Raw genomic sequence first — 118,370 nt, 5'->3', positions numbered from 1 at the left:
ATTAGCTCCAGCTGAATTTGTTAATAATAATAATAATAATGCATTTTATTTAAAGGCGCCTTTCTTGGCACTCAAGGACACCGTACATACATTCATAAGAAGAAACAGCAGAAGAATAATATATATATATATATATATATATATATATATATAAAACAACAAAAAAAAAGGCAGAGCAATTGTCATCAGGTGGAATAGGCAGTTTTAAACAGATATGTTTTGAGTTGTGATTTGAATATAACAACCTTATGGATGGATTTCTTCACATCCACAAACAGTAATGAAGTCTTTAAATGTGCCTTGACCTCATGTATAGTACGTCTATCCTCTAAGAATTCAATAATCAGTCATTCAGTGAGCCACATAATCATTATTTGAATTATAATAATCACAATAATGGATGTTGTGAAGTAGGTTGGATCTGTCTGGTGTAAAGTAGACATTTGAAGCACAGGCTGCAGGGTTTCACCATCCTCTTTATAAGAATGAGAATGAAGTGTCATCTTCTCCAGCAGTGTAAATAGACTTGGGAAGAAATCCATCCTCTGCATTAACCCTGCTAAATGCTGTACTTTGGATTTTGGGTGGGACCACACGGTTGCAGCAGAGTTTTAATGTCTTCCATTAACATAAAACTCAACCCTCACCCTAACATTCCTTTTCCTCATGATGTCGTTGTTCTTGTGACAACTTTTTAAGTTAACATGCTGACTTTGTTCATTCAGGAAGACACTTTACCCTCTCACTCTGTTATGGCAATGCGAACTTAACACAGAGGCTCTGTCTAAGGGACCTCTGACCCCACATCTTGCATCCTGTTGGTCAGTTTTGCAATCCACTAAGTCATTTGAGGTGGTGTTTGGCAACTCAAGTTATACATTACGCTTAAAAATTAAAGCTATGCTGTACACGCTGAACAAGATTTTGATATTTTAGGATGCTTTCTGCTCAGAGTTGTAAATGCAGACAGATACCTTACAGTTATTGACCGATTAAAACAAATAATGCATTTGAATATGCAATTTAGAAGTGGCCCTCCGTGTATATTGATATTCAGCAACCAATTATTCCCATTTAGGTGCCTGAATCAGGAGTGCATACTGTTAAGTGTGGCCTTGTGTCTGACTGAATGGTCACCGTTTTATGTTTGGAGGGGGAATGAAGGACTGTAAACAAACTGACTGAAAGAATAGCTTGTGAAAATTGCTTCAATTAATACGAAATCCTGACACATGTGGTGGAACAAAAAAACATTAGTTATAAAGATGGGTACAACTATATTTCAGAGACATACTGTAAATGCCATACTATTTTGAAATGTTAATTTATTGATTTCTTTTTCTTCCCAGGTGCCAGGTGCCACGAATATAAATCTTCACTGACTTTGGAGTGGGAAACAACAGAATCGATCAGGCTTATCCACGACATTCCTTTATTTGTTTGATTAATGATCAAAGCATCTGAATGTAGACTGCATGTCTGCAGATTCTCTTGGCACTGGCTGCATTTTGTCTTAGATCAAAACCCTGTGTCACCAAGATCAAGCAGTTCTTTTGTGGGTTTTTGAATATAGACATAGGGTACAGAATAGATACAAAATGGGCATGAAGATGGGTGTTGGGAGCTTTTCAGATGACAAAGGAATGAATCATTTATATTTAAGAGTTCACTGATTAACTTTCAGATCAATGTAAACATTCACAGAGGCTGTCGCCATGATTTCATGTTCATTACGACTCTCATTGCTGTAAAACCAATTCAGCAATGCAAAGTATGTGACTTTGTGTATTTATGATTTTAATGTTGTTGCAGTATCTTTTGGTAAACACTGAAACCATGCTTCCTTATTATGGGATAAGTTTATGAAATAAAATGCACTGAAAAGACAGCAGAAGTCTCTGTTATTTGGATTTGCATTAGGGTCTGTAACATGTGAGGACACTGTGAGTTCTTTATCTGGCAAGGGAAGCTGTGCGGTTAGCCAAAGCACAAGGCGTTACTGTTATCCATTGATTTGTATTGCATTCACAGCCTTTTAGAGACATGGGAGACGATAGAGGAGGGGGTAGATTCGACTGCAAAGCCTTTTCATTTTGTATTTCACTCAAAATAATCTCAGCAAAAAACGTTTGTAAAGCGATTATAAATTGCCAACGAGTATGGTTTAATTATAGTGTTTTGGTTGTTTTCTCGTCCTATGCATGTATGCACTCTTACAGCACAAACCTGTCACCTCATCTTCAGCATGGAGGAGAGCTATAAGAGAACATGTAAATCTAAAAGCAACACGCCTGCACGTGAGGACGTTGTGTTCTGTGGGGGGGGGGGGGGGGGGCAGCGTTTTGTTTACATCTCCAAACATGCAGCAGAGAAGACTCGCTCTGCTTGGGTTAGCTGCAGGGCAACCAGGCTATTATGTAATACACCAGAAGCTCCCGCGTCACTGGATCCCGCGACGGTACATTTGAGATGTCGGCACTGTACAGCGCACCTACACACAGCACACAACACGGCGAACACTGTGTCCTTAACATGCCACACATTTGGCAGCGGTCACGTTTTTCAGCTGCTGGTGGCTCTGACCAATCAGAAGCCAAGGAAACGATCAGGTGGGGGAACGTGGCCACGTCAAGAGTGCGACGTCAGTGATACTCCAGCCATGGCCACACCCTTCACTACCAAATATGTCTCAGCGGCAGTAACGAATATCCCGTCTCTTGTATTTGTGGAGTCTAGGAACAATGGTCGTCAGATTAGTTGAGAGGGAGCCCACGGACAGCCAATAACCCACTTACCGTTTACAGCCTCACGGAGGACAATTAAACTGCTGACGGCTGTTGCCACCGCGCTCCGCATGTGACCGAGCGGACTGGGGAGGGGCAGTCAGTCTCGTGTACAGTACCGTGGTACACCAAGTCCTGTGTGGGCAGCAGGAGCAACGACCACGCCGAAGAAAAGAAGTAGCCCCAACCTTGACCCGGATGCAAGCTGATATCCCACAGGTTTGAAGACTGCATCGTTGCAGCGACGCCAGAGACAAAGTAGGCACATTCTCCTGTATTTCTCAGCCATTTTGTGGTGTTTTTTTTTTGTACGCATTATATTCAAGTTAACGCTCAAACGTTAGCTAGTATGTAACTGTTGTCAGATGTGCGTTAGCTAGCACTAAAATAGCTTTTGAAAAACAGCTAACGAGAATGCTTAATTAAGTCTCAATTGTAACAATGCGTTCGAATGTTTTCATTCTTGAACTGTTCACTTGTTTTAACATAGTTATAGGCCGTCATAGCAGAATGCTACAACGCTTAAGTAGCCCAAATTAACTAACATTTCGGATGTAATAGTTGTGGTAGTGAAGCCCATGTTTAAGTCTTATTTTGTTGATATCAACATTTCCTACTTAACCTTACATAGTTGGTCTACTAAATACTTTCAAGTCTGCATTTGGTGCAAAAGAGTTTTGTGCCTGCCACACTGCACGCCCAGACCTGGCTGTTATCTGGTAATAAAGGGTAATCATCTAGTTTTATATTGACTTGGGATCGTTTAATATGGGCGCTGTCAAGACCAGGAAGAAGCTGTCGTTTATATTATGTATTCAGTTGTTTTATATTAAAATATGGTCTACTGTGTTGTTTGATTCCCAGCTTTAGACTTTGATATGTTAATGTAGTTTTGTGAGAAATTGAAGAGCCAAGGACACTGTCCGTACAACAGGAAACAAGATGAGCACCAAGAGAAAGCCAGAGAATCACTCCAGGGCAGTGAACCGACCACGCATCATGAAGTCTGGAGCCTCCCGAACCGATTCAGAGAGAGACTCCGGATTCTCAGGTTGAGCTATGGTGTTGCTACAGCATTTTTGTGCCTAGATTATATTGTGTCACTTAACTGAACCCTCTAAACTAAACTCTTTTGTCTGCCCCGTAGATGCAAGCTCAGAACACATGAGCACAATGGAGACCACAGACTCCGAGGATTCACCCCGCCCTGTTGTGCGGCAGGGGCCGAAGACCTCTGGCTCGGGTCCCCAGCCTTCTCCACTGGCTGTTGTGGGAGGCTCCTACTCCAGCCTCTCTCCCATGATCATCATGAACAACGTCCTGCTCAAGCAGGTAATACAGGAAAAACACAGCTCTGAAACATAAAACCTCAGCTTATAGAACTGTGCACCTACAGGAATTATTTCTGCATTTCTGTTTAAAGATCCTGCCTTTTTTTTATAAATTGAGGCAGTGGTCAGCCGGATTACAAGAGGAAAAACACATTTAACTTGAATGTGTCAGCCCACTCACAGCTGCTTGGAATTTGTCACCCAAAAAAGATCATTTACATAGCCTGAAAACCATGAGTCATGTTTACTTAATTGTAGCTGTTTATATGACAAAGATTTTGACCACAAATAGCTAGTTGTAATTATTTATTCTCAGTTGTGTAGGTTATTTCAGGACCGCCATCAAAAGACCCAAAGTGCACATCCAGTGTGCATTTGCAAGAAAAAGCTAAATGCATGGGAGAAGCGGGAATAAGGGCAGTAAGGGAGTAATGCTGCGTTCCAGAAAACTGGGAAAAGTGCTCTGGAATGCCACTTGAAGTCGGATGTCCTACTAGTGAAGTCGGAAAAAATGAATGTACCGACTTCACGAGATGTAGCAGCCTGACGTCACTGAACAATGGCGGCGCCCACGGACATGCACACCTTGAATGTTAAAACATAATTTACCAGACTACAAAATGCATTTATCTGTTTTTTTGGTCATACTAGATATCGTCCTATTACCCAACATGATTTTTGCGTGAAGATATGTCACTATAATCTCTCTGCATAAAGTTGAAGATGAAGTGTAGCCTAACGTAACGTAACAAAACAACAACGAACGAGTCTGACAAAAAAGAGGAGGTTTGTTGAGTGTCTACCGAGAAAGTATATTACCTATTGCTGGTGAAAATTTTTTTTGGGAGACCTCAATTTCGATCATTGTCAGTTACTTCGGAAACAAAACAAATTATCTTGTCGCAGTCGGCCATGTTTGTTTTTTATGTTCAACTTCGTTCTCCTGGAACGCTTTGAGGTCGCATCTGGTACACTCCAAGTGGGATAAATCCGACATCCCAGCTTTCTGGAATGCAGCATAAGAGAAACTTTATTTGGTAACTGTGTAATGCAATCCAGTGTAATTCTGTTGGTTAACAGTGAAATGTCTGACTTGTGACAGCTGTCCCATGAGTGGGTCCAGTGTGGCTTTGATGTATGGTCAGTAGACCAGTGACTTATCCCAGTTTGTCAAGAAGACTGCTTGTCATCAACCTTACAAGCCATGCCTAATCTGTATGTTGCCTACCTGATTTTAAAAGCTTTTCATTTTGCCTTTGTAGCCTGGTGATAATGCTCCAGCTCTGAAGCCCTGGGGGTTTAGTCCTACAGTGGAGGTGGTTCAGCCGGTGGTTCAGCAGCCACAGGTGGTCTTTCTCCAGCCTGTTGTCTCTCGTCAAGCTTCCCCTGCCTCCAAAGATGCCACCTCTAGGCACAAACGCCCCAAGAAGTATCTTCCAATCCTGAAATCCTACCCCAAGATTGCCCCACATCCTGGAGACGGATCAAGTTCCTCAGGGAGAGGAACGGCTTCTTTGTGTTCCTCCTCTTCTTCGTCCTCCTCTTCTTTTTCTGGATCAGAGAGATGTAGCACTTCGACCTCCAGCCATCGGGAACACTGTCAGAAGGAGAAGCCGCAGAGAGGTCTGTGTGGTAGCACTAGTAACTCTGGCTCAGCAACTCCCAGTCTTCCTTCTACCCCCAGCAGCATGTCTCCACTGCTCCAGAGCCACCTTTCTCTCCCCACAACAGAAGCCAGCAGTAGTCCTTCTAGGGAGAGGCCTTCGTCGGTTGTCAGCCAGCCAGAGTTTATGTCCTCCCTGTCTTTCACTCACACCACTGGCTCTAAAAACAACACACTCCCTGTTGCCCTGACAGAAACCCAGGAGGACATCTCACTAGAAGAATGTAACCTCAGCGATGGTGAGTCAGATACAAAGAGGAAGCGCTTCTGCAACACTTACAACATCCTGAGCAAATCTGGCCTGCTAGATATCACACTCCGCACCAAAGAGCTCCTCAGGCAGAACCGACGCACCCAGTGCGACCTGGACCGACTGAAAGAACACACGGACCTGTTCCTCCAAGCTCTGCAGAGTGGCGACACCAGCATCCTTGTTAAGTTGCAGGCCAGTCTTCAGGAGGAAGAGAAGGAGAGAGCGTTTCAGACCACCTTAAAAGCAGATTAGACCTAGACTAGTGTTAAACTAATCCTTTAGAGCGACATATAAAGGCCAGGGTATGGTGGATGGCGAGTGTAGGGACAGATGGACCGAAAGTAATGTGCTCCACTATACACATCCACCCCCAGACTCTCAGACAGACAGTGTGCTGTGACCTACATTTTGGCTGCTGGCTGCCTTAGGGCCCCGACACACCAAGCCATCCTCAGAAAAATTAGTCCAGACGTTTTGTTGCTTTGTGACAAAAGTTTCCCTTGAACTCATAGTAATACTAAAGTTGGTGGTCAGTTGTTCTGCAACTGTGTGAGAAAAAATGTTTTAGTCGGCAGTTTGTATTTGTAATTAAGAAAAAAATATGGAAAGAAAAATAAGGACAGCTACATTGCTGTTTTTATGCCAGACATCTGTGAGAATAGTCTCATTGTATGCTCAGATTAGGAAGTGTCAGTACGACCTCCTTAAAGTTTCAGGAGACTGTACACTTTGCTTTGCTGTACCATGATATTGTCCATCTATGGAACTTGCTTCTGGAAAATTGAAAAACAATGTTATGTCCAACATTTGATGTCCAAGAGTTGATGAGTGCCATGAATGAAGGACACACTGCAAAAAATGATTGACAGCCACACGCTTAAAAGTGCTGCCCAGTGAACTAATGTTGGCTTGGTGTGTTTGGGACAAAGTAAGAGCAGAACCATAGCTCACCGTTCTGTCACACTGATCTTCGACTGAAATCGACTCTGTGCTGCACAAAAATATTTTGCTCATTGGCAATCAAGACCCAAAAGCTCTGAGAGATTTGGATTCAAGGCAGCTTTTAAAAAAAATAATAATTAAATGCACAATAGAGGCGAAGTGTCTCATACTAATTTAAACCCCTGAGACTTTAAACCTCAGCAGCACATTTGAATCTAAAATGAGAAGTTGGTATTTATATGAACAGGATGCCTTGTTACATAGACTGAAACAGGTTGACATTTCTGTTTTTTTTATTTTTTAACAGTTATATCATTATTGGTAATTGTTTTTTTTCCAGTGCTTCAGACAGCTAGTTGACAATGAAAAGACAAAAAAAAAAAAACTGTTGACCACATTCAGCCGTTACATTTAAGTCAGATCGGACAGACTGAAGGAGTTGATATTCTCACGTCACACCGAATGTTTCCGGGGCCTCTTGCCAGTCAGCATCCACAAATAGACAAACATGTGCCTAAAGTGTCTTTTCCGTTCCTGCTGCATTTAAAACCTGATTTGAAAGGCATGGCCCTTCGACGGGTTCAGGTTCAGCGTTCCCATCATGTTGATGGCAGATGGTCCTGTGCAGACTGGCTGGGAGAAAAGCTCTTTAGATGCTTCCCTGATAACATCCCATTGTAAAGGATGAGTCATGTAGTTAAACCATTACTATCAGTGACTTGTGTATGAATTATGTCATTTGTTTGTTTGTGTTTTAATATAAATGTGGGTGTAATTTAATGTGCAGACTTTTTCCTGTTTCACATCAAATATGCATTGTGTAAACTGTTAAACATCAAGTCAGACTTCTTGATGAAGTCTTTGTGCATCAGCTTTGGGTCTCTTATGTCTGTCCAGACTTTTTTTGTATATTACAAGGCCTAGAGTAAGTTCTTTATGGTTTCAGATGCTTTATTGTTAACTTTTCATATGCATATATATATTATGGCCTTAAAATCCAAACTCAGTGTATGTCACAACTTTGCATTTGCGGTAAAATAACGTAAACATAGCTCTGAAGCAATCTGTGGACAGAATTTACTGGCAGCTGTGGTACTGAGCATTATGAGTCATCATAAGCACATTAACAGTGCCCCAAACCATTTATAATTACATGATTTTTTTTATTACTATTAATAGTTTTCTTAATATTAAACATGTTTTTGCATTGTCTTTCTATTAAATGTCATGGTTATGTACTTGCTGTGCTTAAGTTGACTTAAAATGGCTAAAATGGCTGTCTAAGCCCATACATTGTACATTGAAACATAAATACAGTTGTTTAAAAAGTCAAACTTGTAATGACACCATTTGTCTTTGTCACTTACATTTGAGTTGGGAATGAATTGTGGGTTTTCTGACATCACATCTATCGTTGCATATCCAAAGTAAGAACTTAATCCTTTCTTTTTTGCTAACAGACTGACATGTCAACAGTTATGTCCTCACTCAGAGTGGTTATTTGACTGTAAATGAATTGGTTAGTTTCAGCTTTTAGACTCAAATGTAATGTGAGTCTAGGGTTTCAGTTCCTCTGGCTGATAGTTTGAGGTCATCCTGCCTGCAGCATTCATTTTCTCTGCTGCAGTGCACCAGATTCACTGTCAGCCAGTGAAACAGCCTTATATAGCTTTAGTTATTATTGTCGTTTAACTGTCCACAAACCCCCATCTGTCTTCTTCTACGCCTTTGTAATTTTCAGCTACTAGCTTTAAAATTTTAAGTTAGTTTGTGATGCAGAAGTTTTTCCTGCACATTAACTTTTCAGTGTGTTGTAAATCAATCTGCTTGTTCCCACTTCCTTATACTCTCAGTGACATCCCTACCTTTCTGGTGGTTCAGGGATCGATCTGATCTTAGCTTAGTTTGAAAGTTGCTGTGGCTCCAAATGAATCTTGACTCATGTAGTTTTTTTCTACTACTCTCTACTCTCCTTTAATCTTAAAAGAGCTCCTTGTGTCTTGGTCTTTCGACGAACTTGGACGTGGCTGGAACTGGATCTGTCTGATAAGATGTTGAGGCAATGTCACTGTGACACTGTTCTGAACTAAACTAGTTGATGTAATGTATTATAATTCAGAAGACCCACAATTCATTTATGAATAGCTTCTGGTATTTGTGTGTTAATGACACCTGCCGTGACCTGAATATTTCTTCTGACAACTGTTACAAATTTCTGTTTTGAAAGCCACTGTTGGCCCATTGCTAAATCACTTTTGATGCATGAAAAAGAAACATTAGACTTGCGTGTTGTTGTAATAGATGAGTCATTTCTTTAAATACCACATGTCCTTAATGATGGCCTTATTAAGACTCGAGCCAGGACAGCAGCAGCAGCAAGACTGCTAGTATTATTTTGGACTAAAACAAATGCTCTTTTTGCAGCTGTCACATTCTTCAGAGTCTGGATCTTACCAATTATAAATTGACCAAGAACACACCTCATATACCTGAGCTTAAAAGGATTCATTCAAACTCTTGTGCTGGCCAGTTTCTCCTTGGTCTGCTGCACAGCTGCAGATTATTCTTGGGACTGATGGTGATGTTGTGCTTTCTTAACGGTTCTCTGTACAATCTGGAAATCTTAAAAATGCTTTGAGGGCCTTTCTGCTGAAATTAGATCATGCTGTTCTGATGCTGGTTCACTGCCAGTGCAATAAATGCTTAGACTGGAATATAAAAAAGGTCAGTGAAGTTTTGGCAGATTAGCACAACAGTGCTGCTTACAGTAGCACATTTATTTATTGCAGAGTGACTGCCAGCCACCGTCAGAAACCTGAATGTTGCTTTTGTTTACATGGATCCTCACAGCTTGGGTTACTTTTTCCTGGTGATGGATCGTTTATTGACTGAACTAAATCAAAACCACAAGTCTCCGATGGCGCTGTTGTATAGGCAACGTGCTGTGTCATGGGTCGTCGTTGCTGTCGTCGTGGCGTGATCATGTTGTGTGACTACAGTTTTCTGTTTTAAAACAAGATGTTAATGGGACAAGAGTAAAGACTGCTGCAGCAGGAGGACAGCTTTTGTAACACTGGATTTCTCAGTGCATCTCAGTCCGCCTTTGTTCATTTTAAAGTTGCTGAAGACATCTCGGTAGTTAACCAGCAGCAGCAATGGAACAAATGATGAGTACAGTTTTCAGTTTTATGTAAATCAAGGGAATTGTTTTGGGGAACCACTCGTTTAGTGGAATTTAGACTGAATGTAGCTTTGCAGTCTGTCTTTTCTCAAAATAATAAATGCAGCAAATTGTTGAAATACTCACAGAGGATTTACCCAAACATTTTTTATGTGTTTTTTTATGTGTTTTAGTTTAAAACCTCTCAAGATCTGACTCTCGTTCTTCAGCTATAACAATCAAAAGATCAATAAACTTTAAGATCATTAGATAATGGTTCAATGTGACATGCTTCAGGGCTCTGTTTGTCTGTTTCATTTTAAGTTGGACTCATTGCTTGTGTAATAAATGTCATTCCAAAAAAAAGATGTTGGATGTCGATGTTTTCACATCTCATTTTATAGTGAAATGTATGCAAACGAGTGACACTGTCTCTTGGCTCTCCAAAGCCATTTTAAACAACAGGTTACAAGAGGAGACAAAGATTAAAGCTTGAATCATGGCTAGAATAGAGATTAGAAACAGTAAGTGGAAAATGTTTAATTTTAGATAACGCCTCATAGCTTTCATCACACTTAGCAAAATGAGAAAAAAGCACGAAGTTAAATATAATTATTTTCCTTTGTAGCAGAAAAAGTCAAAACACTGAGCAATGTGTGAATGTTGCAAATAAGAATTTCAGTATATTTTAATTTAGTTTTAGAATGAATGAGTTTTAGTTAATTCATAAAGTCTTATATGCAACAAAAGTTAAAAGACTTGTCACTTCTTTTTACTTTTATAAATAGTTGTTTTTAAGGTAGGCTTAGTGTACTTGATAAACTGAAAATCACTGACTGAAATGTAATGAAAATAAATGTAACTTTTGCCTTGTAGTTATAATTAACAGGTCAGGAACAAAAAAAGCAAATCAAATCAAAACAGGCTTAATTATGACTTTTATTTTTTTGTTGTTCGTTTTATGGTTTCCTACCCTGACCCTTTCGGGTCACAGATTTATTATTTTTTTTTTTTCATTTAATTATTGAAAGGCTAAAAGAGGCTTGAAATTTAACAGCCCTGTTAGCACTTCTGAGTTATCTACCCGCTCAGCTTGTGGACTGTTTAGTTCAGTTTACAGTGTTGACCACTGGGGGGCGCCGGTGACACAGGCTCATTCTGAGGAAAACGCGGAAGTATCCTAACATTGTTCCATTAGAGACTCCGTAGAGCGAACCTGCTACTCTGTTTTGAGACAATTGTCCAGCTAAGTTACTTTCTCCTTCTATCTCAGTTACACGGCTATTGCAAGGTAATGTTATTACTTTCATGTTACTGGAAATGTAAAGGAATTAAATACTTACACAGCCTGTCAATAGCGGGGAGATTTAGACAGTGGCCAGCTGTATTTTAGGAAACTAGCCCCGGTGGCTAGCTTTATGCTGCTAGCTAAGTTAACACTAGTCTATTTTCTGCCTGGTTTATCCAACACAGTTTAGATTGACGGACTGCTATCGAGCCTCAGCTGCATTGTTTGGGTATCTATCTTTAATATGTAACTGTCAGACGTTAAGCGTCTCTGCCAGTTTGCAAAACCGAGGCGTTTCCTTGATAGTTTGACGTGTTGTCCTGCTGTTGACCGCAGAGCTCTTCTGATGGCGTTGACTCCAAGATGACCTGCAGCCTGAGCCCATGAGCGACAGAGAATCTCACATTTAGCAGGTCAAATTTGAGGTATGCATCGTTCTAATCAAACTTGAGCCAGTTTTGGTGAATGTGGGCATGTTTGATTGTTGTGTTTTTTTCTCTACAGGTTCCACACAGGGTGACCCATGCTTTCTGATGAGCTTGACTCCAAACCAGAGGTACCGTTGTCATCATTTCCTCCATCTTGAATGCAGGCAAAAGAATCTGCATGTGGTTTTATTTTCATGCTTTGAATCTTTCCCTCCTCTGCCCCCAGCTGCTGGTGCAGTTTGTACAGAACGCGTCCATCCCGTTGGTGCAGGGTCTGGAGGACTCAGAGTCCAAACACCCCTGCCTGCCTCTGCTGGCGCCGGCTGAGAGGTCCCTGTGCAGCCCACTAGAGCTCACAGGTCAGCTATTGCTATTGCTGTTGTCTTGTCCACCACGGACCAAAGCAATGGTGTCCAGAGTTTACTTACCCATTACTACATGTCACATAATACCTTTTTTTTTTATTATTGATTATTTACACTGCTACCTCCCTTGTTGAGCTCCACGTAGCTGTAATAGAACAAGATTCCCACAAAAGATAGGTCTACTGCCAATACCGTGGAACACAAAAAGGTCTGGATTAACAGAGTGACTCAAAGTGTGGTGTTCATGAGACTCATGCAACAGTATTAATTGTTTTTACAGTTTATACTCTTACAATATGATTTATTAAAAACTCAGAGAGTAGAACAGGTCCGTATCTAAAATCACTGTAGTGATGGAAGGCTACATCTCTGCTTCTGAATCTCTAAAACAAACAGCATCTTGAATCATTACAAGAGAGGCAATTCAGTCGGTTCAGAAATTCACCTGCAGTCAGTCCCGATTTAAAGTGACAGACACGTATTTAAAAAAAAATATGCCACATCTTTAAAGCCAAGTGCGGTATTGTGTTAAAAATCATTGTGTATATATTCACAATGCCAGTTTGCAGTGTTAAGAAGTTTGACACCTGCTCTTGTTTATGCATGCAGTGTTAATCTTCTTGTTTCACAGCATCTTGATGCCCCTCAGGTCAAAAACCTGTTTAGATTTACACCTGTGCTGTGTTGCTCTTCACCTCACATTATTCAAAGCTGACGAGCCTCGGCTGACGCTGCAGTGGAATTTAAGGCTAATTAGCTGCAGTTCTCAGAAAGAAAACAAACACCTTCCTTGCCAAAGATGCTTCAGCTCCTGTAGGTTTTCTGTTCTGAAGCACAATTCCTCTTTATGACACAGTGTGCCCATGATTTAAGATTCTGCTGAAGCTGTAATAATCGAGTTCAGATTTGAAAGTGCACAGTGTATGTATTTATTTATTAAAGGTGCCATGTAGAATTTTCTTGTAAGCAAACATATATTTATAATAAGTATTGCTTACCAAATATCTTTATGTTCATCCTTAAAGCTTTGCAAATGCATTAAATACATTGTTAAAGATTTATTTTGACATCTCTGTATCCATCCATGTCTCCCACTCTGCATGCTTCTTCAATCAATGCAGTACACTTTTTTTTGTTTTACCTGCCCATCTTTTCTGTTTCCTTATTAACTGCTACATATATACTGGTGCGTATTTATTTAATTCACAAAAACTAACAAACACCGGCTTCCCCCTCAGATGGAGGCCTGATCCACGAGCCTGAGAGTTCCCCCTCCCTTTCAGAGTTTGGAGGAGTGTCAGAGCAAAGCGCGCTGGTGGTCCAGACACACTCTCACGCGCGGGCCTCACCCAGCCCCCCGCCCATCCTCCATGACCTACAGCAGTCGGACAGCACTTCCTACGTGCTGCTGAACCTTGCAAAGGGTAAATAAAAACTGAAGTGTACATCAGCTGAGTAAGCGGTCCTTCACTGTAATCCGCACCATGCTCGTACTACTTAAACAATGTGGTCCTCAAAGCGTCCTGGGTGCATTTACACCTGCACTACAGCTGCCCACTTGTAATCAGATCATCCAGGACAAATGTTAATGTCAAGTGTGAACGGGGCTGACAGCCTCTGCCTCTGAAGGCCAGTGAACTCACAATAAAGCTGTCTGTCTGTGCCTGTCAGGTTCTCGATTGGCTGCCAGTCACACGTCTAGTGTTCAGAAGAGGAGAAAAGGTTTTCCTCCTGTCTGTTACATAACACAGTGCTAGCACTGCTGAAACAATGAATGAATGAATGGAATGTTAAATAAATGAATAAATAATGATAGATGAATCAATAATGAAAGTAAATTTAACTGTGCCCCAAATGGAAATAAAGTTGTCTGGATTCCGCAAAGTACTAAGAAGAAATGGGGTGACACATTTTCATGAGAAAACTGAATGATTTTGGCTTGAAGAAATAATCCTTGGCAGGCACGTTTTCTTGGTTCATCAGCTCTTGGCAGGAGAGTCCAAAAATTAATTTGGGTCTCTTGACATATACCTCTTTTTTTTGCAGTGTGCTGTTTTCTGTCAGTGAGTGAAGTGAAGGACAGAAAAGACTTTTGGTGGACAGAAACGCTTGTATAAATGGAACCATAAAGAACAGTTTTTTAAGTGTGTGTTGGCAAGCTTCCTCTCAACCTTTCAGAATAAGGCCATAACATTAAACCCAAAATTGCTGAGCATGATGGGAGGACATTGATAAGAAATGTGGCTTGAAGGGGTTCAGGTCTTGCATTAGTCTTGCAGGAGTCTGCAGTGTTCTTTAATGTCTTGTTTCACTTGGCTTTTTCTGTCCTCTCAGGCATCACAGCGTCCTCAGAGTCCCTGATCTTCGCCGCAGATGGCGCCGGTGATGATGACGACGAGGGGGTCTCATCGGGGGACTACGGAATAGATGGCAGCGCTCCCTGGTATCTGCGGGTACAGGAGCTGGCACACGACAGCCTGATTGCGGCCACGCGGGCGCAGCTCGCAAGAGATGCCAAGGCCAGCCAGGACGCCAGAGCTGCAAGCGTCAGTAATGGTAAAGTCACGTTGTCTTATTAAGACAAGTAGAAGTGTTTGTCTTGCTGGAAAGTCATGTCCAACAGGCTCTTCCTAATGTAATGTTGATGGAACTTCAAATTTGAGGATAAAATGAGAACAGAAAACTTGTGCTTGTGTGCAGTAAGCAGCGCATAGTTCTGGTCAGCTTGTCTACTTACAGCAAGAAATGAGGTCAGTGATGGGATGGAAACGTAGTCAGTCTCTAAATCAAAATAAATGTGTACCTCCATCTACATACATTCACAAGTCTGACAGCAAATGTCCAGTGGAGCTGTAAATGTCACGTGACCGTGAGTCATTGATCATACATTATTCTTATTGTGCTAGCTCTGTAATGGTTTAATGTGCATTTAGTAATATGGCCCGTGCAGGCTGCAGGTCCAAAGAGACAAACAGAGGGAGAGAGAAGCAGCAGCAGAGCACTAACCATAAAGTCAGGTCAAGAGATGCACATGTGATCAGGTAATCAAGGAACATTTTATATCGTCTACAGCAGAATGGCTGAGGACTGAAATATTTTTAATTTGCGTTATTGCCAAAAGTAATCGATACCACTCTGTGTATGTCCAGTGAATATAAGATACCTCCAGCAGCCAGTCAGCTGGAAAGGGCAGAAACAGCTATCTTTCTAAACACAACAAAACCCAGCTGCCGGCGCCTCTGTACATCACCTATGATAACGTATTTGTTATATCTGTACTAAAGCTGAAGTGTGAGGAGACGGTAATAGTTGTCAGATGTAATGTCATCAGATTTCAGCTGTGGGGCTGGATCTGATCTTGAAGATGAGTTGTTGGAAAGAAGAATACTGAAATTGGATCTGGATCAAACCTTTAGTATGTGTTGCTCACAACCTTTTTGCAGGGTTGTGAAATTCGTGATCCAAAAACTTCCCAAGTAGAAGGCAGGATTTCAAGTAAAAAAAAACAAAACAACAACAACACAGTACTGGATTTGTCTTATTGTCACAGTGTTAAAAAAGATAAAGTAGACACAAGGCTAACTTAATACAGTAAATTTTAAAGAAACAGTAGCATCACTTACTGTCGAGTCGGTGAAAACAGGTGCATCATTAACGTCATCACACACTCACAGGCAGGGAGACTGCGCCCAGTAGAAATGTAATAAAGTATATTTATTTGTATTTAATATGACGAGGAGTCTGTTTAAAAAAAATGGGAGTTAGATTGGGATATTTGGATTGTGTTATTGTGCTTTTTATTGTCTCTTTAAAACATGTAGCATGAGCCCTTTCTGGCTTCTCTACCTGCTGCTGTTTACATAGCTAGTAGACCACTGATGAGAAACCAGCACTAAAGTCAGATGGAATACATGATCCTGGATAGCCAGATCCAGACCCCACAGTCTGCACTGGATCTAAAAGGTCACAGGATACAGTATAACACTAGCTGCTGACTTTAGCAATAAATACTATAAGTGGTCTAGATGAGCCTCCTATAGTCTAGTACTTTGGCGAGACAATGTAAACAACCTACGACAATCAAACTCCTGTCTTAATCTGTCCCTTACTTAGTGCGATGTGTCCTTACATTCATCTCATCCTCCCGTTAATCTCCTCCTCTGATCTGAAGCAGATATTTATTTCTAGCAGCACATGGTGCTGTAGCAAGCTGTTGACCCCCCACTAGGAGTCAGGACTATATCAAAAGCCATTTTTAATTCCCTCCACAGGCTGCCGTCAGATAAAGATTGTACCCATGACATTCAAGGCACTCCTGGCAACATCTGTGATCTTTGAACCGCGTCTGAGTCGAATTGCGGCTGGAGGTCCTGGTTAAAATTAAATAAAGAAAGAAAGAAATTGATCTGAGAGTGTAAGAAGTTCCTATGTTTGCCTGATCCAGGTTTTATCCTCCCGTCCCAGCCTGGATCTGTTTTACATGGTTTGTGATCAGCTGCTCACAAACACACAGAGAGTACAATAAACAAGTATTCATAGTGAGTGCTGTTTGTTTTTTTTGTTTTTTTGCACTCCTTCTGATTGTGCAGCTGCGTTGAGAATAGCTACTTAGATGACGAGAGTAAAGGGATCTGTATCTTAAAATCTGCATATTGTTTGAATTAAAAAAAAAGCCACTTCATTACTTCATTACTTCATTTACTGATTATCATATTCCCACAAGTCTTTACAAATGAAATATTCAAACAGACATGTTGTCTTGTAGCCCAGTTAAACTAAAGATGGACTCTCTTAGCACGTGTTCTTTTCTTACCACATTTATCTTTGGCCTCATAATATTTTGTTAAGATCAAGTAAGAACAGATATTTTTAAGTCTAGCACCACATTAAGAAATATGACAACTTATTCTGAGCACTTCTACTTGTTAAAAAGGTCTCCGGATACTACCGTGTTGCAATCTCGAATTCATTGTGCTGGGTTCAGTGTGCGACTAGAGCTGCTCCATCCGAGCCACGGTAATGGCCGACCCCCACTAACTTGCATTAGATTAGACATGTTTCCTTCAGCAGTGGGGTATCAGTTATAGGTGCATTACTGCTGGAACGCCGCGTGAAAAACTGGACCTGTTAAAAGTGTTGGAAGCGGGGAGTCTGGTCAGGTTAAAAGGCACTGATTGCATTCAGCGTCGGGTTGTTTTCCTTGGGCTGCAGTTGTTCGGCGGGTCTCAGTCAGTAACCGATGATTAGCCTTTATAGAGTCAGGCTCCAGAGGCTGGCCACCTGGCACTCCTGGATTGTTTTTCTGCACAGCCCTGCTCACTTTTCTCTCCGTTGCCTAGGTGACCACACACACGGTTTGATAGTAGACGGGGACAAGCGAGAGCTGCCACCCCGGCCCAGCCGCCCCCTCTCCAAGCAGATCCTGCGCTGCTCGTTTGAGGGTTGCTGCAGGACGTTCACCTGGCCGGCTCATCTCAAATACCACCTCAAAACACACAGGTAACGCACACGCAGCAGTAGAAGATGAAGGGATCTGGCTACGTTCCCAGCAAGGAGCCGTTGTCAGAGTATGCAATTTCAAGCTAATGTGGATAAATTCCTTAAATTAACAAATAATAATAATAATAATGCAAGCTCATAGGCTGTTGTGCACGACACAAATCAGTTAATATTTAAATTATAGGCACAATCAGATATTATGTCAGATATCACCTCTAAAACCCAAATGCAGATATTTGAAGTCCTGACAAAGGCATCACTTTGAAGTGATACACTTTCATAAAAGATGCAAAGGGCTACGCCTGACTCAAAGGGGAATCACTAACACCATCAGTTCAAAGTGTAGAAGCCAGATCCAGAGAGCAAAGAAAGTCTGTAATATCATTAACTGACAAAAGCATTTGATTTGAGGAATCAAAGTAAACACTAACGAAAGAGTCCTGTCTTGATTTCCGGGCTTTTGACACATCGGCATTCAAAAGCCATGCAAGTCTTTCTATGCACCAGAATATCTTTAAGGGTTTGTTTGTTTCATGGAAGAATCTGATAGAAAACCTCAAATGTTCATGTTTAAATAAAAACTAACCTGCAGCATGTTTCTGTACCAGCTTCAACCTGCAACCCTATACAACACTGTGGTATAAAATAAAGAAAAGCTATAATATAATATAATATCTTGGCCCCTCTGAATGCCCCATGTCCCTTTGACCTCCAGGGCTGTGAATCCTTAAATAAAAGTCTATATAGGGATCAGTAATGGATGTTTTTGATAGTGGTCCAGATGAAGAGGGTTTATGTTTATCAGTGGTAAAGTCTGAGACAGGCGTGTTGAGTCAGAGCTGAGCAGGTGTTTCACAGCTTCGATGAAGCAGTAGTCACAGCTCAGGTAGTGTTTATTTGCGCTGGAGGCAGACGGCTCAGGAAGAGAAGAGAAACACAGCTGAGACTTTGAAAGAAGAGTGTATTTATACTGCAGGAGCTCCGTTAACATCAGCGCTGGAGATCTATTTGTGGTTACCCTGTCTGGCCTTGTGGTGGGCAGCTGCACATGTGCACAGGAGACACAGAGGTTTGTTTGTTTCGGCTCCCAGGAACGACCGAATGTTCAGGTGCGGCGCAGAGGGCTGCGGGAAGAGCTTCTACGTGCTGCAGAGGCTGCAGGTTCACATGAGGACTCACAACGGCGAGAAGCCCTTCATCTGCAAAGAGAAGAACTGTGGCAAGAAGTTCACCACCGCTGGAAACTTGAAGAACCACAGACGCATACACACAGGTGGGGAGCAGGAGATAGCCGCGCGTAAAAGCCCGAACACACAACAACCGACTCAGGCCATTTGACTCTGCTCATTTAATGCTTCCTCGGTGCAGTCAGGGTTGGAGATTTGAAGAGTCAGCAGCACTGGCGCCTCCACTTCACTGCTGCAATCAGTAACACTACTCTGTCATATTTTATTTAGGGTGACATTAAGATTTTGATGGCCCGCTCCACAGTCTGCTGCTTCTGTCTAGGGATCAGTTAGCAGAACAACTACATCATGCAGTGCTTATATTGTGCCCATATGTCAGGAAGAACAACTCTCTGTGAGCTGCTGCTGACCCGTGTGGGATAGTTTTGTTGTTGGCGTCTTCTGCTTTAAACAACATTCAACACATGGCTTTGAACACATTCACGTGTAATAGTTTCCGTGCATTTCTGCAAAGTTTAATTTGTACCATGGACGTAAACAATATGTATGTGTGTGGTGGGTGGCTGCTTACAGGAGAGAAGCCTTTTCTGTGTGAAGCAGATGGTTGTGGCCGATCCTTTGCAGAGTATTCCAGTCTACGAAAACACATGCTCGTACATTCTGGTGAGTGGGGCAGAGTTTACAGCTGAACGGCAGATGACTTTTTATTTTTATTTTTTATAATTAGTGTGCTACTGATATATCCTCATGTGCACTGAAGCAGTGGCATCCTGTCTCAGCTGAGAGGGGATCACAACAACTCTTTTGTGTTTCTTAGGCGAGAAGCCGCATCTGTGTGGGATCTGTGGGAAGACTTTCTCTCAGTCCGGCAGCAGAAACGTTCACATGAGGAAGAGACACGGAGAGGAGGGGCTCAGCAGTGAAAGCAGAGAAACAGGTCTCACTCTCTCTCTCTCACACATACACACACCCACCCAGTGGTAGGTGGATATGCTAATTCTTGGAGTGTGTAGCTTCAAGCGGCCCATACATTTTATAATGTGAATAGAGATGGTGTTGGTTAAAGTTGAGGAATATATCTTGAATTATTAATCACACTTAAAAATTTATCATTCAAATTTTTATTCTTAAGGGCTGGCAGCGGAATTGTTTTAGACTGCACATATCTTTGAAAAAGCAGAGACAGCACAAGTGCGCTGCAGAAACAGGCCCGTTAGGCATCTTGTGATGGGGTCAGATCCTTCTGAGAAGTCGGTAATCTTCAACTTAAAATGCCATAGTAACGCAAATTCCTTTTCTTGTTTTATTCAAATGCCCTTTTGCCTTCTACTCCCAAATTAAAAAAAAAAATGTGAGCGGATTCTTGAATGAATCTTCCACTGCAGCTCAGTTCACTTCAGTGTCTGTAATTTTCAGTACCAACTCAGATTAAAAGGCTCCTTCAGTGAGCACCTCGCATTTCAGTATCTGGACTCATCGTACAAAATAAGATTAACAGCAGACAGCGTAGTTGCCTCCTTGTCACATTGCTGTAGCAGCCAGGGAAGCTCCACAGCTGAATCACCACAGAGGAAACGCTGCCAGAGCTCTAATTATAAAGAACAGATTTATTCGGGTCAGCCTCCCCAAAGAGGCCAGGCTTTTATAAAAAAAAAGCAGAGAAAAGGAAGATGCAGTTGCACAACAGACTGGTAGTTTCTGTTCTATTTATACATAACAGAGTCAGTGGATTAATTATTTAATTGACTGTGTTGGAATAATTATAATCCTAAAAACAAAACAAAAAATCACTTTCATGTAATGGCCGAGAGGTAATTAAACTAAAATCTGCTCATTACTGACTAACTGATGGCTGAATCCTATAACGCTGTTATTGTGTTGTCTCCCTCCATTTCTACTGTGTTGGAGTGTGGAGAAGCAAAAGTTTGTTGTCTGTGTGCGACTAACAGGGGAGGCTCTGACACAAAGCAGCCTGCTGGAGGCAGACGGTGAGAGCGCAGACAGTATGGTCACCATGACAACAACCGTGGAACCCATGAATCTTCATCACGCCATGCTGAGATCTCCAGGTAGGCATTTAAACGCCTATGATAGAAGACGCAGTATGCGAAGGGACAGAATAACAACACATCTGACAATGCAGTAGCCCTGCAGTAAACAGTCATTTGGTGAAGCTCATAATGTTCTGCAAATGTCAGCGATGCTGAGTCAACTTGTGGTGTTACTAATGTCCTGTTAAGTGTTTTTTCAGTCAATGTTTGTGAGTCTTTTGGCAACCGCTGCTAGTTGTTGGCAGTCTGGATTTTTTTTTTGTGTTTGTTGAAACTTTTTATTTTGTACTTTTGAGCAGTTCAGCCAACGCATTTGTACTGTACCTGTGTAATTTACCTTATTTTGCCGTCAAAACACGATTTGACAATAGAGGTTGTTAGAGTTAAAAGACAGCTTACATTTTACTTGATGACAGCCTTTGTAAATGTGATTTTTTTTCCTGCCACACAAAACATTGCTTAAAACTTGCCAAACAGGAGAATCTTTGCCGTTTAATGATTATAAGCAGACCATTTTATTACCACTTACTGTAATCCATGACTGACACAGTGTCATTTTGATAATGCCTGTTCTACTTGTTGTTGTCTGACAGCTAAAATCTGGAGCAAAGGTTTTACAGGTTCTCCTCAAACTTGCGTAACTAGAAACACCAGATGTTACATCAGTGGATAAGGTGACAGGGTCATTAATGAAATGATATTAATTAGACCAATTCTCTGTGTTGTCTTTAGAGGTGATGTTTGACTTGTTTAGACTGTGCATTCAGTTTGCTCTGATGCAGGTTAGATCCTCCTGCTCTACTTCATGCTCTAGTTCACCGTCACTTTAAATTAGGTGTCACTGCAAGATTAACCACCCACTTTAGCAGCATATGTTTAGGCCACATAAAGGCCAACTTTAGCATTGCGTGAAATGAGCCCCATAGCTTTGGGGGTTATTTTCACTAATAGTGTATGGTTCTATGCTTTAAACATACACAACCAAAGAGATAGCAGTGTCTGCATACTCAGCAGCAAATCCAGCATTATCCCTGTGCATGCTGGACATGATTAAAGTAGCGCTCTGTCCCTGATTCTGTCCTTGGTCTTCATGGTCAAGATCTCAAGGGGGAACTGAGAACTGGATTGTGTCCAGTTTTGTGACCTCAGGGCTGCTTCCCTGCTTTCTGCAGATAAAGTGGTGCTGCTGGCTTCACCGGGCTGTGACCTTTAGTGTGCACTGAAGTGGTTTGGAGCTGGCATGAGGATCAGCTCTGAATCTGAGTCCATGGTGCTCCACTGAAAAATGTTGAATTGGCCCCCTAACTGGTGGGGAGAACGTTTCTGCTCCAAGTGATGGAATCTGAGTGTCTCAAGGTCCTGTTCATTAGTGGAGATAGACAGGAGCAATTAGGAATTGATCTATGACACTTTCCTCACCTATGAACATGAGCTCTGGGTAGATGCCACTGAAAGAACGTGTGAGCCCAACTCCACCTGTGGTCTCACATTCACGTCAAGGTGAGGGAGCTCAGATTAGAGCTGCTGCTTCTTCGAATTGAGGAGCAAGCTGAGTTCGTCCGAGTGTCCAAGATGTACGAAGGATTGTAAATCCCTTCAGACCTGCAACACTTTAGGGCACCCTGTAAAAACTGAAAGAAGTGGCTGGGGATTGGGATATTTAGGACTGATTTATTACAACAGAGGTTTAAACTACTGAAAGTGGCTAGTTTCATTGTATAATGAATAAAGCCATGAAATTAATAGTGTCCTAATTTAAAACTGCAAAAAAGTTTCGAAAGGTTCAAACGAAGTTTTGAATTCTTGCATAATGTCTGAAAAACGTTTTCTTTCTTCACAACTGCAAAATGCTGCCATGAATCACGTGACTCATAATCTTGCGCTGTTGTGCAGGCTATCAGAACTTGGTTTCAGTCTTGGAAAACTTTTTTCCTTACATCTGAAGCTTCAAACTGAGTTTAACCTTTCATTTTTTTTTTTAGAATTTTGCATAATGGTATGACATTAATCCCCTATGTAGCTAGACTTTAATGTGTTTAAGGTTAGCAGCATTTGTGTTAGTAAGTAGTATTTCCTCATTGGACTATCCTTTGTGTTTGCATCCTTCTCTACAGGGTCTGCAGACTCAGTAGTAGTTCTCTCACAGCCACATGAACTGGTGACCATGACAACAGAAGGCCATGCATATGGAGAAGATGTGGTTGCTCTGCTGTAGTCTGCCATCATGACAAACATCACGCCTATTTCCAGGAGCACTGGACTGACAGTCACAGTAAACATAGACATCTATTTGTAAAAAGATCAATCTGTAGATATTTGTAATTACCAACCAACGATGGTTTTATTTTGTGAAATGTGTGAAATGGAAAAGTTTATACTAACATTTTTTTTCCTCACGTTTTTGAAAACAAATACTCCCAAAGATAAACTAAGACGGGTTTTAAAAGTTTGAAAGTTAAAACTGCGAGGCAAATGCAACTGACCATGCATTTTAATGTGCATCATCATTAAACAGTACACCGTGAACAGAAGTCTGGGGTTAAAATGCAGTGATAAACCCTAATGAAAAAGGAGTACCCAAAACCTCAATGGCTGATCTGTCAAATTTAAATGTACCAGACACATTATCCTTATTAATGATAACAAAACACTTGACTTTAAAAACTGCTAAAGCACAGTATATTACATTACAGCTTGTAAACCGTGTTCTTACACAACCAGGCAGGCTGTTCTGTTTATCAGCCTGCGCAAAACAGAAAAACATCTATTTCAAACAAATTGTGTATCCAGTAATGCCCTGAGCTGCATTAACTGAGGTGTTATTGCTAACATCTGTCATTCAGCCTCCAGTGGTTCACTTGTTCTCTGGGTACGGCAATACATTGCTCATTTGCAGTTCAATATATTAACACTTGAGAATAATTGCTTTTTAAAAGAAATTAAGACTTACTCATGAGATTAGTTCTGCCCTTATGAAACAAACAGCAGATGTCTGGGGCAGTTAAATAAGGTAGTGCACATTACTTGTGTGTGTTAGTGAGTTCCACCTAAATCAGCATCTCGTTATCAGTGTCTGTTCCTCACGTCTCCTCAGAGGAGCTTCAGGTTGTGGAAGTGGTCCAGCGTAGCGCCCAGAGCCCAACTAGCCTCCACGTTGTTCACTTTCTTGGTCAGCTAGGAAGTGAAGATCACCAAATTACTCAAATGACTTTTGTATTTACTGCAATAAAAAAAAGTAACAGTTTAAAAGTAACAGAGTTCTTTGGTGTATCATTGCCTTTGTTCATGCGTGTTTTATGATACATAGAGAAGGTATTGTGCTCTTTGTTATGAAGTCTGGTGTCACTTTTAGCTGTGTAGTGATTTTTTTTTATTATTTCTTGACAGGAAAATACCAGATATGGCCATCTTTGCCTTTACTTGTGTCATGGGTTGTTTAAACTCAACCATGCTTGCATATGTTTGATTAGCTTTAGAGTCGTACGTAAGCCTGAGCTACTCAACTTGAAACACAAATTGCTGGTTTTACAGTGACCCCCAGGCTTTTGAAAAGCATTTCTTTTTGTCTCTTCCTTCTTTATGTTGTATAATTCAGCCTCACCTGTAGCACGGTGCTCTCCTTGAAGCCAAACCCATCCTTAAGTAGACAAGTGATGTAGGTCATGTCCATACAGAGGAAAGGACTAATGGGAGGGTGCTTTGTCATCTTATTGCAAACTGAGCAGAGAAAAGGAAAATCATGTCCGTTAGATCTGATAATCAGTATCTGTATTCTGCTGAGAGGACCAACGCAGGATTTCAGACAGAAACGACATCCATTGAGATGCACACTGGGTCTCAAGTACAGGGAGCTGCGGGTCTGTCATAGTAATGATGCATTCCTTTGCCCATCTTACCCTCCTTGGCTCTCTTCTTGAAGTCTCTCACCTCCAGCATCCCTCCTCTGACATCATCTGCAACAGAGGAGGGGGGGGTGATGGGGTCACATTACTCACATTTAAAATGCTATACCATTCATGACAAGTGCAGATCCACATGTACATTTCCATAATACTAATAATAGAGCTTGTGGCCTTTCAGCTTGGACTCGCAGAGGATAGCAATTTCTATAATACCTTCACACCTATAGCTCATCAAATCCCCTGAGACAGGTGCAGATGACTCACATTTCCCTGCCTCTGTCTAGAATGTCTAGCACTGGGATGGGTAATAACAGCCTCCTGGCTCTGTATAATTATATAAGGTGTGTACAGAGTGTGTGTGTGCGTGTGCACTAACCGATAAGGCCTGCATCCACAGCTCTGTCAAAGTAATAGGAGAAAGCATAGAAAACATTGCTGTCTTCAAGCTCATAAGGCTGATGAATAATCCCCTTCACAACTTTAAGTACTTCCTGATAACAAAGCTTGTATCCTGCATATCCTAGGGAAAAAAACAAACAGAAGTATGTGTTTAGTATCTTATGTTGAAACAATGTTCAACAATTATTTGTAATTCAAGTCCTTAATGGGTTTTAATCTACTTAAGTAAATGGTATCTTACCATCTGGGTCCCCGCTCACTTGATAGGTTAGCCCTCCGAAGCTCCATTCATCCCTGAATTTTTTTGGCAGACAGGAACTTTTAAAAACCTGCCACTCCAACCCTGGGAGAGAACAGACAGAACGGCTTCACTAAAGGTTACCATAGTCTGAGTCTGACTCAAAAACTAGGGACAGAACGCAATTTTCTCTGAAGCCCTTTGGTGATTCATCTCTGGGTATCACTTGAATTGTTTATTAGAAAGAAGGCTTGAAGTACATCTCAGAAAAAAAGTCTCTCGTTACTCATTTCTCTTGGTATTTGGAGAAGAAGTGAAAAAACTCCAGAGAGGCCACTTGGAGAACTGTCTTGCCGTAGTGTCTCGGCATCCTTCAGTGACATACAATGAAAACACTAGACCCACAGCTAATGGCAACAGAACACCTTTACTACATGTACGCCACAGTACCTTCTGCACCCAGAGCGCCCAGTGTGGCCAGTCGCGCTGCCATTAGTCCATTTCCAAGATAACTGCATGAAGGCAAAGGATTGTTACAGATAAGACAATCTGAAAATAAACCAAAGACTGTGCTGTCTGCCTAACATTCACATCTTATTGACAAACAACATACTAAAAGCTTTACAATTAGGAACAAATTCAAGTGAATTACAACAAAGTCAGTGGCATTTGTAACTTCAATCAAGAATTGATTTCATGCAATCACATACATTTCAAATGTAGGACTATTTTTTTTTATGAAACAACAAATATTGAATATGTTACCTGTGAGTGTACAACTCAAATGTTGAGTTGAGGAAGTCAAACCTGGCAATGTAATCAGCAACAGGGATGCTTTCAATGGTTTTCTACAGTGGAATATGAGGGATATACATGCAGTCACTAATGAGCTTAATTTGTAGACAAATCTGTTCGTTCAAAGTAGCTACTGACCCTGAGTTTTGGCAAGAAAGTGATCTGTGTTGATCCTCCGCCCAAATCCAAGATTCCCACCGTCTTCTTGGCATGTGAATTCAGGTGACCTGAAAATATTTCCTACTTTAATCCAGCAACCACAACAGAGAATAGCTAATCAGTTCCACCTGAGATGCTAGCTTCAGAATTCCTACTTTACATGTGTACAAGTTCAAAGTATAAAATCCCAGCATTCAGTCTGATAAAGATCAGAGCAATCCCCTTCAGGCAACGAATGCACAGTTGTACGCAATCAGCCTCAACGAGTGTTATAATAAGACATCATGACAATTTCAGACACTTAAATTTAAAGATCTGTTTGGATATAGAGCAGAAACCCCAATCTCCTATATAAACATATCTTGTTTTATGTTTTATGTAGACATGAATTTAGGGTTCTTACCAGTTAAAAAGTTCAAAGATATCCAAGCCAGGATTCCTACAATTCCAAAATTAGTAAACAAGAAAGAGAATACAGATATCTTAGGTGGGCCACACAAGTTCTTAGAAAAGCCATCGACAAATTTAGCATATACAATCACATGCAAGACCTATAATTCTATAAACACAGCTGAAATGCTGACCACATGCTTACGACACGGATCAACAGACTATTTCATTTTTTCCACCACATAATTACAGACTTTAAGGGTCAAAACAACTTTGTGGTGAAAAGCCACTTAATTTTTTTTTTTTTAAATGTCATCATAAGAGACAGCTGTAATCTACAGCAATTTAGTTAAATGCACTCAGTAAACAAAAGAATCCTTATAGAAACTGCACAACACTCTAAAAGTAGGGCAGACAGATCACCGATACCACCTACAAAATACCGCAAGGACATGAGTGGCTGTGAGGATAACTGACGAATGTGTTGCTTGTCAGGACAGAGGGAGGGACAGACGTTACCTTCATTTGTGCCATTCATTATGCTGACGCCGTCGTCTGGGACCAAAAAAGGAGATTCATCAAACACATGTTGAACCTGAGGAGGGTGAAGAAGAGAGGGAGAAGCGTTAGAATGAGGGAGATGAAGTGGGAATGGGAAAATGAGAGCACCAGGGAGCAGCACTGAAATGGCCTCATTGTTATCTACTGTAATGGTAGCTCATCCAGAGGTGCCCTCTACTTGAAGGGATTAATTAATTCCCTCAGGGGGATTAATAAAGTATCATTTATCTTCCAAGGTGTCCCGTGGCTATCCATTACTATCTTATCCCCTCCACATGAGCCTTCCCTAATCTCACAGGACTCTGATAACAATACTTTTCCTCTTGTCTCTGTACTTCCTGCCACAACTGAAATGCACTCTTCTTTTTTTGCCAGCTGCTTCACTGGATAAGATGTTGTGCTTTTCTTGTGAAATTATCAGACAATGTAGCACTAAACAACTCCCTTATGATAAAGAACTGCCCTCTTGGTTCTGTGTAATTGGCACCCCTGAGATCTCAACCATGTCTCAGTGTGAGTGCACTCTCACCTGGTCTAAAAGAGCCTGGGCTTTCTCTACAGCCAGCAGCCGGAGTCCAGCTGTTGCTCTGAGGACCAGAGGAGTTCTCTTCCACTCCAGACGAGGCACCGTCTTCTTCGCCACCTTCAGCAACATCCTCACCGTTTGTCCAGCCTTTAACATAACAGACAACAGTCAGTACAAAACAGCGCCGTACAGAAAAGCTTTTTTTGATGACAGGGTGACTGATCAGAGTTGAGAAAACACTTCAAGCATTATGTTAGTTACAGCTTCTTGAATCTCCACTGCTTTGTCATTTTGCTTTTCTCACTTCCCACTTACTTTCATTAGCAATGTGATCCCCGCTGAGGGAGGCTGCTGGCAGCGTTCCTGAATACAATGTAGAGCCAGCAGACCTTTTCCTTTGGTTCAATATAATTGATTTGATTTGACAATGAACTCACCATTTCAGGGGAGTCAGCATACGCTGACAAACCAGGCTTTATGGAATGGAACATCTCATTGTCCAGAACAGGCAGCTGCTCTAAAAGACACAAGATCCATCCACATCAAATGAGTGTAGCAGCTATTAAATGCATTAAGAAGTCTAAATCTGCTCAACACACAAATGCAGAGTTTATCCCCCTTTTTCAAGATCAGGCAAGTTAACTTGAATATGACAAAACAGGATTATTAAAATAGTAGATTAAGTCAGTTATAACCTATGTCCCCCAAAATGTGAACTTACAGGTTTACAGAACTGTGACAATAAATTGAGAGCAAAAGAAACGCATAGATTTTCACTTCTATTTCAATCAGCATCTACCAATCAATTGCAACCGTCTGTTCCTCTGCTGTCAATCAAAATCCTTGTGTCATTCTTTCTGCAATAAGAACATGTGATTTCATCTATTTTCCACCCTGGATGCTGATAAAAAAAAAATTTTTAAAAAGTAAAAAGCAAAGGGAAGCAGGTCAGATTAATGTGAGGCAGCTCAGCCCAGTATTACCTGAGTCACTATGGATAAAGGTGTAGACATGAATGCGTGTTCCCGTGCTCCCTGCATCAAACATCACTGCGTAGAAGATACGGCTGTGGTTTGCCGGACGGCTGAGGCTAGGAAGGATCCCTGGCATATCCAGGAGTGATGTCTTGAACTGGGCTTTGCTCAGCCCTGCAACAGCAATCAGGACCAGCAGCAGAAGAGGCGCACTGAGCTTCATCTTCACTCTGAAGGATCAGCAAGAAACAAAAAAAAACAGCAGGTCTTCTTGTTAACACCTCTGTAACGCCAATGAAATTGTTTCCAATCGCTCCAGAAAGCCACTCACACTGCTGCTGGCGACTATTGGGAGATGGTAAATTACAGCATGACAAGCAACATAGTAGTAAGAGGTGAGCGTTTTACAACAGTGCATTTGACCACACCCTGTCACACACTTTGCAGCCAACCACAGGGACGTATCCCCAAGTCAGCCCCTTCACCTGCATAGTCAGCTCATGCAGAAAATTTAAAAAACACAATTTTACCATGTTGCACTTATATTGGTAGACGTTAGGCCTTTGATCTTGATGTTCAATCAATACGACTCAAGTGAGTCTCAACATCTCTCCACAGAAGCACAGAATTATGAAATCTTAAAAGCCTCATACAAGCATTGCTCTGAGAAACCCCTGCTGAGGCACTATCTTACTGATTACACAGACATTTAAGAGACTGGGGGCATTTAGCTTGAGAAACATTACCGCTTGTGAATTCCAATTTAAGTTTTAGACTTCAGGCATTTAACTTGTGCTTTGAGATTTTACAGCCACAATAGGACAGCATGACTTTACAATTACAAGGTTGCCTACAACTAGTCCCTTTATTATTTATTCATCACCAAAATATTTCAGAAGCTAAGTGGTATCTATAAAGAAGAGTTATGGCAATATATGAGTTCCTCAAGGTTTTATGTGCCCATTTCAAAGAGGAATGCTCCTTTGTGACTTTAAAATGAAGGCTGATACTGTTTTCTTTTGTGGTCTAGCCGTTCATCTGCACAAAATTATATGAACAGTAAACCTCAAAATACACCAATCTGCATAAATTAAGAGTGTTATAAGACAATGGAAAAGGTTCTGCGAGTTTTGGTGCAATCATTTGCAATCACAGCTGACTTTTTCACACTTCCACATGAATATTCGTAAATAAATACAGAGTGAAAACATCAAGTGAAGTGATACATGCTTTACTTCTTAGCAGCAACTTAAGGTATTTAAAGAAAATCTTCAGAAGTCTGGTATTGTGACTAGAGTTTTACTAGTCTTGTCTCTGGCGAGTTGTATGAGTGATAAGTAAATTTGTGGCAGCAGTGAGTGGCCAGTATGCTCTGACACAGCAGAAAAACAATGTGTTAGACATGTGTAACTGAGAATCTGTATCTTCATACTCCCACTTTATGACCAGTCCAAGAAATCTCAAAGTGCTGCGTGGTTAACTATGTGTACACGCTGATCAGGCATAACATTATTACCAGTGACAGGGAAAGTAAATAACACTGACCATGTTGTGATGATGCAAGGTTTTGCTAGGGAAACTTTTGGACTTGCCATTTGTGTGGATGTTACTTGTTGAGGGTGTCCTGTGGTGTCTGGCAACAGAATGTCATTAGAGGGAACCTTTGGGTCCTATGGGTTGAGGGGAGGGGCCTCAACCCATAGATCCCAAACTTGATCAGTTTGGGATCTAGTGAATTTGGAGGCCAGGTCAACACCTTCTGCTGTTCTTCATGTTTTTTTAGTTGTTCCTAGACCGTTTTTGTGTGTGTGTCTGTATCAGGCTGCATCCTGCTGGGGATGGCTGCTGCCATCAAGGAGTGTCATTGCTATGGGGTGGGTGCATGGGTGCAGATCCCGGGGGGGGATGAGGGGGACATGTCCCCCCCAATTTGTGAAAAACATGAATTGTCCCCCCCAATAAAAATTATTCAAAATTGAACCAATGTATTTTCAGACTTCACATTCTTCACATTTTAGATTCACATCTAAAAAGAAATGATTGGTATGGTGCCATGGTATGAGTTGCATACCGACAAAAAACAAAAATCACTTTTGTGTCCCCCCCCCAATCCTGACATCAGATCTACACCCCTGGGTGGGTGTGCCTGGTCTGGTCTAGGTGGGTGCTACATGTTCAAGTAACATCCACATGAATGCCAGGTCCAAAAGTTTCCCAGCAGAACAGTGAATTGTCACAAGATGCTCGATGTTATTCACTTCTCCTGCCAGTGGTTTTAATGTGATCGATCTGTGTACAATACGATTCAATAGCACTAAAAAACCACAGCCTCCAGAGTTGAATCAACAACTCTTTCTTATTTTGTACAAATTTTGAACAACCATCATGAAGCTAAGATTTAGTACAGGACTGTTAGTCAGAATACTTTTATTTTCACTTGGGTACGTAATGAACCTAAGTGAGTTTAATTCACAGGGTTGATTTACACATCACTTCAGTATTTCTAAGAAGCCAACTCGGGCTGTGAAGACTATGCATATATTTATTCATTTATATAATTTAGCTTCCCCCCCCCCCCCAGCCATTTTAACGGTAACTTAGCAGCCCACAGACTAAACGTGTTTCTTAGCCGTTAATGTTATACAGAGAGCCAGTTAGTTGTGTGTAACATGTTTTGTGTGTCCTCTCTACAACGAGTACTTCGGTATTCCAGCCATGCTAAAGCGTTAACAGCTCTTATCACAGTGTACAGCTAATACCGAGGTCTGTGTAGTAAACTCCAAAGCAGCTACTGTTGACTTTGCAGACCCTTGGTTCAACTTCTCATTGGCATAAATTATAACCGAACTATCACGTCAACTAGCGGCGACAGCTGCTTTCAAGGAAAGCTAGGCGAAGGGAAAGTTTAACAAGCTAACGTTAGGTATCTATCTGTAGCACGTTACGGTGAACTCACTGAACGGGATAAATGTGTTGGCAGAACTAAACTATAAAAACACTTTTAAAACAGAAACGAGGGCTAACTAAATACAGTGCTGCCTAACCGCTGAACACTACCGGGGCTCACCATGATGTCCGGCTAGCTGCAACTACTCCACCGGCTGTTTCCTCGTGACGTCATCGGTCTCGTGCTGATCTCATCGATGGCTGTAAAAATGAAAGGTGCCGCGCGCGACACAAGAACAACCCGCAACACGACAGGATGGGCTGTCCATAAGAGAACCACCAGCGGAACAAGTATCTCTAATGTGTACATTTCACGGGTGGCCAAAACAATGAGATCCTTTCAGCTGCAAAATTATGGGAAGTTCAAACACACTACCATACTTTTTATCTGAAGAGTTCAGGCACCGTTTTAGAGAAACGTCTTCTATGCCTGTATGTAAAATGCACAACAGATTGCACAACAATTCCGAACTGTTTCAACAAAATCCACAGCATCTTTATTCAAATAGTAAAGTACACTCACATACTCTTGACGTAGTGTTCATATGTACCAGGAGTTAAGAGGGACGGTCTTTTTAGTATCTCAAAATCTTGGATGAAAATATCAACCACACATGTAACTACATCCTAATGCTTAAAAAATATCAGCATATTTATGATGACACATGAAACACTGCAATTTAACTGCCATAGAAGTATTACTTTAATAGTACCGTAACATACAAAACTGTGAACCTCTGTGACAGACTAATTCCAACAATGACCGGTGAACACCATTTCAGTTTTAATGGAGTAACATGAGGCCTGTGTCCATGTTCCGATGTAACATTTGTTCCAATCACATCAACTCCAGTCCTGTGATAAATGGACCAGGCTAATGAACCACAGGGGATACTGATGGAAGACATTTACCGTCACTGCTCAGCGGCAGAATCCCTGATGCTTTTTGTTTCTCCTATAGGTTTAAAAAAAAAAAATGCGATGCCAGAGCACTCTATGGATTATGGAAGCGATTGACTGATCGCGATTAACCTGTAATCTCCCCTTTGTCTGTACAGGAAATGAGCAGGAGAGAACATGTACTAAGTACAACAAACCAATGAAGAGACTCACAGCAACAGTCACGGAAATACTCCCGGTTATGTTTGTCGGCTCTATAGGAGGCGTAAATTGTGTTTGTGCAGCAGAAGAGTCCAAGATGTTCACAGTTCAAACAACTCCCAACTAATAAATCCCAGTGTGTATATTTCTCAGCAGAAACGTAACCGTTTCTCCCCCAATCGCCCCTTAGTTGTCTTCTTGTAAGGCATGTAAGAAGTCACTGAAGGTTATGATGGATGCACTGCGAGTTCAGCTTAGCGTCCCATGGTTGGCATGGTAACAGCCGGGCTCGTCAGTGTGGCATCCTCAGCCTTCCACTGAGATGTCACAGTCTTGATCTGAGTGTAGAACTGGATGCCCTGGTGGTGAAGAGATAAAAGATGCGTCAGCAAACCCCCTTTCAAAATAGTGAAAGTGTCTGCAGTTTTTTTTTGTTTTTTTTCCCCCCTCATGACTCAGAGTATCCTGAGATCCAAGTCATCACAGTACTTTTATTTACCTGCTTGCCATAGAAGTTGGTATCTCCTCTGAATGAACCTCTGGAGCCAGTGAAGGAGAACATGGGAAGGGGGACAGGGATGGGTACATTCACGCCAATCTGTACAAACATATACACATTATTATTATTATTATTACTGACTGATGTTTAGAAGTCAGGATCAATATACTTACATGTTACAGACAATTAATACACACATATATAAAATAAACCTCTGAATTACTGTTAAAAATTGCAAAATCTTGGATAAATATAAATCTTAGCTGGATTAAGAATGTATGTTCTTTCTAGAGTCTCCTACTAGGATTTACAGCTCTGGAAGGATTTATTTATTTTTTTTAAATTTTATTGATCTTCTAGCAAAGACTGTGCACTCGTTTCTCCCTTTGTTTCACCCACACTGTTGTTCTTGGTTGGATTATGGAGGTCCTGAGAAAACAAAAAGGACCAGCTTTCTATTATCACCAACCATCATCCACAATATGGCTTCTGCCACGTTAAGGCACAAGTTCTGGGATTGACCAATGCCTGCTATGTATTTGCAGGTAATATCGGACACAATTCCAGGTTGGCAACGTACCACTGACTTCACTTCAATAAATATTCCAGCATCACATGAACCCTGTCTTTCCGATTGATCTTTCTAAAACAGTGCACTTCCCACATAAACCTCAAATCAAAATCTCTCACAGGTGACTCGCTGAGCATCAAACAGCACCGAAAGGTGATGAGTCAGGATGTACCCGGTTTGAAAGTCACATCTTCAACAGACCAAAAATGTTTTCCGTAAACATTTCTCACCTGGCCGACGTCCACCTCATGTGTGTATTTGCGTGCTGTGGCTCCGTTGGTGGTAAAGATGGCGGTGCCGTTGCCGTAAGGGTTTCCGTTGATTAAAGAAATGGCTTCGTCAAGACTCTCGGCCTCCAGGACAACGAGCACCGGTCCGAAGATCTCCTCCCGGTAACACGTCATGTCCGGCTGGAAGGAACAGCACAGTGTGATTGGAGCAGAGTTACCTCCATCACTTAATGATTCCTCCAGGAGTTTTAGTTTTGGATATTGTCAACAGGACACAAAGTACCAGTAGCTTTGTGTTAGAGAAGACAAAGAAAAAGTGCTATCAATGCATTTTGTAATACTTTCTACTTTAAGAAGCACAATGTCTAACACTCAACACAGGGGAGAATGTCACCCTGAGAAGGCAGCATGCCATTAGCTGATGGATTTATAGGTTGGGAGTGTTGTCTATGTCTGTAGATAAGTGTGCAGAAGGAAATTAGCAAGTTCATAAATTTCTCTGGAACGTAACATTTTTGGTCTTAATTGCTAAAATGTGCTTAGCAAGTGGACAATTATAAACTTCTGTGGACACAGTCAAGTAGCCAAGGAAATGCAGCATGCTGAATATGAGATTTAAATTACAAAAAGCTCCAACCAAGACACCAAATTGACTGAATATAATTAATTGATAATTACTTCACCTATGAAAAAAGCCCTGCAGAAAACAAGTTAATATCCTTTCTATTTGGAGCCCCCTTGAAGGACACTGAGCTCTGGAAGAAAATTGTACATTTATTTGATCAAAAGACTTTAAAAACGGTCTCACGTATATCTGAAAAAGAGTGGGTATGTGTTCCACACAAATTAAAAGTCTTAGCTCACCGTAACATTGCCTAAGATGGTGGGTCCTACAAAATTGCCGTTTTCATATCCCTTGACATTAACACTTCTCCCATCCAGTAGCAGCTTGGCGCCTTCATCCACCCCACTCTGGATCAGTGACTCTACCCTGGCCTTGGCTTCAGGAGAGATCAGGGGACCCACATCTGCACCGGGCTGATCGCCTTAAGGACAAAATTTCATGTCACATTTAATATTAAAATGCCTAAGAAATGATACCAATTGAAATGTTTATCAAAAACATTTTATGTTGACACAGTAGCAAAAGGAGTCACCTGCGTTAACGCGTAGAGATTTGGAGCGTTCCACCAGCTCTGGGAGCCACTCGCGGGACTCCCCGACAAAAATAGCAGTGGAGAGAGCCATGCAGCGCTGGCCAGCTGCTCCGAAGGCAGCACCCACCAGCTGGTTGATGGTGTTCTCTTTGTTGGCATCAGGCATCACCACACCATGGTTCTTGGCACCCTAAACATAAAAAATGTAGGACATGCCTCTGTAGGATTTCTCCAATAGACTGCAGGACATCAAACGGAGGAGGCACAGTGCTAATCATATTTGTCACTGATCGACAGCTCAGCACTGAACCGCTGTCTTGGCAACAACGGCTGCAAGTACTCCGCACCATATATTTTCATTATAACAATACGAACACATTTTCAATATGTGGGTTATTATAGAAAATACTGAGTTCCCACATGTAAGTGCACTTACATGTAAGTTCCCACATGTAAATGCAGTACATTTGTTCTGTTATAATACCATGTTGGATTGCACTCTCTTGCCGTTCTTGGAGCCTCGTTCGTAGATGTACTCTCCAGCCTGGTTGGATCCCACAAAGCTGATTGCTTTAATGGCTGGATGGTCACAGATGAAGTTCACCGCTACACAAACAAATAAAAAAAACAAACAAACATGTAAATCCTTTCTTTCTCTATGTGCCACCCCCTCAAGGCATGATATAAGAGCAAGGCTGATACAGAGACTGAAACCTGCTCTAAATGCCTGCAACTCACTTCTAGACATAGGCAGCACAAATGATGGAAATTGTCTATCTACACAGTTCCAGTGGGCACACGATTTGTGTTTTAGACATTTCCCCATTGTTTATCACACATAGATAATGTGTGCTTTGAATAAACAGGGAGTCACACACTTACCTGCGTGTTGGCCGTGGATGATGTTGATTGTACCGTCTGGCGCCCCGGAATCCTGGAGCAATTTGGCCAGAAGCATGGTGCAGCCCGGGACGCGCTCAGAGGGCTTCATGAGGTAGGTGTTGCCGCACACCATCCCGATGGGGAACATCCACAGAGGGATCATGGCAGGGAAGTTGAAAGGGGCGATGCCAGCGCACACACCGATGGGCAGGCGGTACGTGTAAGTGTCCATGTCCTTGGTGATGGAGGGTAAGGTTTCCCCCAGCATGAGCGACGTGATGCTGCAGGCGTGCTCCACCACCTCTGAGGGGTGAAGACAAAAACGATTAAGCCAATGAAAACACACAGTGATAAACATATCTGCAAAAGATGCATCCCTGAAACGTAACAGTAAAATATAATGAGATGATATAGTGTCTAAATTACAGTGCATTAGCAAATTTGCACTGCAGCCTCAAACCCCTCTGGTTTTATTATAAGTAAACGGTTGTAAAACTTTTTGACAACTTCAAGCACCATTAATCCCAGCACTGTAGGAAATCAGTAAAGCTGGCAGCACACCTGCAGACGTCGCCTGTCTTTCAGCTGATAATGGAAAAGTTAGCAAGCCAGAATAATTTGGGCACCCTCGAACTGGGATCGGTACCAGCCACTAAAAGTGAAAATTCTTTGCCAGCTCCTTCTTGTAATAACAACCAAAATATAATCGTATATTAATACAATCTTCTATTTGAGAGAGCACGCAGCTTTTAATTTTTCAACAAGTGTCAGAGGAACTGCATAATTATCTTTATGCTGAATGCAACGAGAAGACTGCAAAGTGCTTTAAACAGGGCAGAAAAAAATAACCTATGGAGATACATAGGAGGTAGTAGCATTAGGACTGAATACTTTAATGCCACAGGAATACTTCAGACGCCACTTTACATCTTGATATGCCAATGTGGCTAAAAGAGTGCTAAATTTAAAAGTCAAATTTACTTTTGCAAGGAATGTCTGGTTACACAAATAACAGACCTATCAAACTTTCATGCAGGCATCAACATCCACAAGTTATGGCAGGATTAGGATTAGGATGCTATGGCATGAGCAACAGTTTCAAACATGGGGATCTTTTCTCTGCTATACAGTCAGGGGCACTCTAATCCAATCAGGATATTAAAAACCAACAGCGCAACTAGAAGTCAAGCCAAAGCGTTACTTACGCAGTCCTCTAAATACATCGCCCTCTGCATCGGCGAGCGTTTTCCCCTGCTCCAGGGTGATTATTTTAGCCAGCTCTTTCTGAAATATTAGAGGGATAAACAGGGATCAGAACAAGATCAGTCATTAACAGTGACCGGCTTGTGATCGGCTTCCTTACAATGTTGTCCTTGATGAGCTGCTGGTAGCGCAGGAAGACCTGCTGCCTGCTGAGGATGGAGGTCTCGGACCAGGAGTGGAAGGCTCTGGAGCAGGAGTCCACCGCTGCCAGCATCTCCTCCTGAGTGGCTTTGGGAACACGTCCCACCACTTCATTAGTGGCCTGAGGAGAAACAAACAGTCCATACAGACAAGTTGACTGAGAGCAGGGGAAGCCATTACTTCGTATTACTGCGTGTACATTATTTCATCAATATTAATAACTGAATATTTGTTTTCAACCCTTTACGGGTTTTAGCTTTTATGTGATCAAAGTAGATGGAAATATCCGCACGCTATAATCACCCATCACTGCCATGTTAGAGAGCTTGTGCTCGACCAGGCTGGACTTTCAGAGGATATAAAACATGAAGGGCTGTCTCACTGTACAAATTGGGCTATTAGCAATTGGCATATCAAGACGTATTTCCCCTTGCCACTGTCACGAGAAACTGCTGCTAAATTACACCGGTTATTTGCAGCCAGATCGTGTTACACCAACCTCTGTCCAGCCGGCTGGGTATAGGTCATCGATGAACACTTACCGGGTTGTGAATGTCAAGCCATTCGGATGTGTTGGACTCAACAAACTTGCCGTCGATGAACAGCTTGGTGGTGGGCTAGAGGATCACAGAAGCATATGGTTTAATCTCATCCGGCCTGATTACATCACTACTAAGTTCACTGAGGACATGTATCAATCATCACCACATGCACAGCGTCTTTTTAAAGCATCATCACATAACTCCTACTGATTCTAAGCAGGTTTGCCTGATTGCGATACTGACTGAACAATCTACTAAAAAGGAAAACTGCTAATCAATGATAGATGGATAACGCTTTGTTGCAGTGTACAGAGGAACCAAAAGAGATACAAATACGTATGAATTTCATGTAAAAACTGTTTGCTGTAGTGTTGCGGATCGTTGCTGAAATATTGACGTTTCCCATCCCAACGCTTCTCCGCTAAGATTGAATCCAGCATTAAAAGATCAATATCAAAACTTTGTATTTTATCATCAGAGGGGAGCACAAAAGTAAAGCTGTTGCCATGAGGATCTAGTCTAAATAATACCCAGTTGACAGGAAATACTTTCATTTTTCCTGCAGCTGTATAAATAAAAGCACGAGCCACTGAGTTCACTCTCGATGGGCGACACAGACTTCAATCGATGGCTACGTTTACATTCACGAAAACAGTTCGGTTTTTGCTCGAATTCCAAAAAAAAGTTTACTTGGATAATGAAATGAATACCCCATAAATAATACCGTTTGAACATACCAACGTCTCCCTTTCTTTCCTACGGCCTGCAAAAGCCGGTGTTTCAACTTTAGCGCACATCTAGAAATCTGTTGGTATCCAAGCCTTTTGTAATGTTTAAAGCAAGTGTGTTCCGACCACAAATATGGGCTTTGCTTTTGGGAAACCTTGTTAGTTACATTTGGAAAAAGGCCTAATTCAGAATATCCCAACCAAGTAAGCTGTTCAAATGCCCAGGATCCAATTTAGAGTATTGTTATATCTGGAATAATAGTGGAATATTAGTGTGCATGTAAATATACTGACTGAGTCCTTTGGCAGTGGCAAGCAATATCCATGCATTGAGAGAAAGTGTGTAACTATGGCAACGTTCATCACCGATTGTGGTAATGTTCATCCAGGATTCAGTTGGTGTGTTGATGTTCAAGCAGTTTCCCACATTCTTAAAACCACAGAACAGATATAACAGGTTTAACAACAAACCAACACTGCAATAAATAGCTAAGTAAAGATCAAGGCTACAACTTCTGAGTGCAGTTTAAAGTGAGTTTGTCACTGGAATCACCTCACGACAATTCAATAAACATGTCTAAGTTGTATTATTATTTTCCAAAGCCTGTAATGCTGAAATGTCAGTTTCACAGCCAGCAATCTTTGTCAGTCAGGACACTTGTGCATCCTTTTTACAGTAAATGATTTATTCAACCGGCAGCAAACTTTACCCTGCTGAATGTCCTATTAATAGCAGCCAGCGCTGACTGACTCCGTTTCATTTGTTCTGTCTGACAGCTGACAGACTGGCTCATTTAAATATTCATTATGGCATTTATTTATTTATTTCATCATTTATATCACTGGCATTTTCATTCTAAATTGAATAACATGACATCCCAGATAAAACAGCAACTCATGTCAATTCCTCTCTTCTTCTACTTTAGCAAGTGTATTTCAGAGGCTGCATATGCCGTTAAAGCTATAAATAAGATCTAGCATATAGCGCCGTGTACAGACACACAGGACAGTCAAACAGTTTTTCCTGCGCATTTACATGGTTTATAGATGTATCAGATGACACACAGGTAATGAGTAAGGCTGTCAATGGTTTAAAGCTAGCTGACATCACTGATGACGTCAAGTTGCATGGAATACGTTGACGCACGCAATGTTTACTGAAAAAGGTCTTATCCAAACAACAAAAGGAAATTCATTAAACTGTGGCCCAGGTGCTTGAAAGATGCTCGTCATTAATGGTTTTCTCTTGTAAAGGGCAGTAATACGACCAAAAACTAAATATCACTAAAATTACAAAACAAGGAAAGAAAAAAAAAAAAAAAGCAATAGCAAGCTTACTAAAATATAAATTGCTCCCTACTGGAGCTGAGCCACTGAGTATATGGAATATTATAATGAATTTAGTCAGATTTTTGGTTGAGAGACGTCGTTATCAGTTATTTTTGAGAAAGGAGCTCAACAGAGACTCGAGAGCAGACGCTAATTGGATGCTAATCATTAGCATGGCAGCACTGCTTTCCAGTTTATTTATATGTCGTAAATAAGCAGAGAGCAGAGAGTTTCTGCACATATAGACCTATAAAAACATAACAATGTAAATTCCCATTTACATTATGCTCCAAGAAACCTTTAGCCGTGGTTAGCATCTGCGCGATGCTTGGGGTATTTTTATACACAGTTTACATGTTCATGTTATGTGATAAAACCGCTGCACTTGCAAGTACAATCAAGAATTCCAATGTGCCTGGACTGTTGGTTTATGCACAAATGTCCAAATAAAGAACCTTGAACCTTGGATAGGTTATTAAAGTTAAATCGTATGTAGGCTAATTAATGACAAAATGTAGTAAAAAATTTATACGCCTTATTATCTAATTACATGGAATGAATCTGAACTTCTGTGATGAATAGTATCATTTGGGTACAAGTTGAAATGGGTTCTTCATTCAAAGATTCAAGAAATGACGCTTTGTGAATAGTCAGCTACGCGGAAGTGTAGACACCGTGATGCGCTTTGAAAGCAGACAACAAACAAACAAGTACTGTCCACATCGTGGAAAGATGTATCAGTCGTTGCCAAATTTCTTCATGTCTTGCAGAAAGACATTGGCATTATTTAAAGAGGCCGAGGGGACGCCCGATGAGGACATAGTTGCCCCGTCTCCTCATTCCCAACTCCTTCAACCATGCTTTCAGGGTTCCGAGGGACATGTCAATGTCATAATGGCATATCAAGAATGACATTATATGTATGTCCTTTTTCAAAATATTCCTCTATTAATTCCATCTCGTCCTCCATTCTTTCCAACGTGTTTTAAAACTCGTGAACAGACACAGCGGAGTAGAAACAGGAAATAACGTTACACTATCGGGTTCTGTCCTATCAGAAACAGGAAATGTTGTCCCTACCCTTTCCGTAATCTGAAATGTCATCGTGTTTTGTGAAATGTCGTCGTGTTTTGACCTTCAGGGCCACCACAGTATACTTCGTTTAACTGCCCTCCACAGGGTAAAAGTATTCACTACGACCGCACTTCAGATTCTGCTTGTTTTCCACCACATTACTGCTCCTTTGATCACTTCCCGATTTCCCAAACGATGTTTTAGGCTGAGGTCATAATAAAAGAACGCGTGTGCGTTAATCAGTCTCAAGGAACTTTGCCTTAAATTTGATTGCGCTTGTAATGTGCTAAAACTGAACAATTTGAAGTCCTTCAGTTGACTGTAGAAGATGAAAGGTGAGCTTCATTATAGCATATAACAAGATATTTTTTGCATTTCTCAAAAGCAACAACACTTTAATTAATTGGGTACCGCCTACTTTATATTTCCAGAATACATTAATCTTTTGTACATAAGTACCTGTATCAGTATTGGCAGTAGGCAGTATTTTGCTTTCCCCACGTCCCCATGTCTGATGGCAAATATTTATAGGTCAAAATACATTCAGCAATACATTTCTTCTTATGAATGTATGTACGGTGTCCTTGAGTGCCAAGAAAGGCGCCTTTAAATAAAATGCATTATTATTATTATTATTATTAAAAAGACTTTCCAAAGCAATCGGAACATAAATTTGGAGTTTCAAGGCACATCAAAGTGAATTATGCAAGCGTCTTATATTTATTTTTATAAAACTAATTCTTGTCTAAGAACAAGGTAGGCTACTGATTTGTCATTATGGGGTAGTGTAGGGGTCTTAACAATTAACTTATCAAGCAGTCAGTCACAAGTTGATCTCTTACCACCGAGGAGGAGTAGCACATGCGACCCAGCTGAAGGGGGGCCTGCAAGAAATGAAACACCAGAGTATTAATCGTCTTAAATTCATGTTTAACTCATGGTCCAAACAGTATCTAATGAATGAGCCACGTGGGCATGCTCCACTGACATGTTATTCCTGTTCACAGAATGCAAACAATGGGATACCTTCCCTACCTTACCCTAAACTTAAACTACCACTAAATATTAAATGTGTGCAAAAGGAGGAGTGGGCGGTGTGCAACGTGTGTGTGTGTAAGCAGTGACTTTGTTAGCTAACAGCTCACGTTGTTAGCCGTTTTGAGTTGCATAAGCATCAAGGAAAAACCAACAGTTCTGCAAAAGGCAAGCACGAATCGACATTACCTTATTGTTTACAAGGGAACGGAGGAGAATTGCTGCCATTGTGGAGTGTCGAGTGCCTTTTACCAGCTCCGAAGCCCTTCAACCGACCCACAAAACGTCAGTGGTGCAGAAAACTTCAGCTATCAGGAATGCTCCAAGAGGACAGAGCGACGGGATGCGACGCTGCGCTTTTATCAGATTTACAACAAACAGCGGCGGGGATTTCCCCAACGAGCAGAGAAGCAGATGATTTGTTGATCTACGAAAGCTGCGCGTCAGTTCATTCACTGTGTCCGTCAAGTGTAGGCGGGGCAATCCTCTTCCAATAACCAATCATTCAGCGCGAAACGCCAGCCGCCCTAAATTACTAGATGCTGATTGGCTGCTGCGAGCAACACAAACCTAAGCTGTCTCGTCGCTTGATTGACAATTTAAAGAAAACATTTCGCTCATTTCGATGTTAAAAAACTCCACAACTTGCCATTTGCACTTGCGGAAACTTTTTTTTTTTTTTTTTTTTTTTTTTTTTAATGCAGAGTTTATACATTTGCCGTGGAAATACATGGTAACGTGTTGTGGCGGGTAACTGTTTCTATGGCAACACGCTTTCAGGCAACATGGAGTTCCTACACTGGGATTGTTATGATGTTGCAAGATGGATTGACTCTTTAGGATTTCCGCAATACAAAGTAGGTTAAGACTGAAAACAGCCAGGATATAACACTGATAAATGTCTCAGCCTTCAAGATCACATTTCACTTCCTGACTTGATTATTTATCTCTGTTGCAGGCATGTTTCACCGAGAACTGCATCACTGGAAGGAAGCTTATTTATGTAAATTGCATCTACCTGCCAAGGCTGGGGATCACAGACTTTAAAGACATGCAGGTATTAAGAAGAGACAGAAACTGTACTTTTTGAAGTGGCCAATTTATTTTTGGAGGCCTGTTTACCTATCAAGTACGTTTGAAAAGACTGCGTGATGAAGTTGCTTTAATTTATTTACAGTCTGACAATTGATTTAATAGCTCTTTGAGTGGCTAGTCTGAAAAATACAACACATTTTGCCGCACATCACTTAAGGCATCACTTTGGTCCAACTGCGGTAATCTGTGAAGGTAATTATCAGTTGTTTTGGCAGTTCATGGGAGGCACATTAACTGATTGAGTGATACATAAAAGGCGCAACAACAAATAATAACAGTAATTTGTGTCTTCAGTTGTACTGCAAGTCTCTTAATGGACTGTATTCACCAGAAAACCGATGCCTTTATACTACATCCTGTTCAGCATTTGTACTTTCTCTTTGAACAGTATGACACCCTATTAAAGTTGTGCTGTAACCGAGCATCACTGCCAGCACACTCCTAAGATCAGCTCAATCACGTGTATTATTTTGCTGTTTACCGTTGCAGTGACTGTTTTTCTTATTCGCTCCTGAAGTTACAAGTAAATAGGCTAAAACAGCCTTTATGTTTTCAACTCTGCTTTACTGTGAAGCATCAAACTCAACTCATGGTGACTGTAAAACTAATAACGAAGGATCTTGAGAGAGAAAAACTCAGTAATGATTTAGTCTGTATTTGTTTTTGCTTTAATCTAAAATCCCTTTGATACATTTGTTTATGGGAGTGTAACGCTGCAAAAACTTTCCTCCAACGAAGCAAGAGCTCCTTTACAGATTAGATACTCCCACTACCTAATTAGATAAAGTTAGATAATACATCCTGCTTTATCAAAGGGCTCAACCCTGCTGCTCTCCCCTGCAGGTCATCTCTGCTTGTGTGCGCGAGCTGCTGGGAATCACCGAGACCCTGTGGAGTCGCAGCATCGCTGACCCTCGGCGGGACAGCGTGGCCCTGTTCCTGGAGCAAAAGTGCCGGACCGGTGAGCGGGCGGATAGCCTCACCTACCAGCGCTTCCTGGATGACGTGCGTCTCTGAGAGGCGATGTAAATTTCAGCAGTAAAGGAGCGCAACAAAAGCCAAGGCATGTCAGTGTCATTTAGTATCACCAACTGTCAGCTCGTGATGACTCCGCTGAGACACTCACAGTGGGTCACATGCAGGCTTTGGCATTAACACTTCCCACCAGCAAAATCCTAGTATATATATATTTTTTCCAATCATTTATTCCACTAGGCTTTCTGCTGGCTGCCAACACGTGTTCATTCTGAAACTTATCTGAAATTAATAGCTGTAAATCTACAAAGAGAGTGAATCGTCAAAGACTGAGCGCAAACACTCGTTCATACATGTACATCAGTTTGTGCCGACACAAGTGCTATGATCAACAATTCGAAGAGCTCTTGCTCAGTTCTGGATAACTATGAAGGCTTTAACCACTTAGGCTTTTCATATTGATCTCAAGTGGATGTGTTGTAACTGCATGGAGCTATTGATCTGGTGGAGAAATCCTCGGGGCAGTTCTGTGGATGACAACAAACACCTATTTCCAGGTGCCAGGAGGCCCAGAAGGAGCACAGGTCAGTGTTCCTAAGAATAGAAAAAAATACCCCATGTGCAATACTGCACTCCTGTACTGTAACAGAGTTGTGCACATACTTTGCCAACTTGCACAAAAGGCCGTAAGATTATTGCATCAGATAGTGATGGGTCCGGTGCCAAGCAGACCCACAGGGAGTCAGGCCTTTCTGTTTTAGCCAACTCAACACTTTCTTGCCAATAATCTATGCAATACATGCAGAAAAGCTCTGCTATAGGCTGCTATATTTGGCTTCACCCAGACCTGATGTACTGAACAGCAAAGGTTTTTATCCAAGGCATGGATTTTCTATATCAGCCTTGTTTGAGTTGTTGCCTAACTCCTTCTCATCCCGTTAAATCTAACCTTCCCTTTGTCTCTAATTGAATTGAATTCTCAGAGATTATTATAGGTCTACTGCATTTTCTTGCAGTGGAGTTCAATCTACATGAATAAATTATGATGCCTGCCTGTGAGATAGGCTGGGAGGCACTGCATCTGTCTATGCACACAAATGGTCTCTGTGCAACTCAGAGCGCACCGATTACCATTCCGAGCACAGCACCTCTGGTCAGAAATGGAGCCGGGTCGGTGGCTGACAGTGGTCCGGGGGCAGGAGGGGGGGATATATTATGGCAGCAACCTTTCAGTCAATCTGGATTAACTCACACTGAGCCTTGTGTCGCCGGCAAAACCCCGTAAAAGCGATGCGAACATCTGGCCGGATTCAGCACAGCACCAGTCACTCGGCAGCGCTGTAGATATTAAAGCAGCCCGTCGCTACAAAGGCGTTTTCTCTTCTGGAGGTGCATACAGGCGGATGCGCAGTAGATGCGATCGCACAGCTGCAGAGTCCAAGCCACACCGGGACCCTTCAGGTTTGCCATTTTTATTTCTAACAAAAGGGGACGTCTTGCAAACATTTCACTGGCGTGAAAAAGGATCGCAGAGGAGTCGTCCTTTCTCTGCTGGTTATGGATTTCTTGAAGGGCATCGCCGGTTTCGCAGGCCGTCACATGTTATAGGAGTCGAGACGCGTGTTTCGGGACACCTGAATTATCTCCAAGAGGCACCGTCGGTCCCATTTTTTAATCAAGCCGCTCTCAGTATGCTCTCATCACTCCTGGTAGGAAATCAGCTCAATCCCACCCTCCTCTGACTCGGCTTGATGTTCCATCTGCAAGGTAAATTCAATGATTTATAGGCTGCAATTGCTGTGAATTGCACCCTCTGAACTATTCAAGGGGGAGGGAAGCTGTCTTTCAAGAGGCAAAAATATTGACTTGAAGTAGTTCTCCCAGGACCCATCTGAATGGGCTCAGATTTTTCTCTTGTGACAGGGGTTGTGGCTGGATAACCCACCAGCCCAGGACCTGCACCGCAAGGTCAAAAAAATCTCCTCAATCGCGAGGATCGCCGTCAGATAGCGATTTTATTTCTAATACACACTTGGCTGCATTTCTGTGCTGTTGTGTTTTTTTTTTTTTCTCCTACAGGTGATACTGAGAGTCTGATGTGCCCATTATTCTGCCCGCTCTCATACATCATGGGTTAAGACTGATTTCAAATCTGTGTATTTTTATCAGCTGGAGGAGGGTCCATATCAGCTCTGGTTGGCTGATATGCAAATTGCACATCAGTCATTTGAGCTGTGATAAAGTCTAAATGAGCCTAAGTAATAAAACTGATAATAGGGTAAGTCTGTGGGAAGCAGGGCATGTTGCCAGGTGACTGAGGAGGAGAGGTGAGGATATGCTCCCAGTGATTTTATTTTATAAAGGATGAGGAATAATGGCCCCCGTGTTATGTCGAGTGTTAGTTATCACATATCTTATTATTCATGAGTGCCCGAGGCACCATTGTAACCGCTACACCAGTGAAACCAGGCCCACGCCTCATTTTGCTGCCTCTGTTTGCTCCTGCTGCTATGTGCATGTACTCAGCGCTGGTGCTTATGTGCTCCTACCTGTCAGTGATAGCAGAGAAGTGATATGTGGCTCCTCGGCTCCTCGGCACCCAGGCCGTTCAGCACGACAGCTCAACATTCACTGACCCAAATTTCTGCTCCTCTGCCAAATAATAGTTTTTTTTTTCTTTTTCTTTTTCTTGTTTTTTTTTGCTGAAGAAGTGCTCTCATTAAGATTTGGAACCGGCTGGCACAAACTCACGTGCATGCTCACCTGCTCCACATGTGATGTATTCGTGCGTGTGTGTATTACATGTACCTTATGATCGCACAACCTAATAAGGAGAGTGAAGTTTATACATTATTTAGAAGCCTTGTTGCTGCGTGAGGAAAACACAGAATCCCGAGGGCCTTTGAAAGAGGGAAAACGAGTCCAATAGGTGCACAGATCAAGGATTTCATTTTGTCTGCCCTTATTTCCCATACATTAGAGAATAACATGGGAAAAATACCTTACAGAGCATTTTCTGTGTCTCAAACTGCACTCGGGAGTTGACTGATTGGAATATCTGCACACCTGAAGGCCTTCACTGTGGAAAGTATTCACTTGAGGAAGCCATATTGATATTCAGAGGTGGTGTTCAAGGATTCTGCATCACTCTTCCTGGAAGAAAATCCCAGGTCATAAGCCGCTCGCATCAGGGCACGCCACAGCGGAGCGTAAACATCCAAATACAGTGATCAGAATTTCAATTTGTCACCTGTCTCGGCTAAACACACCATGTGTTCACAGGAAAAGTGAGTTTACCTCAGCTCCCCGGGGGATATCCGCCATATCAAGGTAACGCCGAATTTCTCGTGAAGGAAAACATTTGGATTTACAAGGAGGAGATGTAAATGCTGATGAACAGCACTTCTATTGATGCAGTGGGGTCTGCTTAGTATGCTATCCCCCTGACACACACACACACATTCACACACAAGCTTGCCAGAGTGAAAAAAATAATTTCAGCTGCATTAAATCTTCCATAAAGCCATTTAGGCTTTTTATTACTTGCAAGATTAGAAAAGGATAATGATTCAAACATGAAATCTAAAACAAAAATAGCTGAGTGTACAGTCTCCTCTACAGTGGGCCTGCTCTGGCCTCCTACCAGAAACCTCTGAATTCTCAAGGCCCTTTCCTCCGCAGACTTCCTAATATTGTTAGGTTATCTGAAAATCAGCCACTGATTAAATCTCACCCAAAACTGACGTTTCTGTGTTGCCATGGCATCGAGGCTGTCACCCAAGAGCTATCATGTGTCTAACATTGGCAGACTCTGTAGGAAAAGGGTGTCACAGCACATATTCACATTCACAAAAAAAAAACAAAAAAACAACTGATGTGTTGGTTAGGCGGTCCATAACAGCGTAGTGTTTGGTCAGGATGCTTGGACTCGGGCTGCAGAATAGAATTTGTACCAGCTCAGTCGAAATATACTTCAGCAGATGCAGCAGCTCCATCTGGTCTCATAACACAGGCAGGCTGAAGACCTGTTTCACTGTATTGTCGATACCATTATACCGTCATGTTGCTGCATTAATTTACCTCCATGACACAACAGAGCTTATTTCTGGCGGTGGCAGACGTCCGGCTGCTTTTTCCCTAAATAACCCAGGTGAGACGCTGCTGAGACACTGCCATGTGCCATTGTGCCGACCTGCATGGAGGCATAAGGAGACTTCATCTCATTAACTTCCTCTCGGCGGGCTGCTTTCCCTGATTTCCTGCCCAGACGTGGATTGCAGAGGCTTTCTCACACGAGCTCCAGCATAAGTTAGACCATCTGAAAACATATCCCCCATGACCTCACCGGGCCGATTGGCATCCAGTGTGCTGCATAAGGCTTTTCTTGGCGAATGCTACCCCAGGGAGACCATAGATATCCTGTCCTACAGCATACTGCTGCTGCTGCACATGAATGTGTCTGTATAGCTGGGGGTTGTTGTGTAGTGTGTTACCTCTATTAGGCACAAATCCGCCCACTGGCGTGCGTGTGTGGGTGTGTGCTGTCAGTCTGTTCTGTTCTCTGAGGGTGAAAAGACCTGCTCAGAGGTAGTAAACGAACATTTGATTGACTAAGAAGGAGATTATGTTTAATGCATCAGTAGATTATCTGTTTTCTTGTTTATTTGTGGCCTTCCCAAGTCGCCTCACTATAATGAACAGCGCAACCTGGAAGATAATGATTTTCTGAGGGTGTGACATTTAAAGATGAAGTGCATGATTGATGAATGCATTGATTGATTATCTACTTATTCGTTCATGTACCCGATGACTGCAACCTGTTATGCAAATCTCTGTGGAACACCCATAATTAAATGCAAATTAGGGAGACGGCAGCAGATATTTCCTGCCCCTTCTGAGCGGTGAGGTGCTGTCCTTTTGTCCTCACAGAACGAATTTTGTAGGGATTACCTTTGCAACCACTCTCTTCACGTTTGGCTGACTTTTCAGCAACGAAAAAAAAAAAGAAAGAAACCTTCATCTCCACAGAGTGAATCAATATCACGTCTTCAGCTTCATTCGAGTCTGGAAGTAGCAGGTCCTCTCTGCCTCATTGCACAACCAGAGGGCCGTACCGCTCAGAGGTAGAGCAGAAGGTGCTTGGCACACCAACGTGAACACGCTTAGTGCACCTCAGCTTTTGTAGACTATCATCTGAAACACATGCGCGCTCACATATGGGTAGACATTAAACTTTCCACGCAGGTTCTTGGAAACCACCACGCATAGCTCTGCAGCAGGGCTTGCCACTCAAGTAATCTTCTATCTTTAATGACTCCACAGTCCGTTTCTCACCAAGTCAAATGTGTGTGCAGCCTTGAATAAAATCCACAAATCATGTGTGATTTGGTAAAAAACATTTATTTATCGCCGCTTTATCAGCGGTGTTCATGAAAATGTCACACCCAGCGTGCTCTTTCCAGTAATATCATTCCTCCCGTTGCTATTATGGACCATTTAAAGTTGACCTCGTTCCTGCCTCCCTGTCAGGCTGTGAGGCATTTTACCCAGCTGTCAAAATGCAACCGTTGTCAGAGGATGTCACCCCCCCCCCCCCCCCCCCCCCCCAACGTGAAAAGACGTGCCTCCACACGGCAGTGTGTCACTCCCGTCCCGTCTTCTGTTTTCTTTACTCTATGGTATTTTCCCCCTCATACTGTCAAGGTTATTACACCATGAGTGTCACCGCTCATGTGCAGCAGCAGCTTTCGAAGCAAGCAAGGACCTCGGCCGACAGGCTCTTTGCTGAGGCACGATTTTTATGCACACTCTCCGAGACCCAACATCGACAATGGAGGCATTACCAGCAAACCACAGAAAGCTATAATCATAAATCAGCCATTCTCTTCGGTATTTAAAGGTCGGTCTTTGGATTTTTACTACAGTTGTGGGATTGGATCTCTTGTTCTCTGTGTTTGATCGGAATGGTGTTCCTTTCTGTGTGCTGTAATAGGACACCCAGAGGGATGAATATTGCATGTTTAACCAAAATGACACTAAATTCTGTTCTAAATATAATCACTACTCATGTCACTCGTGCTCTGGTACACTGCGTAACGCTCATGCAGGCCTGTGATCTCCAAAGTCTTAGTTTTATGGCGCGCTATATCCCTGACAATGTCTCAGGATTCATCAAATGGATCTCTTCTTATCCCTCATCTCAGTTGTGTCATAAGTAAGAGTAGCAGCAGAGAGAGAAGAGAGAAAATCAATAGCAAGGCATAGCACATCCTCGCCGAGGCACTGGGCCCAATCATCCCTTCCTATTGGCGATATGATCCAGAGAGATATCAGTCTAATTCTGACGAGGCCCTGGACTGTCAGTCTAGACTTTCATCCTTCTGTATACAAACATAAAAGGACTGGCATTATCATATCAAAAAAAAAGTATAAGCAGGGGAGTAGGGGCTTAAAATGAGAGCTGTCGTTAAAATGATACAAGATTACTGGAGATGATCGCTCTCAAGTCTGCAGGTGACTAATTAGTTTCATGTCTAATTGCACAGTATTTATTGTTTGTTCAGGCATTGACTCGCTAAGCTTCCTGCTCAGAATTTGGACTCCCCATAACTCTAAGCTGTGAGCTGGCAATGATAGTGTTTCAAATCTAGCAGAAAAGCTTTAACTTAGCCGAACAGAATCCCCAAGTTCCTCTTTTCAAAGCAAGATTTCTCAGTGTGATTACACAGCTACAAATATTGCAGTTTGTTAAAGATCATGCAAATTATGATGACAGATTTCATGTTTTGCATTTGTAAACTGTTTCGTAAATAGCTCCCGCTTCTCTTTCTTTTTATTTCCTCTCGCCCTTTTAGGTGTATTAACCTGACTTAAAAGCCAAATGGAGTCTCTCCTGGTGTATCTGATAGTCCTTGGTGTGGCTGTGAAGGCACATAAAGTTCAAATCTGCCCAAAACGCTGTGTCTGCCAGGTGCTCAACCCCAATTTGGCGACTTTGTGCGACAAAAAGGGGCTGCTGTTCGTGCCACCCAACATCGACAGGCACACGGTGGAGATGCGTCTTGGGGATAACTTCGTGACCAACATCAAACGCAAAGACTTTGCGAACATGACCAAGCTGGTAGATCTGACCCTCTCTCGGAACACTATTGGCTCCATCGCCCCTCATGCCTTCAAAGACTTGGAGAACCTACGAGCCCTTCACCTGGATAGCAACCGACTGAGCCGCATCACTAATGACACCTTCAGTGGCATGTCCAAGCTGCACCACCTCATCCTCAACAACAACCAGCTCACCCACATCCAAATCGGGGCCTTTAATGACCTGACGGCGCTGGAGGAGCTGGACCTATCTTACAACAACTTGGAAAGTGCTCCATGGGTGGCCATTCAGAGGATGCCCAATCTCCATACACTGAATTTGGACCATAACATGCTCAGCTACATCCCAGAGGGAACCTTCTCTGGGCTGCAGAAGCTTAAGAGACTGGATGTGACCTCCAACAAGCTCCAAAAGCTTCCCCCTGATCCTATTTTCCAAAGAGCCGGTGTCCTGGCTACCTCTGGGATAATGGGGCCCACATCATTTGCTCTGAGCTTCGGAGGGAATCCACTGAGGTGTAACTGTGAGCTTCTCTGGCTACGGAGGTTGCGGAGGGAGGATGATCTGGAGACCTGTGCTTCACCACAACACCTCGCTGGACGTTATTTCTGGACTGTTTCAGAGGAAGAGTTCCTGTGTGAGCCTCCACTCATCACCAGGCACTCTCAGGTATTTGAGCTGTCCACTGTTCAGACATAACACTCACCGCTGCTAAACCCTCTGAGCCACGCTTTGGATTGTGCCTCAGTTAATCCAAGGTGGCACTCTGCGCTTTATTCGACTGTCACACCAAATATTAGCTTTGTGAGCCAGAGGAATCTCACAGGACTCGTAAGACTCTTCTGGCCTACTCAGCTAACAGATTATTGTAAAATATATTGGACTTACTTAAAAAATGTAATCAAACCGTGGCCCGTGGTGCAGCTTTTAGAGAAGTTCTTCGGAAAGGGTTTTCAGTTACCATGCTAATAAGCTATTTGCAGGTTTATGATGGATCTGCAGTGAAGCTCTTAATACACACTGGAAGCTTACAGTAATTTAGCCCTTGATTCATGCATCCAAACAACGTTATCTGATCAAATCCTTGCCAAATAACCACAGCTATATCATCTCATTTACATTCAGCGGACGTACTTTGCATAATTGCGGAGAAAATTAACTTTAACTTGGACTCCAGCATATACATCACAGTGTACTGTCATATTGATTATCGTGCCCTCATAATAATGCTGATGACATTGATTAATTGCTGATTACATTTACAGGTGACACTATTTTAAAATAATAAGGACAACCCTGACCCTTAGGTATATTATCTAAGCCAAATGTACAGCACAAAGGTTTACTGTTAGTGGGTTTCTGTTTTGGAATTCAGTGCATTATGTAATCAGTGTGTGTCTTCCCTCTCTCGGCCTCAGGAGCTGCGAGCTTTGGAGGGTCAGAGTGTGACTCTGCGCTGTAAGGCCAGGGGCGACCCAGACCCCATTATCCACTGGATCGCACCTGATGGGCGCCTTATGTCCAACTCCTCCAGGGCTGTGGTTCACACAGATGGAACGCTGGACATCCTCATCAGCACTGTCAAGGACTCTGGTCTGTTTACATTCCCGGTGGCTGTGCTTGTGTTGTTGACTGAACGTAATTAGTTGTTTGCATGTGTACACATAAGCCTAAAAGGCTGGAGTATTTGTCCACACCAGGTGATAAAGTTTGGGGTGCGGAGACGTGTCAGCTGGTGTGCTGATTAGAGTCACGATGGAATGAAAAGTGACTTCTATTTTGAAGTTTCTGTCATATTCATTTATAGAAAAAACATGTTTGTCCTCACATCTTTACATCTTAGTGGCTACATATTTAGAAAGTTTTCATTGTTTGAAACCTTCTTATTCACCTCCTAGTTAGATGGGAATGTTGATATCATTTTCATCCCTGAAGCTTAAATATGGAGTAGAGCCAACAGCTGATGCTTAACTCATGGTGAGTTAATCTGATGCTTAAATTGAGCTAATGCTTTACTTACCACAGACTGGAACAGGCTTAAAAATGTTTTATCGTGGCTGTGTTCAAAGAGCATGGATGACAAAATAGAGCAAATTACTCCCAGTTCATGGAGCAGTGACTTCCAGGAGCTGCCACTGGTTCACTCCAGAAAGTGACCTGGAGCTAAATATATAGGCCAGCACTTTTGACGCCACAGCACTAAACAGGCTAGATATTGCTTACTGAGGCTAAGTTTATTAGCTTTGGACAGATCTTCATGTGAAACTATGTTAATATGCTGCTGGCCTCGGCTTATAATCAGACAGAGCCCCAAACATGTGGAAATAGTGCAGATAAAGACTTTGCTCTTGATGGTAAGAATTGATACAAAGACAGGTGAAAAATGTCGACTGCATATAAAGATGGACAAACACTTTGTCACTTCAACCACAGGTTTATGAAGAGTGGTTTTGAGCTTAATGTGGTAGCTGTGGTCGCTGGCATCTTGGCATAATCTTACTCCGCCTACTGCTACACTCACACTACGAGCAACAAAAGTGTAAACTGCTACACTGTCGGCAAGTTGCTCGTTGACAATGTTGGATGTCGTCATTAGCTTAAATGCTAACTGGTGAAACAAACACACATGACTGGTGGTCTCGTCACAGAGTCACTATGCATATCACATAGCGTGTGTGGAAGGCGTGAGTGTTTTGCTTCCTGTCACTGGCCTCCATTTAAAATGAGTCATAGCCCATTGCTCTTTCACCGCAAGTGTTAACATAGCTTGACACTAGGCTAATTCATAAATGACCAAAGAAATGCTGTGTGAATGGAGCTAAGGTGGGTGGACAATGCCTAGGCAGGCAGCTATCTATATGTTAATTATGCATAAGTATAAGCATTAATTTAACTGAGTGAGTTTTATTAAAAATTTAACACCTGTTCAGTTGTCGTGAATGGGGAAAGAGGTCAAATCTGTTTTTTTGTAGCAGGCTGTAACTTGGGCATCTTAACATGGAGGTCTATGGAGATTGACTCATTTTAGGAGCCAGCCTCAAGTGGTCATTTGAGGAACTGCATGCTTCCATGTGGATTATTTTCAAAGGGACGGTGGTCACATTCATTCATTCATTTTTCTCTACCCGGTTATTCCTGTTAAGGGTCGCGGGGGTCTGCTGGAGCCTATCCCAGCTGTCATCGGGCGAGAGGCAGGGGTACACCCTGGACAGGTCGCCAGTCCATCGCAGGGCTAACACAGAGAGACAGACAACCATTCACACTCACACGCACACCTACGGCCAATTTAGAATCACCAATTAACCTAATGAGCATGTCTTTGGATGGTGGGAGTCAAGTCAAGTCAAGTCACGTTTATTTATATAGCACACTTAAACGCAATGTAATTGACCCAAGGTGCTCACAGAAATAAAATATATACAGTAATATATACGGTGGTCACACCTCAGTGGAAATTCACCAAAGTGGTGTCAATATTCTCCTCTAAAATATGTCAAAATGGTGAACTAATCCTAAAATTGTTAACCACTATTACACATTGGGCAGCACAGTGGCGAGGTGGTTAGCACTGATGCCTCACAGCAAGAAGGTCACCGGTTCGAATCCATTTCTGTGTGGAGTTTGCATGTTCTCCTTGTGTCTGCGTGGGTTCTCTCCGGGTACTCTGGCTTCCTCCCACCGTCCAAAGACATGCTCATTAGGTTAATTGGTGATTCTAAATTGTCCGTAGGTGTGAGTGTGAATGGTTGTCTGTCTCTCTGTGTTAGCCCTGCGATGGACTGGCGACCTGTCCAGGGTGTACCCCTGCCTCTCGCCCGATGACAGCTGGGATAGGCTCCAGCAGACCCCCGCGACCCTTAACGGGAATAACTGGGTATAGAAAATGAATGAATGAATGAATGAACTATTACACATGATTTGCCATTTAGACTTAGACTTAGATAGACTTTAATCATCCACAAGGGAAAGTACTTGGTCACAGTAGCTCAGTTGCACATAAAAAACACTCTTAATTTTAATTTATACATCAAATATTTGTGTGTTTCAGGTTCCTTCACATGCGTGGCATCCAACCCAGCCGGAGAGGCTCAGCAGACCGTGGATCTGGTCATAGCAAAGCTCCCTCATATCACCAACAACACAGTCGCAGAGCAGGAGCCCGACCCTGGGTCATCAGATATCGCCACGGTGACCAAGACGGGAGCAGAGGCGGGAGGGGTGCCTCTGGGGAGCGCGAAGACGGGCCAAGAGAAGAAAGTAGTAATCGCAGAGGCCACCTCTTCCTCGGCTCTGGTCAAGTTTAACTTCCACAGGAGTATTCCTGGAATCCGCATGTTTCAAATCCAGTATAACGGGACCTATGATGATTCTCTGGTTTACAGGTGAGCAGAGTATAACCTGAGCATAAAATCTTGCAAAATACCTTTTTTTTTCTCTTTTCTGATCAATATAATTTAGTATGCAAACATCAAATCTGAATCTGAATTAATCTGAAACAAACATGACCCTTGTGTTACCTTTATAGACTACTTTAAATTCTTAAATCCCTTTAGATATTTAGGCATTAAGAACTGGACCTGGCTGTCGACATCATTATTCGCGCCGTCTATTAGTCCTATAAGGAAGACAAGACTACTGCACTGTATCTGACTCCTTATTCTTTAACTCATAATCCCCCCTTGACGGAGTGTATAATTTACTATGTGCAAAATCTTGATAATGCTTAATCAACAAAATCAAAACAGAATGTCAGCACTAAGCTTTGGACTCATAGGAAGATGAAAGAGCAGTCTTCTGGTCTTTTTCAAAAAGCATCCGAGGCTTCACACATGCCCATCCAAGGAGCCGGCGTACACAGATGTCTTTCATCTCTACCCTCTTTCACTCCATATTTAGTGCTAATCACTGTGATATGATAGGATGATTGCACGGACCCATTTTTCTTTCCTAAATGGAATTCAAAGTCAGTAGCACATTTCAGCAGAGGAGACATTAAAGGAGTGTGACGGTAATCCTGGTGCTGTGAACAAACGGAGGCATCTCGCGTCCCCAGCATCTGAAAGCAACCTTTTATCAGTGAAAATGTTGGAGACAATAAATCAAATGTCAGAAAAGATTATGCCTAGACAGATTTTAAATAGCCCCCTGAGAGAGAAATGATTGTCATGTCATTTTATCCCCTACAAAACAATAAGAAGGATAATCTGATTTGCTGCGGTCTCCTTTCATTTAACCCCCTCTAATCTACGTCAGAGCTCACAAAGCTTTTCTCTTGATACAGAATGATACCCCCGACCAGTAAGAACATCCTGGTGAACAACTTGGCTGCTGGCACGCACTATGACCTGTGTGTGCTGGCCATCTACGACGACCAGGTGACCTCGCTGACCGCCACCAGGGTGATAGGTTGTGTCCACTTCACCACTGAGCCACAGTACCTGAGGTGCCATTTCATGCAGTCGCAGTTTCTTGGCGGAACCATTGTTGTTATCATTGGAGGGATTATTGTGGCCTCTGTGCTCGCTTTTATCATCTTCCTCATTGTGCGCTACAGGGTGTGTAACCAAGGAGATGCAGATAAGGTCAGTTTGGCATGATTCTTTTGTTATTTTTCTGTTCATTCTTTCCACTGATATTGAATCTAATGGATTTGCTTTCATTCCCCTCTCTCTCCCACTTGTCTCCAGGCGCTAGAGATGGGGGACATTCGGTCACTGAGCAGTGATGGACAGCTCCAGGGCTGTGGGATTCCGAAGTCCCTCTCTAAGCAGGTTCTGCGTCCAGAGAAGAATGACAAGGACTGCCTCCGAGTTGCCCTGCCGCCCCCGGAGCCAGCAAAGCAGCGGCCGCCTGTCGTGGCAGCCGCAACAAAACCCACTCTCCCTGACTGCACGGTCTCTACCTCTGCTGGCAGTCACAGCTGGCACCCGGCCTCCCCCGGCGCGCCGAGGCCCAAGCGTTCCAGCGCTCCACCTAAACCCTCAGAGGCTCGCCGAGCTGAAGCCCAGGCAGATGTCGAGCTGGATAACATGAACCGGAATAACTCGTCGGAGGTTAAAATGGCCACCGCCGTCGCTCTCAATGTTCCTGGCCAGCCCACAAAGTGGACTACCGTTCCGAGGGGTCCTCGGCCCCACCCAGCCCCTCGACATTACATGACTGTGCCTGCAGGGGGGGTGAGGGTGAACCGCAGGCACTCTCTTAATGCAGACTCATACAGGGAGCGCTGCTATGTGGCCTACCCCAAGACTGGGGCCAGCCTGCGCTCCAAACGCAGCCTGTCGATGAGCGGGGAGTTACCGCAGCTCGAGAGCACAACAAACATTCACCGGGCCAGGGACAAGCTCTCCAGGTCTGAGTGGCTTCTGGAGAGCACTTTATGATTTGAAGTTTATGAGTCGCCTTCTCTAGCTTTCTCGGATTGGATTTGCGGCCCGTTGTGGAAGAGACAGGGATTTTATGCCTTGTTTTGAGCTTTTGGGCTCTTTATTGAGGGACCTGTGAGCTTCTCTCATGTATCAGGGGGATGGCAGGCATAAAGGTTTGTGGGTTCACATTTATTTTCTACCTTATAACCTATCAAAGTCTTCTTTATAACAACATTTGACCCAACTTTGATGAACGGCACAACAATGTATAAAACAAGTTCATGTACAAAAATGTTTCGTTGTGTGAGATACTGTATATCTCAGTACAACCATAAGTGTTCATGTGCTATTGAATGCAGTAACCTGGACATACTGTATTATAACAAAGAAAGCATCACACAGGGGATGGGGTTATTTTACTCGCAGTCTCATTGCCTGTTACCTAAAGTGATACGATCTCTGTAGACTCTGAACTTGATTCTTGTCTCCAGCTCCACAGACAGACGATGACATGTCTTAATTACCTTGGCGGTGGTTTGGAGAGATTACGAATGTGCTTTACATCCCAGAGGTGTAGGAACAGAATGTAGTAGACAGACGATGCTCCATCTTTTCATCTCCCAGACACAGCACAATGCAGCATTTTTTGTGGCACAAGTCGACTCAGCCTAATACTGCCCTCCGGTTTGAATCAATACATTTTTATCACATAATTACATAAAGACTCAACTCTGATAGGATTCCTGTCGTGACTGATCTGAGCGACAATTGAACCAACACCAACGGCATGACAGGTGTGGGGAGTTATCTGATATTGCGTGTGGATGAGATCCAGCGGAATGGTTCATCTCTGTATTTTTTACTTACTGACGTTATCATGTCATGCCAATGACAACCATTGTAAATTAACTTGTAAGAGATAATCACAAGAATGGGAGGACGTCCGCTCTTGATTTTGCTGTTGTTTCTGTTTGATGTTTACCAGTATAAATAAACCAGTGATAAAAAGGACATTATAATTTTCAGCTTGCCTTGTGTGTTTCCCCCAAGTTTTCCCACGTTGCAATTAGAGAGGAGCCCTTTCTGCTTTGTAGTGTTATTTCAGAGCAAAACAATAGCTGCGTCCCTCAGTTCTGCAAGTTCCGCTAACCGGAGCGGTAATGAATTTGGGGTTTCAGTAGTGTTGCAGCAACACAATTCCCCTTTTTCTGCGAGTGGTGGACCTCTGACAGATCCCTGCCCTGAGCCCTTGTGTTTGTTCAAAGAGAAGAGGGAAGCAGATGATGAAAAGAGGCTATGCTAGTCACCCGGGACGCCTCTCGCCTGCGCATCTTCGCGCTCGTCTGACAGCGCCGTGCCTGTGCACTCCGACGGCAGCCACTGCAGAAACCTGCCGCAGGAGAGGTTAAACTCAACCCCCGCAGTGGGAACCCGTGCACCACTAATTCTACAGTTACAGTAATGTCTCCCTGATAGCAGGACTGACATGATATGCATTATCTGCTGGAACATGAGCTCTGAGATTCACTGTGTGTTTTGTTGGTTGGATGCTGCCTGATTGATTTTTATATACACTGCATGCGCTGGTAAGCCTTTCACAGCACACCACAAGGGATACAGCACACTGGGTAGAAAACACACCAGTCTGATGGTAAAACCTGTTCAGACGAGCTGCAGAAACAGTATAAATTAATTGCGGTCACCTAAACAGGCTGTATTCAGCTACCTCTTCTTCATTATTTCTTGCTCATTAGGGGTGATTAAAATGCCGAGGAGCTTGGCCTGAACCTTAGCTCAGTCTTTGGCGAGAGCCAGAGGTGTGTGTTAATAATAGATGCATTTCTGGGGGGGAGAGAGAGAGAGGAAGAGAGAAGGAGAGAATGAGGGGAGGAGAAGAGGCGAAGCGATGAGATGTAGATGGAGGGTTTTGTGAAACAAATACGGCGAGGGTAGGAGGTAGAGAGCCAGGGTTGGGAGTGAAGGAACAGAGAGGCAGCGAGAGGTGCAGAGAAGAAAGTGAGACAGTTCAGAGAGAGAGAGAGAGAGAGAGAGAGAGAGAGAAAGAGGAAGAGGAAGAGGGCACAGGGAGCTGAGAATGTAGAGCAAAACAGAACGAGGAGTGCAGGAGACAGAAAAGAGCATCCTTTGTAAGGCAGCCATGCAGCCTCTGGCTCTTCGGTATTCAGCGCACCTTCACAAAGAAAGTGGGAGGACGAGGAGGGGGCAGCAGTGTTGGTGAATGCGCATGAGAGACCCCAGCTGGAGGTCTGGCAGCAAGCAGAGCAGAGTGAGCCCCGCGGCCAGATCAGAATTACACATTTTCCTTCACAAACCTGCACGAGACTGACCCTCTTTCCATGCCCCTATGATGTGTTTCCTGGCCCTTGTCAAGTCTTCCCCGTTCCCTCGCCACACACTAACCCCCGCCCCTGCTCTCCAGTCTACCATCTTGCATCGAGCTGACTCACTCCTCTCCACTGCAAGGGTGCTGCCATGCTCCTGAACAAACCTCCAAAACCCCCTGCCATCACCACCACCCACCCCCTGGCTCACTCCAGAACTGAACCTGCCAGTCTTTCTGGCCTGCCTTCTACAAACAGACCATCCAATCTGGGTTGATATACTGAGCAATCATCAGAATCGCTTTGATTAACCCCCCCTTCTCAATAGCAGCTTTGATGAATCCGTGTTCTGCTATTACTGCTAATGGGCTTTTCATTCCTTTGTACGAGTTCCAGTGGATCTCGACAGGACAGACCCCTTTATGGAGCACTTATACCAACACGGCCTCTGACGCCACAATTGCATGCTTTTAATGACAATCATGCAGTGGGAGAAATCACATTGGGGCACTGATGTATGCAATTTGCGGCCAATTGTCTTATTTAAAGAGATAGTTGTGCCTGTTTTCAACAAACTGAAGAGCCCATTAGCATCACACTTAGAGAAGAGTAATAGGAAAGCTTAATCGAAGAAAAACTGAGGTCTTCCAACAAGTGTGTTAGCACCCTTCGCTCTCCGTGCTGCAGCCCAGGGGTTCATTATCTCCCCACAGCAGGCAGTGTTAGTCAAAGTCACACATGAGACATTGTTTCTCTGGCAAGCATTATCCCTGGGAGCACATGTAAGGGGAGACACTGGTATCCTCCTAGGAGGGTCGGGGGTGAAGACAGAGGGGGAGGTGGCACAGTGTAACATATGCACAGGCAATTCCAAAGACTATGCATTATTGAGAGGAGTAAATGGGTCCAGAATGAACATCATGGCTCATTAATAGTGAATGTGATTACTGTTTCTGGGAAAACAGAAGTCTGGGTAAGGGCGGAGATAATTGAAATGGTCAAATCTAAACTAAAGACTTCCTTGTTTACTCAGCAGCGACTGTTAACTGTCAAGTCAAACTCACAACTAATGCCAATAACTAATGCAGCCAAGTGTCCTGCTATGACGTTGGCCCTGAAAGCTGCCCCGCTCCCCCGCTCCCCTCTTGACGGGTCTTTTTCTGCGCCACTTTCAAGGGGTCTGGAGAAGGTTTGAGCCCATTCATTTTTCATGATCTCCGCGTTTGAGTCAACTATGCCTCAATTACCAGCAGGATTTTGACAAAGCCGGGAGAGAGAATGAGAGAGCATTTTTGAAATCCCACCGGAAAGTGGAGGAGGCAGCTCGGTGAAGGTCACACACCGGGGGTGCTGACTGAGTGACTTCCACTGTTCGACACACAGACTCAGTAAGTGACACGGCATCATCCTGCAGCACAGACACCAGATCTGGTTTGACGTGAACCCCCCCCCCCCCCCCCCCCCAAGCGTCGGGGAGTTCCCACGCTGAACGAGCAGATGCTTCCTCCTCTTCCTCTCCTCTCCTTTCAGTTACATATGCTCCAGGGTGATGGACGACAAAGAGGCTGGCTGCAGTTTACACCAGACATACCAGGCACCATTAGGAACCATTTTCTGCCCATTTGCCTGATAGCTGCTATCGCTTATAGAAGTGATTTGCTCCTTCTCAGCACTGCGCGTCCCCAATGATGGATCTCTCATTGATTTGCCAGTGTTGGAGATCACTAAGAGAACAGAGTAGCAACCAAGCAGATGTGCCAGTCAGCTCTCAGCTATCTATCAACTGCTGGGGAAGGGGGACACTTTAAGCCTCTTTAAGGATCTCATTCGCAGTGACTTACTAAAAGTGCTTATACTAATCTTGTTATCACTTCCGGCTTCCTGTAATAGAACATAGGAAGCTGTTGTGAGGTCACGCGCCACATTATTTTGCTCACCCGTCAAACAGACGCCAACTTGTCCCAAACACTTACACGTCACTGCAGGCACGTCTGCATTTCACCAGGATATTGTGGAATCATTTTCCCATCCTCACTCCTCACACTAGGATTATGAACTGACTATGTTTCTGTGTGCTAATCTTATTTATTGCTCAGAGTGATCTCATTTTAGTGAGCTTGTTAAGTTGAGATGTCAAACCAGGGTGTCACATCTAACATGAATTTCATGCTAATTGGGCACATAAAGCTCACGCGCCTGAGCACACGGGGAAGGATGGGGAATAAAACAAAAATCGGTGCAGTGGCCTCACAGCTATTGTTTGATCAGCTGTCATCAGCCGCAGCTGAAGGGACGGAGCATGTCAGGTAGCTCTTCACAAACAACCCTTTAAAGGTCTTTTGATCTAACTGTGACCACGTTTGCGATGCAGTTCCCGCAGCAGGCCGATCACATCCCTGCGCGGCCGCACATTCGTCGATTTGAAATGTGGATGCAACGGCTGAGCTCTTTTGAAGGGAGTTCACCTTTAGCGACCGGGGAGGACTGAAGCGAGACCGTGAGCAGGATATTGAAATGAAGCGTTAATCAAACAAAGGTCGACCTCTGATTGACGTGTGGGACCCGATGCGGGGAGAGACCGAGGCAGGAGAAAGATAAGGGAGAACACCAGAGAGTGGGGACGCGGCTTTATCTGGCAGCGGGAGACAGACTCGAGCAAATTATTGCAAAGGAAAAACAACGGTATAGAAATCTCTGTGCATCTGCTACAAAAATATGAAACACACTGAACAGATTGAACAATGCAAATCTGCCCATTGATGCTGTGGATACAAATTTGGTGCCACACAGAAAGGAGACGGTATGCCAGAAACAAAAAAAGGAGAAAATTCGCATAGACTTTAACACTAGGACTGTCAATGGAGGAAGAAGTTCTGCACAGAATAATACAAAAATAATAATGAATGTAGTATAATACATTCAAAAATAAACTAAGGTAAAGGTACACTATATTACCAAAAGTATTCGCTCACCTGCCTTTACTCATTCTATGAACTGAAGTGCCATCCCATTCCTAACTCATAGAATTCAATATGATGTCGGTCCACCTTTTGCAGCTATTACAGCTTCAACTCTTCTGGGAAGACTGTCCACAAGGTTGAGGAGAGTGTTTATAGGAATTTTTGACCATTCTTCCAAAAGCGCATTGGTGAGGTCACACACTGATGTTGGTCGAGAAGGCCTGGCTCTCAGTCTCCGCTCTAATTCATCCCAAAGGTGTTCTATCGGGTTCAGGTCAGGACTCTGTGCAGGCCAGTCAAGTTCATCCACACCAGACTCTGTCATCCACGTCTTTATGGACCTTGCTTTGTGCACTGGTGCACAGTCATGTTGGAAGAGGAAGGGGCCCGCTCCAAACTGTTCCCACAAGGTTGGGAGCATGGAATTGTCCAAAATGTTTTGGTATCCTGAAGCATTCAATGTTCCTTTCACTGGAACTAAGGGGCCAAGCCCAGCTCCTGAAAAACAACCCCATACCATAATTCCTCCTCCACCAAATTTCACAGTTGGCACAATGCAATCTGAAATGTACCGTTCTCCTGGCAACCTCCAAACCCAGACTCGTCCATCAGATTGCCAGATGGTAAAGCGTGATTCATCACTCCAGAGAACGCGTCTCCACTGCTCTAGAGGCCAGTGGCGGCGTGCTTTACACCATTGCATCCGACGCCTTGCATTGCACTTGGTGATGTGTGGCTTGGCTGCAGCTGCTCGTCCATGGAAACCCATTCCATGAAGCTCTCTGCGTACTGTACTTGGGCTAATCTGAAGGTCACATGAAGTTTGTAGCTCTGTAGCAATTGACTGTGCAGAAAGTCGGCGACCTCTTTGCACTATGCGCTTCAGCATCCGCTGACCCCTCTCCGTCACTTTACGTGGCCTACCACTTCGTGGCTGAGTTGCTGTTTTTCCCAAACGCTTCCATTTTGTTATAATAGAGCTGACAGTTGACTGTGGAATATTTAGGAGCGAGGAAATTTCACGACTGGATTTGTTGCACAAGTGGCATCCTATGACAGTTCCACGCTGGAATTCACTGAGCTCCTGAGAGCGGCCCATTCTTTCACAAATGTCTTGTTTCACAGTCTGCATGCCTGAGTGCTTGAATTTATACACCTGGGGCCAGGCCAAGTGATTAGAACACCTGATTCTGATCATTTGAATGGGTGAGCGAATACTTTTGGTAATATAGTGTATCTGGTACTAGATGATGGGATTTCACTGATGCATCAATACATAGGCAGTTATGTACTGCTCTAGATGTTTGAGGTAAAGCTAGTTTGAACTACTTTAAATAGTTTAGTTCAGTGTCTCCAAACCAAGTGGTGGCACACAGCCACTTTTTTACTATGAAATACTGGATGCGTTTACATCCGTTGGGATTCAAAGTTATTAAAATAAACCGTTAGAAAAGTTTAAAAGGGGAATGCCTCATCAAAGGAAGTATTACCAACTCACAGATGTTAACAACTTATGGTACAGACACACGAAGAGGAGCTCACACTGTCAAAAAGATTTGGGAGCGGTGCTTTCTATTAAGGGTGGCTTTACTCTGAGGAGGGATGAAATGCAGATACAGACACAGGGGAAGGGTTCAGAAGGTTTAATGTACAAAGAAGTGAGATGTTGCCAGAGGTCCAGTGACTCTGTCGTCTAAGAGTGGCGGGTGGCTGCTGGCTGGCTGGTTGAGAAATGGTGAGTTAGATGAGGACTTGCTTGGCACAAGAGGAAACGGGACACAAAGAGAAAGCAGTCAGAGCACAGGTTGAACTAGAGCAGGGGCCTGAAACGCTCTCTGCCGCTGGTGGTGGCCCATCAGCCTGACAAAGACTGATGGATCCACCCGGGCTTAAATACTGCAGGGGATGATGAGTTGATGAGTCACAGCTTGAGGAGGAGCAGGTGACTTATCCGCCTCCATGGACACGCAAACACCAAAGACACTCGCTGCCTTCTAACGGTGTTGTGTTTACGGTGTTCAGCTCAGTACGAACGGCCCGCCCTCGTAGTATTCACAACCTCGAACGTGGACATTTTTGACAAGGCCTGAGTTGACGGGTATTCGGCTTCCCACGTCGTAACCACGAGCTTCCATTTGAAGGCAGCGATACACAGAGAGATGGAAATAGCAAGAGGAGAGAGGAAGCACGGCAGGAGCAATGACACTTGGAATTTTATTATTTTTTCATGTGATTTTAGAAAAGTATTTCCCTCTGACTTTAAAGTAGAAGTATAAAAGTACCTCAAAATGTATGAGTTCACAGTAAATGCTCATACTTTTAGATCTCATTCGATCATTTATTTTCTGTTCGGTGTCAGGAAAGAGTGAAAAACTACATTTCTGACAGATGAAAACATTTGTTTTGTCCAATCAGCATTTAGACTAAACTGTATATGCATTCCATGAAACTGAAAAAAAGAAAACTCAGTTCAGAACATCAGTCAGCTAGTGAATTTATATCCATTTAACATGATGATCAAGATGAAGAAATAACTTATTAAAATGACTGAAGTACTGAATATTGTACATGTACTTCTTTTTCCCTTCATTTGAGGATGACTTGCATTGTAATCCATGTCCAGCTTGCTTCGACAGAAAGAGCATTGAGTTACCTATGGCTAATATGCACCTGTCAGACAAAGGCAGAGGGCGACATGAGAGAGGAGTCAGGTGTACACAGATTGAAAAAGACAGAAACCGTTGAAAGGCAGTCTATATATAGGTAGAGACAGACTGGGAGAGTAAGAGAGCTCATGACAGAGGACCAGAGGTGTGAAAGAGGGTGAGGTGCGGAAAGAAGTGCATTACAGGCTCCAGTGTCCCGTGCCTTTGTGTCACATCAGCAGATGAAGACAGAAATAAAACCCCTGACATTTAAAGCGTTTGAGAGACGGGTTTTCAGAAAAGTGTTGTAGTGATGCTGACAGGGTGGAGCGGTGTGCTCTACGTCTGCAGCAGCAGTCCTGGTATTCAGGGGGTATCTCAGCCTCTCTCTCTCTATTTCTCTCTCCCTCTTGCACACACATGCTCTCGCTCTCTCCTCTGTTACCTTGGCAACATATTTTCTGCATGGAAATAGCATATCTCGCTGTGCCCACTGCAAAAAGAAGAAGAAGAAAAAAAAAAGCAGGCACTTCACGAGATTTAAACGTGTCTAGAAAAGATATAAGTTCAGAGATTTGACCTGCACATTGAGCGGAGTTAACACTGTTCTGCATGTCTTACCATCAAACTGACTGTGTCAAGGAGCAAAGGAAGAGTAATAGTCACTGAGAGGCTTTCGTTGTGTGTAACCAAGGATGAAGAGAAAGGTACAATTTACATAAAAGTCATTTTGTGCAATTCTGTATTTGCAGAATGAAGTTTATTCAGCTTTAGTGGAGAAGATTTCAATCAAGATATTAGACAAGGCTTATACAATTTTGTTCTTTCTTGCCTCGGGATTTATTTACATCTCCCTCTACATCACATTTAGCTCTTGGCAGGCAGAGCACAACCAAGAGCAAGATCCTTGCAGGAGTGTTATTAAGAAATAAATAATAAAGCACAGAGGGCTGAGGGTTGATCTCTTCGGATTTCCTGATTTAGTCTCCACTCACAGATGAAGGGGTTTAGCGCAGCGACTGTGGGTATCTCCCTGCTCAGGCCGCCTGGTGTGCTTCAGTGTGATAAACCTTTGTTTGCGTTCTGTCAGTGCGCCTCAGAGAGACGCGCGCACAAACTAATGAAAGAAAATTCCGAGCGTCGAGATTGTAGGTGAGATCATGCTCGGCTGCGAACAAGCCAAGAGTTGGCCAAAGCAGAGACGGAGAGAGAGAGAGCGAGAAAGGGAATAACATCCAGGTAAACACGCTGCAGAGGATTACAAAAAGAAAAGAACAAAAAAAAAATAAAAAAACAAGTGCCTTGACTCTTGGGAGAGAGAAGCCATAATGAAATAAGCATCTGAAAGAGAGCAGGTGTTGGAGGCTTGACAGACTTCAGCTGAATAACAAGTAGCACATTTAGTCTCCCCTGCCTTTGTCAATCAAAACAACCAATCCCGTAAATAAATGCTCCCTTAGAAAAAAAAGAAAAATAGGCAGAGACCCCCAAGTGGAATCATGTCTGAATCAGCCTTTACATACTCTGACTCACACACATCCACAGAAGGAAGGTGGGCTCACACACGGCTCCAGTCAAAGTTCTCAGGTAGAGTGGGGGTGAGCCTGGTTCTGAATGTAAAGCAGGAGCTCTGAGCTGTTTGGGCTCTAAAAAGCCAATAAGACATCAAGAATGCACTCAAGCTAAATCAATTTATTTCCTCAACAGAAAGCAGCTCTGCTCCCTTTTTGTTTTCCTCAAGCCCTCTGAGTGGTTTTGTGTGACAGACAGTGAGGACAGAAGATCTCAAAAAGAAAGACTCAGAGGAAAAGTCTTCAAACGACGTGTTTCACTGGCCCCGCAGAGGGGCATGGTGAGGACGTATCCAGTGTCTGGGATCAGCACCATGGATAGCACTGGCACCTGGGTGAAGTCACTACAGCTTGTGGCCTGAAGGGGGCAGTAGGAGCTGGCGTGGAGTCTGCAGCATGATGGCTGGGATCAGAGGGAAGTGCAGGGTCTTAGCGGGACGCTGAGGTAGGCAGTAAAGCTAATCCTGCTGGATGAGCAGAAAAGGGACTGGACTTATGAGTAAACTCAAAAACTGCAAGTGGAAGGAAGGAAAGAAATCCCAGAATGATGTTACAGCTTTTAGAACATCCGTTATCCAGAGTTGAATATGATTGAAGGCTGACACGTGCTGTCTTTGTGGAGGCCTTTCACTGTGTGAATTCTGAAAGATGGAAAAGGCACAAACTCTTAATGATAACACATAGGACAAAGAGTCTCATTACAAAGAAGAACTAATAAGTCATTACTTTAGCATAAGTAACAATACCACCATATAAGAAAAGTAAGTACTTTGAGTAACAGTTGAGCAACAGTTCTGCATTTGGAAGTTCACATGCAAATGTGCAAAGGTTTCATCGAAATCACAGTTCAGTAACCTTTCATATCTTTTTCGTATACTTCATCTAAATATGTTTTGTGCCCAGTGGTGGTTTTCTATTCACGCAGCCCAACTTGCAGATCACCTGTTGTCTTGCATGTTTTAGATCTACCTAAATGTTTCTAATCATGTTCAAGTCCAGAGCTGCTTTGGGACGTTGTCTTCTTGTAGAGGCCAGCCACTTTCACTGGACCGACTTGATGACATTATGTGCTACCTTCCCCATACACTTCCATCAGTGACAGTACCTACTTTGGTAGTTGCTTTTGCTTGTTGGGTCAATGGTGATTCTAAATTGGTCGTAGGTGTGAAATGTGAGTGTTTGTTTGTCTCTCTGTGTTCGCCCCGTGATAAACTGGCGACCTGTCCAGGATGTACCGTGCCTCTCAATGGTAGTTGGGATGTTGAAAGGTGTTAGCCCTCCTGTGACCCTCTAGAGGACAAGAGGTAACACGTAATGAATGAATGAATGAATACCTTTGCTGACTGAGGCTACAGCACTCAGTTTAACACTTGTTTTGAGAGTAACTCATCTGGGCTACCGTTCTTTGAATTCATCAGACAGTGACTTTTGTAATGAGATTGTGGGTTTCCTTCTGATGACTCTTCTGATGACTCATGCGTGTTGTTGCAAGCAAATTGTGCCCCATCACTCCGGTTAGCTAATCCTCCCCACATATATCAGATATCACAATCATGTTGTGCTTCCTTTGTCTTTCTTGTCTTTACCCATTCTGAAAGTTTTCTTGGTTTTCCCGATCTTGTCCTGACTTCCACGGTTCCCCTGAGCTGCCATTTCTTAATGACATTTCGGACGGGAGAAATTACAAGCTGCATCTTTTTATAGGCTCCCACTGCTTCGCAGGCATCAATTAGCCGCGTTCCCAGATCTTCAGTCAGCTGCTCGGAGGAGTCCGTGGAATTTATGAGCTCTGGAAATGTCATGAGCTGACAGTACTTTACGACAAACCTTGACCTGTCTTTCAAGACCTAATGAGGCATGAAGTTCTCAGACTTTACAAGCAGAACTTTTGCACATGCTGCAAATGAAGCTAGAGTAACTCAGGCTCAGGAACAAGACCACACCTCATGCAATTCTATTTTGCACGTTTACCTATAAAGGTGTGTCCAAGCACCCTCTCTCTCTTTGCCTCCTCTTTCCTCTTCCGTTACAGGAACCAGGGAGATAAGGGAGGAAGCTTCCTGAGACGAGACCCCACTCTGAGTCTGAAGAGCATAAACCATCTCCCCATTTGACCTCACTCATCCCTTACCGTCAGTCCCTCTCATCCCTCTTTCCACTTGGGTTCCATTTCAGATGGAATCAAAAGTAACACTGACTTTTACAGAGAGGCTTGTTTTGATGTGTTTGCTGCATTGGTTGTATTGATCAGCTGCTCAGTGGTGCACACACTTGTGCATAACACTGCAGGACACGGGACCTTTAAGGGATCTGTCCTAATGATGTGTGTGTAGCAGCCAATAGCTGACTGACGAAGTGAAACGCATGGGTGCAGTAAAAAGGATGTGACAGCATCTTGCATTTCCTGATCCAATAACGTTTTAAACATGTTCTTCATCTTCATGCATCACTTGTATGAAATGAAGCTTAGGTAAAAGTTCAATGAGGAGTATCTGTCCACTGTTTCCTTTCCTTTATGGTGAGTGCAGGATATTCCTTCCACTCTACTACCTCTCCTCATTTTTTCCCAATATCTACCACTCTTGTTCAGTGATCCGTGTCGCTCTGCTTTTAGGCCAAACTCCACCTCTTACTGTTCGTTCTAGGAGTCTTCATCAGCCACCTGCTGCTCCACCACCACCAGAATCTTGACCAGTGGTGGTTCTTCCTTATCTTCTTTCACCGTCGAGGGTTCAGCTCCAAGACACTGTCCCTCTTTGGAGCCTAACTGACAAAATGCTTTGCACACCCATGTCAGTCACATTATGACCTAATATTGTGTAGGTCTCCCTTGTGCCTACAAATCAGTTGTGACTCATCAGAGAATGGACATGGGCCTTCTGAGGGTGTCCTGTGGTTTCTGGTAACAGAATGTTGTTAGTGGGGACCTTTGGGTCCTATTGGTTGAGGGGAGGGGCCTCTGTGGATCATCCCATGGATACTTGATCAGTTTGGGATCTAGTGAATTTGGAGGCCAGGTCAACACCTTGTGCTGTCCTTCATGTTTTTTGAGTTGTTCCTAAACTGTTTTTGTGTGTGTGTCTGTGTCAGGCTGCATCCTGCTGGGGATGGCTGCTGCCATCAAGGAGTGTCATTGCTATGGGGTGGGAGTGCCTGGTCTGGTCTAGGTGGGTGCTACATGTCTAAGTAACATCCACATGAATGCCAGGTCCAAAAGTTTCCTGGCAAAACATCAGATTGTCACAAGATGGTCAATGTTATTTACTTCTCCTGTCAGTGGTTTTAATGTTGCTGCTGATCAGTGCAAGTAGAAGATACATTAAATACTTCTGTTAGTTAATTAGTTGCCAGAGGCAGATTAGATTGTCAATGAATCTCTCTAATATTACTTTCCAAACTCTCAATGTAATACATTCAGGTGCTTTAAATTTGACAGACACACCTAGTAAAAACAGATTGTGTAGTTTGACAGAGTTGGAATGACCCATTTTATTGTGGGCAGTTGAGATACATGGTTGTAAATATCAACAAAGGATGTTAATGATTGACGTCTGTACATTACATTCTAACAAAGAAAGTGATGGTCTCGCAGTCAACTCAACGTACACTTCAGATACTTCAACTGTGACAGGCTCTGAGTAAGCTTATATTACTCATCTTCATCTGTGTAAAGACGGTTTATAGAAAATATAAAGCAACTCATGACTAAAAGTTTAATCGGTTAACACTTTAAATCACACCTCTATCTATCTACTTAATTTTAATACAGCCATACAATACAAGTATACAAGGTTATTTTGTGGTTAGAGAAAAATACAACCAAAGAAGGTGTGGAAATGCAAACATACAGCTGTTTTTTTTAAACTTCCCATACGTGTGAAACAGGTCAAACAAGGCCAGGGCCTTTTTTTTTTTCTTTGTATCATAAGTACGTTCTCATAACACAGGAGGAAAAAAAAGAAATCACAATTTTACTAAACATAGCCTGAGTCAAGTGTACAATATGCACACTTGAAGGAAATAAAAGCAATGTGACAAAATAAAAATACTAATAGAGCACTGCTTCTCTGATCACTCTGGTAAAAATAAGTCTCTGATGTTTGTCCATGGGTTCCATCTTCTGGCAGCCAAGTGCCACTGGAGAAACAAAGGGACTGTGTCGGCCGGGGCTTTGGGGAATAGTCAATGCGTTCCTCATCCAATGTGACAGCAGAAGAAAGGGGGCTCAGGAAAACCAGCTGAATTTCAGTGTTTCTAAGTCTTTTAATCTGTCAGATTTTTTTAATATAAATCAATAAGTCTCAAGCTTTTCATTCCGTCTTCAAAAGAAGTTTTCACGTGTGCCGCTAGAATGCTCTTTTTTTCGTCTTGGTGGCCTGACGCTGATGGATGGGTTCTCATTGGTTGTTTTTGGCTTTGGCGTGTGTGAGAATGTGAGACTTTAGGTTGGTCGACTGGGCGAACTTCTTATTGCAGCCGTCGAAAGGGCAGACGTAGGGCCGGTCTCCAGTGTGGATCCGCACGTGTGTGCGCAGGTTGAAGTCCAGAGAAAACCTTTTCCCGCAGCCTTCGAAGGTACACTAGGAGCAAACAGAGGAGCAGGATGGTCAGTCTACAGGTTGACTTAACAGTGTGACACAGCCAACTTCAAAAATATCACCCAGAATGTTTAACTTTGGCTGAAATATGCCTATAATTATACATAATCACACATTAAAATGGAACAGGTACATCTAAACAGTGAAAGAGAATTAGAGTAAACAGTATTAAAGTTTGCGATCATGCAAATACTCTAAAAGTTAGAAGGCAGGGGTTGTTGGTCTTTCATTTATTCAGCTAAGACATTTGTATATTTAGCCTGTAAAAGGACAGATTACATAGCTTGAGTTTGGAATCAAGCAGTGATGAATTTCAGAGCTTAAAATGTAAAAATAGCGAAATCGCGCGTGGGAGTGCATGAGGTTTTTGCAGATGCCAACCTGGAAGGGCTTCTCTCCTGTGTGTACAAGTTGGTGGCGCTTGAGCTTGGAGCTCTCAACAAAGGCCTTGCCGCACTCTGCGCAGACATGCACACGGGGCCCGTGGGTGTGGAGATGCTTCCTCATGGCCGAGTTATCCCTGAACATCTTTGTGCAGCCCTGAGGAACAAAACAAAGCACAGCGTTGACTGACAGCACAGACAATCATATGATGTACGGCTCTTCACGGCAAGGTGTCAAGTGTTCTCTGCATTTTCTACAGCGTCTTTGAAACCAGTTCAAGACTGGAGCAGCCTCTACTCTGTCCTGAAATGTAATGTTCCATCAGCAGCCTCACACTCAAAAAGCAGACTGCTCACAGGGTGGAGAAAGCCATTTACATTAGTGAGCTCAGATAAGGCCTGGCTGTTCTTGTACGTACATAAAAATCAATATCCTCAAGTGCTACCTTGCCTTTTAAATAACCTCTAGTGAGATTTTCCAATTACACACAAAGCATTACACTATTAAACCTGTCAGGAACTATGAACACAATTTTGCCAAAAAGATGACGGGCTTCCTGTGAGGGACAGACTCACTTTATGAGGACAAGCTATCGTCCGGGGAGCATCGTCTTCTTTGACTTTCCTGGGCTTCATTCTGTTAAAAAACAAAACAACAAAAAAAAGCCTTTTAGTTTTTAACACACTGAACAGACAAATTCATCCTTCAACATAAAATCCTGCTTTATCTACAAGTCCAGACATCCACTGTCCTCACCATGAACTAAGCCCACCCCACATTTTGCTGACCTCCTCCTGGGGTTGAAACAACTGGTCATTAACTTGCATTAGTGTGCTGTCAATCCTTAATATACACTTATAAGACTTTCCCGGTTTGACACATCAAGTAAGTCTACTGGACATTAAACATACAGATACTAAATAATGCGATTTGGTGTTGGTTACTAGACTGAAAATGTTTTACTGGCACATGCGTGTACACATTATCACTTATTCATCATTATATAACAAAATCCACAATAAAAAGGATTGATAGCATGCCTCTCTTTGATCTACTTTATTGTACTGCAATAACAATAATTAACCTTCAAGAATAAATACCGCAGCTTAATGACACCTTGTGTATAAAAATATACGGACACACACGCACACAGCTACGGAATTTAATATATTTTGACGTCTTTCTCCATTTAATTCTCAAGCATTTGACATGTGGTGTTTAATTTGCATTCTTTCCATCTAATTATATTCTTATTGTAATTACAAAGTTAGTGTTTGGACTTAGAGCTTCCCATGGTGCATTTTGAAAATTTCCAATGCATACAAAAGAACATATACACTTGCCAGCTCATTACGTACACTAGTGAAAATTAACACAGTCTTATATAACAGTCCTGCACTACATTTTTGCTACATGAAGGCTTTGGTATTCAACACTTGTTTCTAATAACAGGGAGCTGTTGATTCAGCTGTGTTTTCATTTTGGAGACTGTGTTTTGTAGGACTGTTGGTTTATATTATAGTTGTACAGACACATATTTCTTTTATTTATTTCTGAGTTTAATTCAATCCAGTTTAACAGCATCACAAACTACACCCTCCAGAATGAACATACATATATCACCAACTTTCTATATATTATAACAGTCCTGAAGTGCAAACATAGTGTATCAGAATGCATTTGTTTTGACTAGTGTACCTAATGATTTGGCAAGTCAGTGCATGTTGTAAACCTAACATTTGCATGCTTTTGGGTTTGGAAACTCTCCCAGCGGTGCGTCTGAGGAGCAGCAGCAGCATACTCTGCAGAATGCGTGTGGACAGTGTAAACAGGTTTGTTTACCGCTGGGAACAGGTGGAGCAGAGGTCCTCACAGACACTCACCTTGCAAACTCAGCCAGCTGCTTGGGATCTGAGAGGTCGATCCCCGGGATGCCACCAGGGGGCAGCTTCTTCCCCGTCATGTACTCGGAGTAATCCGGAGGGGAGTTCTCCCCGACGATCTGCTCTTCCACCACCGACTCATGGTCAATGTCTTTATTGTCATCTAGAAACACATTACAGAGACTGAACCGATAACATATTGGTGTTGCCCTGGCTACAAGCCTCAGGAGGCTGAAAGCATCTACATTATATAATAAGTTGCTGCACAATTACTTATATCTATAAAAAAACAACAAAAAAAACGTCCCTCTCACCCCTCCTCCTCCTCCTATCTATATCTATATAGATAGATAGATAGATAGATAGATAGATAGATAGATAGATATATGTGTGTGTGTGTGATTATTTCAACATATTTAGAGTGAGGAGTTTAGTTTTAACGATACAGCCAATTCACTTTGTAATACGCAGTGCAATAGGGGAAAAAAACTGTAAACACTATTAATATGATTGTTTACTGCCAACTGCATTTTTACGTTTGTTTTCAAAGTAGTGAAATTAACCAATACAAATCAGATTTGCGTGTGAAAATGCCGCACAATTATAAAAATTCAGCAATAATAATAATAATAATAATCTAAAACAGAAATGCGCAAAGTAGGGACCCTGTTTTCATTTCTAATTTAAAAATATATATACACTTTATCTGTAGTAAATGGAGATAATTAGTCTTTAATTCACGATTGTTCAAACTAACATTAAAACACAAAATGCATGTCCTCATTCTGAGGTATTTTCTGTGTTAAGATGACTCCTTCTCTCTACCAACCAGCAGAGAGCACTAAAAATAGACACAGAGAGCAGCGGCGCCCATACTAAAACATATAACTGTAAGCTAATACTAGCCGTTTTATTTAGACGGCAGTATAACTGTCACACAGGGGAAATATACCCTTATGGTTACTTAAGGAGACCCTCTTATATTAATGGTGAATTACCACCAGGTCAATATTAATCAGCTCCCTGCACACAGGCAGCAGTTAGCCTGATGCGGGCGCTAACTTGTCTGGTTAACTACCAGCGACAGCAGCCAGAGCTAACTGCTAAACGACTCCCTGGCTAAACAGTGCCCTGCTCTAAATTTCACGAATATTAAACTTTCTCACACTTTACGCAACCCTCTAGCGCTCTGTTAGCTAATACTGTGCAGCAAGTGCGCCACAATGTTGCGGCCTGCAGATATATCAAATCCTGCTGCCTCTCTCCCCACGAGCACCGCCGCCATCTCTGCCTGGCCGCGACTATCGCCATTTTTTCGGGGCCGCCGCCATACTTACTAGTCTCGGGGAATATGGCGGCGCCCAGCAACACCTAAAACATGGCCTCCCTTCAAAACAAAAACATTTTGCTGTGCCACAGCAAGGCGTTGCATCGAAAACGTGCGTTAAATGTCGCTTCTCGCGGCGGTGCAACGGACTACTCCAGGAACTAGTCTGGTGCAGCAGGACAACGCCCAGGCAATGAGGCCTCATGCAACGGAGTTGACAGACACGGCTGGGCTAACGTTTACTTACCCGATGCCCACATTGTAACAGAAAATTCCCCCTCCAGTGTCTTTATTTGCACCTGCTTCTGTTCCCATTTTCTTCCGCCGGCCTCAGAACCGCTTAAATAGCTCTTTTTTCCCGATTTCTTCCCCCCAGTGCCGCCTCCTCGTTTCACCCGACCCACTGAGCTCTTTCCAGCCACAGTCACCAAAGTCTGCTCGATATACTCGTCCTCCACCCCCGGAGCCGGTACGGGGATAAGAATCTGGTCCTCGAACCCGCCACCACCGTCCGTGTGCAGGTCCGAGTCATCTCCACCGACCACCTCCTCTCGGGTCTGGACCAGGATCACCTCCTGGTGGTGGTGGATTGAGTTCGGGTCGTCCGTAACTAGCGGCTGGAGCGCGATCATGGGCTGCCCGTCGTCGTCGTCGTCGTCGTCGTCATCCCCGCCGACCACCGTGGTCTCGATAGTCTCCACCGGTATGGTCTCTACCTCTATCTCGTGGAGCTCCACGATCTCGGCCGGCATCTCCGAGCCGTCTGTCTCAATGTACAGAGTATCTCCGGATGCCATATTGTAGTCCGCCAGCTTGCCTCTCTCATTCACGCCGTGTTGTGCTCCTTTTTGGACCTCACAAACACACTCACACACCCCCTGCTCTGCTCCTGCTTCTGCCTCCTCTCCCTCTTCTTCGATAACAACTCTCTTCACTCCGTCCCACGCCAGTTCTCGTCGCCACTATGCTCTGTCATACGGAAACATCGCGAGAGTTCAGCGAATCCACAGTGCAGCCTGAGGTACTGGGGGTTCCCAATCATTGTGGACGTGAGGATTACACATACTGTATTTGTCCCTAAAGTTCTCATCCGGTTGACACACGATTCAACGGGTAAAATTACACAATACTCACAACAGTTTGTTCCATTTTTTTGTTTTTTATAATTTTGTCTATAATATAGCTCAGGTGACTAGATTACAAATGTACTGGACAGCTCCTAAGAAAAAAAACCCAAACACAAAGTATTTAAATTAAATACACAATTGGAAAGAAAGTAAACCTTGTTCATTTTTAATATTTTTCTTATTGACTAACTGATTAATATTGTTCTTCCTTGTTTGTGTAGCTCTACCAGCCAATGACTGCTCACCACAAATGAAAAAAAAAAAAAGAGAATGTATTAGGGTTTTCAGCTTTGTAACCTGTGATCTCAAAAATGTTGTATGCAGTCACGTATAGAAGATCTACATGATAATGATCCATCCAGAGTCTAAATGTTGTCATATTGGCTATAGTCACATATTTGAGACCAGTTAAACCAGTTACTGCTGCCGTGCACTACACTACATTACGTTGCTGCTCCATTGATAGCTAAAGGTAAACACACAGGTGTTCATAAGAGCTGCAAAGAAATTTTCTGCATCTAATGCTATGTTTGAAATCTGAAATTATACCAGTGTTTGTGAACACTAATCCTGTAAATTACATTTTATTTATTTATTTATTTTTACACATAAAAGCAATTTCGGGGCTTTATTGGCACATTTTATTGTGAGTTATGGAGACCAACATTGATGCCTGAAGTGTTATATTCAACCTACCAAACATAAGATATACTTAGAAAGTTGTAGAAATTGTTACACAACAATATTCAAAACTTAATGTTCACCTTTAGTCTCCTTACCTTCATGCCAACAATACTACAATTATGATTTTATAATTATACTACTTTTCTGCTGCAAATACACCGATCAGGCATGACATTATGACCACCTTCCTAATATTATGTAGGCCTCCCTTGAACCTCCAAATCAGTTGTGACTCATCAGAGAATGGACATGGGCCACAGTGTTGTTAGTGGGGGCAGGGGCGCCGCTAGGGATTTTGGGCCCCCCAACACAGCGGTGAAATTTTTTGATGCTATTTTACATACAATTATGCATTTTAATGGTATTTTTGACTATCGTTACCATATTTGTGAAAGAAGAACAACATGACAGTTGACATGTACAGTAGAACTGAGCACTCCGAATACAAAGGAATTCATTCTGATTCATTTATTTGCTGCAACACTGATTCTTAAATCGGAAATAAACTCTTCCATGAAAAAATAGCAATTATAATCAGTGCAGAGAAAAAAATCTCAGCAAAAACAAAAACACCATCAAAATACAAAATGGCCATATATGATTTCTCATTATTTAAGTAGAACTTAATATATGAAAGAATGGCAAATATATAACGTTGCCGACTGAGTCAAGCTTCCTTTTGCAACCTTTCAATCACTGGTCCTTGCTCAATTTTTCTCACCAAAAGCCCAATGCCGAGCCTTCTCACGTGCAAAATCACTTATCACGTCTTTGAAGTCCAGCTTTCAAGCCAACTGACTCTCAATTGACAGCATGGCAAGATCATTTTTAGTTTACTGAACGCCTGTGGCGCTGTGTGACAAACCGCCGGTGCGCTTATGCACATAAACGCCTGCAGGAATATGTGCAATATAAATTCAAAGGATAAGTCTAAAACGAATGCAGGTTTACATCATAGGTACTATATATATATATATATATATATATATATATATATATATATATATATATATATATACGCCTACAGGCGTTTATGTGTCCAAAACAAATAAAGTTATTGTTACCAGGACATTGAAAATAAAACATTTGTGATTATATGTTAGTTAATAACTTAGTGTCATTATTTTTTCTGTATTATAATTTCATCATCATTAGGGGCCTCTCTGGGCCCCCCTCAATCATGGGCCCCTAGAATCCGTCTCCTTTACCCCCCCTTTTCGGCGCCCCAGAGTGGGGGCCTTTGGGTCCTTTGGATTGAGCGGAGGGGCCTCTGTGGATCAGGCTTGTTCCACTCCCATCATGTTTTTTTTAGTTGTTCCTAAACCGTTTTTGTGCTGCTGGGGATGGCTGCTGCCGTCAAGGAGTGTCATTGCTATGGGGTGGAGATGCCTGGTCTGGTCTAGGTGGGTGCTACATGTCTAACATCCACATGAATGCCAGGTCTAAATGTTTCCCAGCAGAACACTGAATTGTCACAAGATGGTTATTCACTTCTCCTGTCAGTGGTTTTAATGTTGTGGCTGATCAGTGTATGTGACTGCCCGCAATGGATGGCTTTTTAGAAATCCATCACAGCCCTTCATACAGTGATGTTTTTACCAAATTACAATGAATTTAACATCCACAGATAGTTGTGACAAAAATGTATATAATTTATACAAATATATATATTTATATATATATATATATATATATATATATATATAGTACCTATGATGTAAACCTGCATTCGTTTTAGACTTATCCTTTGAATTTATATTGCACATATTTCTGAAGCACCTTCAGTGTTGTGCAACACTTTAAAAACACAATAAGGCTGCACAGAAACAGCTCAGATGTTTCATATTTCTATGCACTGCATCAGATGTAATTTATGGCACCTATTCAATAAGAACAGGTTTTTGTGTTGGTGTAAAAAAAAAAACACTGAAAAGAAACATTTTCAGTCACACAAAAGCACCAGTCAGTCCCAAAAATCATTCCGAACAGGCACAAAAGGAGCGAGACAACCTCGTTTATCCAAGACATTGTTCACAGTTTTATTTGAATTCATTTTAAACGTAGTGCGTTTCTTTTTTTTTGTTGTTGTCGTTGTCAAACCAGGAAGCACTTTGTCATAAAAGGAGAGAATAAAATGAACAATACTTCACCACATCCTTGCAGCCAATAAACATTTTATTAACAACATGATCACAAATACTCTGGTGTATTATTTATTTCTTTTTTTTTTTTTTAGATTTTAGTTCATAAGATTGCGATATCCAAAGAAGTTTATTATTCCACCCTTGGTTTCAGGTCAAAACCTGTTTTTATTTTTTTTTCTGCCATGGTGCCACATATAACTGTGTTGGGCGAAAAGGATAAAAAACCTTTTAAAAAATGTTTCAGGTGAGATGAAGACAAAGAAAATTTGGTCTCAAATGTAACTCAAACAAAACCAATATATCTATAAAAAAAGTCTGACATAAAATTATGTGCAATAATATTACTGACGTTATTATTACTATCATATTCTTATAACTGTTTCCTGATTATTACCATTGTACCTACTATGCTACTACCACTCATATAACGTTACACTGACAGTCATAAGAATGATAGTAATAATAATGAAAATGATAGTAATAATTAAAAAACTTTAAAACAAACTTGTGAAAAAAGCAAAACAAATAAGATACATTTTCCTTTGGGCCATGGACAGAGGGGAGAACTGGGCTAACAAACAGACAAAAATGTTAAGAAATCTGAGTAATCAGTGCGAGAGTGTGCCCCATTCACGTCTTTCTCTCAGAACGAACAAATGTTACACGGACATGTCTGAGGTGTCACAGTAACGCTGCCACGTTGCGTCAACACCACAGCTGGACAGGATGAGTTGATGTCACAGTTTGGGCCTCCGTTCCTGACTTCTCCTCCTCCTCCTCCACCTCCTCCTCGCCTTCAGGGCCACAGCAGTTGCTGCAGGGGCAATGGTTCCAAAAGGGGGGTTCATGTCTGGGAGAAGTTCTCGAAGATTATGTCGTACTAACTCGACTGAGTTCATGTCTAATGGCTGTAAGGAGAGAGAACACGGGAATGAACGTTAGGTCAGATTTCTTATCTCATGAATAAGAAACAGAGCGAAAACAAAGTATTCTTAAGAAAAACATAAAACCGTGCAGTTTAACAGATTTTACTGTGTGTGAACTGTGTAATTACCACTGGCACATTTATCTACAAGTAATTTACTCATCTAGTTTGATTTATCTTTAGGAGTATTATACAGTGTAGTACTATTCTGTTATAGTATAATAAATTCTCTGTAATTTAATATTGATTATCATTATTTTGCAGATGATTATATTTCATTACAATACTGTATACCACTATGCATACTATATATAAATACACTGTATACGTGTAACATATATTCCTATACCATGTCATAATAACTATATAATGTAATGTACTGGTTCATGTGACGGTTTAGGGATTGGAGGTGACATAATTTGTAAGGTATATGAACAGCTTAAAATATTTTTATCTAATTAAAAAAAATACAAGTACTACTATGTGTTAACATTTAGTTTGGCTAGTTTATCCATTGTCCTTTAAAATGTACCACTGTCTTTCTAGATATGTGATAATTATATGATATGTGATAACACTGACTAACTCTAGAAAAATCCAAGTATTTATATTGTTTTAACATGTGGGAGGTAACACATTATCTGTCTCTCAAAGTGTTTGTGTGTATTGTTGTGTATCTCCAAGTTGAGTTTCCTGGGAATCTAGTGCAACCTAGTGGTTACATCTTCACATTACTACCACACTCCCACAGTCCCTCTGGGTAGATTTCCAATTAAATATTCATTAACATAAATTAGGAAACAGACAGTGTTCCAACACGCTGACTGATTAACCCTCTTCAGGCTTGCAAAACAAAATTAAACATACCATCGATGATTTCGTCCTTCACTTTGTGCAATTCACGGAACACTTCTTCCAAGATTTCCTATTGAAGCACAAACAAATACATAATGTAATAGTTCATCCCAGATTTCTTTAGTTACATTATAAATCTCTGGAAACAAGTGAAATAATCATTCAAATGGTCTTTTGAATCTTAAGTAGCAAGTATTAGCGTGCAGTGAACACTTTGTGTTTCCTTTACCTGTTTCATTCTATCGACGTCTAATGAGTCTGTGTCGCTGCCAGTCCCTGCAGGTCGTACCCTGTATTATAATAAGAGAAATCATTTTCTGTTACACTGACTGTTGTTGTTCTACTCCACAGACATATTCATAGAGCTGAGGAGCTGTCAGCTCTCACCTTGAAACCATTGACCTGTCTGCAGAGTTAGCTCGGTCCCAGGGCTTCTTTGCGCCATCTAGATGACACGGAACAAGGTAAGATGAAGCAGCCAGCATGGTTTTACTGAAATTTCGTAACAGTAAAACCACATATAGACAGAGGTACACCAGCTGATAGACATGCAACACGTGTGTATATACTGTAATATGCACTGACATTTACACCAAGGAAGGCGGTGAGTTTCTAAAAACAAGTGCATTTTCAAGTGCACTCATATCCCAGGTGTGCTCAGGTGTGCAAAAATCTGGCTAAGCTCTCATTCTGTTTTAATAAACTTGAAGATGCTAGGTGTAGTACTTTGTGTATCACAGGGAATCACGCAAATGTTTAAAACAATGTCTAAGATATGACCAGAGTATGATAATGAAGAAAAATAAAAATCTAACTATAACTATAATTATTGTTTTCTTTCAAATGATCAGAAACCTGGATACTGCTATCACCATGTAAACAGGAACATGAATAACCAAGCTTCTTAATTTTTCATACTCTGAACAAGATTACAACCATGATACTAAAGTGCATGTAATGATGCTCTCATCATCCTAATGATCTCATTAGTGTTGCAATGTTGTGCGTTTTTTTATTCTTTTTTACATTTCAGATTAAATCAAATCAGCTCTATTTGCCATGTATGTCTCCATATAAGGAATTTGTCCTTCTTCAACTTTTACCTTTTCCAAGGGAGCACACTTGGAGATGTGTGCAGCCGTGCAAGGTGACATAAGTTGGATCTACACAGTTCCTTAAGTCATTATGAAGCATCATTACATCTACTACCCCGCAATGACAAACCTCCCAGGACACATGAATGCGTTACACAGTGCATATGTAGATTACTCCTGAAGTGAATGATCTTTAAAATAAAGCCAGCTTCTTGTGTCCTCTTTACTGTGTTTAGTTGTCCCACCTGTGGCATTCTGTCCACTCCTAGTGCTGGGCGATGGCGAATTTGGGTCATCCTAAAAAAAAAAAAAAGGATTCGATAAGCATCACAAACACAGCATAATCATCATCATCATCATCATCAGTATCAGACACGGCACCTTAACAAGGAATATTTTGCATTTACAAATCTTCATTAAACCAGTATAGCCTATAGATTTTTTTTCCTGAACCAATGACTTCCTTTCCTCTTTGTGTTTTTATCTCTAAATAATAAAAAATTATCATTTGTGTGCTGATGTAATCACAAACAGCATTATCCTGACACATATCTAAATAATCACCCCAATTATCACGGTATATCACAGACTGAGCAGTTGTTTAGGCTTTAGGGATTGCAAACCATCACTGTTCCATCCATTCACTTACATTTTGGCTGTCCTCTGGCTTCTCTGAAGCTGCTTTCCTTCTGGGGGAAAGAAGAAGCCTCAGATAAGAACAAGGAACTCCATCTACACCCACATCGCTAATTTTAAGTATTGTAATAACAATAAACATGAATCTGGAACTAAAGGCTGATTAAAGACTGCAGAGAGCAGTTATGAAAGCGTTTTGCTTTGTTAGTTCATTGCCCTGACCTTCGTGCCAGCAGAGCGTTCATCTCCTCCATCAGACCTCCACTCCCCCCACTTGTTCGGTTGGCTTCGTTTTTGGCGCCTGACGAGCTGTCCTCACTCTGAGGAGAGGAGAGGAGAGGTTACTTTGAGGAAATAATAAACTTTTGAAGTATTTCAATCACATTCAGAAGAGATAATCCAGTTATATCCTGTGCGACTTGGAGAAGTATCGCCATAACATCGAACACAAATTTGTGGCTCACTCTTTGAACACGACGCAGTTTGGCTCCAGCGATCATAGCGGCGAGGCCCGTCGGTGCTGGGGGCTCATCCACGAGACTCCCTCCACCTATGGGCAGTGGAGGCGGGAGAGGAGGTTGGGGTGCCACTGCTGAGGGTGGCGGCGGGCCTGGCGGTGGCGGAGGCGGAGGAGGTCCGCCCATGTTCATTGGTGGAGGTACTACTGGTGGGGCCACGGATAGCACAGCAGGGTGGCCTTGGAAAGGAGAACCTGGAGGGAAGGTTTCACACATCATTTAATAACTGGCTGCACCTGTATGGATATTTGGGTTCAGATGCACTTCAGAAAGCAAACTGTTTTTGATGTGTATGAAAGAAGTGCTCCACTATATGTGACCTGTGCCCTTCAGGTGCGTACCTGAGTTGGAGGACCGCCGCTCCCGCTCCATGTGTGCCTGCATCTGCTGCTGCTGCTCCATCATTTGCCTAAAGGGACAGGAAAGAAACACAGCTGGTAACGTAATATCACAAAGTCTTGAACTAAATTACTGGCCTCCAGAAACAGTTCAGTCAACCACACTAATAGCCAGAGAAATGTCTTCCTTCCTTAAGGCTGCACTACTTCAAAATGTAGTAACAAGGGATTTCAATTGCCGATTTATTGTGCATCAAAAATGGCAAGGATTCGTATATTCTTCTTTTTAGGTTATTGCTCTTGCCAGTGTATTTTCAAGTTAAAGTCCCCATGAAACAGCTAGTATAGTATCTGTTTACCTGAGCTAAGTCGCAGAAGGTGGGGCCAGAAAAGCTGGGAAAGCATTTCATTGGATAACAATTTCAGTACATTGCCCCAAATGCAGGATGAGTCATCAACACTTCTAAATTGTTTTCCAGTTCCAAGCTTTACATTTTTTGGTAATGTTGGGACAGATACTGTACAAGTGATAATTTGTGTAAAATTGCATTTAAGCTCCAGCAGATGAGATGTTTTTCCTTATTGCTGTCACCATGCTGTAGGTAGTTTTGAGTAATGTGAAAACATTGCAAACTTCTCCCATCATTGTCTTGCCACAGTTTTAATTTCACGATTACAGCACAGTCTAAATGTCTTTTTATGTCATATCCAGCCACCTCCACTCTTCACTTTGCCAACCTGCCTCCTTGCCCATATCAAACCTTCCTCAGCTTTACTCGCATGTCTGTCTATCTTTGATGTGAGAAGCATATGTATGTCACGGCTCGGGAGAGAGAGAGAGAAGAGAGAGCTCGTGGAGAGGAAGTGGAATTTTCCAGCTGTGTGGTGGACAGGAGAAGTGCTGAGACAGCAGCCTCCCTGATGTGACAGCAGTGCAGGCAGCAGGAGCAGAGCTGCTGAGCAATACCGGCTCGCCGCCGCTGGAGAGAGCTCAGTCAAATTAATTTGCGTCCGCCAACAAACACACACATACAAACCTACATACATAAGCACACAATCTCCCCTCACAATCACAGCCGTAATCCTTTGTGCCAGGGAAACAGTTTAAACCGCACACGATCAAATAGAGCCATAGCTCCCCATCATATTTGTTCTCTTAAGCCCTGGCATTTGGTATTCAGATGAACCAATAGGCTTGTCTGACACAGGTTTAAAAATGGCAACAAGGACCTAGTTGTGCCTGAAGCCTTTCTCTAAAGTGTAGAGAGGAAAATCAGCTGCAGTGGAAGTAATGCAGGCCACACTGTAAACCATGTAACCCCCAACCAAAGCATCAATTTGAATATTACTCAAGCATGTTTTTGGATTCTTCAATCTACCACTCTGATTCAAAAAAAAAAAAAAAAAAAACTCACGTGTTTGAGCCATTTTTAATAAAAGTCACTAAGGTCAGCTGTCTGTTCATCTCAGTTGCTTAAGTTCATACTCCCTCGGTGTGACAGGTTGTCGGACACATGGGAGTTACCCTAATCCTAACAGAGGGCACTCAAAGTTCATGCACTGGTGAGGAGATAATCCAGCAAAATATCCTGAACAGAAATCATTAAACATGTGGTAAAATACCAGAAGCCTCACCAGTAGGCACTTCACAACACATCAGCAGCGGAAAGCTCTAAATATAGCAAAGAACCATTTATCTCTTTCAATAATTTAGTCTTTGGAGTGTCAGTCTGACTGAATTGCAGTACGTTTCTTGCATTGCTTCTTATCTGTACTCCTTGTTAACTGAAAAACAGTGAAAAGCCTCTTGTCATGGGATGATCTGATATGAAAATAACACTGCTGCAGTAAGAACAGGTTTGGTAATTTTACATTAAAGGCTTTTTTTCTCTGCATTTCTGGCACAGGCCTCCCTGAGAGACTAAAAAAAAAGTTCACAATGTGAGCAGTAAGGCTTTTGAAAATGGTGACAGTAGGTCTGCCACATAAAAGTTTATCTGAATCAGAAAGGGACACCTGCTCTAGCCCGGATGGAAGCCAGCCTGAACTCTCCGTCTCACAAACATTTGAGAACAAAAGTTGGTCTGGAGTCACTCTGTTGGGAACTGATTATGCTCTGGCAAAGATCTGTCGGACCAGCCATAACATTTGGGCCTGATTTATGCAGTGATAGAAGATTAGTAGAGATGTAGTCATATGTGTCATTAAAGAGTTGGTTGTAGGACTTGCTGATCTAATTGCGAGTGGAGATATTTTTCTCTCTGTATTGGCTGACCCATAATAAAATTCAAATGTTACCAGACTCATATCTTGAACAGCATCTACAGGCTACACCTGCACAACATTTTCTCACAAACATTTAAAGGAGCTATAATCAGTATTTTTTAAGCATGGATCAAACATGAGGTGACTCACACAGAACTGTCACTCAGCAGCTGCATTTTAGCATCTTTCAGCTCATCGTTTTGGTTTTATAGATAACAACTGTACTGTTTTGGTGCACCATCACAACTGTAACAGAACCAGATATTTCCCTCAGGAGACACCGACACAACTAAAAGGAGAATGAGAGCATAATTCCTCGTGGGTGGAAGCGCTCTGGATCTGAGAAGCTTTAAACATTCACACGCTGTCGGTTAATAAATTTTTACCTTGCTCTCTGAGCTTCTATCTCATCTGAGGTCGGTCCGTTCTGGACTTGGCGCTGGAGAGCTGGACCTAAATGACAGCAGAAAAGGAGAAAGAGACGCAGAGAAAATGAAGCTGACCTTAATAATCCATTACCAGTGTTATAATGATAATTCAAATTAGTGCCAGTCAAGACAATTAACTACCAAATGACGGGGAATTAAACAGCACATGATCATATGTCCTGTCTTTTTTTATAACGAGTAATGTGTAATGAAAAGCGTATTAATCCCTCAATCTGCGTAAATGAGCATAAATTGATTCATCTACTCGTGCCGTTAAAGACGAGCAGAACATGATCAGTTGCTTGGCCCTGGTGTCACAATGTTATACTGTTTCTACTGTTTTTATACAGCACCAATCACCACCAAAAGCAGCTAAACAGGACCTAGAGCTTTAACTTCACGGAGCAGGAATTGGTGCAACAGTGGCAAGAGAAAAAAAAAGGATTTTTTTATAGGATGAAACCTTGAGCAGAACACAGCTCACGTGGGGGGACCATATGTGTAATGACATAAGAACACTAAAACGCACACACACGAGCCCATAACGTCAGCCAGATCCCCCCCTCGATTATTGTTCTGTGATGAAATACAACTTGCCGATGGGTTATGGAAAGCAAAAACAGAGCAGGCGAATGCGTGTTTTAAGCTCTCCAAGCAGACTGACCTAAATTGGAAACAGAGGAATTTCAGTCTTTTTCAGGAACAGAGTCAGTGACGACACCCTGTAGCTTCTGCAACATCTGCTTTTGGAGTCAAGGTTCACATACCGGGGAAATTTTTGATCATTTTGTTCTGCTCTTTAAAACACGTACTGAAGATGCATCATTCCTCCTGGTTTCGTTGTAATCAGAAAGGAATGTGGTGCGCTAAAGGATCTGCAGTCTCTTCATTAATGTACAAAAATCAGAGGATCTGCAGTCTCACAATGAAATGCACTGTCTGTATGTTTCTCTTTCTTTCATCCCCCTCTTTCTCATGATATCAGCTACAGTGTACTTGCAGCGTAATCCCTTTAACACCGTGAGTGAGGTCTGCAGATGTAAATCCAGATAGGGAATGTAATTAATTTAAGACACGATAAGATGAGTGCAACAGGACGTCTGCTCGGGGATTACAATCAAATCTGAGTAAATCAGTTTTCAGTGAAGCTGTTCTTATCACTGACCTCCTCTGGCACAATATTGATCTTCATTGTTCATCATGACAACGACTTTAGAAGCTTTAGCACCAGCTTCCTTTAAGAATTAACAAATAGGATGGAGACTTTTTTTAAAAAATGATCAGAGCCAATGAGCTGTGAAGGTGTAGAAATTGTCCTTCATTTGGACCGTCTGATGGAAGGTGTTCCTTACATTACAGTTTTACAACCCTACACAAGCCGTTTTCAGGGTCGGCACTCACTGACAACGCTCTGCACTGCGCACATCTCTAATGGAAGTGACTCCGGCGGGCTGAGGGCGCTAATGGCTGCCATTGATCAAGTAACAGGAACCCAAAAATAACACAGGGTGACAAAAGGCCTGACTCATGCCTACTATCAGATACCTTGTCCTGTACACACACGCACACACACACACTGTTTGAAATGCTAACAAGTAGCAGCTTTGTTTCAGTACCTTTACTTGTGTAGTGCCGTGCATACAACATGTTTATTCACTCATGAGAATGAGGCTGCGCACGCTTAAGCCAACTCATCTCGTCTTTACATTTTTTATGTCATAGGTGTAAATCGTTGTTTTTCAAAGAGGGTAGTGTAAAAATGTCTAGCGGATTTTTCTTATTGATAGACACGGAAAAGTATAAAATGTGTGTCAGTTTCTCAGATTTTGCCCTCATATGTGTGATCACTTTAACTGCCAACTTATCTATCCATCCTTTATAAAGCTAGGAAGGTCCCAGTGATATGCAGTATCTCTTCTACCAAGTAGTCTTGGTCAAGATGGGGGGATACTTTAATGCCTGCTTGAATTCTGATATATTTCTTAAACTCACAGACAATCTATGGTATATAATAGAAGTATATGCTGGTCATGTCTGCCATCAGGTCAAAACAACATCATGCCTTTCACTCTGGGCTGTTATCATATTACGCCGTCCCTTTGAAAACTTACATGTAGAAGTATATAAGTTGGTTTGTTAGAGTCTGCTCATTTAATAGACCAAAGACAACATGTGTCAAGTGTTTTGATGTCTATTGCAATGTACAAACAGGCACAGACTGTGCATGGATTAATCATCTGATCTATAAAATGTCTAAACAATGTAGGACATGTGCATCACAGCGTCCCCAAAAGCATCTTCAAGTGCTTTAAAAGTGATTACAACTTTGCTAAATTCTGTTTAAAGTGACAATAATAAAACAGAAATGTTGATTTTTTTAAATCTAGAACCAGAGGTTGGGTTAATTTACACTGTTACCAAACGACTCTTGAGTGACCTAATTGTTAAACAATTAAAATACTACGCACACACACCGCACACAGAAACTTCAAACCACAGTTGTCATGCAGAGGTTCACACAGATACACAGAGTTTTTGCTACCTACACGACATACTGAAGAAGAGAAACCGGCTGTAGCAGACACAGAGGCACTGGCAGAGCCACTCACTCCTGACCATCTCTTGCCTTCAGCTGCCCTTCCTCTTCCTCTTCTTCTTCCCCCTCCATCGCCTCCCTCTCCAGCTCCGTTTTCCCTCACCTGCCTACCACTCTCTCTCCCCTCCTCCCATCCTCCACTCAGCAATAGTATCACCTGTCATCTTCATGTAACCCACACCAGCAGCAGCAGTGCAGCGAGCATCTCTGGGTAACGTTTCAAAAGGTCGGGTTGGTCTGCGGGCTATTGTCGCTTAGAGGCGCAAATATTACAGCGAGCACACCCACACGCATCCCTGGTTTACACTAGTACATGAGGGCTGGTGTATTAAAACGTCTCAATAATACTGCAAGTGTTGCGTTTGTACTGTAGAAGGGGAATTTCTCCTGACAGCTAATTTCTAGTTATTTATACATATTGTTAGAAATGTTGTAGTTTGCAAGAATTAACTTTCTAATCTTAATGTAAATGTCAAACAGAACGTCTACATTTGCATGACAGATTCCATCGTTTGAGAAAACTGCAACTGAACACAGAAAGTCTTCCCCTTTGTGAAGCTATAATGAGCACATAGTGATAATAGTCATCTATACAACATGTTACCTCTGGCCTTGAGAAAGGGTGACACACTGAACAGGTGACAGGATGGATCTTTCTGATTCACCCAAAACACAATAACAGACCTGGGAAATAATTAGTGGGTGTATTTAGCCAACTGTTACTTATCTCAATGGAAAGTGTTCTCTATAACCCTGAGAAGGAAAGGTTCTGACCTCCTTACCACTAGAGGGTGTAGGAACACCTGCTTAGACAGACAAAAACTGACTACTATTGTTATGATTTCACCTTTATAAAGTGTGATTATGTCTTATGTAATGAGCTGGAGGGGTAAATATAAACACAACATTCATGAAGTCATTCCTTCATAACAAATTTAAAAGCTATTTTCTGTGTTTTCTGTGCAGCATGTGTGATAGTCAACACCCTCTGTATATTTCTTGCAGCTGGTGTCACTGCTGTATCGCCGTTCACTCTTGGGCCGTCGGTACAGCTATCTCTCAAATGTGTGCCCTCTAAGTGTATTTGTGCACTTGTGTTTGGCTGCTGTCACTCGAGCCTCTTTGTTCCCCCGTCCCGTGTTATTAGGCAGATGAAAAGATCTGCTCTCTAGCACGGGACCCAGGGGAGATCTTCTCAGTGACTCATTCTAATTAAGAGGCTGGAGGGGACTGCAGGGGGAGACACACTGCTGCTGCTGCCGATGCTGCTGCTGCTAGAGTAATGACTGGCAAGCTGTGATACCCACTCTGTCTGCCTCTCAGTCTTGTTCTGTCACTCCTCTACTTACATTTGTCTGCGTCTCGCTTTGCGCCACATGTCCACACAGCTCTAGAGGATGAGATCGCCCGTCTTGCATTTTTATTGCTGTCTTTAAATAGACCTTTTTCAGAGCATATGTCTTGACACACAGCAGAAAAACTCCGGACAGAACTAATAACATTAACGGCAGCTCTGTTCCACTGACAAGTCCCAGGAAGCCACAGCAGTGACCGTAATGAAATGCAGACATTATTAATGTTATTAATCACACCTGTGTTACACTGTTACGTGATATTCTTTCTCGGCTGTTGGCTTGAAAGGATTGCTGCTTTGCTGTAGGTCAGCATCCGCAGTCAGTCATAAAGATGACTTAAGCGTCCAGTAGCGGGGAGTAGGTGTCCAGATGAAGCTGATCTAAAATACGTTTTAAGACTTAATCCTGGAGCTCACAGCAGCCGATAAAGAGGTAACAGAAAAGTGATACGGAAGGTAATAAAAATGTCCTGGCCAAACTCTGTGTCCTAGAAATCCCTGGAGTCACATTTCTGTCCAAATTTAAAGAGGCCTTCTTGAAGATTTTCACTTTCATAAATATAGGTTGCCCCTATGGCCCACTGATGAAAGTTTTTCCATATATAGAGTACCAGTCAAAAGTTTGGACACACTTTTTCACTCAAGACTACGAAGGAACACGTGTGAAATTATGTAGTCACAACAAAAGTGTTAAACCAGCCAGAGTATGTTTTATACTTTAGATTCTTCAGAGTAGCCACATTTTGATTTGACGACAGGTTTGCACACTCTTGGTATTCCCTCACTCAGCTTCATGCGGTAATAAAATATAAAAATATAAAAAAATATAAAATAAAATATAAAAAAAGTAAAAAACATTGAATGTGACAGTGTGTGCGGTTCGAACGGCATATATTTGTATTACTGCAAACTGGGCATGAGGCTGTTGCATCAGAAAAATGTAATCTCCACAAAGAGATATCTGGATATGAATACAGAGCGCTAAGTCATCATCAGACAGCAATTTCGCGGGTTTAGAGAGAGATTACTCCTCATGCAAACTGAACATTTCCCACTGCTGCAGCTTCACATTAAAAGCATTTAAGGAGTTGACGTTATTATGAAGTAGTCACAAGAAATGCAGTGGGTTTTGTCAGATAAGCACCGTATATATAAACTACGATGTATAAAAAGTGATCCTATCAGCTATTTTTACAGTTACTGACTGTCTTAGTAAACCCCATAATCAACTTCCTACTGCAATGAATTTTATCCATTCATTCATTCATTCATTATTAATATGCATAATAGTAATGTTTGGCAATACTTACAAACTACTTCGGCAAGAAGTGTGGGATTACCGTCTCAGCAGGAACATGAAACATTGCTATTTCTTCTATATTTTTTAGGATGCAGGGTGCATCACCTACCCCACATTTAACCTCTATCCAGATGATGATTAGCATTTTAGCTGCTGACATGCACTTTTTACAAGTTGTGTTTACTCACACATGTTCAGCATTGAATTAATTGAATGTGTGCTACAAGGTTATGTGATCCTCTGCATGGGACGTCGGATGCAGCTAATGGTCTGTAATGATGAGGCCACGAGTGCATCCTAAAATAAGGAAATATGTGCTCTCAACTTGTCCAGTGAGTGTGATGCACAGGGGGAAAAACTCACCTCCATCCTGAGCACTGAGGACATTGAGGGCAAAGAGCATAGCGTTGGAGAAGGTGGTGGCCTCCTCCTTGCTGGCAAAGTTGAGGCCGTAGACCTGCCTGGCGTCCCTCCATTGGTGAAAGGTTGGGGTGGCTTGGTTGTACTTGAGGCCCTTCACTATCGAGTAGTTGATAACCACCTGCGAGAGACGAGCAAGAGGAGGGAACACGAGAGACAGAGCTGTAAAGAAAAACCTGTGACCAGATTTCAAACACCCATTCTTCTTCTTTATCTGGAAGCTGATATAAATCTACAGCCGGCGACGCGGGGATATAAATACAACATGATCGCTATTCTCATAACTCCCCTTGTGTTACTGGCAGAAAAGGTCCTGTAAATGCCAGAGAATTGATCGCTGTGCGCGTGAAAGGACTTGAGGATTTTGAATGAATTGTGGAGGTTTTATGAGTCCCAATATAAAGATACATTTTTGTTCTAGAGATTGTTTATTGTCAGAATAGCTGGATAGTGCTTTTGGATTTGTCATCTCTTACCGGTTTTATAACACACAAATAAACACAAGCTGGGTGTGGCACGGGAGTACAGGAAATGATTAACTACAAGAGCGCTGGTAGTGCGGGAACATGAGGTGAGGCAAGTGTTCAGACTGGTGAACCTTGTGTTTACCGAGGTTCACTTGCTGAGCTTGGTGTAGCCTGTATCATGAGCTGCTTCTTAGAAAAAAATATTATTGGTTATGATTTATTTCCACAGCTCCACCCTGACATTAACTTAGAAGGCTACAAGGTGTTTTTGTCAGTTCTACCTTGGTGCATTGACAATTTTTGAAGCAACAGAGAATAGCATGCATGCACATCTGTTCTCTCAGTTTAAGAAAAGCACATTTGTGTTCTAGTTTTGTCTGTCACCTTTAGATGTATACATGCAGTTGAGTTATTTTTAGTATAACATAAAGTACGTCATTCTAGTATTTGCTGGAGAAAGAAAGAACCTCTGCCAGGGCTTGGAGAGCCACTGAGGGTTCCCCTTAAGACAGGCAAAATCTACCCAAGCGTTGGGTCATTGTGCCGGGCTGCTGAGCTTGTTCTGGAAGGGTCAGGTGTTTCATAAATTCTGTGTAACTCCCACATAGCGTTTACATTTTATACTTCTATATACCCCTAGTGCTAACCTTGGGGTCTCTGGGACCCCAAGCGAATGGACAGACAGAGAGAGATTATGCAAGAGGGTAACACGAGGGATATCTTTGACTGTAGGCACTGTTTAGGGAGATAATACAAATCCAGAGCAGGACTGACTCCGTCACCACAAAAAAAAATCAGATTCATTATATGAGTCTCTGAATGTCTCCTACTAATTTCATACATCTTTGTTGCTGCCAAAGCCAGTTTTAACTGCTGTCATCTTTGATAACCCAGATGTGTTTTGTGTCTTATTTCTTCACACATAAACACATTCAGTATGTAAGACATCACAGTGCTAATGAGGCTGCTGCCTTTGGAGAGACTGACAGACGGAAAAGAAGATTTTATTCCAGTCAAACCGACTAGCATGAGCTCTACGAAAGACATTTAATGATCAGACTGAGTTTCAAGCACATTAACACAAACACGCATAGACTCTGACAAAATGCACAAGGCGTTTTTGAATCTTACATGAGACCTAGTTCTGTTTTAAACCACCATAATTATCCCCTATTAAACTTTCCTTCAGTGACAGCAACTATTCTAGCTTGCTATTTACTTCAAAAGAAATATCTGTCATAATCCAACATAGCCTGAATGTTCTATATGTTGCAATCCTCCCACATCACGTTGAAATGTTTCTCTCCTGTGAATATATGGTTGGAATTAACCCCATATTATTTACGACTGCCTCTCAGCAGCATGTCAGCACCGTGTGTCTGCTACCTGCTGGTCCTGCAGTTTGACGCCCACCACTCTAAACGTGTTGTTGGCAGTGTTGTGGTAGATGTTGATGCGACTGAATCCCTGCTGTCCAGGCTTGATGGGCACCCACTTCTTACTGGTGTCATCGTAGACCATGACAGAGGCCCGGGCCTGGCAGATGCTCTGCTCACTGTGATACAGAAACACAAGGAAGAAAGAGAAAAGTTCATTATATGCATCCACGGAACAAGTGATTTCAGGAAAAAGACACCTTTCTCGGATCTATTTATAACAGTACATATCATCAACAAGATACTGACTCTATCACATCTACATTGCTCTTCAACATGCTTCTTCTCTCTTTAGCCTATTAGAGCTAAATGTCTTCTGGACTCCATAATCATCCAGCCTTTGGCTTGAGAAACCTTCAGTGGTTACATGTTAGATGTAGTCACAAGTAAATGATAGTGACCTACTGAGTACACCAGTCAACAGACATCCAGTATAGTAGTATTTCTGAAGGTGTCTCCAGGGCCAGCCTTTCCTGCAACTATAAAATTGCGTCCCATCTATTTGTATGAGTATGTAAGTGGGACAATTATGGTCAACAAGTCAACAACTCTGTCTTCTAATCCCGTGTTACACTAATAGTCTAATCCAAATGTAATCAAGCGCTTGTCCAACATCTGTTGATTTTCTTAATGAGGGGTGGTTGCAGTATGTGTGTGCGTGGGTGTGCGTGTGTGTGTGTGTGTGTCGCCTCCAGTGTGTGACTGTCAACTACGTTCATCACGGACCACTGTTTTCCCCCTTTTCCTCACTGTTACACACACAGATGTCAGCATCATAAACAGCACTACAGCCTATAACGAAAGCAATGACTTGCGATCTTTTTCATGTGCGCTACTGGAGGAAGCTTGTCCTCAGTATCTGTGGAGCAAACTAACGAAGAGAAAGCCAAGGTGGGAGTACATGAAGAATAAGGGGAAAAATACGAGGGAGTACATGAAGAATAAGGGGAAAAATACGAGGGAGAAACAGAAACAATGTTGACTTGCAAATGAGATTAACGAGAAGAGTCCCATCTGTGTCTTAGCCTCCTTGCCAAGCTAAAATTAGTGGATCAGGCCTTAAGGCCGAGTGAAAGCGCTGCGTCAGAGAAGAGACGGAGAGCACAAAGAGAAAGATGGAAAATTCTAGACTTTTAGAGTCATGACTGGATGCAGCATATGGTATTGGAAGATAAGAGAGCATCATAAATGATGAATGATGACGAAGGAATATTATAAAAAGAATAGTTTGACATTAGCTTGTTTGCTTGCCAATAAATAAGGAGACTGGTACTGATCTAATGTCTGTTCAGTCAGAGTGGAGCTGGAGTCTATAAAGGTGATTAGCATAGCTTAGCATGGCTACTGAAAACAAGGAGGAACACATAGCTCAGCTGTAACAGAAATAAAAAATAAAAACAATCACACAAATTTACATGACATTTTTGAATTATTAATTCATTAAGCAATTAATTTATGTTTTTATCAATACATATATTACACTCTATAAAAGATTATTTTTTTGACCATGCTTGCATCATGGCTCGGCTGATGGTGTAGCAAATGGTTGGATTAGCGTGAACATTCGTATAATACATATACTACATACATATACATATACATATACGATTTATATATGTAATATATAACCTCAGAGATGTCTGTAGGTGCATTTTGGATTTTTAAGTAAAACTATCTGCTTCCATTTTTATGCTAAGCTAGGCCAATTGTCTCATATGCAAACAAGCCATTTTCAACTATTATTCAAAGAAATGTTGATGCACTGATTTCTGGAACTTATGCAACAATGGTGGAAATTATTCTTTTCTGGGACAAAAATAGAAGAAATTAAAATTTCCTTGTAGCATCCATCACTGACACAGTGTAAGAGATTGGCCTGAGCACAAATTCAGTCAACGCTTTTAAAAGAATACATGAAAAGAAAGAACCAGGCAAACACCAGAATAAAGGAAATAATACTAGGTTTCCTTCACTTTGAAGTGAAAGTGAAGAATTAGGAAGGAGCTCAAACTTGTAGATCCACAATCTCTTCAAACAATATCACATAAAAGCTTCGTATTCTACCTCGCTGCCAGGAGGTATAAATAGCTTTCTCCCAGGTTGCGCCTTACTCTCCACATCTGCGTTGCCCTGCACTGGTCGTTTGCACTCAGAAATCTGCCCCAGCACCAGCAGGCATGATGTGTTTAATTTATTTTTGTTAACTTGTCGACTCTGTTAATTTTTAAAAAGGAGTTCGTGCAGCAAGCTGGAAATGGCATTGAAGGCCCAGAAGCATGAATAAATGAGGTTCTTGTGGTAGAAGAGACTTGAGCAGAAAAATGGAGGAGAGTAGATGGAGTGGATGAGCGGAAAGAGAGAAATAAGAGCTGAAGAATCAAGAAAACAAGTTGTTTTTTCTTCTTGGTTGACAGTTATGGGACACACACAACCATACACACATACATGCACTCAAATGTCATATGGACTGTTCCACACCACACCCGTTGAAAATTCAAGAATTGCTGCGCAAGACATGAATAAATTAGATGCTTCTGAATTTACCTTGGCAGCACACACTCAAGTGCACATATGTGCATACATAGACAAAGACACGTCCTTGGGCTAAATCCAGTGGCTGCTGCAGTAAATTCAAGCTGACAGGGACACTCAGAGAAATCTCAGAGAGCTGTTCGGGAATCCTCTCCTCCTCCAGTCACTGCCACAGCAGAAAGATTGATGCAGGGGAGTTATGCTAGTCAGGTATAACATTATGACCTCCTACATGCCTCCAAAACAGTTGTGACTCATCAGAGAATTGAGTCCTGTGTAGTCTGGCTAAGGAATGTCGCTCACTCATTAAAGCTGCCTCTAGTTAGCTAATCGGTATAACATGTATGTATAATTTCAACAACATAACCTTGACAGTGCAGACAGTGATAACTGCAGCCGTAGGCAACTGAATGCAACACAGATAATGTGAGCAAATGCATGTAGAAATGATGCATGGTGGCCCATATTATGTCTGCAGCTCCCCTCCAGAGTTCTCAGTTGTACAACTTTCTGGTCTTCAGCCTCTGACTGCGAGGAATTTTCTCTGAACTCATAAGGCAGTTTTCAAAGTTCATGTCTTATGCAGCACTCTATTAAAGAAAGCAGCAAGCTAAATGATTAAAAAAAACTCCACATGCATCCCAGAGTGTCGGGTACATCCTGATTTGTAGCTTAAAATTACTTTGACATCAAACATATTGAGTTAATAAGTCTGTGTGACTGCATGTCTCAGGTCAGACCAATGAGCATCTGTAAGGATAAACACATGAATTATTCATTCACACTAGTGAATGTTTGCAGGGTTGAAAAGACCAATTACATACAGACGTCTACACAGTCTCATCCTTTTCATCGTTTGAAAATCCACACAGACACAAATAATATTGTGCACACACAACACACATCAATGGAGCTGTTCTTCACAGGGTTTGGGTCGTTTTAGGGTTAATGAGATGCTGTTTTCATTCAAACTCTTTGGATTTTGCCTCTCTCATACGCAGCAATTTCGTCGCTGTCCATATATTTTGGAAAGACTTTTCAGACTATTTGCAGCGACCTCGCATCACTGGCTGCTCACACCTGGTCTCGTCACGTTCATTCACTCTAACCGGCGTTGTCACGGTGTTAAGTTCCCCTCTCTATTTCTGTTGCCAAACTTCCTGTCTGCCTGCACTAGATTCACTCTTCTAGCGTGACTCCCCTGATATGAGATGAACAGCACAACTGCAAGCTGTCAGAGGACAGGAAACATAGGTAGAAAAAAAACCAGAAGCGAGAAAAATATTTTAGGAATCATACACATGAATAAGCTCAAGACAAGACACATAATTAGCAGTATGATGCTCTGTTCTGCAGAGGGAGCTGCCACAATAGAGGGAGGTAGAATTTAAGATTAGCAAAATAACTGCTTGGTAATGGTATTTTGATGAGGCTGTGAGCTGATTTCACATATGAACATGATTTATTGTCGTTGTGTGAACTTGTTTTGTGTGTTGGGAAAATAATGTACTTATCTATAGAATTTCATTGATACTGAGTTTTAATAAGTCAGCACCAGCAGCCAGATGGTGAGACACTTAGCAAGTGTCTATATCTGTCTAGGGTAACTATATCGACATAATTACTACCAGTCTCTTCTCTCAAGAAGTTGTGTGTAACTCTCCTTGTGTGGAAACGCTGTCACTGTCAGTAGCTGACGAGTGTTTGCATGTGACAGTCCAAGCTGTGTCTCTAACAGTAATCTGTGCTGTCAGAGGGTCTTGTATATGCCTCCAGTCCTCCATCGACACAGCAGGCTGTGCTGCGGCACTTACAGTACACCACCCTGCAGACATCACAACATCAAAGCTATTGTGTTGCTCCACTTTCTGGGGCCTCGGTGCTCAAGGCAGCAGTGCGCTAACAACAAAGACGAATCTGCTCAAAATAGCCACACATGTACTATCTGCATGCAGATTTGTGCATGAGCACAGCGCAGATTCATATCCATGCTACACTTTAGGTGTATGATGACAGAAAAGGTGCTGAAACTATTTCAAAAGCATTTCTTTACAGCTTGCTGGTGGAGAAATCATCAGAAAATAGAGAGATAAATTAAGTTGCAGCTTGTTTTGCAGTGTTTATTGGACTTAGTTTTACAGACATATAAGTCAAATCTTATATTCTTCTTATGTTGGCGTAAAACAGATTAAATGAATTGGTCTTTTACAAGGTTTAAGTGAGTTGATAGACAATGCAACCACTGATTATTTCAGTGAAAGCCGTTGACTTGGATGAATATTTATCAAACTGCATAAAGTAAAAAGTAAAATGTAAAGACTGCCAAACTGATTTTGGTTCAGAAACACTTAGGTATAAACAGGTTCTGGCGGTCTCCTAAGTTGGCTAAGATTAGAACAAAGATGACTGCAGAGACTTAATTGCCTCTCTTCATAGGATAATATCAATTGTTCTGTTGTTTGCACCTTAACATTTGACAGAAGGTGGGACCACTTTTCCTTTTTTCACTTAAAACTGAAAATGTGTGTGAGCATTGCTTTTATTTGCAATCACACCTTCTTCATCGTCTGTGGTCGTAAAACCAGTGAAGACCTTCTGCAACCTGCAAGCTGGTATGCCGGAGCATGCCTAAGTTTGACAAAAACAAGTGCAGAATACAATCAAACAAACTGGCTGACACAATAAACGGAAATCTGCTGCCGGGCAGCAGTGACTGTCATTACAAGATCAAAATGTCCCTAAACTGATTTGATGGATTAGCTTGTCCAGTGATGCCGCTGAAGCCAGAACAGAAGGTTAATACATAGTAAACCTCCCGATGACGCATCACCAGTGAAAGAGATAGAAAACAATGAAAAGATGGAAATCAAAGCACTGTGTTTAAAGCATATACATTTACCTAAATATACGGACTCCTAAAAAAAGACACAACACTCTGCACACTTGATGTATGGCACTAAAGCACATGTACTGTCAGTCACTCTGAGAGAGTGAAGTGAAAAGGCACATATCCACACTGTAATCGACAGCATTCACTCATCAGTGAAAGGGATTTGCATTTTAAATATCAGTCGGCTTGTCAGTCACACAGAAGTGTGTGTGTGTGCAGGGCTGTGAGATGCTTAAAGGTTACAGATCCAAGATGGAGAAATTGGCTCACAAACAAACTTAGTCATCTATAAACCAAATATTGAAATACTCCACGAGATGTGCAAATACAACAGTCGCCTCAATGTAATTACTGTAGCAGCAAATGTTGAGAGCAGGCAAACAGCTCCATTACTCCCAGACTAAGATTTAGCTCCTTCCAACAATCCTGGCTAATATTACTGTCTGCTCCGCTGTCATAGTGGCCCAACAGACTCATTCACATCTCTCCTGTAACCTCATCAACTCCTGTTAAATGAATGAACAGACAAAAATCACCAGTGATAGTGTCATTATTCCATCACTGTTTCAGATTCCTAACAATTCATCACTGAAAACCTTAACACAGTGAATATTTTTTTTGTATTTGGGACAATGAAAGTGGAGAACCGATCACAGAAAGTGCCTTTGTGCTGCTTCGAGGGAACAGCCAAATCCCGAGAGTTAGCTGGCAGAACAATCGTCACCACAAGTTGTTTGTGTTTTTGTCGAACTCCTTTACAAAATGCTCTCTGTTTTCCTAGACAGGAGGAGAATGAGGGAGAATCCTCTGCCTGCAAAGTGGCCAGAAATGGTGCACAATGAAACTTCTTGTATATGCAAGCGAGTGTGTGTGTGTATTGGTGCGCATGTGAGAATCAACTGCATGAAACATCAAAGACGTAATACAGCAGAAAGAACAGACGACAGCTTAAACATTTATAAGCGTGCCAGAGCAAAGCTACATGAGTAATGAGACTGAGCCTGAATTAAACCTCGGCTTTCATAGAAAATGGGATAAATGGTGTTAAATCGTCACTGCAGCCCAACCTCCTGGGCCCAGTTGGCATAATGAGGAGCCACTTTGGTTGACGGACACTCATTTTTGTGCCTGAGTGTCTCAACAAACACTCATCTTCAGGAAAGATGCACCAACACTGGCAGAAGGAGTCTGTCCCAGTTGCAGCTGCAACAGCTTCTGTGAAGCTGGTGCTTGCTGTATTGGATGTCAGCCATGTTTGCTCTGCAAAAAATTTCTGGCAGTTTGATATCCCAAAACTTTGTTTTGACATGCTTTTATTCTCTGTGCAGGGAAAATTCTGCGAACAGCAGGTCTCACTAGAAGCAGACAGCAACGTTCACAGCCAGAAATACCTTTTGAGAAAGTAAGCCAGGTTATTTCTGTTATGTCAGGTTCACATCATGAGCGACAGTGTTACACAGTGGCCAGCTGCTTTGTCAGTGTTGCCACTGAAGTGTTGCTCAGGAGGTCACTGATGTTATGTTGTCATCCATTTAAAAATGGACTGGTGTAACAAACACATACTATTTGCTGGCATGTCACCGTATTGAGCATTGAAAAAGACAACTTTTTGTCGCATGTCACACCCATTACGGTGTGATAACTGTTGGGCTTTGGTTTGTGGCTTACATTGTCGACTTCCGTTGAAAATGACTCGTAGCCAGTTGCTTTTTCTCTTGTAGCTTCAAACATTACTGTTAGCTAACTAATTAATGTCAGCAAGGTTGAGTGAACACCTGTTAACCAAAGCTACTGAGCTAACTAGCATGCTAACAGACAGAAAACTGTTTGGACAAGCACTATGTTAGCAATTAGCTTTGCTAGCTACACTAGTTCCTCAGCATACTGCATACACACAATATGCTGTTTTCAAATGGAGTCATGTTTACAGCGTTCACCAATGACTTTGTAAGTGCAAGAGAAGAATTCGGAACAGGTTACAGTGTGTTTGCTGATGTTTTCAGACACAGTGCAGGTGAAGGATAAGTTATTATAATGTAGGCCAATTCATTTGTATGGAGGGTTTTCTGTTAGATTTTATAATATATCTGAGGAAGTACTAAGGGTATCATCTTTTCATTGCACCTTTTCATTTCCTTTTCCCTTTGGCTAGTCTTTGCTGTTAGCCTCAGTGGCTTCTATACATCAGCTGTTGCCTCGCAGCTGTGTCCTTACAACTTAAACCTCCACTTCTTGCCACTTGAATGGAAAGGGGTTTTTTTGTGCACAACTTCCCGTGTTGTTTAATTTGCAAGCCACAAATTAATCACTAATTCACCAAGATATAATTTGGCCAAATTTATTTTATAATTTTTATCATCATTTTAAACGTTATGGCAAGTAATGTCATCATCTCATCTAGAGCGGACTACAACTTTTATAACTTTAAATTGGGAATATGAGGATCTACTGCCACAAAGCTGGGTGAAAATTTAGGGCCTAAATTATCAGAGCCATCTGGCTGATCTGATTTTAAGAGAACTTTGTAGTTAATGTCAATATATAATTGATCAGGGTCAGCTGAGACTCAGCATTACACATTTATAGTTGTCAGTAATATTTAAATAAAGAGCATTTTATGATCACATTGTTTGCAGCGTAATCCTTGATTAACATGAAACTATGAAGCAGGTCTGAATCATCATGGAGTAGTCAGTTAAAAAAATAAATAAAGACAATATCTTCATTGTTTCTTTGTTAACATGATCATGTCTCAAACACTTAGTGTGTGTAATGGTCCGGATGTCTAGATGATATAGGCACTCCATCTTAAATAACTGCAATGGGAAGGTTTAGTTCTTTAACTTCGGAAGAGAAAACCTCCATTCATTTCCATCCATTCTGGCTGGGAGCTGATGAATAAGGACAGCCTTATAATGTGTTAGTACATGCTTCTTTCCCATTGTATAAATCACTGCATGCTTATGTGCAGAAGCATGTTTATGCATATTTCTGTGAAAAATGGGCTACAAGAAAGTAAACTGTCGGGCTGCTTTGCAGGTCAGTTACATAAGCAGCTTGCTTGCGTAGTTGAGGTTTTGGTGGTGGTGGGGGGTGGAAAAAAGTGAAGCAGGGAGAAGAAGACAGAAGACTGAGAAGAGAGAAAAATGGGCCTGAGCTGACAGCAGACTTCCAAACAGCCTGCCGGCTCTTATACAAACCCTTAAAAAACAAACCAAACTGCTCAGCTTGCAAAGGAAATGTCTAAAAATAACTTGCCTTGGCTGAACTGCATGACATGTTTAATCACACTGTGTACATTTTCTAGTTAAGGGCAGAAATTTCCACGCTCATCAGTCTCGCCTTGACTACTGGGCAGTAGTTCATGGAATAGTTGTAAAGTGTGACTCAGTAATACTACTTATTGTTGGCCATGACATTGCATATTAGACCCAAAATAGAACAGTGGTTTTTAACCTTCGTCTCTGAGGACCCAGAGTTTTAAATTATCTTTCTCTGGCCCATTTTCTGCAGGGCTATTGTGCAGGCTAATCCAGCAAACGGTGAACTGCTTTAGACCACTGACTCACATGCAGGGACATCTCTCAATATAACATCTAAAGAAGGAAATGAACACGACAGACAGGATTGTTTTTCACACATTTTTTTAGCTACAATATTACCAATTCCATTATCCCAAGATAGAGAGAAAAGGTGGGGGAAAAAACATTGCACACTTGTCTAAGAAGTGGTTGTCTTGAGATTTTGCACACCCCTGCATGGTGTGAAGTTGGATCAGATGTTTATTCAAAAACATCTGCATGGATACTAGGATTCCACTAATAATCAGAATAATAGCCTGTCAAGTGGAGTTGAGATCCCAGCCGCGCTATCTATCATGTAAACACCTCAATTAGAACAGACTGGCCAGACTGGAAGCAGCTTTTAATCAGATTTAGAGGGGTGGTGTAAACCTTTTGATAATCCGTTGAATACTGAATTAGGAATTAATAACCATTGGACTAAATACATTCTTTCTGTGCATGTTCACCCTACATAGGGGTAAAAGTGGGTAGATGTGATGGGTTTCAAGGAGGGACATGAGGGCGGGACATGGCGATAACAAGACAAGTTATTGACACGTCACTCTTCTTTGCCTAACCGCCAAACAATTTCCTTGCATGTTCGTGTTTCCTCAATAAATGTTCACTCTACACCCGCTTCATCTCTGTTTTATTTAGCATCCAAGCAAACTGTTAAGTTGGAATCTCTAAGGAGAATGATTTCAGATGGGCTGAATAAACACCGTCCAAATGTAGCCACTGTCTGAGTGTGCGTGAACATGCACTCAAGTACATTCAGCATGTGCGTCCCTAAACGCATGTCAGAGCCTGCAGAAGCCATGCAGAGAAGATACACGAACGCAAACACACTGGACGTCACGTACGCACACACGCTCTCCCAGACTCTACTGCTGAGGCCCCGCAAGAGCACGCTAATCTGTTGGCATGACAACTGGAGTGGAATATTCGCTTGGCCTAGAAAATATGGCTGTGAAGAAAAGATGAATGAGCAGTGAGATATGAATAAAAAACAGCAACATAAGCCTTCTGACCGCGTGCGCTTTAATTACAGACCCCACTCTCTGTGCTGTTTTCAAATAACTGTCTCGCGATGCTGTGAATTTGCATATGTGGGAATTTTACTGAAATATAACCACTGTCCATAAAAGACAGACATTACAGATTGTAAACCATACTTAAACTAAACCACTGTGTCTACAAGATTCCTTGATTTACGGGGTTTGCGGTTCCCTCTTCAAACGCCCAATAAAACCCTAAACGCCTCTGACAGTCCACAGAGGTCAGCTGGGACAGCCAAAAACGAATAACACCACTTTCTGGTGCCGAGGTCGAGATCTGAATTTATAGTTTAATTCCAGCTGAAAGCTTACGAAGAGAAAGCAAGGAGGAGGTTTCTTTTACTGCTGCTCCGCATGATCGCATAAAGCATTTAAGAGTTTCCTTACCCCCGGAGAGCTAATGCTGAGCTTCTGAAAAAGCAGAGAGAAATCTTGCTAGGTGGAGCAGAATGAGGAGGTTTAATGTGAGATCAGGTACTCTCAACTTTGATGTTTGGCCAACAACTGCATTCATTATTAAGTGTGATGTGTGGGAAACTCTTGCCTTGATATAACAGTGTTTTAGTGGTGAAAGGTGTTCAAAGAGGAGGTTCTCATTCCCGACTGTGGCTTTGAATTACGTGTGCAAAAAAACATCGTCCTGACTTACCCTTCCGTGGCCAGGTTGAACAATAGAAATTAAGCAGAGGACTGCCTGTGTCTGACCCTGCTTGACTTATATCAGAGACACAGAAGAGAGTGGAAAATAACTCAGAGCCTCCGCCTCAGGGGATTAGACTTCGGATGGTCCTTTATGTCTCCGCAAAGACGTCCAAATCCTCTGACATAACAGAAGCATTGGCTGTGACAACACATGGCCAGTAGATCAGTTGATGAGTGGACTGCAGCCCTAACAAATGAGTTAATCTGCTGCAAACTCGGTACAACCTGAGGATACACAGCTGGGATTAGGAAAGCAGATGAAATTTAAGATCTCAAAACAACCTCATAGGAAAGTTCAAAATTGGGCGAAATATGATATTTACTGTCCACCTCCCTTTGGAGGTTTCCCAGGCACTACCAGCTGGGAGGAGACCTCGTGACAGGGATCTGCAGTTTAACTCATGTGGCCAATGAAAACATTGCTGGGTAGAGGGACGTCTGGAATACCATGCTTAGTCTGTTGCCACCATAATCCAAATTCAACTGAGCTAGAAAAATGGATGGATTACTAAAATTTGCTTTGCTGTCATGTATATGTGAATTACTGAGGCCTGGCGGTGCTAACAGGAAGATCTGTTTCACATTTGGACGGAGTCAGGCTAGTCATTTTACTATATCTGCTCCACAGAACCATAGAAGTTGAAAACAGCTGGGAAAGGGCAGGAAAAAAGTACTTGGCAGGTAATTGGATGAAACGTTGTTTTTTAACTTATCTTTGCAGTCTGCATACACTTAACACACCTAAAACATAGCTGCCATAGTTCTTCATAGGACACTGTTTGGTCCTGCCAGCTGCCTTGCAAGGTAATGACGCAGTCTGTAGCTAAATGTCTAATGCAAAGATTTGCAGGTGGGGTCCTTTTTATTATCCAACCTACAACAAAAAATGAATGAGTGCATTCCTTTTGACATTTCATTTCTGACATTTAACTTTCTGTTTCAGTGTGTGGCATTAAATGCTTCAGTAAGCGACATTCTTGTCTTGTTTGTTGTCCGTGGGAATCCTGATCTCGGCTTAATGAGCATTTGCTGGAATGTTTAATACCACGTCTAGAGCCTTGGGCTTTTCCTCGTCTCGGTCCAGCTACAGCTATGACCTACTGTAAACATATTAGGGAAGTCGAACCTTGTTGACTCCTGCTGGTGAGCGCGTGCATGAATTTAGGGAGGTCAGCCAATCTCCGAATCAACCCGGGCGCGAGCCAACGAATCGAATGGATGGACACAGAGAGGACACCGAGCGGACATTTACAAGACTATGAGGGGTAAACTGAGGGACAGGGAGACGAGATAGAATAAGAAGATGGGAGAAGGTAAAAAGAAATTAAGACAGACAGAAAGATAAATTATCAAGGAGTCAGAGAGATACACAAGATATAGAGTGCAGCAAAGAGCGAGAGCGGCTTTAAAAATGCATGTGTCTCCATTTGGCAGATGGGAAAAATTTCCCAGCAGACTACAAACTGTAGGTGAGAGCATGGCTGGAGCATTAACACTCGGACTGTCTAAAAGAGACACTCGAAGAAGAAAGTAAAAAAGGAGAGTGTGTAGGGAGGGAGAATAGGAAGCCGGAAGATGCCCTGAGGCTGGGCTGTCTCTACCCCATGATGCCATTTAACTGCTGCTGCTTACTGTGGAACACACACATGCACAAGAAACTCACACAGCGCAGACATGTTTACATATGAGATATTTTACAGTTGAGCATTTGCTGAAGGCCATTAGGTTAAGTGCACTCCACTGCAGACTACAGTAGTGCCTGATAGTCAACATAACACACACTCACAGGAATGTGTAATTGCCTAACTCATCCTCCTTTGAAAAACACACAGTGGACATGGTGTCCTTCCTATGCGTGCCACAAATCATCAGATATTGGATTCAATGACCCAGAATATTTCACAGCATTCTAGCAGTGCTTTCTTATAGTTGACATGCATGTGCGGCAGCCTACGTCTCTAATCTGTCAGACCGCAGGGCGCTGAGGGAATAATGCAGACATTTGGTCTCCTCTGGGAATCCTGAAAAACAGAAAGCCTTCCCGTCATCCCAAGACATAATCCTCAGGCAATAACTTACATTACAGCATCTCTTGGATCCATGTCAAAGGCTTTTAAGGTGAATGAAGTACGTGAGCTGAAGAGAGAATCAGCCAGGAGTGGGGGTCAGAAAATCCAAAGATATAATTTAATCAGACATTTAAAACTTGGAGGAAAAATGCAGCCAACGTCTCATCACATCTTTCCATCTATCCTTTGGAACCAAGCTCCAGATCTCCCTTGGGCTGAAATTATTTGATTTAAAATTTAGTGACCTGCGAGATCTTTAAAAAAATTTTTTTTTCTTAGCATTGTGACATTTTGGCATGTCATAGCAGCAGATAAAAAACATTTTCCATTTTCCATTTATTTTAAGCTGGTTAACTAAATTTGAGTTAAAAAAATGCACCTACTGTCCATCGTCAGTTGTCAGCACTTTCTGAGCACACATTAGTTCCATCAATGATTCATTTGAGCCATTTCCAATGTCTGGAAATTTTAAAGTGAAAATAAAAACCATAAGGTAAGTTTAAGGGAAACAATGTGATTCTACAGAACATCCGCTTTTGTATCTGACACACAAAAGTTGTTCCAATGTCAGTGAAGAAGTCCTCATGAGATAAACATACAATAGGTCATTTAAGATATTCAAAATAAATAAGTGCTGTCACAAGTTTTCTTGTGAGGACAGATGACAATATAAAGGAACAGCTTCAGCTTCCTGGCATGATGCTTGGCTTTAATTAGTTACTGAAACTAGTTAACACCAATGGATCGGTTATTGGGGAGAAAAAATATATATATAATCCGGTGACATTTATTTCATTCAGTTTAAACTATCACACAAATGCTTGGCGAAAAGCAAAAGTCTAAAGAGAAATGCTTCACAAGTAACACAGTTGAGCTGTCGCTGAACTGATGCCAGAACGTGCGTGACACCTGTCAGCAGCACAGCCATGTGCATTTTATGCAATGTGTTTCCAGCAGCAGTAGTGCTGGAAACTTCTAGACAACAAGATTGCGCTGGAATCAAGGAAAGGAGTGATCCTGTTTCAGAGGGAGTTGACATTAGACTGGTATGGATATCAAAGTTGTGATATTAGTATCAAACAAGAAACAATGGCATAGAGTCTAGGGAGAAACCATACTTATGGAAACCATACTTATGTGCTGTGTCCAGTTAGAAGTCAAACCAGCTTATCAAAACTAGTCGCTCCGTTGAGAACTGATTATGCTTGGGGAAAGATCTGCAGGACTAATCAAATAGTTTGGGTGGGCTTTTTGCGGAGATGGACAGAAGAGCAACAGCGACCTAGTCATACACGTCACTTGAGCGACATGGAGTTGAATTCAACCCCAATTGCATGTGGAGGTATTTTTCTCTGTATTGGTTGAAACACACCTCATAGAGCAATCCAATCGGCATGTTACTGACTACACCAGGCTAGCATTTAGTGTATATTAATATCTTTTATCAATGTGTACTGAAGTACCATGGACAATAAATTAATTATCAGTGGTGGATATCACACCAGAAGTGAAGAATAGCTAATGGCCAGTGGCTCAGTGCTAATGATAAATCTTCAGCACAGCAGCATTAGAAAAGGTATTTTGTCAATGTCTTTTTCACTGGTATTTACAGCAAGTCCACATAATTGCACATGTAATATTGAAATATATATATATATATTCAATGAAAAAAAGATGGTACAAAATGTGTCAAATCATGACAAACCATTTTTAAAGTAAATATGCTGGTCTTTAGGATAAAAAGACTATCACACACTCAACACATTAAGAGGAAGAAGGACCAAGGTTTGGTGTCTGCTAGTAGCTGGAAGAGGCAGTGCATACATGTACCGTATGTGTAACTGTGCGCTCATGGATTGGCCAGCGCCGGTTGTCATGGTTATCTGGCCATCGTTGGTCGCCACAGAGCCCAGGTTGGTGCTAATATCCAAGCATCCCTCGCAAATGTTTATCGAAGGCGTGTGCCACACCAAAACCAAAACCACTAAATCCCATGTTCATACATTGGGTTTTACATTTTTCCACTGTCACACTGGCCTCTCCATTCTCCTCTTATTTCACTTCCATTCATCTGCCTCACATTTACAATCCACTCTACCTTCTTTTTGCTTAGCTTCACTCCTCTGACCATCCCCCTCCGTTCTCCCCAGGAACCTTATTTTCTCTCCCTCTCGTCTCATTTCTCTCCTCTCCCTCTGCTTTCCTCTCTGTCTCACTTGGTTTTTCATTTTCTCCATCTCAAATCTTTCTTCTTCTTCCTTCTCATCCAGCTCTAATAAGCTCACCTTCTTAATAATATACATATGGACGCTGCTAAATCTCCAATTGCACTCTTGACACACTGTTCAACACAAAAATGAGTGAATAGTCTGCACAGTAAATGATGCAGCAGTCTGTTGGTTGGTTGGCGTGTACGCACATTCAAATCTCCCTCCATTTTTCTAAACGAGTATTCATTGCTTAAAATCTGTTTTTGGAAACATTAATATTGCTTAAAGTCTTGAATTGGTTTTGAAAACGCATCACAGAGGCTGTGTGTGCTTAATATGTTTGTGTGAGCCTCCCCCTTTACAGTGAATAGGAGGTGTGAGGCACAGTTTGAAATGTGCGAGACTATGTGTTTTTTTTCTCCCCCCCATTAAGGCAGCGGTGTACACAGAGGCATTAAACGCTGATATTCGCTGACATTTCTTGACGTTTGCTGATGCGGACATTTCACGGAGATTCACAGAGGTGAGACTACAACAGAACAAGCCTCTTAAATTGTTTATTAGCTCTTAAATGCTGTGGAAAATTGCCATGCTGGCCAAAAAGTGAACCTGGGAACAGGTAGCAGATACATGACATATACAACATTATGTCAAAAAGTATGAAAAATGATGCCATGCCCAAGCTCCAATAATGTTGGTGAAGCCATAGCTCTGCTTTTCGGTAAACAGATACACTATATTACCAAAAGTATTCGCTCACCCATTCAAATGATCAGAATCAGGTGTTCTAATCACTTGGCCTGGCCCCAGGTGTATAAATTCAAGCACTCAGGCATGCAGACTGTGAAACAAGACATTTGTGAAAGAATGGGCCGCTCTCAGGAGCTCAGTGAATTCCAGCGTGGAACTGTCATAGGATGCCACTTGTGCAACAAATCCAGTCGTGAAATTTCCTCGCTCCTAAATATTCCACAGTCAACTGTCAGCTCTATTATAACAAAATGGAAGCGTTTGGGAAAAACAGCAACTCAGCCACGAAGTGGTAGGCCACGTAAAGTGACGGAGAGGGGTCAGCGGATGCTGAAGCGCATAGTGCAAAGAGGTCGCCGACTTTCTGCACAGTCAATTGCTACAGAGCTACAAACTTCATGTGACCTTCAGATTAGCCCAAGTACAGTACGCAGAGAGCTTCATGGAATGGGTTTCCATGGCCGAGCAGCTGCAGCCAAGCCACACATCACCAAGTGCAATGCAAGGCGTCGGATGCAATGGTGTAAAGCACGCCGCCACTGGCCTCTAGAGCAGTGGAGACGCGTTCTCTGGAGTGATGAATCACGCTTTACCATCTGGCAATCTGATGGACGAGTCTGGGTTTGGAGGTTGCCAGGAGAACGGTACATTTCAGATTGCATTGTGCCAACTGTGAAATTTGGTGGAGGAGGAATTATGGTATGGGGTTGTTTTTCAGGAGCTGGGCTTGGCCCCTTAGTTCCAGTGAAAGGAACATTGAATGCTTCAGGATACCAAAACATTTTGGACAATTCCATGCTCCCAACCTTGTGGGAACAGTTTGGAGCGGGCCCCTTCCTCTTCCAACATGACTGTGCACCAGTGCACAAAGCAAGGTCCATAAAGACGTGGATGACAGAGTCTGGTGTGGATGAACTTGACTGGCCTGCACAGAGTCCTGACCTGAACCCGATAGAACACCTTTGGGATGAATTAGAGCGGAGACTGAGAGCCAGGCCTTCTCGACCAACATCAGTGTGTGACCTCACCAATGCGCTTTTGGAAGAATGGTCAAAAATTCCTATAAACACTCTCCTCAACCTTGTGGACAGTCTTCCCAGAAGAGTTGAAGCTGTAATAGCTGCAAAAGGTGGACCGACATCATATTGAATTCTATGAGTTAGGAATGGGATGGCACTTCAGTTCATAGAATGAGTAAAGGCAGGTGAGCGAATACTTTTGGTAATATAGTGTATGTTTACTTTCTTGATTTCTTTCTTTTATTCCTCCCTGCTGATGCAGCCCAGATGTGAATGCCCACCGTCTCCCGTGATGCCATCAGGGAGCTCGGCCAGGTCGTGATAGTGACACGCTGTAGCCCCATAAAGCTGCTCCACCAGCCTGGAGGCCTGGCCAAACTCAAAGCTGCTTAGTGGGGCAAAACTCTGGCTGAGTCCCTTAAAGCTGCACTAATCAGAGCTGTTAGAGGAGGAATCGTCAAATGTACCGCACACGAGATTACAAGAACATCTCTAGTTGTGGATGCAAAGATTGATGAATGGATGGAGGGTCACGGGTCCTAAGACATGTAACTAAAATCATAAGGTACACTTCACTAAACTGAAAAGATTAATATGTTCCTCTTTCTATGGATGTCACAAAGCATCTGAGCCCTTGCACGCCTGAATGCAACAGCTCCATCCGGCACAATTACATCTCAACAAGACAAAGAGCGGCGAAGCTGTTGCATATCTGAGCATGCGTCTTTGAGCGCTCTGGACCATGACGGCAGGCGTCGGCTGTGGATGCAACAAGCCAGTCTGAGCACTTTCACCACTGATTGGATAGGAAGAGTAGTAAAAAGAAACAGAGAGGCGCAAACACAGAGAACAAAAGAGCCACGGAAGCACCCAATAAAAAGCCCACAGATCCCTGGATGGCAAATATAACACAACTGTGCCACTGTCAGTCCTTCTGTCCAAACTTGGCAAGCTCCTTCATAGGCCATCAATGCCCTCTGCTTCTCCCAGGATCCTAACACTTTTCTGCACAGCTAGCTAACACATTAGCATGCAGCCCCATCCCCCTGCAGGAGTAAGCAGCAGCACCCATCATACACAGAATCGCTTCATATACAGCAGCAGCAGCTGGGGATGTGTCGGAAAATACAGTCTTGATGCTCTAGCTACATTTTGTGGGAATCTAAAAGGCAACTGATGGGGACAAAAGCAAATGGAGATATCAGACTTGGGTGACTCCACCATTCAACAAAGAGTGATGGATTTCTCATTTACTGATTAATCTATCATTAACACCTTTCCCTGCCTTGAAAGCCTACCTGACTTTGAACTCAGTGAGCTGAGGCTGCGCCCCCGGATCAGCACAGTAGATCTGGGGGAAGTAAAATCGGTGTGACTGAAGGTTGATGTCCATGGTGTCCACGCGCGGCAGGTACACAGGTCAGCCCTGCTCGTGAGTACGAAAATGTCAAAAAACAAATGTCTGTATTTGATGCCTCAGTTGCTTTTTCCTTTGTCTGTCCTGAAATGCGTGGCTGACACTTCCGCTAAAGGTTGGAGTTCGGCGGAAGCATTCCAGTCACCTTCTCCCCAAACAGTCGCAGGGCTACAGGACGCTACCGCCAGAATGGCATCTCCCTCCTCTTCATCTCCTCCGTGCACTGAACATTCAACCACCTCTGCTGCCCGGCACCGAACAGGCACACTAACCTATTTCCCCACTAGCAGCCACCGTACACTCAGCAGCTGTGAGCACAAGAACAAAGATGACTCCAGTAAAAGATGCCGCCTCCCAAGGAATCACCAGAAAAAATATTTTTAAAAAATCCTGGTTTTCAGTCACCAAGTCGTCCTTTGGCTGGTAGAGAAGCAAAATGAGGTGAAAATTAAAGAGGGATTTGTGTTGTGGGTGAAAGTAAAGGTTTAAAGACAGGAGTGCACTCCTCGGCCACATACAGAGAAGACTGAATGAAAGATGAGAGTCCTTTGGTTTTTACGCTTCAGAGACAGAGGAAAGGGGGGTGGGGGGTGAGAGAGAGTGAGAGAGAGAGATGGAGATAGAGAGAGATTCCCAGTGCTGTGAGGCGTTGCCCTCGCACTGCCTCTCCTCTCTGTGTCTCATTGGATTACCTCCTCCCTCTCCATACTCCCCCCCTTCCATCCTCATCCTCCTCCCTCCATCCCTCCCATTCTCCCCTCCCAGCTGTGACTAGAACGATGGGCTGCCAGCCCTGGAGGCTGCCGGTCCTGCCCCTCCTCCTCCTCCTCCACCATCACCCCTCAGTTCCCGTCTCCTCTCCCGGCTGCCGGATTGGCCGAGGCGTGGATGCGTAAGTCCGCTTGGAGTGAGGGAACAGAGGAGAAGAGGAGGAGCAACAGATTTTAATTCATCTGATGGCTCCCATCTTTCCTCGCATATGATTTGAGGTGGCACGCCAGGCTTGGGTGGAGCTCGAGATGCAGCACACACACATGCACACAAACTGATCTGACAGCTAAAGCTGGATGTTCATTAACAGACAGGGACACAGGTGGAAAGAGCCACAGACATACACCCATCTGCTTCAGCTTGGTGGCTCAGTCGACTGTGAACACAATGAATGTAAAGCAAACATTTGCCCTTTTAATATCTGCAGTTCATCTGTCCAGATGCATATAGATTATACGTGATATAAGTAAGTGATGTGCAGCCATAACATTAATCTCCTCGGGTGGATCCACATCAGAGTGGTTTGCCAGTCACCAATAAATCCCTCTCATATTTAGTGTACATCCTTAGGCATCCAAAGAAAATAAATTCACCAGTGGTCTCTTTCTAGTACTCAACTCGCTCACACCACCCCCCATCTGTCCTGCTGCGTTTTTCCAGAAGGCATTGATCGGACTGGCTGTGGAACTGTCAGATGACATGGTTTGTTCTGTAATGGTTGTGGACGTCAACGGTCATCGCAATTTTGTACAGTTTACTTGCCTCGACAGCATGGTGTTTGGCCACAAATCTTCATGCCAATAAAATTTAATCTGTTAATATCTGTGTGATATTACTTTGCGTGTTTGCCAGGCAAATCCAAAATGTATTTACGCCAGTGTTGATGAAAATGTCTGCTTGCAATGAGTTGCGTCATGCACAAACTCAGGAGGCTTGCAATAAAGAAAAACAGACTAACAAAATGGGGTGGATGAATGGGTCAAGAAAGCATCGCATAAGAGGACGGTTTGTTTCACGTTTCACATCAAAGTGAAGATCACCTCTTGTTCTGAAATATTCTCATGAAGTCTTAGGTTTAGCAACAATTATTTCTGAAAAATCAAACAAGTGGAACTGAAACCCGCAATCTTTTCCCCCAATGTAGCAAAAATGATTTTTACCATAAAGTAAATGTGTCTAATTCCTTTATTAGAGATTAAAAATTGTGGAATCCTTTTGCTTCTGTGTCAAATCAATAAAGGGTATCCTCTCCAGATTCAATTTCCAAGCGCCATCTGCACCATCATTTTCTCTTTACAGTTTTACTATAATCCTGACTGAGAACACTCACTTTGAAACAGGGTGAAGCAGCGCACTTGACTATATTAAAGCAAACGCATGTTAATTTTCTCTTTTGAAACGCAAGAGAATGGCTGCTCACTCGCTGAATGTGTTAACTCTTGTTTAACTCATGTTTATCATTCGTCCTTCACTTTTGTGAAGCACTTATGTACCGATTGTCACAAGAGACGTCTTTATCTGAGCAGTGGAGGGACTGTCACCACGGGTGGCAAGCTCAACAGAAACTGAGAGAGAAAGGAAATAAAACATCCAGAAGACTAACAGATCAGAGGTCACTGATGGGGAATATTGGAATGATTTTACTTTGACCTGATGCGGAAGGAGGCTGAGTAAAAACAAACTGATGGAGCTGGGGGGAGGGCATAGAGGAGTAAAGAGATGGACAGACAGGTAGAGAGAGATAAATCCACGGGTGGAATGGAAATAAGCTGCATAGAGAGCGGGGGGGGGGGGGGGGGGGGGGGTGGAAAGGGAAGCAAGCAGGGGAGTAAAAGATGGAGAGAGAAAAGAGGAGGGGCAAAACAGGAACAGGAAGGGTGAAAGGACATCCAGTCACCACTTGCAGTGTACACCCATCCCCCATTCATATCCCTCTCTCTCTCACTCTCTCTCTCTCTCAGGTTAGCAGATTGTACTCTAATACTAAACTACACAGCGAGAGAGATGGAGAGATGGTGCAGCCAAGTGCAAGTGCTACTGTAGCAACCTGGCTATTAGCATACAGCAGGAGGGATGGCCTTCTGTCTGACACACAGCACGACTGTGTGTGCATGTGCGAGAGAGTGGAGAGGAGCACGAGCTAGCATGGGGAGAGTGTGACAGAGCTATGGGGTGAAAGTCGGTGACTCACATAAAGCAAGGACGGAGAGAAAAATGAGCAAAAAGAGGTAACATGAACAGATTACAGTCACGTGACACGGGCTAGATTTTGTGGAAAGCGAAGCTGCTTCTGCTGTAGACGGTCGAGAGAAGCCACTCTTGACTAAAATGCAGATGACACAATTTAAAAGGCCAGGGTCCAGCATGGTGGTGGCAGCATCATGCTACAGGGGTGATTCTCATAGTTAAATACAGAGAGGACCTTAAACAAAACCTGGTCCACATTAAACTGTGTGGGCAGTTAATTTGATAATGTAATATAGAGCCAAGACTGTGACCAAGGCTTGTAGAGATTTACCCACTATCCACTCTACGTGTAATTGTTGCCAAGGAGGCGTCTACACATTCACTGATCAAAATAGCCATCAGACAGAAAGATTTTAGTTTTTAATTTTATTACTGTTGCTTTACTTTTACAACTACCAAAATATGGACAATTTCATCCACTTACAATTAAAGTGGAAACATTTAGATGTTCAAAAACTGAAGGGATATGAACACTTTCTGACCACTGTAAGACAGTTTTATTGGGCCAGTGCAAATCACGTTGTCAGTGCATTCTGAATGAGTTACAAATGTGCTTTTACATCTATTACAGCGTCACCCACGAAAATCCCAGTTTCTTAGTGGTTGTCAGGTGTCTGCAAAGACAAAAACAGACTTCTTGGGTCAGTGATATTATTGCAACTTCTTCAAGAAGAGCACCAAACTGTTAATTAATTCAACAAATGTGTTCAGATCATTAGGCCTCATGATGGTTTGCTTTACTGGCCCCAACACAAGTGAACACTTGACCTTTGAGTCAACAGCTGTACCTAACTTTAAAATGCTTCTGACTCCTACACAATTTACAGTAAAGTTGAGGCTGGTTCTTTGACTGCATTGTCACTATTTAACATGTAATTCAACATCCTTTAAGTCAAACTAAATAAGAATCGGTCACTGTCCAACTATTCACAGTTTCTCTGCTTATCCAGTCTAGTGGTTCTGTATAATCTGGTCTGATATGATCTGATTTCCCACTCCCACCCCATTTCATCCCCTCAACACCCTGCATCCACCTGTATTCAGTCACGCTAAACACAGCAAAGTGAGGCGGAGAAAGAAAAGGGATTAAATGAGTGTGAGAGGTGTGACAGAGAGCGAGTTAAAGACCTCTGACGTTTCCTGTCTTCTCAGTTAACTCACACTAGCTCATCCTCTCAGGCCTGGCGATTGAATTGCAAACAAATACGCACACACACACACACACACACACACACACACACACACACACACACACACAAAAGCACTGGCCGCATGCACGCACCGCCTGGCTCACATGAGCCGAACATTTTAATTACGCCACGCACCAATGGGAGCTGGCAGAGGATATAAGGAGGGGGGAAGGGAGACAGCGCGGAAAAGGAGGAGGGAGTGATTTCCCTCTCATTCACAAAGATTTGATTATTCCTCTCTTAAACGCACACGCACGTCTGAGTGGATCAGCTTCACCGCTCTGCCTCTGGATGCCTCCGTCTGCATAATTATGACTCATAAACCACACTACTGTCACCCAAAATGCACTGTTATTATTCATTCTCACAACAGAGGCAAGACACGTGACCCCACACCTGACAATGGATCTATGAAGTTGTGCATCATCGACTATTTTCAGTTGTGAATGTGGTTGTTTTGTGCAGAGGCATCATTATCCAATCAGCTTCTGCGATATATAACTAAATGCATGTCACTGGAAATCCATTAATTTACCCCAAGGATGTAAAGCAAGTAATCAACAAGCTGCCATAGCTAATCTTCACAACTGTTGCTTGGATTATGATCATTGTTTTTTTGTTGTCCCCCCCCCCCAACACTCTCAACACAGAGATACAAAGATGATTTCAGAGAGATAGAAGTATGAAGAACGGACCAGGACCAGGAACATGTCAGTCCCAGGATATTTTAACATTTAACTTAGAGTTCAGTCACGCAAGTAAGTGTTCTGCACGTATCCGCTGAAACGTTCTCCATTCATTTCATTATTATGCACAGAAAAGTGTATTAAAAATATTAATTTCTAAACATATCATTTGCACATTAATATAATATTTCGTATTCGTCATTTGTAAACTGTATGTTTGCATTTAGCATTGTAGTCTTCAAGCTGTCAGTGTAATATGACTCCATAATCAATAGTGGTTTCCAGTATTGAATAGTCAACAATTTGGCAAAAATAGCAATTAGCGCAGCATTGATTTATGGAAGCTGATATATTTTGACCTGAATTACTTTTGAATATTTACACATCCAAATGTTATCAACAATTTGTCGCATTAGAGACAAATTTGAGTCCATTTTGAGTCACTAACTTGAATCACTCACTAATTTGACTCACTTATAGCACTGATTTGGTCTCCACCAAGTTCTGAGACACGTATGTGGCCACTAAAGTCTTCACTAAGTTCATAAGCTAGTCACTAATTTCATCTTCCCGCTGTTTGGTGCTGGGCAGGTGGTGCATGATGGAGTTCTTTGGGGCTCAGCTGCCTTCAGACGCTCAGTCATGTTCAGGTAAACAGCAAAGATGCAAAATCACCCCATAAACATGAGGGTACACAGAGTGATTCTCATCTGTGGTTTTGGCATGAGCTACTCCCTGATACACATGCAGTCATTTGACCTATTGTTCATAACAAATGCTTTTATAGCGGCTTTGTGTAATTCCCAGCCATGGAGATATAAACACACGTAACCCTGAACCATGACGTTAGATGGATTTTATTGACCACAAGCTTGTTGCTCCAGTTTTGAGGGAACATGAGTTGACGGAATCCTTGATAACCCTCCAACATATATACCTCAACTTTAAGGTATTTAATGAGGGTGTAATCAAGAACACACACCTGCACAAGTTCAAAGAACACAGCTGTGCACCGAGAACAATGGACTGAGAGAAAT

The 118,370-nt window shown here is 42.4% G+C and overlaps 7 protein-coding genes across 11 annotated transcripts; 3 read left to right on the top strand and 4 right to left on the bottom strand.

The window, feature by feature from the left end:
* The first annotated feature begins 2,500 nt into the window (after positions 1–2,500).
* cipcb (CLOCK-interacting pacemaker b) lies at positions 2,501–10,736 on the top strand. Of its 3 annotated transcripts, none has more exons than XM_084559994.1 (4): positions 2,501–3,041; positions 3,718–3,834; positions 3,931–4,115; positions 5,377–10,736. In XM_084559994.1, the coding sequence occupies exons 2-4, from the start codon at positions 3,726–3,728 to the stop codon at positions 6,280–6,282; spliced, it is 1,200 nt and encodes a 399-aa protein (XP_084416120.1). In that variant the 5' UTR covers positions 2,501–3,041; positions 3,718–3,725; the 3' UTR covers positions 6,283–10,736. The 3 variants fall into 3 exon arrangements, with proteins under 3 accessions (XP_084416120.1, XP_084416119.1, XP_084416118.1); XM_084559993.1 differs by having other exon boundaries at positions 3,674–3,834; XM_084559992.1 differs by having other exon boundaries at positions 2,502–3,041; positions 3,648–3,834.
* A 453-nt stretch (positions 10,737–11,189) lies between these two features.
* znf410 (zinc finger protein 410) lies at positions 11,190–24,542 on the top strand. Of its 2 annotated transcripts, XM_084559842.1 has the most exons (13): positions 11,190–11,423; positions 11,606–11,649; positions 11,757–11,845; positions 11,925–11,976; positions 12,075–12,207; positions 13,452–13,637; positions 14,548–14,769; positions 17,553–17,712; positions 18,804–18,985; positions 19,473–19,562; positions 19,717–19,836; positions 20,849–20,968; positions 23,065–24,542. In XM_084559842.1, exons 4-13 carry the CDS (start codon positions 11,944–11,946, stop codon positions 23,163–23,165), a joined length of 1,347 nt encoding a protein of 448 aa, XP_084415968.1. In that variant the 5' UTR covers positions 11,190–11,423; positions 11,606–11,649; positions 11,757–11,845; positions 11,925–11,943; the 3' UTR covers positions 23,166–24,542. The 2 variants fall into 2 exon arrangements, with proteins under 2 accessions (XP_084415968.1, XP_084415967.1); XM_084559841.1 differs by lacking the exon at positions 11,606–11,649.
* Positions 23,993–32,005, bottom strand: LOC311499022 (ectonucleoside triphosphate diphosphohydrolase 5-like). Its single transcript, XM_084559843.1, has 14 exons — positions 31,962–32,005; positions 28,904–29,124; positions 28,358–28,437; positions 27,924–28,067; positions 27,353–27,428; positions 26,847–26,882; positions 26,423–26,511; positions 26,255–26,337; positions 25,940–26,001; positions 25,493–25,594; positions 25,229–25,372; positions 24,847–24,903; positions 24,552–24,667; positions 23,993–24,124 (listed from the first exon to the last, which is right to left on the bottom strand). The coding sequence occupies exons 2-14, from the start codon at positions 29,115–29,117 to the stop codon at positions 24,041–24,043; spliced, it is 1,287 nt and encodes a 428-aa protein (XP_084415969.1). The 5' UTR covers positions 29,118–29,124; positions 31,962–32,005; the 3' UTR covers positions 23,993–24,040.
* A 304-nt stretch (positions 32,006–32,309) lies between these two features.
* Positions 32,310–42,711, bottom strand: LOC311499020 (methylmalonate-semialdehyde/malonate-semialdehyde dehydrogenase [acylating], mitochondrial-like). The gene is made up of 12 exons (XM_084559840.1): positions 42,582–42,711; positions 42,200–42,241; positions 38,227–38,301; positions 37,644–37,805; positions 37,486–37,564; positions 36,281–36,583; positions 35,883–36,004; positions 35,399–35,588; positions 35,106–35,287; positions 34,242–34,421; positions 33,441–33,539; positions 32,310–33,300 (listed from the first exon to the last, which is right to left on the bottom strand). The coding sequence occupies exons 1-12, from the start codon at positions 42,618–42,620 to the stop codon at positions 33,196–33,198; spliced, it is 1,578 nt and encodes a 525-aa protein (XP_084415966.1). The 5' UTR covers positions 42,621–42,711; the 3' UTR covers positions 32,310–33,195.
* Positions 42,712–50,913: 8,202 nt separating this feature from the next.
* lrfn5b (leucine rich repeat and fibronectin type III domain containing 5b) lies at positions 50,914–55,950 on the top strand (the record flags this gene model as incomplete). The annotated part of the gene is made up of 3 exons (XM_084561041.1): positions 50,914–52,233; positions 52,983–53,157; positions 55,613–55,950. The coding sequence occupies exons 1-3, from the start codon at positions 51,343–51,345 to the stop codon at positions 55,948–55,950; spliced, it is 1,404 nt and encodes a 467-aa protein (XP_084417167.1). The 5' UTR covers positions 50,914–51,342.
* Positions 55,951–71,149: 15,199 nt separating this feature from the next.
* yy1b (YY1 transcription factor b) lies at positions 71,150–76,703 on the bottom strand. Of its 2 annotated transcripts, none has more exons than XM_084560558.1 (5): positions 75,890–76,703; positions 74,316–74,478; positions 73,008–73,068; positions 72,430–72,588; positions 71,150–72,030 (listed from the first exon to the last, which is right to left on the bottom strand). In XM_084560558.1, exons 1-5 carry the CDS (start codon positions 76,437–76,439, stop codon positions 71,848–71,850), a joined length of 1,116 nt encoding a protein of 371 aa, XP_084416684.1. In that variant the 5' UTR covers positions 76,440–76,703; the 3' UTR covers positions 71,150–71,847. The 2 variants fall into 2 exon arrangements, with proteins under 2 accessions (XP_084416684.1, XP_084416685.1); XM_084560559.1 differs by having other exon boundaries at positions 74,316–74,466; positions 75,890–76,699.
* A 3,504-nt stretch (positions 76,704–80,207) lies between these two features.
* Positions 80,208–112,415, bottom strand: evlb (Enah/Vasp-like b; the record flags this gene model as incomplete). Its single annotated transcript, XM_084560186.1, has 13 exons — positions 80,208–80,505; positions 81,390–81,447; positions 81,607–81,667; positions 81,765–81,822; positions 82,717–82,768; positions 83,121–83,160; positions 83,330–83,427; positions 83,572–83,819; positions 83,967–84,034; positions 86,615–86,681; positions 92,270–92,447; positions 94,180–94,348; positions 112,321–112,415. The coding sequence occupies 13 exons, from the start codon at positions 112,413–112,415 to the stop codon at positions 80,468–80,470; spliced, it is 1,230 nt and encodes a 409-aa protein (XP_084416312.1). The 3' UTR covers positions 80,208–80,467.
* Between the last annotated feature and the right edge of the window lie 5,955 nt (positions 112,416–118,370).

The sequence above is a fragment of the Chelon labrosus genome (genome assembly GCF_963514085.1).
Source record: "Chelon labrosus genome assembly, chromosome: 14".
NCBI lineage: Eukaryota > Metazoa > Chordata > Actinopteri > Mugiliformes > Mugilidae > Chelon > Chelon labrosus.
Note: the sequence above shows the minus strand (reverse complement) of the source record. Positions and strands in the feature narration are given on the sequence as shown.

What these genes read in the sequence shown, in the direction of transcription:
- cipcb (XM_084559994.1), top strand. Translation starts at nt 3,726, where the DNA reads ATGAGCACCAAGAGAAAGCCAGAGAATCACTCCAGGGCAGTGAACCGA. An exon ending in GAGAGACTCCGGATTCTCAG is followed by an intron (nt 3,835 to 3,930) that starts GTTGAGCTATGG and finishes TCTGCCCCGTAG; the next exon opens with ATGCAAGCTCAGAACACATG. An exon ending in ACAACGTCCTGCTCAAGCAG is followed by an intron (nt 4,116 to 5,376) that starts GTAATACAGGAA and finishes TTGCCTTTGTAG; the next exon opens with CCTGGTGATAATGCTCCAGC.
- znf410 (XM_084559841.1), top strand. Translation starts at nt 11,944, where the DNA reads ATGCTTTCTGATGAGCTTGACTCCAAACCAGAG. An exon ending in AGCTTGACTCCAAACCAGAG is followed by an intron (nt 11,977 to 12,074) that starts GTACCGTTGTCA and finishes CTCTGCCCCCAG; the next exon opens with CTGCTGGTGCAGTTTGTACA. An exon ending in AGCTGCAAGCGTCAGTAATG is followed by an intron (nt 14,770 to 17,552) that starts GTAAAGTCACGT and finishes TCCGTTGCCTAG; the next exon opens with GTGACCACACACACGGTTTG.
- LOC311499022 (XM_084559843.1), bottom strand. Translation starts at nt 29,117, where the DNA reads ATGAAGCTCAGTGCGCCTCTTCTGCTGCTGGTCCTGATTGCTGTTGCA. An exon ending in CTTTATCCATAGTGACTCAG is followed by an intron (nt 28,438 to 28,903) that starts GTAATACTGGGC and finishes TGTGTCTTTTAG; the next exon opens with AGCAGCTGCCTGTTCTGGAC. An exon ending in TTTGAGTTGTACACTCACAG is followed by an intron (nt 26,002 to 26,254) that starts GTAACATATTCA and finishes GCCTTCATGCAG; the next exon opens with TTATCTTGGAAATGGACTAA.
- LOC311499020 (XM_084559840.1), bottom strand. Translation starts at nt 42,620, where the DNA reads ATGGCAGCAATTCTCCTCCGTTCCCTTGTAAACAATAAG. An exon ending in TGTGCTACTCCTCCTCGGTG is followed by an intron (nt 38,302 to 42,199) that starts GTAAGAGATCAA and finishes GTGATCCTCTAG; the next exon opens with CCCACCACCAAGCTGTTCAT. An exon ending in CCAACTTCTATGGCAAGCAG is followed by an intron (nt 33,301 to 33,440) that starts GTAAATAAAAGT and finishes CTTCACCACCAG; the next exon opens with GGCATCCAGTTCTACACTCA.
- yy1b (XM_084560558.1), bottom strand. Translation starts at nt 76,439, where the DNA reads ATGGCATCCGGAGATACTCTGTACATTGAGACAGACGGCTCGGAGATG. An exon ending in TGTTACAATGTGGGCATCGG is followed by an intron (nt 74,479 to 75,889) that starts GTAAGTAAACGT and finishes ATGTGTTTCTAG; the next exon opens with ATGACAATAAAGACATTGAC. An exon ending in CAGGAGAGAAGCCCTTCCAG is followed by an intron (nt 72,031 to 72,429) that starts GTTGGCATCTGC and finishes GTTTGCTCCTAG; the next exon opens with TGTACCTTCGAAGGCTGCGG.